The 135,731-nt window shown below is 52.1% G+C and overlaps 7 protein-coding genes and 2 non-coding genes across 20 annotated transcripts in view; 4 read left to right on the forward strand and 5 right to left on the reverse strand.

The window, feature by feature from the left end:
• Positions 1 to 9,311: 9,311 nt before the first annotated feature.
• Positions 9,312 to 15,488, reverse strand: MRPL4 (mitochondrial ribosomal protein L4). The gene is made up of 9 exons (XM_044254238.1): positions 15,344 to 15,488; positions 15,194 to 15,260; positions 14,957 to 15,107; positions 13,273 to 13,324; positions 12,259 to 12,376; positions 11,236 to 11,342; positions 11,004 to 11,113; positions 10,848 to 10,924; positions 9,312 to 9,774 (listed from the first exon to the last, which is right to left on the reverse strand). The coding sequence occupies exons 1-9, from the start codon at positions 15,398 to 15,400 to the stop codon at positions 9,629 to 9,631; spliced, it is 885 nt and encodes a 294-aa protein (XP_044110173.1). The 5' UTR covers positions 15,401 to 15,488; the 3' UTR covers positions 9,312 to 9,628.
• Positions 15,489 to 21,796: 6,308 nt separating this feature from the next.
• Positions 21,797 to 35,977, forward strand: S1PR2 (sphingosine-1-phosphate receptor 2). 4 transcript variants are annotated; one of them, XM_044254241.1, is made up of 2 exons: positions 21,797 to 21,818; positions 33,457 to 35,977. In XM_044254241.1, the coding sequence occupies exon 2, from the start codon at positions 33,499 to 33,501 to the stop codon at positions 34,555 to 34,557; it is 1,059 nt and encodes a 352-aa protein (XP_044110176.1). In that variant the 5' UTR covers positions 21,797 to 21,818; positions 33,457 to 33,498; the 3' UTR covers positions 34,558 to 35,977. The 4 variants fall into 4 exon arrangements, with proteins under 4 accessions (XP_044110176.1, XP_044110174.1, XP_044110175.1 ...); XM_044254239.1 differs by lacking the exon at positions 21,797 to 21,818 and adding an exon at positions 28,330 to 28,461; XM_044254240.1 differs by lacking the exon at positions 21,797 to 21,818 and adding an exon at positions 29,818 to 30,706.
• A 17,896-nt stretch (positions 35,978 to 53,873) lies between these two features.
• Positions 53,874 to 99,590, forward strand: DNMT1 (DNA methyltransferase 1). 3 transcript variants are annotated; one of them, XM_044254245.1, is made up of 40 exons: positions 53,874 to 54,009; positions 62,862 to 62,898; positions 63,816 to 63,923; positions 64,116 to 64,335; positions 64,948 to 65,026; positions 66,777 to 66,852; positions 69,532 to 69,566; positions 69,943 to 70,027; positions 72,321 to 72,355; positions 73,383 to 73,467; positions 75,175 to 75,209; positions 75,918 to 75,999; positions 78,994 to 79,028; positions 79,350 to 79,395; positions 79,490 to 79,570; positions 79,640 to 79,749; positions 82,820 to 82,938; positions 83,197 to 83,289; positions 84,063 to 84,214; positions 84,370 to 84,557; positions 84,662 to 84,845; positions 86,438 to 86,535; positions 86,745 to 86,892; positions 88,188 to 88,303; positions 88,483 to 88,687; positions 88,766 to 88,899; positions 89,837 to 90,010; positions 91,705 to 91,926; positions 92,769 to 92,961; positions 93,684 to 93,768; positions 93,915 to 94,043; positions 94,191 to 94,473; positions 94,687 to 94,828; positions 95,679 to 95,845; positions 96,239 to 96,416; positions 97,043 to 97,238; positions 97,523 to 97,689; positions 97,898 to 98,014; positions 98,861 to 98,951; positions 99,238 to 99,590. In XM_044254245.1, exons 1-40 carry the CDS (start codon positions 53,930 to 53,932, stop codon positions 99,270 to 99,272), a joined length of 4,845 nt encoding a protein of 1,614 aa, XP_044110180.1. In that variant the 5' UTR covers positions 53,874 to 53,929; the 3' UTR covers positions 99,273 to 99,590. The 3 variants fall into 3 exon arrangements, with proteins under 3 accessions (XP_044110180.1, XP_044110181.1, XP_044110179.1); XM_044254246.1 differs by lacking the exon at positions 53,874 to 54,009 and adding an exon at positions 54,249 to 54,597; XM_044254244.1 differs by lacking the exon at positions 53,874 to 54,009 and adding an exon at positions 60,222 to 60,268.
• Positions 99,591 to 113,778: 14,188 nt separating this feature from the next.
• Positions 113,779 to 117,991, forward strand: EIF3G (eukaryotic translation initiation factor 3 subunit G). The gene is made up of 11 exons (XM_044254253.1): positions 113,779 to 113,860; positions 113,999 to 114,045; positions 114,546 to 114,629; positions 114,728 to 114,816; positions 114,954 to 115,013; positions 115,871 to 115,975; positions 116,068 to 116,257; positions 117,059 to 117,166; positions 117,261 to 117,397; positions 117,482 to 117,588; positions 117,864 to 117,991. The coding sequence occupies exons 1-11, from the start codon at positions 113,841 to 113,843 to the stop codon at positions 117,877 to 117,879; spliced, it is 963 nt and encodes a 320-aa protein (XP_044110188.1). The 5' UTR covers positions 113,779 to 113,840; the 3' UTR covers positions 117,880 to 117,991.
• Positions 117,992 to 118,044: 53 nt separating this feature from the next.
• LOC122909747 (suppressor of SWI4 1 homolog) lies at positions 118,045 to 125,225 on the reverse strand. 5 transcript variants are annotated; one of them, XM_044254251.1, is made up of 14 exons: positions 125,172 to 125,225; positions 124,913 to 125,083; positions 124,337 to 124,438; positions 124,095 to 124,145; positions 123,817 to 123,987; positions 122,597 to 122,673; positions 122,308 to 122,415; positions 122,096 to 122,219; positions 121,919 to 121,997; positions 121,679 to 121,808; positions 121,436 to 121,602; positions 121,277 to 121,352; positions 120,331 to 120,343; positions 119,050 to 119,422 (listed from the first exon to the last, which is right to left on the reverse strand). In XM_044254251.1, exons 1-14 carry the CDS (start codon positions 125,187 to 125,189, stop codon positions 119,132 to 119,134), a joined length of 1,578 nt encoding a protein of 525 aa, XP_044110186.1. In that variant the 5' UTR covers positions 125,190 to 125,225; the 3' UTR covers positions 119,050 to 119,131. The 5 variants fall into 5 exon arrangements, with proteins under 5 accessions (XP_044110185.1, XP_044110182.1, XP_044110184.1 ...); XM_044254250.1 differs by lacking the exon at positions 120,331 to 120,343 and having other exon boundaries at positions 118,045 to 119,353; positions 121,272 to 121,352; XM_044254247.1 differs by lacking the exons at positions 120,331 to 120,343; positions 121,277 to 121,352; positions 121,436 to 121,602; ... (8 more) ...; positions 124,913 to 125,083; positions 125,172 to 125,225 and adding an exon at positions 120,842 to 121,132 and having other exon boundaries at positions 118,045 to 119,353.
• Positions 122,489 to 122,568, reverse strand: LOC122911076. The gene has a single exon (XR_006385401.1). It is a non-coding gene; the product is annotated as a small nucleolar RNA U105B (small nucleolar RNA).
• Positions 124,205 to 124,290, reverse strand: LOC122911074. The gene has a single exon (XR_006385399.1). It is a non-coding gene; the product is annotated as a small nucleolar RNA SNORD105 (small nucleolar RNA).
• A 5,148-nt stretch (positions 125,226 to 130,373) lies between the features above and the next one.
• ANGPTL6 (angiopoietin like 6) lies at positions 130,374 to 134,091 on the forward strand. Its single transcript, XM_044254254.1, has 5 exons — positions 130,374 to 130,949; positions 131,637 to 131,814; positions 132,365 to 132,552; positions 132,634 to 132,904; positions 133,646 to 134,091. The coding sequence occupies exons 1-5, from the start codon at positions 130,374 to 130,376 to the stop codon at positions 133,834 to 133,836; spliced, it is 1,404 nt and encodes a 467-aa protein (XP_044110189.1). The 3' UTR covers positions 133,837 to 134,091.
• Positions 134,045 to 135,731, reverse strand: part of SHFL (shiftless antiviral inhibitor of ribosomal frameshifting) — a 4,318-nt gene continuing 2,631 nt past the window's right edge. For 2 of the 3 annotated variants that reach the window (XM_044254256.1, XM_044254255.1), the window contains exons 5-8: positions 135,716 to 135,731; positions 135,194 to 135,297; positions 134,914 to 135,068; positions 134,045 to 134,355 (exon numbers count right to left, since the gene is read on the reverse strand). The exon at positions 135,716 to 135,731 is cut by the window's right edge and continues 134 nt beyond it. In XM_044254256.1, coding sequence (XP_044110191.1) covers positions 134,123 to 134,355; positions 134,914 to 135,068; positions 135,194 to 135,297; positions 135,716 to 135,731 — 508 coding nt within the window. In that variant the 3' untranslated portion in view covers positions 134,045 to 134,122. The remainder of the gene's footprint in view (positions 134,356 to 134,913; positions 135,069 to 135,193; positions 135,298 to 135,715) is intronic. The other variant, XM_044254257.1, reaches the window with a different exon arrangement.

Below are 135,731 nucleotides of genomic sequence, written 5' to 3' on the forward strand. Positions count from 1 at the left end.
CCGAGTGGAGGGTCCCTCGCTTGGACGGGGGCTCAGGGATCCATTCGGGGCGTCCTCTATCAAGGGCGCCCCGTCCCCAAGGAGCATGGCCCTGCCCAGCCGACAGATTTCCCTAGAAGCGTTAGGAGCAGGCCCGGGCACATTCTGGCGTCCGCGAAAGCTGGGGGAGAGGACCGGCGGCGTCATCACGTCCGGGGCCCTGCATCCCCCCCCTCCGATGGGCGCTTCCACCCCCGCGGCCTCGCTTCCCCTTTCGGCCTCCGCAGCGGGGACATCTTCACAGCTTCCAGAAAAGGGAAGGAAGCCGCGTGGTCCTGACGGGCCGAGTCCCCCGCTGCCGTTCCCAGGAGAAACTGAGGCAGCAAAGCTGGAAGGGAGGGGGGAGCTCGGACCCTTCCGTTCAGCGGGGAAACAGCTCCCTAAGTGGGGCGGGGAGAGGAGGCCGTCAAATTCCAAGGCTCCCTGGAATTTGCGCGCGGCTCCTGCAACTTGAGCGCTGGGCGCGCGCGCTGAGTACGTGCAGATGTTTGCACCCGCTGATTCCATTAGGGCGGGGCGGGGGGGGCGTTGTCTCTGGGCCGCCTGCACGCCCCCCACGCCAGGGCCTCGGCCTGCAAGTGTGACCCCAAGACTTGGCGTCTACCACGACGACGGTGGGGACCCTGGAGTCTCCCAGCGCCAGCCCGCGCCGCCCGAGGCTTCCTGTTGTGGGGCGCGCGCCACGTCGCCATGGAGAACTCCGAGGGGCCAGGGAGGTCGCGTAGCAGAAGGGGAAGGGAGGGGGGCCCCGGGGACGTTCGGGCCCTTCCTCCGGAGGATGGGCCTGCGAGTCACTCATCAGCTAGAAACGCGTCCCTTCCCCCGCCCCGATCCTTCCCAAGGAATTTCCACGGGGATCTTTCGACGCGGGGTGTGGTGGGTGCTGAATTCCCGGCCAGAACTGCCTAGTAAAGGTGCAGAGTGGGAACGGGGACTCACTGCCTCTCGAAGGGCCTGGGAAAATCCCGTACGGGATGGGGTCGGGGAGGGGGTTAGTATTTTCCGGCGGATTTTCCTTCTTTTCTAAAGATTTTGTTTGTTTATTTGAGAGCAATAAAGATTACATTTATTTCTTTGAGAGCGAGAGCACAGCAAGGGGAAGGAAAGGGAGAAAGCAGACTTCCCGCCGAGCGGGGAGCCCGAGGAGGGTCTCGATTGCACGACGCTGAGATCAACGACCCAAGCGGAAGCCAGACGCTGTACCCACTGAGCCACCCAGGTGCCCCGGGCGGATTTTTCTCGGGCTCTTCTTGGGTCCCTTGACCTTAGTCCAAAGTGTGCAGGCCGCGAGCTCCCCCGCGCGGCCAAAATCTTCCTTGCAGCCATAAAAGCGCCAATCTTTTTCCCATCTCCTGACCTGCTGTGCCCTATTTATTGAGCGCTTGTTGTATACCAAAAATCCTTCCAAGGGGGTGCTAACGACAGAGCAGTGATCAGAAAAGACAAAAGTTTCGTCATTGTGCAGAGGTGGTTTTAGTGGGGGGAGCAGACAAACAAAAATAAAATACATAGGCTGTTACTTGTGATTAGTGCTGAGAAGTAAAACGGGAGAGAATAGGCAATGTGGGATTTGATGAGCTTTTTAATAGAGTATTCTGAGACAGACCGAGAAGATGACATTTGAGCAAAGACCACGGGAGGTGAGGAGGGAGGTGACAATATCAGGGAGGGAGTGTACCAGGCAGAGTACTGAACGTGCAAAGGCCCTGTGGTAGGGACAGCCAGGAGGCCATGATGGCTGGAGTGCAGTAAGGAAGGGAGGAGGAAAGGAGGGCAGGGAGGAGATGGTGCAGACCATGCTTGTTGGCCTGCAGGGGACTTCGGCTTTCCTCCCAGTGAAGTGGGAGCCATGGAAGATTCTGAGTAGAGGCGGGACGGCCCTGACTCAGGTGTTTACAGGCACCCTCCTGAGACCGCAGGAGCTATGCTCTAGGGGCAGGGAGGACAGTCTGGAAGCCAGAAAGCCAGAGGAGGTGACTCCTCTAGTCCAGGTGAGTAATGATGGGGCCTGCACTGGCCGGTGGCATTTGGAAACGTGGTCAGATTTGGCCTCCGTTTCGGTGGCAGGGTCAACTGCACTTGCTGGGTCTTGAGGACAAAACGGAGTCAGGGAGGGCTTGTTGGTCCTGACCTGAGCCCCTGGGAGGATGGAGAGCTATTTTCTGCGATGGAGATGGGGCGGTAACGGGGCACAGGTTGGCCAGAGGAGCCTCCGCTCTAGGTCTTCCACTCCCTTTATGTTTCCTTGAGGAAAAGGAAAACAGAGGCTCCCCAGCCCTCCACCGAAGCTTCCAGGAAGGGCAGGGTTTCCTTCAGGATGCCAGGCAGTCTCAGGCAGACCAACAAATGTCCCCACTGCAGACCAGAGGCTGTGGACACAGGGCAAAGTGGCCACAAGCCGCTTTGTGGTTTCGTGCCTGCTTCTCCCTTCAGTCCAAGCTCTCGCATGGCTCCCCGGCCTTTCCTGGCAGCTTCCGCGAGCTGCTCTTGTCCTTGAGCATTCAAACAGTGCTGTTCCTCTAGCCCAGATTTCCCTTCCACCATTTCTACAAAAGGTTCTCAGAGCATCGCATCCCCAAGGTTGTAACAGGAGGAGGAGGAGCTGGGGGGTTTGAATCCAGGCTCCCATACCTACCAGCTATTTGAGCGTAAGCTCTCCCCAAAAGTGAACCTTGAAGCAAAACTTGGTGTCCAGGCAGTTTGTCTGGGAGGTGATGGAGTCCGGGAAGGCTTGGGGTGGGGGAGTCCGGGAAGGCAGGCAGTAAAGGTGTGCGTTAGCGGAGTTAGCCATTGGGGTCACTGAGGTTCAGTCTTATGGAGGAACTCTTGGAGGTGGGAAGACTCTATGCCAGTCCTGTGCCTCACTGGGTGGAAGCCGTTCTGGAACTGTCAGCTCCCCAACACTTGACTACTAGATATATATTTTAATATAAAAATTGTAATAGGTTGGGGCGCCTGGGTGGCTCAGTGGGTTAAGCCGCTGCCTTCGGCTCAGGTCATGATCTCAGGGTCCTGGGATCGAGTCCCGTATCGGGCTCTCTGCTCAGCAGGGAGCCTGCTTCCCTCTCTCTCTCTCTGCCTGCCTCTCCGTCTACTTGTGATTTCTCTCTGTCAAATAAATAAATAAAATCTTTTAAAAAATTTTTTAAATAAATAAAAATTAAAAATTGTAATAGGTTTTATTTATTTATTTGACAGAGAATACAAAAAGGCAGAGCAGCAGAGGGAGAGGGAGAAGCAGGCTCCCCATGGAGCAGGGATCCCGATGTGGGACTTGATCCCAGGACCATGGGATCGCGACCTGAGCTGAAGACAGACGCTTAACCGACTGAGCCATACAGTCACCCCTTTAAAATTTTTTAGTCACCAGGCTGTCCATTACATCCCCAGAACCTATTTATCGTATAACTGCAAGTTTGCACCTTTGACCCCTTTTACCCATTTCCCCACCCCCTGCCTCTAGCAAGCACCAGTCTGTTCTCTGTAACTACAAATTCAGGTGTTGTTTTTTTAAGATTCCACATGTGAGTGAGATCACACAGTATTTGTCGTTGTCTGTCTGATTTACTTCACTTAGCATAATGACCTCAAGGGCCACCTACGTTGTAGCAAATGGCAAAATGTCCTTTTTTTTTTAGAGTAGGCTCCACGCCTACAACATGGGGCTGAGATTAAGAGTTGGATGCCTTGGGTGCCTGGGTGGCTCAGTGGGTTAAGCCGCTGCCTTCGGCTCAGGTCATGATCTCAGGGTCCTGGGATCGAGTCCTGGAATGGAGTCCCGCATGGGGCTCTCTGCTCAGCGGGGAGCCTGCTTCCTCCTCTCTCTCTGCCTGCCTCTCTGCCTACTTGTGATCTCTCTTTGTCAAATAAATAAATAAAATCTTAAAAAAAAAAAAGTTGCATGCCTAACCGACTGAGCCACGCCGGGGCCCCACGCTTTCCTTCTTCTTCTTCTTCTTCTTTTTTTTTTTTTTTTATGGCCAAATAGCATTCCACTGTGAGTATGTATATGTCCATTCATCCACCAATGGACGGTTAGGCTTTTTCCCTGTCTTGAGTATTGTAAACAATGCTGCAGTAGCAATGGGGGTGTAGAGGCCTTTTCAAGATAGTGACTCTGATCCCCTCCAACTGATGCAGAAGCAAAATTGCTAGGCCATATGGTAGTAACTGATTTTAATTTGGGGGGGGGAGCCACAATCCTGGTTTTCAAAGTGACTATGCCAGTTTACATTCACATATATGTGTCTAACTGAGACAAGTTCACATAATATAAAGTTTACATTTTTAAAACATTTTATGTATTTATTTGTCAGAGAGAGAGAGCACAAGCAGGGGCAGCAGGCAGAGAGCGAGGGGGAAGCAGGCTTCCCGCTGAGCAGAGAGCCCAACACCGGGCTCAATCCCAGGACCCTGAGATCATGACCTGAACCGAAGGCAGACACTTAACCCACTGAGTCACCCAGATGCCCCTATAAAGCTTACATTTTTGCCCTTTAACAACTTTCTAGAATATTCACAATCTTGTACCACCATCACCACGATTCGATTCCGGACTATTTCCTCACCCTCCCCCCAAAATCTGGCGCCTCCCGATTCCCTCTTCCCTCAGCCCCTGGAAACCCCTACTCCACTGTCTGTCTGTGTGGGTCTGGCTATTCTGGACATTTCCCGAAAACGGAATCACACACTCTGTGGCGTTTTGTGTCCGGCTTCTTTCCCTCTGCATCACGTTCAGGATGTCTTGCGTAAAGGTTCATCCCTGTTGTAGCATCCCGCGGCCCTTTTTCCTCTCTCTGGCCAAACAGTGGTCCACGGCAACGATATATCACATTTCGTTCACCCACTCATCAACAGGTGGGTCATGCGAGTCGTTTCCACCGTTGGCTGTTGTGAATCAGGCCACCACGAACCGCTGGCGTACAAGTGTGCTTGTTTTCAGTTCTGGGCGTACCTCATTTCTTGTTATAGCTGGAGAATATTGCCTTGTATGCATACATGACACTTTGTTGATCCGCCCATCAATCGACGGACATCTAGGTTGTTTCTCCCTTTTGGCCCTGGGGAACCACGCTGCTTTGTACAATCACATGCAGGCATCGGTATGAACATTTTTTCAATTCCTTTGGGAATATGGTTAGAATTGCTGGTCATATGGTAATTCCAAGTGGAGTTTTGGAGAAACTGCTAGACTGTTTCCTTTTCCTTTTCTTTTCTTTTTAAGATTTTATTTATTTATTTGACAGAGAGAGAGAGAGAGAGCACTCAAACAGGGGGAGCAGCAGGTAGAGGGAGAGGGAGAAGAAGGCTCTCCACCAAGCAAGGAGCCCAATGCGGAACTCGATCCCAGGACCCTGGGATCATGACCTGAGCCGAAGGCAGACGCTTAACCGACTTAGCCACCCAGGCGCCCTGAGACTGTTTTCCACAGCAGCTGTGCCATTAACATTCCCACCAGCAACATACAAGGATGCAAGACTTCCAATTTCTCCACATCCTCTTCAATACCAATTTTCTGTTTGATGATTACTACCATAATTGCCATCCTAGCGGGTGGTATGTTGTCCTAGTCCCCCTCCTCCCCCAGCTCCCATCCCACTGTCCTTCTGACCTGCCCAGCAGACAAGCCCAGCAGAGGGCTGGGGAGTGGGGGGAGGCCTGCATGCTGGACAGCAGGTGTCAAGGATGCTGAGAACCTCTGCTGTGAACTGTGACCTTGAGCAAACCACTTCCCCCCACTGCGAGGGGTATCTTGCTGGCCTCAGCTGAAGAATGAGATGGTAACACAGACCTTGAAGGCTGATGTGAGGTGTCACTAACCTAGTTTGGATGCGATGATTGGCCAGCAAAGAGCAAGGGCAGTTAGCGGTCGTCACAATTTGTCTGTTTCACGAGGAACCAGTGAGGAGAAACTCCCCCTAAAACTTCCTCGGTGGAAACACAGGCTTCCTCTGTGTTCCCACAGATCTGGTTCATGCCGGTATCACAGTTCATCCTAGCCACCCTAGGGCGTAATGCAGAAGTTCACGTTGTTTACGAGTCAGTCAAAACAGAACTTTGCTTCTGCCTGCACCCCTTGACTCTGTGCTGGAGTCTCGCCCCACTCCTGGCTGGGAAGTCTGCCCAAGACTCAGGCCCAACTCAGTATCATATATTCAAGTCTCTGAACTTGACTTGATGTTGGAGGGGAGCCCCGGGTCAGGCCTCGCTAGGCTGGAGGCCTCAGTGAGGAAGAAGGGCCTGGTTTCCCTACTGGTGACCTTCTTTCTGTCTGCCTCACCCCCTCTCACTAGCCTTAGGGAGGGCCTCCTTGCCCAGGTGCAGCAAGGAGGAGACAGGGGCCAGGGCAGTTCCTCCTGGGCTGAGAGCTCTGGTCGGCCCAGCAGCACATAAATGTGGCACCCTTGGGGGATTTGGTGGGTATGTGTATTGAGGGGCTCTGAGGCTTTCTTTTCTAGACATCCCTTGGTTAGGGTGGGAGCATCTTTGGTTTGGGTAAATAAGCAGTAAGCAGACCCCTGGCCCCACCTTCAGAGCTGCCTGCCTCTCGCCCTTCGCCCTCTGAGTGGGATCCCAGCTCTAGCTTCTGCTTTCACTTTCTTAAGCCAGATTCAGCCGGAGTCCTGGGTGTCCTGTCTTGGAATGGGTAACTGCACAGTGCCCTCCCTCTCTGGGCTCTGTCGGGTCAGTCCATGTCCCCAGAGAGTGGGAGGACTTAAGGGTAGCAACAGCTCCCCCGACGAAATGTCTTCACTCATTTCTTCTTAAAAAGGCTCATTATAGAGAATTTCCAACACAGACAACAGCAGAGGATACGCGGTGAAGCCGCGCGCGCCAGTTTCCATGGTCTTCACAGCTGATCTGGTTCCATTTCTCCCCTTACACCCCTTCATGGGATCAATTCTACCCCCCCAACACCCCTACCCTACCCTGCAAGAAAAAAATAAAAGTGCTAACCCCCAGAACCTGCAAATGAGTAAGATGAGGTTGGTTATTGAGGCTGGGTGGCGGCAGGGGAAGCGGGGCACTAACCCAACATGACCGGGGTCCTTATAAAAAGGGGGAATCTGGGGCGCCTGGGTGGCTCAGTGGGTTAAGCCGCTGCCTTCGGCTCAGGTCATGATCTCAGAGTCCCGCATCGGGCTCTCTGCTCAGCAGGGAGCCTGCTTCCTCCTCTCTCTCTGCCTGCCTCTCTGCCTACTTGTGATCTCTCTCTGTCAAATAAATAAATAAAATCTTTAAAAAAAAAGGGGGGGGGAATCTGGACACAGGCACATCCACAGGGACATTGCCATTCAAAGACGAGGACAGACCTTGGGGTGACCATGAGACCAGAAACAGCGAGGATCGCCAGCAAACCACCAGAAGCCAGGGATGAGGGATGGGACAGAGAGTCTGACTCGCAGCTTCAGAAGGAACCCCCTGGCTGACAGCGTGATCTTCGATTTCCAGCTTCTTGGACCACGAAACAGTATGTTTCTGTTACTTCAGCCCCCCAGGCTGTGGTACTTGGTTCAGGCAAGTCCTAGGAGATCAACACACAAGCTGCCTCCCAATTATTTGAAAACACATTCTAGTATCAGATCATCTTTTTTTTTTCTTTTTTTTTTAAGTTTATTTGCCAGAGAGAAACACAGCGAGAGGGAACACAAGCAGGGAGAGGGAGAGGGAGAAGGAGAAGCAGGCTTCCCACAGAACAGGGAGCCTGTTGGGAGGCTCCATCCTAGGACCCTGGGATCATGACCTGAGCCAAAGGCAGACGCCAACAATTGGCGTCCCAGGCATCAGCTCCCGCCCACCAAGTCCAATTTATTTGAGAGAGAGAGAGAGAGAGAGAAAGCCCACACATGCTCCGGAGTGGGAGGGAGGGACAGAGAATTTCCCACTCCCCGCGCGGAGCTGACATAGGACTCAATCCCATGGCTCTGAGATCCGCCCTGAGCCAACACCAAGAGTCGGATGCTTAACCGACTGAGCCACCCAGGCGCCACTCAGATCATTTTTCTCTAATGCCTTTTTTCATCCTTGGTCTGGCTGCAGGTTTCCGGTATGGTTGAACGGGTTCCAACACATCTCTGGAAAGTCCGTGGCGCGAGGCGGGGTAGGGGGGTGAGTTGGCCTTGCTGTTTCCTGACCGCTGTGTGGTGGACAACGAAGCAGCCTTCTCGCTACGCTGATCTAGACTCGGCTGGGCGCTGTCAGCACAGCGGGGTCTTACTCCAAGCCTCACGTCCCCACGTGGCCGGTGAGAGGCACAGGGAGAGGTCGGGAACAGTTTGGTTTCAGCCCAAGGGACATTTCCCACCCGCCCTCTGCACGCATTCTTACACAGGCTCCAAATGGCTTTTTTACTTTGTCAAGTCTGGTGCTTTAAGGATCAAAGTTTTTATCCATGAGGATTTTCAAAGAATGTGCTTCAAGCTCTGAAGGCACTCCCCAGAGACGCATTCCAGAGGTTTTTTTGGCAAGAGGCTGTCTAGCCCATGGGTGGTCACCGCCCCCCTCCTTGGCTAGACCGACACACGCAGATGTCCATTCTGTCTGTCTTTAAGGAAACTGACCACATGGTAGTCTCTGTTAGGACTATTACAAGAAAATTAGCTTGGGGAGCAGATATCAGCAAACTTCACAATTAGAATGCCAGTTCAGTGTTTAAAAAGTGTGTTTATTTCCTCATTTACTGAGCACAGGGATTCAGACTCTGCTTGCGGGAAATCATTATGATAAAAGCTTCAGGTTTACGCTTCCTTTTTGTAGAATCAACCCCCCTGCTTGGCCTGCAGGACCATGACGAAAGGCAGCACGAGCCCCATCGGGGATGTGAATTCTCGGGGGCAGCCCTGGGCCGCGGGGAGGCAGCGGGAGCGGGTTCCCAGGGACAGCGGTGCCACCAATCCCCTGCACGCTCCTGGAGGCTGATTCATCCTGGGGAAGCGGACTGTGGGTCACCACTAGAAACAGCCCTGAGGTTGCCCCTTGAAGAGAGGTACCTAGCAGCACCTAGCACTGAGGAAAGAGCCAGACTTGCCAACTGGAAGTATTTACAAAATGGCAATCAGCTGTTCTGTTCCTGATTAAAAAACAAAAACAAGGGGCGCCTGGGTGGCTCAGTGGATTAAGCCGCTGCCTTCGGCTCGGGTCATGATCCCAGAGTCCTGGGATCAAGCCCCGCATCGGGCTCTCTGCTCTGTGGGAAGCCTGCTTCCTCCTCTCTCTCTGCCTGCCTCTCGCCAACTTCTGATCTCTGTCTGTCAAGTAAATAAAATAAATCTTTAAAAACAAAACAAAACAGAACAAAAATAAAAACCAAAACCAGACTCAATGTTAAAAATGAAAGAGAGAATTGGGGCCAGAGGCCAGTGGGGCTCACGTGCCGAGCAGCCCCTCTCTGGTGGAGGCGCCCGCTCGGCCTCTCTGCGATCGGCTGCACGGGGACGAGGGGCTTCGGGCGGCGCGGCCCTGCTCTCACAGGGTGGGCACGAGGCTCCCAGGCCTGCTGGGGGTTCGGCCTGGCTCAGGGCAAACACCCGGCACGGAGGGGTCCAGGAAGAGGGCAGCTGAGGGGCCCCCGAGGGCAGCGGGCCGGGGCTCAGGGGAAGTCACGGTAGGGCAGGCGGAAGGGGTAGAGCGGCGCGTAGCGTGAGTCGTGCCAGAGCAGCTTCTTCTCCAGGAAGGCGACGGTCTGCAGGGTCAGGACCAGGGTCTGGTGCTTGAGCATGCTGTACACGTTCAGGCCTGGGGGTGGGGGGCGGAGATGCGGTCCAGGCTGGGCTGCCTACCACCTCTGGCACCTCTGGGCGCCCATGTCCTCCTCGAGGAAGCAAGCCCTCCCAGTACTGCCCCTTGTGGTCTGACACAGGCTCACAGATCTTGCAGATCTGTGATCTCACAGATCTAGGCTCGGGCCCTGGCTCAGCTGCTCACTGATGGCAAGACCCTGGGCAAGAGACGGTCCTGAGCTCAGCTTCTGATCGAGAGCCTCCTGCATGCCTGGCTCTGCTCTGCGCTGGGGCTGTGAACCTTGCCACCCTCTCCAGCGGGAGCAGAGGCATGAATGTACGGCGGGAGGCCTGTGGCTGCAGTGAGCGAGAGAGCGGGACAAGTAGGGGAGGCGAGGAGCGCAGGGAGAGGATGGGGCAGGCTGTGGAGGATCCTGTGGGCCTCGACCCAGAAGGCAGTGGGGGACAGCAGAGGGCCGTGGGCAGAGGAGGGAGGGGCGGGGCCCGGGTGCTCACGGGCGCCCTCTGGTGGCTGTGGTGGGGAGACCAGGCTGCGGAGGAGAGCAGGAGCCAGGGCCAGGAGGGAGATGGGGGTACTGCGGGGTAAGAAGTGGAATGCCCATAGTGTTTAAAGTCAGACCCGACAAAGTGAGCTAAAAGATGAGTGGAGGGTGAGACCATGGTCTGGGGTCTGAGCCACAGGAAGCAAGGCGTTCAAGGAGCCAAGGTGAGACCCCCAGGGGCAATTGTCCGCGAAGAAGTCAGTCATGCAATCAGGCGACGGAGAAAGAGCTCTAGGAACTAGTCAGTGTGGTGATGGGTGTGACATGCCCAAGCCAGACTGGATCCCATCTCCCAGGCTCTTGGAGGGAGGAGCCAGATGAGGGCAGCCAGCGGCCGGTCCACGCACTCCACGCCCAGCACTATGACCCGAGCCTGGGCAGAGCCTTTTTCAAGGATGGCATTTTCCCGATGCTCTGTCTGGGGAAGGTAAGGGCTGGGCTGAGGAGGTGGCAGGTACAGAATCTGAAACTGGCCCATGCACTGCTGGGGAACTGGAGGCGGGGAGAATGGGGGCCCTCTGCTCACCGACAGCTGGGATCAGGTTGAAGGTCTTGAGGCTGGAGGTGGCTGCCACGACATTCTGGGGCATGTCCTCATAGGCTCTGAAACAGAGGTCAGGAGGTGAACCCCGCAGAGGATGGCACCCAGCGCTCCCACCCCTGCCCTGCCCCGCGCCCTCACAAGTCCACAAGAAGCACGGAGTCCCCCCAGCGACGGTATCGGGCCAGCTCGGTCAGGTACTGGGGGTCGGAGGTCGGCAGCTCCAAGGAGTCTACGACGTGCAGGTCATCCTAGTAGGAAGAATGGATGGGCTGAGCCCCCGACAGCCCCCCAGAAGCTGCCTGAGCTCTCCAGCCCCCCCAGCCTCCCCCCACCACCAGGCCAGCAGCTCCTGGTGGGATCAGGCCCGTACCTGGGCCAGCTTGACGGTGAGCGCCACCTTGAGGCCCTGCACCCGCACCTTCATGGGCAGCATGTAGTAGTAGCTCGTGGGGCCCCGGGGGCCGTGGGCAATGCCTCCTGCAGGACAGAGGTGTGTAGACTGGTGAGGACCCCAGCTGGGTGTAGAGTACAGAAATTTCTCACAGTGGCTGGTGTAGGGAGGCTGCCAGAAGGCAAACTGAATCAGCAAAGGGGACAGGGCCTCGGGGAGGGACGGAGAGGCGACACTGGATCCAGTGTTGCCTGGGACAGGTGACTTTATCACACTGGGCCTCGATTTCCTCAGTGTCAAACCTTAAGTGAGGCCCATCTACCTGTGCATCCTCCCTCTGCTGGGCCCTTGGGGTTGGGGGGTGGTGTGCATCAGGGAAGAAGATGGGCAGGATCCCTGGCCTCATGTCATTCTCCTTCAGACAGAGGTTCAACTATAGAGGAAATCAGGGCTCTTTTTGGGTGGCACCAGGAGTTGCTGGGGACCCAAAGGAAGTCAGGAAGAGCTTTCTGGAAGAGGCACAGCCCAAACACATGAGAAGAGTAGGCCAGGCAAACGGGAGATGACACTGACATCAACTGTCTGGCCAGGGGGGATGTGGAGGAACAAGGGTGGTGGGCGGTGGGGGGTGGGGGTGGTCTGCAGGCACCACTGCCTGGAATGCCAAGGAAGGGAGCTCAGACTTACCAAAAAGGCTGCAAGAGCCACCGGGAGGCTTAGGAAAAGTACTCTGGGTGTTGTGTGAAGGGTGGCCCAGGAGAGGTAAGACAGTAGTCAGGGCCAAAGGGGGGGTGACCATAGTGTGGTGAGAGAGGCTAAGGCCAGAGCTGGTGGGGGCTGGGAAAGTGGACGACTCTGATCTCTGACCCGCACACGGGCAGTGAGGTCTGAGGGCCAGAGTACTACTGCCCCTGCCTAGATGAAAGGAATGGGACCGACAAGCTACCACACCAGACGGGTGTGAAGACACCCCCAGGGTCCCTCCCTCCCTGCCCCGCTCACCTCCTCGCCAGATCGGGGAGCGGATGCTGCCTTGCCTAGAACGCCCGCTGCCTTTCTGCGGCCAAGGCTTCCGGCCTCCGCCCCGCACCTCGGCCCTAGTCTTGGTCTTGGCATAGCTCTGTGGGTGCAAAGGGAGGAGGTAGACGGTCAGATTCCCGGGGCAGACACTGTCACGGCTGAAAGGGCCCAGGCCTGGGAAGACAGCAGTGAGCTGGGCAGTGGGGGCTTGCCACTGGGGAGCCCCACAACAGGAGGGACAGAGATTAGGGCTCCATCAGGACAAGCACACAGCACTTGGGGAGAGAGACGATACAGAAATCGATAGTTCTCTCATCCGCTCCAGAATGTCAGCCTCAGAAAGGCAGGGGCTCTGGAGAAAAATCAGGGAGAGGTATGGGGTGGGGAGATGATGAGAGACTTCCATGCTAAGCTAAAGACTTCATTCCTAGGACTATGGGGAGCCAGGGAGGGTGTGAGTAGGAAGAGGACTCACTGGACTTCTAAGATAAGCAAATAGAAAGCAGAGACCCTGATTGATAATGGCTTCTTCAATGTACTTGGCAAAAAAAAAACTAATCCAAACTACTCACCACTGCTCCTGCTGACCTCTGTGGCCACACCAGGCTCCCTGTTGTCTCTGCCGCAGGACCTTTGCACATACTGTTCCCACTACCTTTACCCTAGCGCCACTGCCCATTTTACCTAGTTAGCACCTGCTACACACCTGAGGTTAAATGTCTCCTTTTCCCCGGGATAACCTCCCTTGTCATATATTTACAAGCTTGCCTACTTGATTCACGTTCACCTCTCTGACAAGAGTATGAGCTTCATCAGGGCAGGGATCTTGTCTGTCTTGTCTGCTAGCACAATGCCTAATGCACGGTGGGTGTTCAGAAAACACCTGGCAAGTCACCTATCAGTGAATGGTTCAGAAGAGCCTAGCAGTCCAGAGAAGACAAACCGAGGCGCTTCCTCTGCCTCCTTCTGCCAACCTCACCCCACTCGGCCACTCACAATTCTCTTAAAGTTCCTCTGCCAGATGGCAACCTGGTGCAAGATATCCAACCTACGGAGAAAGAAGAGCCCATGAAAGGCCCACCTCCAGTTAAAGCCCCCCCACCTCTCCAGACAAAAACAGGGGCTCCTACCATCCAACTCCGGGGCCCTGTGCAATCTGGCCCCGCCCCTCTCTGCCCCATCTCACACCAGCTCCAGGCCCACTCATTTTCCACGCTGTGAAATGCGGTGCAGCCTCCATGCCTTTGTGCTCACTGCTCCCTCTGCCTGAAAACATTCTTCCTCTGGCTTGTTCCTCCTTAGCCAGTAAGTCTCAGCCCAGACATCTCCAAGAGAAGCCTCCTTGCTAAGAAGTGACCCACCTCTTCCTCCTTCTCACAGTACCTTACTCTTTTCCTATTGTTACAATTTACTCCTTGCGACCTTCTTTAGGGACTGATTTGCCTCTCTAGCCCTGCACACTGGCCACCGTGGCTACCGACCCCCTGAAATATGGCCAGGGCCTCATGCTGAAATACACTGTTTTAGATATACCAGGTTAAATTAAATGGATTGTTTCTTCTTTTTTTTTTTTAATGTGGCTATGAGCAAAATGTGAATTACACACATGACTCATATTATGGGGCTACATTGGACATGACCGCTGGGGAAGCTTGCCAGGGGTTGGCAAGCTACTATGGCTAGTAGGCCAAATCTGGCCTGCTGCCTGTTTCTGTAAATATGTGCTTTTGCTTACAAGCTGCCTATTGCCACTTTGTACTACATCAGCAGAGAGGAGTCGTTGTCATGGCAACAGGAGAGCCTGCAAAGCCTAAAATGTTTACTGTCTGGCCCTTTTGAAAAGAGCTTCACGGAAACCCGTTCTGCACTGCAAGCGGCATCAGCAACCTTGGTGCTCACTCCCTGAATTCCCAACACCCAGAAGGGAAAGTGGCACATCGCAGATGCTTTGTAAGTGTTTACAGAATACACGAAACGTGTTGTTTTTAATTTCTTTTGTCACTCTCTACTAGATTGGGACTCTAAAAGCAAGGGGCAAACCATGCCAATATCAGTAACAGTAATAAACTAACAGCACTTACTATGTGCCCAATACGAAGCAACTGAGGGGCAACATACACCTTGGCAAGTGATAAACCAGGCCAAGGAGTTGGCCCACATAAGGCTGAGATCCCAGTTCTAAAGCTTCCAAGCTGTGTGAGCTTGGGCAAATTTCTTACCCTGTCTGTGCGCTGTTTCTCTGTCCACAAAGCAATAGTAACCGAACCCTATCCTAGGGTTGCTCTAAGTACCTACTTAACCAAAATGCAAAGAGGCTATGCCAGGGCATAACCATTGTTAGTGCTTATTTTTGCAAAATTCAGTAACAGCGACCATAGTCAACACATCTACAGGACTTATCAGGTGCCAGAATTAACTCATTTCATCATCACAGAAACCTCTTGAGGTCTGACAGAATGGGGACACTGAAACACCAGAGGGAAGGCAGGATTCGAACTCAGTCACTCAGGCTCCCGAATTCTGCGACCTTAACTTCCAGGACGTTAACTCTTAGACCTCAACCTCACATAACTCTTTGACAGGGAAAACCATCGTCCCCTTTTGGCACGTGAAGACGCTGAGGCTCAAGCCCCGCTCCTCCTCCCTCTGGAACTCAGTTCACCATTTCACTCCCACCCACCTGGGCGCTGTGGAGAAAACTTCGGGGTGCAGCTCGGCCAGACCCACGCGCTCCTGCTCGTAGCCCCGCAGGGACTCCACCCAGGCCTGCACCGGACGCCGGGACGCGGGTCCCGGGAGCTCGCACCTGCGCAGCACGGGCGCCTGGGGACCTGAAGCGACGGAGAGGTCACGGGTCAGGGCTGAGCGTCGGGACTCCCAGTTGCCGCCCCTCCTAGAGCGACCCTGGCAACCTCACCCGCGCCAGCCACCGACTCTGGCTTCGCCGCCTGGGGTGCTGCCTCTTCCGCCAGCGCGTTCAAACCCTGTAAAAGGGGGACGAGGTGAGAAACGACCCCCAGAACCTCCAACCTTTGTCCTCCGGCCCGTCTCCAGTCCCCTGCCTCACCCGGCAGCCCGCGGGCCGAGCCCAGGCGCGCGCCCCAGCCCGTAGTAGCTGCAGCATTGTCGCGCAGCCCCCAACGCGAGGTCAAGGCTCCTTCTGGCTGCGCGCGGCGCCTAGCGATGACATCACGCCTGCGACACCGCGCGCCCGGCTCGGATCGGCGCTGGAAAGCTGAGTATGCAAGAGTGTCGTCGGCGGAGCCTGGCCCAGCGTGCCTCCATCTTCACCCCAAAACTAACCCCCAGGCTCCAATTTTCACGCCTGGCCTAAAGGACCCCCCCTGCAACACCTGGAAACACGTGACCTTACATCGAGAAGCCGCGCGCCTTCCGTAGGCCCTACGATTTTTTTTTTCCCCCCTGGGTCCCGCCCCCAAAGGGCCTGTGCAAGAATCCAGCCAATGCTGGAAAAGGTTCGCTCCTCGTTTAGCCAATGAGCGTTAAGTCTGGAAACGTGGCCCGCCTATGGCTGGGCGGTCCTGGGGCGGGCACTAAGAGAATATGACCAATACCTGTTACGCTTTTAGTGTCGGTCAAGCCCTCCACGCCCCGCTCCGGCTCCTTCTAGCTTTCCGGACCCTTCCCGGTGGTTTTTCGGTTTTCGATAAAGTGGTTTTGTGTGTTTGTTTACGTGTAGGACCTCGTCTGTCGCTGAAAACCCTAAGTACTGAGGCTGTGGGACCGTGCCTCTCAGATCCCCCAAGGTAGAGGAGTATCTTTATCCTCAAAACACAGATTAGGTCTGTGTCTTCACCTCCTAGACAGGGTCCTGTCCGCTCTCAGACCTCTCTCGGCAAAGAGAGCAAGGTGGGGAGCCCGCAGACCCTGGATGGCCTCCCTAGTTGCGCACCCTTTAAACCGAAATTGAAATACTCATTTTTAGGTTCTTTGCCACGTTCCCCGGGAGGCCTCCAGGGGGCGTCATGAACCCATAGCAGCCTTAGCTGCCTCGCGGAGCCTGGTCACCCGGCTGGCCGGGACCAGGAGCTCAGTGACCTAGAACGAGGTCTGGGAGCCCTCAGTTTCCTCATGTGGAAAATGGAGAGGTCGTGAGACTTCATTCAATAAAGTCATGCCTACCACAAGAGAACACTTAATGGTATTACTACTACTATTACTACTACTACTACTACTGAAGGTGAATTTTGCCATCCAAACAAGTCAAGAGCCAAGGCAGGGATGGGGTGGACCTAGCAGACTCGAATACCTACTAAAGACGTGGGTGGGTGTTTTGTTTTGTTTGCGTCTGATATATAACATGGATATTTTTGTGTAGTATTAATAAAAATTTACAATGTATTTCATTGTGTGTTCTATTCCTGCTAGAACAATTATGAATGCATATTTAAAACTCCGCCCACTCCGCAATTTAGAAAGCTCTTTCAATCCTTTATGTTGTAGAATTTTATTTATTCATTTTATGTTTGTGTAGGTAATTCACACACCGGATAAAGACAATTTCAACAACTACAGGAGTATAAACTAGAGTGAAGTGTCTCCTGCCATCTATGATCCTGCCCCTCCCTGTTCCCCTCCCAAAAGCCACCATCACAACCAGCTGTGTGTCTCCTCCCAGAACCAGTTTAGGATTTTATAAGCAGATTTACTAGTCTGTCCTGTGGGAGGAAGTTTGGATACTATGTAGCAAATGATGGAACATCACTTGCTTAATGATTTATTAGGCACCTACTGGTACTGCCTAGGTAAATCCAGCAGACAACATTGAGATACTTACAGCACAGTGAAGAAGGTTGAAAAATCAGAATAGGGGAAAGGGGATGCCTGGGTAGCTCATTCTTAAGCATCTGCCTTTCCAGTGCCCTGGGATGGAGTCCCATTTTGGACTATTTGCTCAGCTGGGAGACTGCTTCTCTCTCTACCTGCTGGTTCCCAGTTTCTCCCTCTGCCTGCTGCTCCCCCTGCTTGTGCTTGCTAGCATGCACTCTCTCTCTGACAAATAGATAAATAAAATCTTGGGGGGGGAAAAAAAGAATGGGAAAGGGAAGCCTATAGTGTATGCAGAAGCCCTAGGGAATAACTTAAACCCTGAGGGCAGGGGTCTTAGAGGTGACTTCTCTGAAGCTGTAACTTGAGAGCTAAGGTTTGAGTGTCCATCAGGAGTTTGTCCAGAGGAGAAAACGTGTTTTGAAAGAACAAAGTTGGGCGCCTGGGTGGCTCAGTGGGTTAAAGCCTCTGCCTTCGGCTCAGGTCATGATCTCAGGGTCCTGGGATCGAGGCCCGTGTCGGGCTCTCTGCTCAGCCGGGAAGCCTGCTTCCTCCTCTCTCTCTCTGCCTGCCCCTCTGCCTACTTGTGATCTATATCTGTCAAATAAATAAATTAAAAAAAAAAAAAGAAAGAACAAAGTTGCAAAGACCAGAGGTGGGGAGAGAGCGGCAGGAGTCAGGGGTGATTGGACCTTCCTGATGGCAACTCAATCATTTAAGTTGAATCCACCGCGGGGCCTTTGCACTGGTGTTTCTTTTGCCTGGAACATACTTCTCCCAGAGTTCCACATGGCTTTATCTCTCACCTCCTTCAATTATTTGCTCAAATGTCACCTCCTCCAAGAAGCCTGTCCTGACCACCCCATTCAAAATTGAAATCCCCACTCTTGGTCCCTCAGACCCCCTTATCCTGTCTCCCCCCCCCCCATCAGTATTTCTCTCTTTTTATTTTTTTTAAGATTTTTTAAAAATTTATTTGACAGATAGAGATCACAAGTAGGCAGAGAGGCAGGCAGAGAGAGAGGAGGAAGCAGACTCCCTGCTGAGCAGGTCTTGATCCCAGAACCCTGGGATCATGACCTGAGCCGAAGGCAGAGGCTTTAACCCACTGAGCCACCCAGGTACCCTCAGTATTTCTCTTTTAACATCCTATTTAATTTCCTGATTTTTTTTTAAGATTTCATTTATTTATTTGACAGAGCGAGATCACAAGCAGGCAGAGAGGCAGGCAGAGAGAGAGGAGGAAGCAGGCTCCCTGCTGAGCAGAGAGCCCGATGCGGGCCTCGATCCCAGGACCCTGAGATCATGACCTGAGCCGAAGGCAGCGGCTCAACCCACTGAGCCACCCAGGCGCCCTAATTTCATGATTTTTGACGCTTTTTGTCTGTCTCCCGCATTAGAACGTAAACTCCTCCAGGACAGAAGTTTTGCTCCTTCCCTGCTGTAGCTCCAACACCCAGGATAGTAGCTATAATGCAGTAGGGGCTCAATACATGTTTCTTGAGTGAATTCCTTTGCTCAAAATCCTGTTGCAGGGGTATTACCAGAAACAGAGAAAGTCCTCCCTTTGTCTCCTGGGTCTCAAGATCTCTACCGCCCCACTTGCTCCCGATGTCACAGGAACATAAGATACAAAAAAAAAAAAAAAAAGAAAGAAAGAAAGAAAAAGAAAATAAAGATTATTTACCCAATGACGCTGTAGTCACAGAGACACACGTTCACATCTAGAGGGTGCCACTAAGTGGCTGAGTACCCCTAGACAACTTGTTAGCTCTTTCGAAGTCTGGCCTGCTTAGCCGTGTAAGTGGGACTCACGCAAACCCTCCTCTCCTGAGCTGAATGAATGATCAGAATTCTCTTTTCCTTCCACGTCTACTCCCCACAGTGTTTTTCCCTCCTCAGGAGACTGTAAACACGAGTTAGATCACATCCCTCTCTGCTCAGAACCCTCGTGCCTCTCGTTTTACTCTGAGCAAAAGCCAAAGTCCTCGTTGCAGCCCACAAGGCCTCGCAGGACCTGTCCTCATCTCCTCCCACCTTCCCCCTTTATTACTCTGTGGTTTAGACCACACTGGTCTTCTCACCAGAACTGGTCAATCCCATGTCAGCCTCAGGGCCTTTGCACTGGTGCTTCTCTCTGCCTGAACCTCTCATTCTTAAATATCTGCATGACTCACTCCCTCACCTCCTTCAGGTCTTTACTCAAATAATTACCTCAGGTGACACTGGGTCTAAAGTCACTGTTCCCTTCCTACCCCACATTCTTCATACATCAGTACACTTACTCCATTCTAACAGATGATGTCATTCTTGTTTATCTTGATTCTTGACTGCCTCTTCCACAAGAACACCAGCTCCTGGAGGACGAGGTCTTTGTTTCTTGCTGGGTCTCCTTGCTAAGAAAAGTGCCAGGCGTCCAGTAGGTTCTCAGTACCTAGTAACTGAACAATGGGATGTAGAGAAAGAAGTTTGCATAGGACTCCTGTACCAGCATATTGATTGTGAGTGAGCCTTAATGAAAGGGAGATAATGTCCTTGAGACCTGCATACTGAAAAGCTCAAAGTTTGGCTATTTTGGCCCAAGCCAGGATGGAGGTCAAAGGTTGACCTGTCTGGCCCTCTCCTGTGGATCAAAGGCTCAATTGCAGGTGACCTCTGTCCCCAGTGGTGTGTGGCCAATGTCAGCCTTGTCCCTCAGAGAAGATCCCTGCTGACCGTGGGCATGATAGCAATATAGAGAGCAGACATTGGAAGCTAGAGGACCCCCCAACATCTGGTCTTTTCTAGTCCCCCATCATGGTGCAATGGTTTTCACAAAGGCCAGAAGTCAAGGATAGAGTATGGGGGGCAGCCCTTGGAGAGGAGGTATGGGGCGTGGGTGCAGGCTTGACCAGGGACCTTGACCTACTGGGGAGAGCTGCTCCCTCAACACTGACAAAACATCTGTGTGTTCGTTTGCGGCTCTGTTTGTGGGTGACCGCCAAGCATGAAGACCAGGAGTATCCCATTGCAGCAGCCCCCAGAGGCCCCGGGGGTGGGCCTGATTTGCATAGACGTTTCCATTCCCTTTAGTTCCCTTTAGTTCATGCCAGATGGGAAATAGTACAGAAAAAAAGGCCTTGAACCTCTTGGGGCAGGATACGTGGGCTCCCCAGGCCTCAGTTTCCTCCTCTGTAAAATGGGAGTATAATTATCCCACCCTCGAATGTTTTGTGTTCGCCTAGGGCCTAGGTACCTTCAGCCCATTCATTCTCTGCTCCGCCCTGCCCCATGGCGAGGGGCTGACCCTGGCATAGGCCATCCCTTTGCCCATGGGCTCCTGCCCACGTTTAGCCAATGGCAGATCCTGGAGGACGACTGGAGGGCAGAAGACTACAGAGAGTCAGGATATTTCTCTCTACCTGCACTGGCAGTGGCTCCCACTGGGCACAGCCTCCCTATTTGCTTATTTCTAAATAGTCTACGCAACCCCTTCCCCAACTTGGGTTTCCTATCTATATAACCAACCCCTGCGCTAAATCCCCTCTGTCCATCAAGGTCCCTGTATAGACCTTGACTGATGTAAGGCATCTGGGAGGCATTTGTGTTTTGTTTGTTTTCAGATACAGTTTTGTTTTTTTTTAAAGATACCATTGAAGTAACATAAAGTCTTCCCTTTTTAGGGTACAGTTCTGCAAGCTCTCACAAAGACATAGAGTCACGTAACCACGACCACAAGCAAGAGAGGGAATTATTTCATCACTGAAAATCTACTCCCCACTGAGCCCTTCCTAGGAAGTTCCTCCCACTGTCCTCAGCTCCCTGCAAACCACTGGTCTGTTGCCCATCCCTCCAGTTTGGCCTTTTCTAGAATGTCATAGAAATGGAATCATCCAGTACATAGCCTTTTGTGTCTGGCTACCTTTCCTCCTTAGAACGCATTGGAGGGAGTGCCTGGGTGGCTTGGTCATTAAGTGTCTGCCTTCAGCTCAGGTCATGATCCTGCGGTGCTGGGATCGAGCCCCGCCTCCGGCTCCCTGCTTAGTGGGGAGTCTGCTTCTCCCTCTCCCACACCCATTGCTTGTGTTCCCTCTATGGCTGTCTCTCTCTGTCAAATAAATAAATAAAGTCCTTAAAAAAAAAAAAAGAATGCTCTGGAGAGTCACCCATTTTGTTCTATGTCACTAGCTCCTTACTTTTGGAACTCGAAGTCACCGATACTCCGTCCTTGAGTGGTCTTCTATGTAAGGTGCCCTGCGGTTTGTCTAGCCATTCTCTAGTTGAGGGAGCCGCTGCGAGCTATTGACAGGAACCGGCACATTATATATAAGTGCTGGGGTAGGGGGACTTGCTGCAAAGTTGGCCTCTGACGTGCCCAGCTCCCCTAACCGCTGCCTCCCTCATCCAGAGAAAGCTCTAGAAGGCCCAAGACTGTATCTGCTGCAGATGTGCAGGGACTGGCCTCCACCGGCAGGCTTCCTGCCCCATCCCCGAAGCGGAGAGTGGGCCCTGAGCCCGAGGAGGAGGCCAGGCGGCCGCAGCCTCACCGCCTGCCAAAATCAGCATCTGGAAAGCTTCTCTACAGTTGGGGCTCCTTCCCCCAGTGCTGCGATGATGACGAGAAACTTGGGACCTGTCTCTGACACTTCATGCAGTTCCTCCTGCCAAAAACCAAGAGCTGGGGGCTGGGGAGGAGAGGGGAGGCCCAGGGAGGACGGAAGGATTAAGGAGAAGAATGTTCCCCATCTTACCAGCGATGGACGCGGTCCTGACTGGTAAGCACCGCCCTTCTGTTCTGACCCACTGGGACAGGGATCGGGGGCTGGGTCACCCCCCTTGGGCCTAGGACAGGGGCTCGGGATGGGCAGCAGAGCAGAGAGTTCTAGTTCTGTTGGGTTCCCCCAATAATGGGTCCGTGATTAAAGGAGCGAGACTGATACAAAGCGAAGGTCAAGCAAAGCTTTATTTCGCGCCGAGCATCAAGAATCAAACCAAACGTTTGGGGCCGCGCCTCTTATAGAGAGGGTGACCCTGCTCTCCTTTACAGACTAGCTTTTAAGGGCAAAGACCATGTGGTTGGGCCTGGCCATGCACAGGTGGCCAATGAAGCTGTAACACACAGAGAAAGCTGCACAGTCATGCTAGGTGACCAACTGAATCACAATTTACCCTAGTAGACATTTGCGCCCAAAAGTTGCCCAAAGGGCGAGGCCCATACTCCTTGGTAACTAGGGAGACAGTATGTGCCCCCACTGATTGAATACCTCCACCTGGCCTGACCCACCCTTGTACCTGGTCTTTGTTACCTGGGACTGGTTTCCCGGATTTATTTTTAAGTAAGTTCCCCTGGGGCGGGGGGTGGCAGAGTCCATTTAAGTTTTACAACCAAATGGCCGTTCAGCCGGGGTGGGGCCGCTCTGGCTGAAGAGGCCCTTCTAGTTCAAGTCTCACCACTGCTGTGTGCTTTGGTTTCCTCATCTTTAAAATGGGGTGATGAAGAAAAAGCAAAACTTTGGAGACAGTAAAAAGATGAGTGGTGCCAGGGGCTGGGGCGGGGGGCGGGGCGGGGCGGGAGGGATGACCCGGTGGAGCACAGGCAGGGAAACTACTCAGTGTGCAGCGATAATGGTGGTCATTGGCCATACAGTCATCCAGACCCATAGAACGTGTGCCAGGAGTGAACTCCGACGCAAACTACGGGCTCTGGGAGCTTCCACATTTAAGCACTGTAACAAATGCAGCCCCCCCGGGTGGAAATTTGGTAGTGGGAGGCAGTGCCTGTGTAGGAGCAGAAGGTATATGGGGAATCTCTGTACTTTCTGCTCCGTTTTGCTGTGAACCTTAAACTGTTCTAAACACTGAGGTCTATTAAAAATAATGGGATGATGACAATAATAATGCCCCCCCCCCAGCTGTGAGGACTTGTAGAGCCGCGCCCAGCCCCGTCTGTCTGCCTTGTGGGAGCGTTAGCCATTATTGTCGGCGGCCCTGTAATTAATGGAGGCTGTTCCAAGCCTCTTCCTTCTCTTCTTTTCCCCTGCCTGGGAGCTCCCCAAGAAAAGGGCCTCGTTTCCTTCCTCTTCCACTGTTCTCTGATTCAAGTCCCCCCCTCCTTCAGGGCTCAGCTTTCCCCTTGACCTCCCAGACCCTCAGGAAGTCTAGGATTGCAGTGTTTTCCAGTTCTTTTTCTAGCCCATTCCCTCAGCTGACCGCCAAGACCTGGGATTGACCCAGAAGTAGGAGGTGGAGGAGTGGGGGGAGGCGGAAGTCGTCTGTTGGTGTATCTGTGTGTCTCTGGGGACATCACCTTTGTCTAGTAGCCATAGTCCCCTGACAGACGGGCCCGGATATGTCTGTGGCCTTGATATCACCCCACCCCCAGGTCCCTTGGGGGGGGTGGCAAACTGCTGAGCCAGCCCGGCCTGAGTGAGGGGGGGCACTTCCTCCCCAGCCTTTGGGTCCCCACAGAGAGCTGAGATTTCCGCTCCGATAGCTCCCTGGTGAGGGGAGGACCCAGTTTGCTTTGTGCTTTGTACCCCGTGGGCTGAACACCTGGTTTCTAGAGGTTGTCCAGGCAACACACTCACTTGGCAGAGGTTTCAGTGAGTTTTTGCTGAGGTCTGATCGGACCCCAAGATCTGGCCTGGAACTGAGTGGAAATCTGGCTCAGGAAAAGGAACAAAGTCATTGTCTGACTTTTCTTTACCTCCCCATCAAGGTCCTACTACCTGTGTTAGAACGATCTCGTTTCTTCTCTGTCTCCTCCATCGGACTGTCAATTTTGGATGGCAGAAACCAGTGAGGCATAACCAGAGGTAGCATCAAGTACTATATGAATATATAGGCTGTGTATATACATGTGGCATTAATATTTTCTTTCTTTCTTCCTTCCTTTCTTTCTTTCCTTTTTAGATAAACTCTGTGCCCCAGTGCCCAACGTGGGTCTTGAACTCATGACCCTGAGATCAAGAACTGTATGCTCTTACCCACTGAGCCAGCCAAGTCTGCCAATATATTGATTCTCTTCCTTCCTTCCTTCCTTTCTTTCTCTCCCTTTTTTTCTTTTTTAAATTTTATTTATTTATTTGACACAGAGAGAGTACAAGCAGGGGGAGCAGCAGGCAGAGGGAGAGGGAGAAGCAGGCTCCCCCTGAGCAGGGAGCTTGATGCGGGGCTCAGACCCCAGAATCCTGGGATCATGACCCGAGCCGAAGGCAGATGCTTAATCCACGGAGTCGCCCAGACACTCCTTGTTTCTTTTTATTCTTTTTTGTTTAAATATTTATTCTTTTGGGGCGCCTGGGTGGTTCTGTTGGTTAAGCAGCTGCCTTCGGCTCAGGCCGAGATCCTGGGGTCCTGGGATTGAGCCCTGCATCAGGCTCTCTGCTCGGTGGAGATCCTGCTTCTCGCTCTCCCTCTGCCTGCCGCTCTGCCTACTTGTGCTCTCTCTATCTCTCTGTCAAATAAATAAATGAAATCTTTTTAAAAAGTTTATTCTTTTTTTAAGAGTGTGTTTATTATTAATATAAATTTATTCTTTTTAGACATGTTTCTTCTTTTTAAATATCATTCTTCTTTTTAAAAATATGTTAATTATTAATATAAATTTATTTAATAGCAATATGTTACATACTATCATCAGTATGTTTATTAGGCATGTTATTGTTTATGTTATTGATAATAGTCATTATTTTTGTGATAGGAACGATTTTATGACTAGAAGTCTGGTGATTTGTGACCTATTATTTGATTTTTCATGTCTTTGTTAATTTTTAAAATTGATAATGTGAGCTGAAAATTTCCAACAGTTCCCCCAGGGTACACCATAAAGGTCTGGCCTCCTCTCACCTGTTCCCCTGCCCCTAGTTCCTCTGCCAGAGGGTAACCACCGTGACTGGTGTCTTGTGCCTTCTCCCAGAGGTGGCCGGTGAGCAGACAGGCAAATGTGTGTGTATTTATACAACTCTTATAAATACACCCAGAAACGCGGGCAAGCAATGCAAACCAATGTACACTGTGCTTATTTTCAATTTAACACGTTGAAGAGAGTTTCACGCCAAGATGCATCCATTTTCACTTTTTAATAGGCCTCAATGGATCAATTTTAATTTCTTTTTGTATCCTTTAGCTTTTCAACACTCTTTTTTTTTAAGGTCTTATTTATTTGACAGAGAAAGACACAGCAAGAGAGGGAACACAAGCAGGGGGAGTGGGAGAGGGAGAAGCAGGCTTCCCGCTGAGCAGGCAGCCCGATGAGGGGCTTGATCCGAGGACCCTGGGATCATAACCTGAGCCGAAGGCAGACGAGTGACGACTGAGCCACCCAGGCGCCCTGCTTTTCAACACTCTTTATGAAGTATATACATACAGAAGACTGCACCCAACCTCTCTTTCTACTGGTTGCATTGTCTAGGTATCAAGCCAGCTTAATTTTTTTTAAATTTCAGCTCTCTTGAGGCATCGTCGACATATGAAACTGTGATATATTTAAAGTGTACATCATGTTGATTTGATACACGTAGATGCTGTGGAAGAGTACAGCTAGTTGGTGAACACATTTGTTATCTCCCATATTTATGTTGTGTGTGTATCAGACCATGTAAGTCCCACTCTCTTGGCAAATTTCAATTATACAATATGATGTCAGCTAGGACAGCCACCCCATTTTACGTTAGAGCCTCAGACATTATTCATCTCACAGCCGCAAGTTTGTACCCTTTTACCCAGCTCTCCCTTTGCCCTCCTCACTGCAGCAGCTGGCAATCACCACTTTCTTCCTCTCTGTTTCTCTGAGTTTGACCTTGTTTTGTCTTGTTTAGATTCCACATATAAGTGATAACCAAACAGTATTTGTCTTTCCCTGCTTGGCTTATTTCACTTTGTATAATCTCTCCAGGTTCATCCATGCTGTTGAAAATGGCAGGATTTTCTTCCTTCTCATGGCAGAATAATATTCCATCGTGTGTGCACATCGTATTATATTTTTTAATAATTTTTAAAAGAGGGGCACCTGGGTGGCTCAGTGGGTTAAAGCCTCTGCCTTTGACTCAGGTCGTGATCCCAGGGTCCTGGGATGGAGCCTCGCATCAGGCTCTCTGCTCAGCAGGGAGCCTGCTTCCTCCTTTCTCTCTGCCTGCCTCTCTGCCTACTTGTGATCTGTGTCTGTCAAACAAATAAATAAAAATCTTTTAAAAAATAATGATTTTTTAAAGATTTTATTTATTCATTTGAGAGAGATAGAGAGAGAGAGCACAAGCTGGGCGGGGGGAGGAGGGAAGGAAGATGTAGACTGCCCTCGGAGCAGGGAGTCCATCCCGGGACTCGATCCCAAGAGCCTGGGATCGTGACTTGAGCCAAAGGCAGATGCTTAACTGACTAAGCCACCCAGGTGCCCCTATACCACATTTTCTTTATCCATTCCTTCACTGACGAATACTGAGGTTATTTACATATCTTGGCTATTGTGTGTAATGCTGCGATGAACATGGGAGTGCAGATAACCCTTTCATCCTTGTATATTTCAACGTTCTTGACTGAAGTATGATACACCTACAGAAAAGTGCACCAAAACTCTCCTTGTCATTGCACCATCTAGGTCTCTAGTGGTCCACTTTTAATTTAACTTATCACTGGCATAGGATCACGTGCACATGTTACAAAAATCAAGAGTTAGGAGAGCGTTCATAGAATGAAAGCAGCCTCCCTTCCATGCCCTGTCCCTATCTTCCCCTTCCACTCCCAAGGAATTCACTGCTTTCTTCTTTCTCCAATATTCTGCATATTCTGAGGACATGTGGTGGAACATCAGCTCCATAGGGACCCAGAGTTTTGTCTGATTTGATCTTGATGTATCTCGAGCCTTTTAGGATACTATCTGGTACACAGCGGGTGCTTAATGTATCTGGTAAATAGCGTATATGAAGGTTATGTATGCATTTTCACAATAGTGTCCTCCTAAAAGGCTCTTTTAAAAAGAAAAAAAGATTTTATTTATTTATTTGAGAGAGTGAGTGAGAGTGAGAGCATGAAAGGGGAGAAGGTCAGAGGCAGAAGGAGACTCCCCGTGGAGCTGGGATCCTGATGCGGGGCTCGATTTTAGGACTCCAGGATCATGACCTGAGCCGAAGGCAGTCACTTAACCAACTGAGCCACCCAGGCACCCCTAAAAGGCTGTCTCTTGTACCTGAACATAAGCTCCAAAAGGGTGAGGCCCTTTTTTCTGGTTTTGTTCACTGTTGTTGTCCAGGAGGTATACCAAAAATGTTTGTTGGAGGAACCAAGGGGCTCTCCTATTATGCTGATCTCTCACACACATGTGTGTGTGCATGAATGTGAGTGAGGGTGTCCTTCCCTCTCAGCAGCTAGGCACACAGAATCACCCGGGAAAAGCTGAATGAGGAAAAGAGAGGGAAACCAAAGAACCCTATGGAAGATTAGGCCCCAAGCTGGAAGATGGGCTGAGCCTGGGCCTTCTTGTTTGGTTGACTCCAGCAAGGGCAGCTCGGGGGATCATCAGCAGAGGCAAGGGAGACTGTTGGGTGCTCCCACTTTTCTAGGGGCCTTGTCTGAATTTTGAGGTGTTTTTTTTTTTTAAAGATTTTATTTATTTATTTGACATAGAGAGACAGTGAGAGAGAGCATGAGTGAGGAGAAGGTCAGAGGGAGAAGCAGACTCCCCGTGGAGCTGGGAGCCTGATGCGGGACTCGATTCCAGGACTCCAGGATCATGACCTGAGCCGAAGACAGTCGTCCAACCAACTGAGCCACCCAGGCGTCCCTGAATTTTGAGGTCTTATCAAGGCAAGAGCTACTCCTGTCTTTGGGCCAAGGCGTGGCACATAGTGGGGACTTGATTTGCTGGAGGAACTTGGAGCAGGCGCTTCGTCCCATTTTGCTGCGTTGACACACGGGGGCTTTGGTGTCTCCTTGTTGAGTATAGAAGTGGGATCCCAGGCTCTCCAACTCCGGAGTCCCAGGGATGACCCAAGAGTACATCTTCGATTGAAGAAAGTTGTTTCAGGGTGAAGACAGTGGTTTCACGGAGCCGCGTGACGTCACGCTCCCGCAGGTTCTCACGACTGGATCCTGGGAGGGGCAGGGCGGGGGGGGAGTGGGGGGGAGATGCGGACAAAGGGACCCCGCGCGCCTCCCCCGCCGTCCCCAGCGCGCGCGGCCGGGCCGACCCGCCACATCTGGAATTCATTGCCGCCGCCGCCGGAAAGGGGAGGGGAGGAGGGCGGGGCGAGTGGGGGGGGCTAGGCGGTGTCTCTCCCCGCCCCCCTCTGTCCCCGGTCGGGAGCCCCGGGACGCAGTCCCAGTACGGCGGGCAGCCCCAGCCCCTGCCGATGCCGTCCCGGGGACGCAGACGCCAGAGCGAGCCCCTCCGGCCAGGGCAGGGACCCGGGCCGGCCCAGCCAGGTGAGTGTGCGGGACGAGTGGGAGGCAGAAAGGACGGGCCCAGGATCCCTAAGTCGCAGGATCGGAGCTGAGTAGCCAGGCCAGGGGTCGGGGGCGCACCGGGGCGCGCACGCGCCGCCCGTGCTTCTGCTGCACGGAGGGAGTGGTCACTGTGCGCCCTCTCCACGACTCCGGGCGGCCCCTACAGCCTCGGCTGCGAACCCCCAGACTGAGCTCCCCGCCTTCCCCGGCGGCAGGAAGTTGGCGCCGAAGAGAAGGCGGATCCGAGCTCTTTCGGCCAGAGACTGGGAGGCAGAGCGGAGTGGTCCGGGACCGGAGGGTTTGGGGAGTGTGTGTGTGAAGGGGAGGGGCCCTCCCGCAGGCCGACTCCGGCTGGGCCAGAGCGAAAGGTGCAGCGAGCCGCGGAGCTTCTAAGTCAAGGGGCGGGGTCCCCGGGGAGGGCCGTCTGCTCCACCGCCTGCAGGTCTGCCTCTGTGCCTCAGTTTCCCCGAGTAGTTCGTCTTCTTCAGTCACCCCCTCGGGGGTGTGGCTTTGTTCTGGAAGGAAAGGGAACGTGAGTGCGTGACTCCCGCGCCTCTCCTTTCACCTGGGGCCCAGGGACGGGGCGGGGGTGCAGTCATCCGTGGCGCGGACCTCGTGTGTTCGGGGACCCAGTTGAGCGTCGGAACCTCGCCCCCTCCTCCGGCACGAGTTGACTCACCCGGGGATTTCCATGCCCTCCCCCGACTCTGCGCCAGTCAGATGCTCCGGGAGCCACGCGCTGAGCCCACGGACCCCCGCGTGGCGCGATGGTGGTTTGGTATTTACCAAGAGGCTGCGACTGGGATCACAACCCCACCCCCAACTCCCGCCTCTAAGCCCTCCGGGAATATTGGGGCGAAGCTCCTGGCAGGACGCAGTGGGTTCCCCCCCCCAGCCACCGGAGATGTAGGGGTTCCTCGCGTGTGGCTGTCGCGAGAGAGGCCCCAGCGGGAACCAGTGTGGATACCGCGCATTCCACCGCCAGATAAGGAGGCCTAGACTGCAGCCGGAGGGCGGGGGCGGGTCCTGCCGCTGTCTCCACGGAGACGCGCTGGGCTTCGCTCGGTCAGGGGGCTGCCGGCGACCGGAGGCGACTCCAGCCTCTGCCGTGGTTTGGGGGCTAGGCTGAATTGAGTTGCCTCTACCTCGGGGACCCTCGGGGTTTTGTTCACTCTTCCGTCCGTCCATCCATCCATCCATCCATCCATCATACGTTTTCAGCCTCTGCCGTGGTTTGGGGGCTAGGCTGAATTGAGTTGCCTCTACCTCGGGGACCCTCGGGGTTTTGTTCACTCTTCTGTCCGTCCATCCATCCATCCATCCATCCATCACACGTTTTCAGAGCGCCTTCTGTGTGCCAGGCATCACGCCAAAGGGGCTGAAAACAGACTTGGTCGCTGGCCTCCAACACTCATATTCTACCACGGAAGCCAGACAGAACACAATAAAATACAATAATGATCTCTGAGGATGGCAAGTTGTGTGAAGATAATGAAGTAAGATGCTGTCATAGAGATGCCCCCCGGGAAGGTGGCTAAGGCAGACCAACGATCAGAGGAGACCCCTCTGAGCCGGTGACCTTAAAACCGAAACCAGAAGGAGGGGAAGACAGTCATTCCAGAATTTGAGGGAAGGGCATGCCAGGTGGAGGGAGAGCCAAGTCTCTGAGGTAGGGATGGGGGTGGCACCCAGGAGGCCAGCGTGGTTGAAGTGGAGAGGCCCTGGGGGAGCGTGGGAGGAGGCTAGATTGGCAAGGGCCAGGCCATTTTGGGCAGTGGGGAGCCATGGAAGAATTAGGAGGTGAGGGAGTGACACAGTGTATTGGCTTTGTGAATTAAACAGCTCCCCCTGGTAGCTACACGGAGAACCGCAGTGTAGGGCGCTCCTGACGGCTTAAGGAAAACCAAAAGTAGGGGTGGGGGCACTACCCTAGGGCCAATGGCAGGGATCAGTGAGTGACAGTGGGACTGTTATGTTAGCACAGGGCCTGCCTCAGTGGAACTTGGAGGAGGGGCTCCTGGAAGCCGCTGAGGCTTTCCCTGTCCTTCCTCTCTTCTAATCTCCCACGAAACAGTCTTGGTCTATCTTCCCTTCCCTCCAAACCCTGTCACTTGTCCCTCTCATTGCATTTCAGGCCTGGCCATTCCCTGGCTGTGACCAGGGAATGGTAACCAGTGACCTCTTACTGAGCCTCTGGGAAGAAGTTAGGACGGCCTTGGTGAAGGTGAGCGGGGACAAGCCCTGCGTTTAGCCAGGTCTGGGAGCCTGACACAGGGAGGGGAGCAGCCAAGGCCTCTATCTGCCTGGTTTGGGTGGGGGTGCCTCTTCTGCCAGCCCCAATCTCCAGGCCCCGCTTCCTCTTTCTGGGAAGCATGAGCCTGCCTTAAGCTCTGTCTTCAGCAGAGTCCTAGTGGGGAAGATGAGAAGAGGGAAGCAGTGTGGGCCTCGGTTTCCCCTTCTCTAACTAGGCGAGCCACCCCTCCTTCTGAGGAAGCCTTGACAGCCTCCAAGGGCTGCAGAAAGTGAGTGTGCAGCTCCCGGTCCCCCCCCTCCCCCCGCCCCCGGGAAGAAGACAGACTTTCGGTGGGCCTCTGGGGTGTGAGGACTGAACCCAATTCTCCAGGAAGCCTCCATAAATCTTCCTCTTGGCTGCCAGACCAGAAGGTTGGTGGCCCCGTGTGAGGGAGGGGGGAAGGGGGTGACCTAGGCTTTTCGCCCACCAGCACGGGTGCTTCCCAGGCCTGCAACGGGCCCTTGATTCTCAGTCATGAACCCCAGGAGGGGCCCAGAAGGGCAGGGCAGCCTGGGGGGCGTCTGGTCGGCGTGACCTGGCGGTCAGGCTGCGGTTCACACTGTCCCCAGGGACATCCACACAGCCCTAACTCTGTTCTCTGAAAGATGTGGTCGGCCTGTAAAGGACCCATCACGAGCGCCTTCCTTAGAGAGCCCCCCGACTGGGCCAATCAAATGCCGAGGACGGAAAGCTCAGGCCAATGGGCGAATCGCTCAAGGCCCTGGGATTGAAAATCAGCTAATCAGGGCGCGGGCTGTTTCTGCCCCGAAGGCCGGTCTAGTGGGGCGGAGGCCAGGGCCAGGCTAGCTCCCGGCCGGCTGCAGCCTGCAACGGCCAGAGGGCATCAGGGCGCCCAGGGCCCGATCCGGCAGCGGAACAAGGGGCCTCTGTTTGGCGATCTGGGCGGGGCGGCAGTCTCCGGGGATGCGCACAAGGCCTTTCTCTGTTTCCAAACTAGGACGGATGCCCCTTCACCCAGGGGGAGCAGCTGCCTCTCTCAGGCCCCCGGCCAGGGCCTCCTCTGAGGGGGCGTCCAGGGACTGACATGGCTTGGGTAACCCCGGAAGCCCCCCATAATTCTCAGGCTCACTAGGAACCAGCCTAACCAGCCTTTCCTGGAAGCGTACTCCAGGAGCACACGTGTTCCTTGCCAGGCCTGTTTCCAGGCACCTAGGGAGGGCTCTTCCCGCTCCCTCCCCCACTAGCTAAAGGCTGGAGCTTCCTCCTGGCTCCCCTCCGCCAAAGGCAGACCCTGCACCAGCCCCTCTGAGACTACCCTCCGCCGCCACCACCAGCCACCACCAAGCTGGGAGGAGGCCGTGATCTTGGCCTCTCAGCCTCTCTGCCCACGCTTCTTCCCGCCCCCTCCCCCCACAGCTCAGTTTTCCTTGAGGGGGGGTGACTCAGGCTTTCATGGAAACAAATGCCCGTCCCCCCTCTCCTCTCAACCCCCTCTCAGGGTGCCTCTCGCCCCCTCTTCGGCTCACATGACTTCAGCTTCAGCGCTGCAGCAGCTGCCCCAACCTCCCAGCCAGGACCTCCCAGACTGGTCTCCTGTGGCTCCCCCATCCCCTCACCCCCTCCCAGCCTTTCCCACACCGGATGTGACTGGAAAGTGAGGACTCCACCCTGCTTCTTCCTGGGGCCTCACATCTGGATTTCATCCTGGCTGGGGAGGGGGGTGCCAGCGCCCTGCCCACCCCTCTGGGACCCTCTGTCCCAGGGCAGGGCTAGATGGTGCTGATGAGAACAGGATGTTGGGAATCTTGCCTGGCTAACTCAGTCTACATTCCCTCCCCAAAGACTGGCTGGAGGGCACCTAGTCCCCAGCTGTGTGTGTGGCAGGAAGAGAGGGGCTAGTATATCGGCTAGTATTTGTTGAGTGCTTGCTATGTGTTAAGGGTGCCTCTTGTGCCATTCAAGAGAATTTTCCCATTTCCCCTATAAGGCGGGTTTTCTTCTCCGCATTGCACAGATGAGGACATAGCAGTGAGAGGCCAAGTGTTGAGTGACTTGCCCAAGGTCTCACAGCATGTCAGGTGGAGCGGAGTTGAACCCGGGAGTGCCTCCAAGGTCTTCGTCCTTGAAGATGCCATGACCTCTTAGATGCTTAAACCTCAGGGCCGCCCTGGTGTCTCCCCAAGACCTTATCTCGGGAGCACCCATGGCCGCAAGGCTTAGACCCAGCCTGAAATCCAGGGCAGTGGGTGGTAATGAGCAGGGGATGGTGCTATCAGCAGCCAGCATCTTGCTGACCCAGGTTGGCAGGCGGCATGAGGCCCCGGGCTCCAGTGTAATCCAAAAGAGAGATGAGCCCTCCAGGCTCTGCCCAAGGCTCGCTGTCTGGGGAGGTGAGCAAGAGTTCTGGAAGTTTATTTTGTGTCCCTCATGCTCTTTGGGGGAGCTTCTGTTCTTCTGAGACCTCACAACCTTGAGGTTATAGAGGCTTTGGGGAGGTTTTCTGACTCTACCACTTACCGGCTTTGAGACTTAGAGCAGTGAGTTAACCTCTCTGGGTTTCCGGTTGGTAAAGCAGGGAAGATGATGCTTCTGACTTTGTGTGGCCACTCAGTGAGAAGGGAGGGAGCTGGGACTCAAACCACAGCCACCCAAAGTCAGAACCCAGGAAGCAGCCATGGCACTGACCCATCTGTCTGTCTGTCTGTCTTTTCTCTCTGCAGCTCTGACAGCCCCATGGCCCTGGCGGGCCACTGAGCCCCACCATGGGCAGCCTGTATTCAGAGTACCTAAGCCCCAGCAAGGTGCGGGAACACTACAATTACACCAAGGAGACTCTGGACACTCAGGAGACGCCCTCCCGCCAGGTGGCCTTGGCCATCATCATCATCCTCTGCTTCGCCATCGTGGTGGAGAACCTGCTGGTGCTCATCGCGGTCGCTCGCAACAGCAAGTTCCACTCAGCCATGTACCTGTTCCTGGGCAACCTGGCCGCCTCGGACCTGCTGGCTGGAGTGGCCTTCGTCGCCAATACCTTGCTGTCGGGTCCGGTCACACTGGGGCTGACCCCGGTGCAGTGGTTTGCCCGAGAGGGCTCCGCCTTCATCACACTCTCCGCTTCTGTCTTCAGCCTCCTGGCCATCGCCATTGAGCGGCATGTGGCCATTGCCAAGGTCAAGCTCTACGGCAGCGACAAGAGCTGCCGTATGCTGCTGCTGATCGCGGCCTCGTGGCTCATCTCACTGGCTCTCGGCGGCCTGCCCATCCTTGGGTGGAACTGCCTGGGCCATCTCGAGGCCTGCTCCACTGTTCTGCCGCTCTACACCAAGCACTACGTGCTCTGTGTGGTCACCATCTTCTCCGTCATCTTACTGGCCATCGTCGCTCTGTATGTCCGCATCTACTGCGTGGTCCGCTCCAGCCACGCCGATGTGGCGGGCCCCCAGACGCTGGCCCTGCTCAAGACGGTCACCATCGTGCTGGGTGTCTTCATTGTCTGCTGGCTGCCGGCCTTTAGCATCCTGCTCCTGGACTATGCCTGCCCCGTCCGGTCCTGCCCTGTCCTCTACAAGGCCCACTACTTCTTTGCCTTTGCCACTCTGAACTCGCTGCTCAACCCCGTCATCTACACGTGGCGCAGCCGGGACCTGCGGCGGGAGGTGCTGCGGCCTCTGCGGTGCTGCAGGCGGGCGGCGGGGGTTCAAGGACGGCGGGGTGGGACCCCGGGCCATCGGCTCCTGCCTCTCCGCAGCTCCAGCTCTCTGGAGAGGGGCACGCACATGCCTACGTCGCCCACGTTTCTGGAGGGCAACACGGTGGTCTGAGGGGCAAATAGGCCCCCAGGCCATAGCACAGGGCTCTGTGAGCTGTCTCCCTGGACAGAGAGGGGGCTGCGAAGCCAGATGCCCGTACACCACAGACCTGGGTGACATTGAAACTATTTCACCCTGCGCTCGGCCCACTGAGACCCCCACCCGGCAGATGGCAGAGCTCCAGTGGGGTCAGAGGCTAGTGCAGTAACTAATGTGACCGCTTTAAGAACCAGATCAAGGGGAGGCCCCAGGGGACCTGGAAGGGGCCTAGGGTGACACAGCAGGCAAGCACTCAGGTGACACGGCAGGTGGCACTCCAGGGCAGGGGAGCTCAGGGCAGGAACAATTCACAACCCGATACAAGGGATTTCAACATTTCACGACTCTCTGACCCTCTGCCCTGCATGGAACTTCCCTCTCTGAATCCAGCCCCGCTGTCACCTTTTCCTGACAACCTTAAGCCACTTCCCCACAACCACTGTTCCCAAAGGGCTGGAGGCCTCCTCCCTGACTGTCCTGGGCGGCCCCAGCTGACAGTTGCAAGGCCCCAGTCCACAGCTTCCCCAAATTTCACCAGCTGCCCACTTTGGCGGCTTCTTCCCTTTCCTCTGTCTCTCCACGCGATGCTGGCAAACCACAGGGTTGGGGGTAGATGCTGGATGCTATTCTCAGACCTCATTGGCCAATTGCACTATTTGGGGCACAAAGGAGTCACCAAGGGCTGGAAAAACTGGTCTGGGGGGCTGAGGAGGGCTCTGGGCCTCCTGGTGGGAAAGGGTGGAACTTGAGAAGGTTCTAGGGGAGCTGTTGGCAGAGGACCCCCATTCCTAAAAACCACCACCCTGCCCAAGGTACTCCCACCTCCAGCGCAGCCAGGGTAACCAGATCTCCTGAGGCAGGGCAGCCTTGAGCCCGCTGTGCCTCCTTTCAAGTTGCATTGTATGGAGAAACATGGGGGCCAAGGACGATGATTGTGGGGTGCTCCCTTCTCGCCTGCCCCAGAAGGACTTCGCTAAATTCCATGGATAAATGGAAGGGATGTTGCGGTACAAATATATATTTATGTGTGTCTGTGTGTGTGTGTGTGTGTGTGTGTGTGTGTGATGCGTGTGACCTCCTCTCCCCACTGTGCTCCCCCAGAATGGATGCTGTTGTTGTCTCACGTCTGTGTTGAAGCTGCCAAAGAGGGGTCGGCCCCCGCACAGACCCCTTTGTAATTGCTGGCTCATCTCCCCACTTGAGAGCTGGGGTACAGCTCGCCTCGGGGAAGGAAACCTCATGCCTCAAAGCAATTTCTTGTGAATGCAAAGGCTGGGGAAGAGGGTGTTGGGGGGCAAGGAGCCAGTCGGGGGCCTGGCTCCCCCCATACAGCTCCCCAGATGCCCCTCGTGCCTGAGACCCGGACCCAGGCCAATAAACGGTTCAATTCCTCGTTTGGGTGGTTGTCTTTTGAGACTTAAGGTGGCCATTGCCCTAACTAGCACCCGGTGGCCGGAGGGTGCATGGCATAGGGAGGGTGGGCGGGATGGGGAGGGGAGCTGCTGCCCAGGCCGCTCAGACTTTGTCATCCTTCCTATTCTGTGCCTCAACCCCGAGCCTCACCCAAGCCAGGATTACAGTGACTTCTGAGAAAACAGGGTGAATACTGACCTTTCCCTTAGGGCATGTGTCTGGCCCTTCCCAGTGATTAATTAGACTCCCGACCTCCCTGTTTCCCTTCGGCGATAACCTGGCAGGTGTGGGAGGGTCCCCTACTTCCCCTCATCTTACCTACCTGTTCCTAGGAGATGGTCTTAGGAGACATGGGCCCTGATGACCCTCCAGGGCTCAGTCTTCCCCAAAGGAATGGGTAACTTTGCGTCAAGCACTTCCCATGACGTGAATCCCCAGAAGGTGGGAGTTACTATGAACTATCGTGGAGATGAGGGTTCAGAGAAGGTAAGTGAGCCGCTCGGGGTCACACAGCTAGCTGGGGCATGGGCCTGTCTGGATATGAACTCAGGCGGGAACAATTTGCATCCCGGTACAAGGGATTTCAACATTTCCCTGGGCTGACTCTGGATCCCACCAGCCCCACCACCAGGCCAGAGAAAGTATCCTCCACCCACTCTTTGCAGTGGAAGGAGTAAGGGGGGGTTTGAGCTGCCAGACCCCACCCAGAACCGGGAGAAACCCAGATGGGACACAGCTGGGGGATGGGTTCCTAGCTCAGCTCCAGGCTGACACTCCCTTCTGCGCAGAGGCACAGGGCCCAGCAGCTCCTTTGAAGATAGATTTGGAGCTTTGATGGGGAACACAGTCCCCTAAGCTAGAGCCCCACCCAGCACGCCAACGCAAACACTAGAGTGGCCAATGAGAGAAGGAGTGGGGCAGACAGCCACCACGCGCTGCAAGGTCTGCATTCCCCATCGAATCCCCTCCTTTAGCGGTTCACAGACAACCTCTGCTTGGAAACCCGAGCCCGGGCTGAGAGGAGGAACAGAAGAGATACGGGCCAGGCCAGAGTCAATAGATTTTCTCCAGATACACACCTGCTTTCTCTTCTGCCTCCTTCCCGGCCTCTGCTCAAACACCATCTCCTCAGAGAGGCCTGCCCTATCTTCTACTCTACCGAATCCCTTTCCTGCTTATCACGTGGGAGGTTGTCATAGATCACTTTATCCATCTCCTCTCCATTAAAATGTGAGCATCTTGAAGAAAGGATGGCAAGTGTCTTATCACTGTCTGTAGCATCTTGAATGGTACTTGCTATGTTCCTACCGCAGAACCTTTGCACCTGCTGTTCCTTCTGCCTTGGAATGATCTTCCCCCCCACATGCCTGTGCTGCCTCTCTGGTCCTTCTGGCCTACAATAAAATATCCTCCTGGGTGAGGCCTCTGGCCATGCTTACATTTCCGGTCCTAGCTACTTACCTTGTTACTCTCTTATATGCAACACATTTTTCCTTTTCATCCTGATTATTTATTTTTTAAGATTTTATTTATTTATTTGACAGAGAGAGATCACAAGTAGGCAGAGAGACAGATGGCAGGGGGAGAAGCAGAGAGCCGGATGCAGGACTCCATCCCAGGACCCTGGGATCACGACCCGAGCCAAAGGCAGAGGCCCAACTCACTGAGCCACCCAGGCGCCTCATCCTGATCATTTTCTTCCTCCCCCTTTGGAATGCCACTTCTGTGACAGCGGGGTTTGTGTCCGTCCTGCTCACTGCTTGGCCGTGGTGCTCAGAACAGTGGTGAGGACACAGTAGGTGCTCAATAAATGTTTGTCAAATGAATTAAAACAAAAGCACACACTGGTCTTTTCAGTGAGATGATTATTTCCTATGAAGAAAATAAAATAGAGAAAGCAATGGTTTGGGGTGCTCTGTAGACTCTGTTATTGGCACTCTGACTGGTTAAAACAAACAAACAAACAAACAAATGGAAGCACCAGAGAGGTCAAGGAATCTGACCAAAGTCATGCACATGAGCAGAGGGGCAGGGATTTGAACCCTGGCAGTCCTTGGCTGAAAACTGCAGTCACATCTGATCCTTCTCGGTATTCTGGCCTGAAGATCTAATTTGCTGACATCTCTCAAATCTTGGAGCCTAGAACAGAGCAGACCAACCCACAGGGATGCAAGATGATTTTCCCTATGGAGGCTGTTGGCCGTTAGGGAGCATCAGAATCATCTACAATAACCTGGTAAAATGCTGATCCTTAAGGGTCTAGCATGTGAAATGTAGCTAGTGCGATGCAGGAGCTGAATTTTAATCTTAGTTAATTTAAAAGTGAAGAGCCACAAGTGGCCATTGGCTAGAGTACTAACAGCAAAATTCTAAATTGCAGATCTGGCTTCCACAGCCTTTGAGCAGCCGAACCCTCTCGGCATTATGCCATCATTAAAAAAAAATTCATAAGTCTTACCACCTTTATTATTATTTTGAATGACATTGTAGCTTCCACTTATTATTGTTTTTTAAAGATTCTATTTATTGGGGTGTCTGGGTGGCTCAGTGGGTTAAAGCCTCTGCCTTCAGCTCAAGTCATGATCCCAGGGTCCTGGGATCAAGCCCCATGTCGGGCTCTCTGCTCAGCGGGGAGCCTGCTTTCCCCCTCTCTCTCTGCTTGCCTCTCTGCCTACTTGTGATTTCTCTGTCAAATAAATAAATAAAATTTAAAAAAAAAAGTAAAATCTTTAAAAAAAAGAGAGACAGACAGAAATTGATTTCTCTCATATAAAAGGGTTTTGGGGGGCGCCTGGGTGGCTCAGAGGGTTGAGGCCTCTCCCTTTGGCTCGGGTGGTGCTCCCAGGGTCCTGAGATCTGGCCCTGCGTGGGGCTCACTGCTCGGCGGGGAGCCTGCCCCCCCCCAGCCTGCCTCTCTGCCTACTTGAGATCTCTGTCTGTCAAATAAATAAATAAAATCTTTAAAAAAAAAAAAAGGGTTTTGGAGGAAATTGGTCCTGGGTAAGGACAGATGCCTGGTTGCCAGCGGTCCAGGCTTCTATCTTCTTCCTTTCTCTTCCCTCCCTCTCTTCCCCCCTCCTTTCCTCTCCTCCTCACACCCCTCCCTCTCTCTCCATCCCCCTCTCTATCCACCCATACATCCATCCACCATCCATCTACCTACCTAAATACTTCACTGTGTTTCCTAAGAACAAGACACTCTCTTATATAATATAACCTTAGTAAAATGATCAAAATCAGGAATCTATAAATTTTCATCAGATTTCACCAATTGTCCTAGCACTGACCTTTAGAGCAGAAGAAAATCCCAGATCACTCGTGGCAGGCAGTTGTCCTTTTAGTTTCCTTCAATCGGAATAGTTTCTGACCCTTTCTTTGTCTTTTGTGACCTTGACATTTTTGAAAAATATAGGTCAGTAATTTGGCAGAATGTCCTTCACGTTGGGTTTGTCTCATGTTTCCTCATGATTAGATTCAGGTTATGCATTTTTGGCAGAAATACCACAGATGTAAGGTGTTTTTCTCAGTTAGTCCCATCACCGGCAATGTTAACTTTGATCACTTAATTGCGTTTGCCAAATTTCCCCACTTGAAACTTACCATTTCCTCCTTCGTAATTATTAAGTATCTTGTGGGGAGGTACTCTGAGACTCTGTAAATATCCTGTTACTTGCCAAATTTTCAGTCATTTAGTATCTATTCTTGTCTGAACCAATTATTACTCACCGACTTTTTTGTTTTAAGAAAATCAGAGGCTATCACATCATTTTCTTCCACTTTTTATTTTTAGAAGAAAGTGACACTTTTTTTAAACGTAACCACAATACCATGATCAGGCTTATCAAAAGTATCAATCAGTGTTAAAAATTTCCCCATCTGTCTCTGTTTTCTTTCTTAACATTTGACTTTTGATCAACATTTGACTTGTTTGATCCAGAATTCAAACAAGGCCCTCTTGTGGCATCTAGTTAATGAATCTCTGAGGTATTTAAATTTTTGTTTTATTAAAGAGTTTATTTATGAGGCACCTGGGCGATTCAGTCGGTTAAGCACCTGCCTTCTGCTCCAGTTGTGATCCTAGGGTCCTGGGATCGAGTCCCACGTGGGGCTCCTTGCTCAATGGGGAGCCTGCTTCTCCCTCTGCCTCTGCCTCTCTCTTTCTCTGTCTCACATGAATAAATAAATAGATATTATATAAACATATATAAACAATATAATACATATAATTTATTTATTTACTTGAGAGAGAGAAAGAAAGCATGAGAGGAGGTAGGGGGAAGGACCTTCCCTTTCTTCCTTCCTTCCTTTCTCCATCCCTTCCTTCTGTCCTAACTCATCTGTTGAAGTAACCAGGTTGTTTGTCCTGGAGAGTTTCCCATAGTTTGGTATTAGTCGACAGCAGCCCCGGGCCATTTAACAGGTCTCCTGTCAGATTCAAGATTGGTATTTTTGGCTTCAATTCTTGATAGGTAATGCTGGAAACTTGCATCAGAAGGACATGAAGTCTGGCTGTCTCTCTCTCTCGCTGGTAACTAAGACTGATCAGGACGTTCAGATGCCGTCAGCCTGATCTCACCTTTATAAATTTTCCCATCCAACTACTCCTAATGGCTTGGTCATCCAGGGACAACCGTTGACTGGATCCATTGTTTACAGAGGATTTCTGGTCTACCTTCCGATCTCTACCTCCTGGCTCTTTTTTCTCATTTGTCTACAAGACAAGTGTATTCTCCCAAAATTCAGACATCTGATGTTCATCATCTTTCCCTGAATGTCTTTTCTGGAAAAGTTAAATCATTAAAAAAAAAAAAAAAGGGAAATGAAGTTGAGAGTGAATGATTCGTTTTTAGTGATGACTGTGGTGTAGGTGTTAAAGGTACAAATTAGAGGGTGCCTGGGTGGCTCAGTGGGTTAAAGCCTCTGCCTTTGGCTCAGGTCATGATCCCAGGGTCCTGGGATCAAGCCCCACATCGGGCTCTCTGCTCAGCAGGGAACCTGCTTCCACCTCTCTCTCTCTCTCTGCCTACCTCTCTGCCTACTTGTGATGTCTGCCTGTCAAATAAAGAATAATTAAAATCTTTAAAATAAAATAAAAGTGAAAAAAAGTGTGAGAGCGATGCTCACATACATAATCACAGTGGAATATTATTCAGCCATAAAGAAGGGAATCCTGCCATTTGCTGCACTGTGAATGAACCTGGAGGACATAATACTAGGTGAAATAAACCAGACACAGACAAATGGCGAACAATTTTGCTTATACATGGAATCTAGGAATACGGAACGCACAGAAGGAGAGAGTGGAATGGTGGTTGCCAGGGGCTGGGAAGAGGGGGGAATGGGGAGATGTTGGTCAACGGGTACATAACTTCCAGTTATAAGATCAGTGAGTTCTGGGGTGCCTGGGTAGTGCAGTTTGTTAAGCGTCCGACTCTTGGTTTCAGCTTAGGTCATGATCTCAGGATCTCGAGATGAAGCCCCATGTTGGGCTCCATACAAAGCTCAGAACCTGCTTCAGATTTTCTATCTCCCTCTTCCCCTCCCCACGACTTGCTCTCTCTCTCTCTCTCTCTCAAGTGAATAAATAGATAAATCTTTTAAAAAGTAAGATGAATAAGTTCTGAGATCTAACGTACAGAATGGCGATTGTGGTTAATACTGTATTGTACAGTTGCAATATTCTAAGATAGTAGTGTTCTTACTATACACAAAAAATGATAACTAAGTGAGGTGCTAGGAGTATTAATTAGCCGGATGGTGGTAATCATTTCACAATGTATACGTATATCAAAGCCTCATGTTGTACACTTCAAATACATGCAGGTTTTAATTGGTGATTATACCTCAATAAAGCTGGGGAAAATGCTTCTGAAACTTTCACAGGCGAGGAGCTTGTAAAAAATACAGCTTCCTGGGTGCTACTAGGGCTGGTAGGATCTGATGCCGGGGCCCAGGACTCTGCATTTTCACTCTGCTCTGCTCCTGATGCGACCTATCCATGACTTACAATTTTCAGAATGCTGGTGCGAGGCTAATTTTAGTCTGTAAGGTATTGCCCAGAGGAAATATGGCTTGGACAAGGCTGTTGTTTTATCATTTCCATGTGGAAATCATTCTCACCTTGGGTGATCCACACCCTCAGGGGATGTTTGGCCAAGTCTGGAGACATTTTTGGTTGCCCCACCGGAGGATGGAAGTGGGATGTCGCTGATCATTCTGCAGGCAGAGGACAGTCTTCCATGACAAAAGATTATTTGGCCCCAACTATCAGCAGTGCCCAGGTTGGGACACAACATGTGTCCTTCTGGCTCTTTCCACCTGGTTCGTTGGTTCAGGACTCCAAGGCCACAGTTGGGAGTGTGAGGAAACTTCTAGAAGCATCCCCAATGCCCCCATTGGAGACTGTCAGTTCATGTCTCTTTCCCAGGTAGTTTTAATCACTTAGTGATTGCCTTTGGAGAGGCACTTGTGGTTAATTAGTGGCCATTTCCGGAAAGGAGAGGCTTCATGTGAAGTCCCTCTGATTTAATGGTCCAGGGCAAGCCCACTTCTCATTCCTGCTCAGTGCGTGAGGAAGATTTTCTTTGCAGTTCCCGAGCGGTTGCTGTGTGTTTTCCCTTCAAGCGCCAGGAGGTGGGTGATTCCTCACAATCTGTCCACTGTTTTCCTTAGGGCCTGGTGGCTACAATGGGTGGTGGCCACAGGACTCAGGCAGGCCGAAGAAGCCTGGGGTGGGCTGAGGGAGGAAAGGCAGGGCTTAAGTGTCTTAAAAGGAAGGAAGGAAGGAGGCCCAAGCTTGAAGTGGGTCAGAGAAGTGGGGAGACGCACTCTGGTGATTTACATAAGCGGAATCATGTGGTTGGTCCTCCTCTAGGCATGGACTCTTTCACTTGGTATAATGTTTTTGAGATTTGTCTGTGATTTTGCATGGAGTTATAGAGTGCTTTTTTTTTTTTAAATTTAAATTCAATGAGCCAACATAGAGTGCTTGTTCTTAATACTGAATATCAGGGTTCTGTAAAGTATAGTTTGCAGGCTAAATTCACCTGACAGCCTGCTTTTGTAGGAACTATAAGCTACGAAGTGTTTTCATAATTCTTTTTTTTTATTTTATTTATTTCTCTCACAGAGAGAGACATAGCGAAGGGGGGGACCACCAGCAGGGGAAGTGAGAGAGGGAGAACCAGGCTTCCCGCTGAGGGGGGAGTCAGATATGGGGCTCAATCCTAGGACCTTGAGATCATGACCTGAGCCAAAGGCAGATGCTTAATGACTGAGCTACCCAGGCGCCCCGGGTTTTACTATTATTAATTTTGGTGGTGGGGGAAGCACAACATTTTGGGACCTGTGAAAATAGTGTGAGATGATTCCAATTTCAGTGTCCACTAATAAAGTTTTATTAGAACATAGCTGTGCCCGCACAGTTACATAATCATCTATGGCTCTTCTCACCCCATAGCTGCTCAGTAGAATTGTTGTGACAGAGAATATGGCCCACATGTCCTGAGATATTTATTATCTGACCCTTCCCAGAAAAAGGTTGTGACCTCTAGGTTTAGTATTCCATTGTTTGAATACATAATTGTTAGTTTTATTTTATTTTTTTTAAAGATTTTATTTATTTATTTGACAGAGTAAGATCACAAGTAGGCAGAGAGGCAGGCAGAGAGAAAGAGAGAGAGAGAGGGAAGCAGGTTCCCCGCTGAGCAGAGAGCCCGATGCGGGACTTGATCCCAGGACCCTGAGATCATGACCTGAGCTGAAGGCAGCGGCTTAACCCACTGAGCCACCCAGGTGCCCCATAATTGTTAGTTTTATTGTTAGATGTTGTGTGGTCTTCAGTTTTTGGTTATCGTGAGCAAAGCTGCTATGAATATTTTTGTACACATCCTTCGGTGTAGAGGCACTCATTCCAGGAGTAGAATTACTGGGTCATAGGGCAGAGGTACATTTAACGTTAGCAGACATCGTCAAATCATTTTCCAAAGTGGCCGTACCATTTTGGACTTCACTAGGAGCGTTCTGGTCTTGCTAACACTTGCAAAAAAAATTTTTTTTTCATTTTTGCCATCCGTGAGTGTGTGTGTGTGTAAGCTGATATTGCACTGTGGTTTCATTTTGCATTTCCCTGATGACTAATGTTGAGCAGCTTTTCGTATGAGTCTTGGCCATTTTTATATCCTCTTTTGTGAAGTAACTGTTCAACTCTAGTCCACTTAAAGAGACAGATAATTCTCTATTAATTCAAAGGCATTCAGTGTGTATTGTAGATATGAGTCCTTGGTCAGTGGACATACATCTGTGTCTTGTCTTTAGTGGTATATTTTTTAAAAAATATTTTATTTATTTATTTGACAGACAGAGATCACAAGTAGGCAGAGAGGCAGGCAGAGAGAGGCGGAGAAGCAGGCTCCCTGCTGAGCAGAGAGCTCCATGCGGGGCTTGATCCCAGGATCCTGGAATCATGACCTGAGCCGAAGGCAGAGGCTTAACTCACTGAGCCACCCAGCACCCCTAGTGGCATCTTTTGGTGAACAAAAAAAATCCTCTTAATACAGCCTGATATTTTCCTTTATGATTAATGTGCTTTAGGTCCTGTTAAAGAAACAGTTGCTTATCCTAAAGTCACAAAGATGTTGCATATTTTATTTTAAAAGCTTCCTTGAATTTGCCTTCACATTTAAATGTGGAAAACACCCAGAATTCAGTTTTGTGTATGGTGTGAGGTAGGGATCAAGGTTTACCTTCTTCCATATAGCCAGCCATATAATGAACCCAGCATCATTTATTGAAAAGACAGGCTTTCCTTGCTGCTCTGCCAGTTGTTTTTGTTTGACATAAATAACAACATGTTCCAGCATTCCAAAAAGGCAAACAAAAAAAAAATCTTCAGAAAAACTCCTTCCTGCCCAAAGCTTCTACCCTGCTAGTTAACATTCCTTATCTCCAGGAAGTTAACCATTTGTTTCTTTCCCAAGGCTTTATGTATAAACAAGTAAATACCCAGAATTCTCCCTTTTTTTCCCCCAGATAATCTGTATCATACTCTGCATTCTGTTCTACATCTTGCTTTGTTTTGTATTAGCAATTAAAAATAAACCTCTAAGGTACTATATGGAAAAATGTCTTTTTGTTTTTTGTTACCGTGGGATCTGTCACTGTGTGAATGGAATACACTTATTTTAACTAAATCTCACTGAAGCAGAACTAGGTTATTTCCAGTCTTTTGCTACAGACAAAGTTAGTCAATAGCTGTGTCCTCTTCTCCTTTTGCACATATGTATGACCAAGTCTTATGAGAAATTTCTGGAAGTAGAATAGCTGAATAAGAGCATGTGCAGGGATACCTGGGGGACTCAGTTGTTAAGCCTCTGCCTTCAGCTCAGGTCATGATCCCAGAGTCCTGGAATTGAGCCCTGCTTCTCCCTCTCTCTTTGCTCCTGCTTGTGTTCCCTCTCTCGCTGTGTCTCTCTCTCAATCTGTCAAATAAATAAATAAATAACATCTTTTATTTTTAAAAAGTGTGTGGATTTGTTATTTTGATGAATGTTTGTAGACTGAACATTTAATGTTGGGAGCGGGGAGGAACAAGCATCACACCCTCATCTATGCAAGGTTCCATGAGGTGGTGGTCGTCATCATCATCATCATCATCTCCTTTTTTAAGATTTTATTTTCTTTTTCTTTTTTTTAAAGATTTTATTTTATTTATTTGACAGACAGAAATCACAAGCAGGCAGAGCAGCAAGCAGAGAGAGAGAGAGGGGGAAGCAGGCTCCCCGCTGAGCAGAGAGCCCGATGTGGGGCTCCATCCCAGGACCCTAATGATCATGACCCAAGCTGAAGGCAGAGGCTTAACCCACTGAGCCACACAGCTGCCCCTTATTTTTCTTTTTTTAAAGATTTTATTTATTTAACAAAGAGAGAGATCACAAATAGGCAGAGAGTCAGGCAGAGTGGCAGGCAGAGCGAGAGGGGGGAAACAGGCTCCCCTCTGAGCAGAGAGCCTGATGTGGGGCTTGATCCCAGGACCCTGAGCTCATGATCTGAACTGAAGGCAGAGAGAGGCTTAACCCACTGAGCCACCCAGATGCCCCAAGATTTTATTTTATTATTTGAGAACGATCATGAATGGGGATAGTGGGAGGGGAAAGTGGAGAGGGACAAGCAGACTCCCTGCTGAGTGGGTTCCAGACACAGGACTCAATCCCAGGACCCCGAGACCATGACCTGAGCTGAAGTTAGATACTCAACTGACTGAGCCACCCAGGCACGCCCCCATAAAAGTAATCATTATGCTCAACATGGGGCTTGAAATTACCCCAAGATCAAGTCGCCTGCTCTACTGATTGAGTCAGCCAGGTGTCCCTCCATGAGTCTTTATTGTGTATCAACTATATCCTGGGCACTTTGCTAGGTGTTGGGCATAGGGAGGTATGACTGACCTAAACTGTCACCGCACACTATGTGATCACCACCTGAAGTAAGGACTCTGAAAGAGGTACACCTGGGTGGCTCAGTGGGTTAAAGCTTCTGCCTTCGGCTCAGATCATGATCCCATGGTCTTGGGATCGAGCCCCGCATCGGGCTCTCTGCTCAGCAGGGACTCTTCTTCCTTCTCTCTCTCTGTCTGCCACTTTGTCTACTTGTGAGCTCTATCTGTCAAATGAATAAATAAAGTCTTTTTAAAAAAGGGGCTCTAGAAGAAAGAGCTATGGTTTTACGAGCCTACTAGACACCTTTTGAGCTGGAGAGATCAGGAAAGTCTCCTTGAAGGAGGTGATGGTTGAGTCAAAGTAGAAAGAATGAATTAAAGATTTTCTAAGCAGGAGAAATGGTGTGTGAAAGAGCAGGGCTTCCCAGACTAAGGCAACAGCAAATGCAGAAAACTATGGTTATATAACAAAAAGCCCCAAAGTCTGGTGGCTTAGAACAGCTCACTTGTATTATCCCTCATGGTTGCTGTGAGTTGGGGATTGAGCAGCAAAGCGAGCCTGGGAGCAATTCCAGCTTGAGGATCTCTCATACCTTTCAGCTGGGTATTGGCAAGGGCTACAGTGGTCAGAAAGCTTGGCTGGGGCTGGAGGGGCCATTTCCAAAGTGTCTCACGCCCATGGCCGGCAGCTTAGTGCCTCTTGCCCTGGCTCACCACAGGGCTGCTTGAGCATCCTCACAATATGGCAACTGATTTCTGCCACCAAAACAAGGTGGTACTGCGATGTCTTTTATGACCTAGCTTCAGAAGTCCCGCACTTTCACTTCTACCATCTTCCTTTAGCCCTGGTTCCAAGAGGACCCCACAAGGGGATGAATACCAAAAGGCAAAGAATGTTGGGGACCCTCTTGGAGGCTGGCTACCACAGGCCTTACGCAGGAAGGGGCCTGGAGTGACCAGGGTGTGGCTCAACTGGGGGGAGCAAAGGAGTGATGGCAAAGGCTGATGTGGGTGGGGCTAAATGCATAAGGGATGGGTTTACTCTAAGAACCTTGAGAAAGCCTTCTCGCCCATTCAATGGGTTAGGGAGGAGGGGACCTGATCAGATGGATTCTGAGAAGATTCCCTCCCACTGGCAGGGGATTCAATAGCTGAATATGTGGTGAGAGGCCTGAATGGCAGCCCAGGGATGACGTGGGGCAAGTCATCTGGGAGAGCGCTGAGGATGATCTAGGTTGGGGTGTCCTTGGAGGGTCATATCAGTACACTGATTTGAAGGCTGCTAGGCTTGGTAACAAGCCTCCTGTGATCCCAAACAGTAAGCCATCTGCCTGTTCAAGGGCCCTGCAAAAAGCAAGTGGGTCCGCCCAGCACACTCCAGAGTTGTTTTTCCCAGATCTGATTCCTGGCCATGTGAGCCGAGAGAGAGAGAGAGAGAGAGAGAGAGAGAGAGAGGAGTGTGTGTGTGTGTGTGTGTGAGCGTGTGCATGCTTGAGAGGCCCACCCTGCTGGTCTTCCTGCCTGGCCCCTGTCTGGGGTGAGTGGGAAAGTGTCCCTTTTGAAGCCTGGAGTGTTGCTGCCACTGCCTAAAGCTTTTGCTGGGCCTGGCACCAAGAGAAAGCTCAGTGGCCATGACTAATTCCCCAGCTGGTGGGGTGACTCAGCTCTGGCCTTCCGACTGAGTGGCTCAAGGCATGTGGCTATCTCCCCACCGGCCCTGGCGCTTTGGGCTGCCCTGACCTTGGCTGGGCTGATACGTAGCCTCTCCTGGCTTCTGGAGGGTGGCCCTTCAGCTGAAGGCTGGAATGTGGCCTCCAAAGTGAGGAGCTCAGGCCTGATAAGTCTTTCTCTTGAGGTGTTTATGAGCACTACTTCAGAGACTGAGAGGTGGAGACGGGGTTAATGCCAGCAAGAGCTGAACCCGGTTTCTTCTGGAAGTTCCATTCATTCCCAAGGGCTGAGCCCATTTTTAGGTGGGGGATGTGTCTCCAGTGGTCTAACCCGTCACTCTGGAGGTGCTCAGGAGTCACCTGTATTCCTGGGGCCAGTCTTTATGTCTCTGAGGCCTTGCCCCATGCGTAAAACCATTTGAATCCTCCCTCAGTAAAGGGATCACCTGAGAGGGAGCCTCGACTAAATGCGGTTGCTCCCCTGTGAGCAGAGTCCCCTGACAAAGAATTATAGTCTGTCGCTCCTCTCTCCCCTGTCCCATGAGCACCCTGTGCCTTAAGGTGTGTTCGGGGCCCCGAATACTGGCTTCTGGCTGGTCTACAGGGGCCTGAGCCTCCCTTTGGTGACACATTCTTCTATCTACCACCCCCTTTCTGCTCTTACTTTTTAATCTACTTCCCCCCAGCCCTGCCTCTGGTCCTCCAGGGGGCCTGACAACTAACCAGCAGCCAGCTGGGTATCACTGTTTTGCATTCGGGCTCGGTAGCTAAGGACCCCTGGATTCATGGCCCCTGCTGCTTCCTTAGTTCATGATCTTGGGTAAGCAGCCTCTGAGCCAGACTCCTTTGTGACAAATATTCCAGGATTAAACGAATTCCTCTAAAGAGAATAGTGTAGTATGTAAGTGCTGCTAAAAATACTACTAGCTATTAATTTTAGTCTTATTAATATTTCAGTCTTCCTGGATCCTGCCATGTATGGGTAATCCATTGCAAACAGTCTGAGACCCACTTCTGGCCAGGCTGACCTCCCCCCACCAGCTGCTGGGGAAACCTAGTATACATGTGTGTTTATAAACCAAGTGACTTATAAAATCTATAATACGAAAATGTAAAAATGTACCATAATTTGTAACTTGGTTCTTTTTTTTTTATATAGAAGATTTTTTTTTAAGATTTTATTTATTTATTCGACAGAGAGAGATCACAAGTAGGCAGAGAGGCAGGCAGAGAGAGAGAGAGGAGGAAGCAGGCTCCCCGCCGAGCAGAGAGCCCGATGTGGGACTCTATCCCAGGACCCTGAGATCATGACCTGAGCCGAAGGCAGCAGCTTAACCCACTGAGCCACCCAGGCGCCCCTGGTTCTTTTTTTTTTTTTTTTAAGATTTTATTTATTTATTTGACAGACAGAGATCACAAGTAGGCAGAGAGGCAGGCAGAGAGGCAGGCAGAGAGAGGGGAGGAAGCAGGCTCCCCGCTGAGCAGAGAGCCCGATGTGGGGCTCAATCCCAGGACTCTGAGATCATGACCTGAGCCGAAGGCAGCGGCTTAACCCACTGAGCCACCCAGGCGCCCCGTAACTTGGTTCTGATGTGTTTTGTGTGTGTGTGTGTGTGTGTGTGTGTGTTTTAAGATTTTATTTATTTATTTGACAGATAGAGGTCACAAGTAGGCAGAGAGGCAGGCAGAGAGAGAGAGGAGGAAGCAGGCTCCCTGCCGAGCAGAGAGCCCGATGCGGGGCTTGATCCCAGGATCCTGGGATCATGACCTGAGCCGAAGGCAGTGGCTTAACCCACTGAGCCACCCAGGCGCCCCGTAACTTGCTTCTGATGTGTTTTGTGTGTGTGTGTGTTTAAGATTTTATTTATTTATTTGACAGATAGAGGTCACAAGTAGACAGAGAGGCAGGCAGAGAGAGGGGAGGAAGCAGGCTCCCCGATGAGCAGAGAGCCCGATGCGGGGCTTGATCCCAGGACCCTGGGATCATGACCTGAGCTGAAGGCAGTGGCTTAACCCACTGAGCCACCCAGACACCCCTGATGCTTTTTTTCTTTTCTTTTCTTTTTTTTTTTTTTTATTGTTGCTTCAGCAGGTACTTTTTTTTTTTAACTCCTCCCTCTATGAATGGTTTATTTTTTATTGTGGTAAAAGACATAACTCTTACCATTTTAACTATTTTCTAGTAAACAGTAGTGTTAACTGCATGCCTGCGGTTGTGCAGCAGATCTCTGAAACTTTTTCATCTTGTAAAACTGAGTTTGTTTGCACTGAACTACTTTCCTTCTCCCTCCTCTCACCAGCCCCTGGTCCCCACCATGGTTCTTCTTTTCTACAGTTGTAAAGTTTATTTTTATTTATTTTTTTTTTTAAGTAATCTCTACATCCAATGGGGGGCTTGAACTCACCCAAGATCAAGGGCCATCTGTTCTGCTGACTAAGCCAGCTAGGCCTGGCTTGCTCTTTTTCTTTGAGACTTTGACTACTTTAGATACTGAATAAGTGGAATTATGCAGTGTTTGTTTTTTGTTTTGTTTTTTTTAGATTTTATTTTATTTTATTTTTTTGTTTGACAGAGAGAGACAGCGAGAGCAGGAACATAAGCAGGGGGAGTGGGAGAAGGAGAAGCAGGCTTCCTGCTGAGCAGGGAGCCCGATGTGGGGCTCGATCCCAAGACCTTGAGATCATGACCTGAACTGAAGGCAGATGCTTAACAACTGAGCCACCCAGGGGCCCCAGTATTTGTCTTTTTGTGACTGGCTTACTTTATTTACCACAATGACCTCAAGATTCTTGCAGGTTGCCACAAAGGGCAGGATTTCCCTTTTTAAGGCTGAATAACCCATTGTATATACCACATTTTCTGGAAACCCTTCATCTTTCCAAGGACATTTGGGTTATTTCCATCTCTCTCTCTTTTTTAAGATTTTTATTTATTTATTTGACAGAGAGAGATCACAAGTAGGCAGAGAGGCAGACGGAGGGCGTGGGAAGCAGGCTCCCAGCTGAGCAGAGAGCTCTATGTGGGGCTTGATCCCAGGACCCTGAGATCATGACCTGAGATGAAGGCAGAGGCTTTAACCCACTGAGCCACCCAGGCGCCCCTGTTTCCATCTCTTGACCACTCTGAATAATGCTGCGACGAAGAAGGGTGTGCAAATATCGTTTTGAGATCCTTCTTTTTTTTTTTTTTAAGATTTTATTTATTTATTTGACAGAGACACAGTGAGAGAGGTAACACAAGCAGGGGCAGTGGGAGAGGGAGAAGCAGGCTTCCTGCCGAACAGGGAGCCTGATGCGGGGGCTCGATCCCAAGACCCTGAGATCAGGACATGAGCCGAAGGCAGACGCTTAACAACTGAGCCATGGAGGCATTCCAGAGATCCTTCTTTTAATTCTTTTGAATATATAACAAGTAGGATTGCTGGATCATATGGTTATCCCATATTTATTTATTTATAAATATTTTATCTGGGAGAGAGAGAAAGAGAGCAGAGCAGGAGCCGGGGGAGAGGGAAAAGGAGACTCCTTGCTGAGCAGGGAGCCCAATGCAGGACTCCATCCCAGGACCCTGGGATCTTGACCTATGCCAAAGGCAGCTGCTTAACCACTGAGCCAGGCAGACGTCCCTCTGTTTTTAAATCTCTTGTGGAACCTCCAATCTTTTCTGTGCTGGCTGCACTATTTTACATCCCCCCTGATAGTACACATGGATCCTAATTTCCACATTTCTGCCAGCACCTGTGTTTGATTATTTTGTGTGCGTGTGTATATACTGCATATATACACACATATATATAATAATTTTTTTATTTTTTTTATTTTTTTAAAGATTTTATTTATTTATTTGACAGAGATCACAAGTAGGCAGAGAGGCAGGCAGAGAGAGAGAGGAGGAAGCAGGCTCCCCGCTGAGCAGAGAGCCCGACGCGGGACTCGATCCCAGGACCCTGAGATCATGACCTGAGCCGAAGGCAGCGGCTTAACCCACTGAGCCACCCAGGCGCCCCCTATAATAATTTTTTAAAAAGATTTTATTTATTTATTTGACAGACAGAGATCACAAGTAGGCAGAGAGGCCTACTGAAGAGAGAAAGAGGGAAGCAGGCTCCCTGCCGAGCAGAGAGCCCTATGCGAGGCTTGATCCCAGGACCCTGGGATCATGACCTGAGCCCAAGGCAGAGGCTTTAACCCACTGAGTCACCCAGGCGGCCCATATAATATATATATATATATATATATATTTTTTTTTTAATGTGTTGCTGGTTTGTTTTTTTTTTTAAGATTTTTATTTATTTATTTATTTGATAGACAGAGAGAGATCATAAGTAGGCAGAGAGGCAGGCAGAGAGAGAGAGGAGGAAGCAGGCTCCCTGCTGAGCAGAGAGCCCGATGTGGGGCTCGATCCCAGGACCCTGAGATCATGACCCGAGCTGAAGGCAGAGGCTTAAACAACTGAGCCACCCAGGCGCCCCCCATATAATATTTTTTTGATAGTTCACCGCACGCCCATTAGAGTGGCCACAATCATGTGGTTTTGATTTGCATTTCCCTGATTAGTGATGTTGGGTGTCTTTTCATATGCCTATTGGCCATTTGTGTATTTTTAGGGAATGGTTTATTCAAATCTTTTGCCCATCTTTTTTTTTTTTAAGATTTTATTTATTTATTTGACATAGATCACAAGTAGGCAGAGTGTTAGGCAGAGAGAGAAGGGGAAGCAGGCTCCCCACTGAGCAGAGAGTCTGATGCGGGGCTCGATCCCAGGACACTTAGATCATGACCTGAGCGAAAGGCAGCGGCCCAGTCCACTGAGCCACCCAGGCGCCACTCTTTTGCCCATCTTTAAAATCAGGTTGTCATCTTTGTTGAGTTGTAGCTCTTTATTCTGGATATTAACATTTTATCAGATATATGGTCTGCAATCTTTTTTCCCATTCTATATGTTGCCTTTTCACTTTGTTGACTCCTTTGCTGTGCGTAAATTGTTTGCTGTAGTCCCATCTGTCTTTTTGCTTCTGTTGCCTGTGCTTTCATGTCCTAGTCAGTAAATCAGTGCCAAATTCAATGTTGTGAACCCCCCTTTTTTTCTTCAAAGTATTGCATAGTTTCAAGTCTACATTTATGTCTTTAATCCATTTTGAGTTAATTTTTATATGCCGTAGGTAAGGATCCAACTTTACTTGTTGGCATGTAAACATTTCCCCAATTTTCCCAACGCCATTTGAAGAGACTATCCTTTCCCCAAGTTCTGGTGCTTTTTTAAATCACACAGGCTGTGGAAGTGGCTGGGCCTCACCACACTGGGAGATCTGTGATGCTAGCTGCATAGTTTGTACGTCCTCAAGATTATCCGCGATTAGCACCTTTTTAAAGATGAAACGGGGCCTGGGTCCAAATGACCCATCCAAGGTCATTATAATGAGCATATAGATGGAGTGGAGTTCAAGTCCTCAGTTACAATCCCAAGAGCCCACATGCTGGAGCCCTATAGGAATGCTCCCTGTTTTATCCCCAGCATGCTAGGAAGAATGAATGAATGAACCTCTCAGGCGAGGCTCCCAGCAAACAGGGAGCTTGGACGAGCCCACAGCTCCACGCGGGGGTGTGCTCCCTTCTCGCGCCTGCGCGGCCCCTGTGCACGACCTGCTCCACTCTATCTGCCCGCACATGGTATGGCCTCTCTCCCTATGGTACGTCCCGTCTTCCCCCACGTCGGGGCCGAGATGGTACATGCCGCCTTAGCTCACCGCCCCTCCCCATCGGTTTCCGCGCGAAAAGCCAGGGCTGCCTTGCCGCCGGCGCCGCTGTCTCTGCTGCAGTTTCCAAGATGCCTGCCCGCACCGCCCCGGCCCGGGTGCCCACGCTGGCCTCCCGAGCCATCTCCCTGCCCGATGATGTCCGTAGGCGGTAGGTGCCGCAGGGGGGGTCTGTGAACTCGGGCTGGGGGCGATGAGGTGGGGTTGGGGGGGGTTGGGAAGTGGCTCGGCGTTGGGGGTGGGGGGGTTGCTTCCCCTCTTGGTAGCCCGTGGCTGCTGCTGACAGACGGGCGCGCATGCGCGGGACGGCGCGGCGGCGGTTGGCGCGGGCAGGGTGGCACTTCCGGTCGCGCGCACCCCTGGCCGTTTGGCGCCAAAATGGGCCGAGGCCCCTCACAGTTTTCTGGTGACTAGAAACTTGGGGTCACTTCCGATCTCAAAGTAGAGTGAGGTTTGGGTTCTCCTCGGGGATCCCCTTCCTGGAGGAGCCACGGGCTTGGGTCCTGCCGCCAGTTTGGTCGCGCAGGAAGTGGGCAGCCAGCGGCCTCAGGACACCCCTCGGCCCAGGCACTTCGGCCTCTACTTCCGGTGCCCGGCCCGCTTGGAGGGGGGGTCGAGCTGGTCCGGTCCCTGGGGGCATTTTTGGGACCCCCCCCCCTTGGCACCCCGCGCAGCGCATCCCGATGGCGGCCTCCAGAGACAGACGTCGCCGCTCGGGCCCCGGGCGCGGCCGGCTCAGGTTTGCGACCCCCGTCTTCCTTGGGGGGCTTCCTTCATCTAGGACTGCTGCGGGGAAGTCGCATCTGGAAGGAGCTCGTACCGTGCAGCGCAGGACCAGGGGCTCGGGCAGCATGAAGGCTGGATGGTCTTTCCCAGTAAATCTGTGCCTGTGAGCCATGGGCGTCAAGGAAGCCCCGCTAGGGAGAACTGGCTCCAGTTTCGTTGTGTGCGCGTATGCACGCGTGACACAGTGGCCATGGGTGTGTGTGTGTGTGTGTGCGCGCGCGCTTCACACAAGTGGCCGCAGTTTCGTGTGTGTACACGTGTGTTGCACAGCAGTTAGTGTCCGGACTGGCTGTAGCAGTTCTGTGCAGGTGGGTCGCGGGCAAGAATACTGGGCTCCTGTTTGTGACGGGCACCACTTTCACTCCTGAAAATCGGCACTCCTTGGAACACTAGTCATTGGAACCTTGACCCGGCAGGAACGCCCCCCCTGGATTTGTGAGCTGGTTTTGCCATTTCCCTGTTTCCCTGTGCTTTTCCTATGGTTGTGCCAGGCCAATCTTTTGGGCTTTTGGAGTTGGGGTGTGTGTGTGTGTGTGTGTGTGTGTGTGTGTATGGGAGGGGCTGTATTTGGGGGGTACCTACCACTGGTTTTAAAGTTCAGTCTGCTTCTTAATCACAGAGGAGGTGTGTCTTGCTGAAGAATCCCTATCTTTATCCTCCCAAGATAAAACTTGAAATTGAATTATGGAAGTCCCAGGTTTGGTGATGACAGACCCAACAGATGTTTGGGCCCAGTCTTCTTTACTCTGATGGTGAGAACTCTCATCTCCTCTGGCTTGTTTGACCTTGGGCAAGTGTCATAAACAGGCTGTGGCCATGGACTCCTTAACATGGGCTTTAAACTGACACTGGATGACAGGAGACTATGCCCAGCACATAAAGCCCCACATGTTAGCATTCTTACTGGCTAATCTAGCTTTTTGTCAGTTCTGCCAGTCAGTCCCTAATCATAGAAAGCACTTGACAGTTCCTCATTTAATCCTCAAAAGTTCTTAAGAGTGGATGCTGTCGGAGTTTGCTGTGAGAAAGCAAGGATTCCTGCTGATGCCTGCTTCTTACCAAAACGTTTCCTTTCTTCTAGGGTTTTGAATAGGCCACTGGCTTAGCTTAGGGGTTTTCTTGGGCCAGTGTAAGTCTTTGGCTGAATTTGAATGCTCTTAAGTAAGTTTTACCATCCTCCATTACCTTAGGTTTCATATTACTTTGAACCAGAATTGCCTACTGTAGGTGCAGAATTTTGGGATTCTGCTTTAGGCCACGGGATGGACATTGAAATTGTCTGCTTATGGGACGTTCAACAACGTCTTGGCTTACATTTTGAATTTCATTGTACAAAATACATAAACATGGTATTCAACACTCCCTTAGATTTGTAAATGGAGGTATAACTTCTTGATCTACGAAAATTAAAGGGGTATGACTTATAATACAAGAGGTACTTAAGTCCAGTAGAACAGTCTAGGAATAAAACTAGGCCAGGTCCTCATGCGTTCCTGTCACTTTTGCTAGCTTACCTATATATGTCAGCTTCTTTTTTTTAAACGCGTAGTTCCATTAGATAATGTAGTAATACCAGAAAGTATTTTCCATGTTTGGGTTTTTAAGTCTTTAACTTCATTTTTAAAGTGTAGCATCCAAATTGAAAAACTGTATAAAGTAAAGCACCCAAAATCTAAAAATTATGCCTTTCGGGACAAGCTATATTTTTACTTATATTTCTTATTTTGTCCAAGCCGCCATTTGTACAAAGCGATGTCTCTCGCTGGTCTTCCTGTTGCTACTCAGGTCTTTTCTCCAAGTGCAAACTGTGAATCCTCTTAAAAAGTTGGATCTGATGGTTTCCTTGCCCCCCCCACACTGCCGGGTGCACTGGTCCTGAAGTCCAGAATCCCTGTCTACTTGTCTGATTCATCGTGTGTTCTTTTTTTTTTTTTTTTTTTTAAGATTTTATTTATTTATCAGAGAGAGGGGGAGAGAGCGAGCACAGGCAGACAGAATGGCAGGCAGAGGCAGAGGGAGAAGCAGGCTCCCTGCTGGGCAAGGAGCCGGATGTGGGACTCGATCCCAGGACGCTGGGATCATGACCTGAGCCGAAGGCAGCTGCTTAACCAACTGAGCCACCCAGGCGTCCCTCATCGTGTGTTCTTTTCACAAGCCATACAGACCTCAGGTTCTCAGGGCCTGAAACCATGCAGAGCGTCCAGTGGGATGCTGAGCTGCTCCCTATCTACCCCTTCCCTAAGTTGGCTACTGTCCATTTATCCTTCAGACTGTGCTCAGAAAGACCATTCCTCTTCCCCATGACAGAAAGGGTGTTGAATTCTGCCCAAGCACCCTGCATGTTGCCTTTGCAACCCTGGCGTGGATGATTTTATTCTGTCTGTAGCTTGGTGTAGAGGAGACTGAAAGGCGTGCATGCAAGACTTTCCCCTCTAAGAAAGCCTGGAGTCAAGCACAGATTGTAGCAAACCTCCTTTGTACCACTCCGATTAGCCTAAGTAATTGTGCCGGCTTTTTAAACTGCTAGTCCTTCTGTGATTAGATTAAGTCGGGTTTCAAGTTCTTAGCTCTACTTCCATGACTCCAACTGATTGGGTATTGAAGAGGGCAAAACTGACTCTCCTATTTCCCCCCCGCCCCGGCAGGAATATTCTAGAGGTACAGACCACCGGGGTTCAGATTCCTTCCTACCATAGCTATAAGGCTAAGTTTTTTTTTTTAAGATTTTATTTGACAGACAGATCACAAGTAGGCAGAGAGTCAGGCAGAGAGAGAGGAGGAAGCAGGCTGCCTGCTGAGCAGAGAGCCCAATGTGGGTCTTGATCCCAGGACCCTGAAATCATGACCTGAGCCGAAGGCAGAGGCTTAACCCACTGAGCCACCCAGGCGTCCCAGGGCTAAGTTTTTTAACCTCTTGGTGGTCATCTGTCTGTCTGTCTTTTTTCTTTTTTTTGTTTTTGTTTTTGTTTTTTGTTTTTGAGAGAGAGAGAGCCCGCACAAGAAGGGGGAGGGGCAGAGGGAAAAGCAGAGTCCCTTCTGAACAGGGTCGATCCCAGGACCTTGGGATCATGTCCTGACCAGAAGGCAGACGCTTAACTGATTGAGTCACCCAGGCACCCCACCTCTTAGTGTTTTATCTGTAAAATGGAACGGTGTTGCCCCTGCTACCTGGGCGTTAGGAAGATCACCTAAGCCGATAGGTATAAATGTGTGGTAAAGCAGCCCCTGCCAGAAAACTTTCTGTGCTACTTACCACACGATCCCCTGTGTATTTCACTTCCATTAGAGGAGCATGATTTAGAGTAGCAACATGCAGATCTGCTACCGAGGCAGATGTCAGTATTTCAGTGTAGGCCATGTACAGATGATGTATATTCCTGCTTATCATTCCAGCCTTCACGTTTGGCTTCTTGTAGAACGGTCTGGGCTGTTCCTTCCACTGCCGCCTTTGCTTTTGTGCCAGGTCTCCAGTCCTATTCTTGCTCAGGCTTTCTTCTCAAGGATCGAGGTGGTGTTCTGTCCTCTTTCATCTCTCAGTATCTCTTGCTTTTTAATCCTTTCTATCCTTGGCTTTTGTGGTGCGGTTTACCACAGGGAGCCTCTCTCTCCCCTGATATTCTGTCCCCCCCCCCCCAATCATTTTCTTTCGTTCCTGGGCCCTTAACTCTTACCTCTTCCAGTCCTAGGACTTGCAGCAGTTGGGCCTGTCAGCTGGACAGGACTAACTCCAGTTTTGAGGTCTCTCAGGAAAGCCAGTTTTAATTTCTAGCTGCCGGGTAGCCAGCCAGTGGCTGCTGAGCCACTGTTCCCTGAAATGTCACTCTTCACACTCATGGCCTGTTTACTTTTTCTCTACCAAAATTTTCTGAATTTATTTATTTGAGAGAGGGAGGGAGAGCATGAGAAGGGAGAAGCAGACTCCCCAAGGAGCTGGGAGCCTGATGTGGACTCGATCCTGGAACTCCAGGATCATGACCTGAGCCAAAGGCAGTGGCTTAACCAACTGAGCCACCCAGGCGTCCCATGCATTAGTTTTTAATTGGATCCATAACAAATTATCTTAGTGGTTTAAATAGAACCTAAATTTGTTCTAACAATACTGTAGGTCAGAAATCTGGTATGAAATCTGGATGAAACAGTGTTAGCAGGCTACATTCCTTCCTGGAGGCTCTTGGGGAGAATGTTTCTTCACTCTTTCAAATTGTTGGCAGAATTCAGTTCCTTGTGGTTGTAAGATTGAGGTCCCTCTCCTCTTTTTTTTTTTTTTTTTTAAAGATTTATTTATTTATTTATTTGACAGACAGAGATCACAAGTAGGCAGAAAGGCAGGCAGAGAGAGAGGGAAGCAGGCTCCCTGCTGAGCAGAGAGCCCCATGCGGGGCTCGATCCCAGGACCCTGGGATCATGACCTGAGCTGAAGGCAGTGGCTTAACCCACTGAGCCACCCAGGTGCCCCTAGGTCCCTCTCCTCTTGCTGGCTCTAACCATGCCCAGCTTCTGGAGGTGATGTACCCTTTGGCTCCTGGCCCACTGCCTCCATGTTTCAAGTCAGTAAAGCCAGTCCTCCCGCCACATCTCTCTCTCCCCCTTCTTGAGTCACATCTCTTGAAATGCAGCTGGGAGGTTTTTCTGCTTTTAAGGATTTAGGTGATTAGATTGGGCCCACCTGGCTAATCCAGGATAATCTGCCCATCTCAAGGGCTATAACCTTAATCACATCTGCAGAGTCCCTTTTACCAGTGAGACAAGGTACTCCCAGGTTCTGGGGGATTAGGGCATGGACATCTCTTTTTGGGAAGGGCTCATTATCCTGCCTTCCGCAGGCAGGATATCGTCTCAGGCCATCTGAGATACCATCTCAGACAGCCCTGTCCCGTCTGCCACGCGGCCAGTTCCAAGAGGCAGAGTTCATGAAGTTTTGTAACTTCTCCAGCAGTGGTCTCCATTCCTGGTAAATCACATTACAGACCAGCATTTCTAGCGTGTTAAAGAGTGATTTAGCATTTGGTAATCTCTTCCTGCCTTATCTACATTATGTAATTCTGCCAGATTAATTTTCCTAAAACACAGCTCTGGTGTCTTGGTTTCTTCCTCCCTGCCCTCCCCTCCTCCCCACGATTCCTTCAGTGGTTTAACTGTGGAACGAAATCAATTTTTTAGCCTGATGTTATTGACCTCCCTCAGACTGGCACCCAGCCTGCCTTGTGTGGGTTTCTTGGGTGTCCTGAGCCAGCTCCTCCACTGTACGGCTCCTGTTTGGGCAGCTCCCCTGCTCTGTTCCCGCTGAGCTGTTCCCCCGGGCTAGTCCTTCCTGATGCTTTCTGTACCTTTGCTCTTCAGAAGCCCTCAGGTTTGAACGATATTTGCTTGATTCCTTCAGATACAGTTTATTTCCCTTGTAGGACTGTGTGAGGGAAGCACCGAGGAATGAATCATGGGATCTTGGGCTGCAAGGGAGCCGAGGTGTTCCCTCCTAACATGGCTGCCGTCTCCGTATCCTGCCTGGTCCTCCACGTCTGTTCTAATCCTCCCCGCTCGGAATGCGAAGCAGATGTGAGATGGTGTCGCCCTCCCTTTTCCCGGGAAAGGGAAGGACTCTTCCGTGGAAGCCTGGGTGTCGGCAGGTGCACTGCCCAGCCTCGTCCCTGTCACACTTCTGGCTCCCCGGGGCCTGTCCTGGGCTCCGCCTTTCCTCTCTGAGGCCAGGCAGGGGACAGTCCGTCTTCACAGGACAAGGCATTTGAGGTCCCCTGAAGAGTTTATTTGGCTCCTCTCCGCCAGGCTAAACAATCCCAGGTCGTGGGAGAGGTCGGCAGAATTTGTGCCCCGAGGTAGTCGTCGGTGTTGTGGAAAGGGTGCTCAGGGGGGCTTCACCGCCAGCTGAGCATCGTCCTTAACGCCTGAGGTGGCCTCAGGGTCAGGGGGCCGTGTTGTCGCCAGGGTTCTGTGAGTAGAAGGACGGAGAAGCCCGGCGTGAGGCTCCTGCAGGCTCGTGTGTGCCTCTGGCTGTGCGAACCGAGTTCTGCAGCTCTCCTGGACCTGAGTTACGTCGAGGGTGGAAGGACTTTGAAGGGGTTACATGTACTCTGTGTGTGTGTGTGTGTGTGTGTGAGATACAGTATATGCTACCACTGTGTCTGCAGTCAGATTTTTTTTTTTTAAGATTTTATTTATGTGGGGACGCCTGGGTGGCTCAGTTGGTTAGGCAGCTGCCTTCGGCTCAGGTCATGATCCCGGCGTCCTGGGTTGAGTCCCTCATCGGGCTCCTTGCTTGCCGGGGAGCCTGCTTCTCCCTCTGCCTCTGCCTGCCCCTCTGTCTGCCTGTGCTCGCTCGTTCTCCCTCTCTCTCTCTCTGACAAATAAATGAATAAAATCTTTAAAAAAAAAAAAAAAAAGATTTTATTTATGTGACAGAGAGCCGCAGTGAGAGAGGGAACACAAGTGGGGGGTAGTGGCTGAGGGAGAAGCAGGCTCTCTGTGCAGCAGGGAGCCCGATGCGGGGCTCGATCCCAGGAGCCTGGGATTATGACCTGAGCAGAAGGCTGGCGCTTAACGACTGGGCCACCCAGGCGCCCCCAGTCAGAGGCTTCTACAGAAAGACCTTTCCTGACCGACCACCCAGGTGTGAAGGCCCCTTCCCGGCAGTCCCGGCATCCCATTACCCAGCTCGTTGCCTGGAACAGGGCCTGGCATGCAGTAGGTGCCTGCAGATGTGGTGGGGGTCAAAGCTGGGGGGGGCACACGCACTCAGAGCAGCATCCGTGTGCCCGGAGTCCCGCAAAGCCTGTTGCTTGCATTCCCGGTGTTGCGCTCACACGTGGCTCTTTGGAAAAACCAGGCTGGGCAAGCTCTGTTCTTGCCCTTTGGGCTAATGATAAGAGAACGTTGTCTGTATGGGTGCTGGGTAGGAGGGTCCAGAGATGGTAGAGGCCTGGTCCCTGCCCAGGGCACTTCTCCAGTGACCGATGCCAACCCAGCTGGTTAGACCTGTTCTTCCCGCACTGTCCACAGGTGGCACCCAGCCTAGGAACTTGTCCACTCACCTCCCTTTCCTCAGTGTCTTCTGCCCCCTTCCACTCCCCCAGAAAAAGGGGCAAGACGCTAATCATCAGTGATCAGATCAGGCTCTGCTTTTCTCGCCAAACTCATGACCGATGTGCGCTCCTGAGGGAGTAGGTATACACATTCCAAAGGGGGAGCTCTCTGGTGAGGCGCCAGCCAGCAGTTTTTCTCACTTCGTCTGTCACCCCTGCGTGTGGGTACCCACTGCTGCACCAGATGCCTTTACTTCCTTTTTGTTGTTGTATCTGGTTTTTGTTGTTTTTTTGTTTTTTGCTTTTTTAAAGTAGGCTCCACGCCCAGTGCTGGACTTGAACACACGACCCTGAGATCAGGATCCGAGCTGAGATTGAGAGTAGCGTGCTTAACCGGCTGAGCCACTCTGGTGCCCCTACTTCCCTCTCTTACGTTCCTCATTTGAATGCTGCCACCCCCACTCTGGCCTTTGGGAATGTTAGCTGGCTGTTCCCTCACAGCACCTTAGGACCCTGGCCCGTTCCTTCTAACACTGGCCACCCTGTGCTATGCCCTTTCATGGGGTCTTGCCAGACCAACTGGAGGAAGACCTCCTGTAGGTCATTGGGCAGGTGCACCCCAACTATATGGCCTGCCTCTATTTCCCTAGTTCCTTCGGAAATAACACCGTTATGGAGCTCCTCTATCCTCTCACTACCAGAAAACTGCACCCTAAAGGGGGCTGGGGGCGGGAGGGGAGACCTCATTCAGATCACAAGTGACTTCTTAAAGACGACTACAGGCATTGTCGTAGGATTTCTAGCTTGGGCGGGCGAAAACCACTGTGGTCTTTTGTTTGTTTGTTTTTTCTAACACTGCTACATGTCAAATTTATTTCCAAAGTTCTTCAAATTTGGATTTAGGGATACCTGGGTGGCTCAGTCAGTTAAGTGGCTGCCTCTGGCTTGGGTATTGATCCCAGGATTCCGTTACCGAGTTCTGCATCAGGCTCCTTGCTTGGTGAGGAGCCTCCTTCTCCCCCTGCCTGCTGCTCCCCCTGCTTGTGCGCTCGCTGGCTCGCTCGCTCTCTCTGACAAATAAAATCTTAAAAAAAAAACCCACACACACACACAACTGTGGTTTTAGTCTTAAGAGTAAACAGAGTTGCATAATTGCCTTTCTTTCTCCATTTTCTTCCCACAGGCTCAAAGATTTGGAAAGAGATAGCCTAACAGAAAAGGTAACCTCCACCTTAAATTTTATTACCAGACGTTACTGTTTTACAGATAGTTTGTGACTCATAAAAAGTTTAAGTGAAGTCAGCTTTTTTTCATAGTATTTTTGAAAAATATTTTAGAGTGTGTGCATGTGTGCTCGTGGTGGGGGGAGAGGCAGAGGAAAAGAATCTTCAAGCAGATGCCCTGACCTGGGGCTTGATTCCCACGACCCATGAGATCGTGACTGGTGCTGAAACCAAGGGTCAGATGTTCAACCGACTGCGCCATTCAGGCTCCCGGGCCTTTTTCCATAGTGTTGAGGATAGCTTAGATATTATTCTTAATGTTCTGTGTTAACATGCTGCTGATCTCTCGGTAACTCACTGATAAGTCTCCCAATCTGGGTTCACACCATCGCTTCTGAATTATAACTTGTCCTGGTCACAGTTCTCAAAAGCACAGTTTTTTTCTAATACACTGTTAGATGTCTGTATCCCACCTCCTAATGTTCCCATTTTTCACCGCTCTGGAGATGGTATGATGTGATCTTAAGGGAAACGTCATAAATGTGTCTCGCGAATATGCAGGTTTTTTTTTTTTTTTTTAAGATTTTATTTTATTTATTTGAGAGAGAGAGAGAGACAGTGAGAGAGAGAATGAGCGAGGAGAAGGTCAGAGAGAGCGAAGCAGACTCCCCATGGAGCTGGGAGCCTGATGTGGGACTCGATCCCGGGACTCCAGGATCACGCCCTGAGCCGGAGGCAGTCGTTTAACCAACTGCGCCACCCAGGCGTCCCTGCAAATATGCAGTTTTGCAGGCTGAGTCAATATTGCCTGCCATTCAGTTGGTATTTCATGACCAGGCACCCTAATTATCTGTGTAGTAGCCCATTAGTGACTTGGGAGTCTGGGGACATCTAAACCTATATCCTTCCCTTAGGAATGTGTGAAGGAGAAACTGAATCTCTTGCATGAATTTCTGCAAACAGAAATAAAAAATCAGTTATGTGACTTGGAAACCAAATTACATAAAGAAGAATTGTCAGAGGTAAGTCAGTTCTCAGCATCCTGGTGTCTAGAAAGTGTCTCTTCCCCTATAACTCCCGTGTGCCCAGGAAGGCAGAATCGTCCCCAGCTCTCCTTGTTACCCAGTAGTTATAAAGGAAATGCGTGTTTCCTTATTCTCTTGTTGCCACTTGTTTACATTCACTGCTACTTAAATTATCCTTTCCTGCTGTAGGAGGGCTACCTGGCTAAAGTCAAATCCCTTTTAAATAAAGATTTATCCTTGGAGAATGGAGCTCATGCTTTCAGCCGGGAAGTGAACGGACGTCTAGAAAACGGGAGCCAGACAAGCGGCGAGGACCGCAGAGTGGGAATGGCAGAGGAAAAGAAATCTCCCAAACCCGTTTCCAAACTTCCCACACCCAGACGAAGCAAGGCCGATGGAGAGACCAAGTGTAAGACCACTTATTTAATCTTGGTGGAGATTAGCTGTCCCCTTACATGGTACCAGCCTTGGAGCCGTCGATCCCCCCAGGACAGTACCTCCTGGTTTGTTTCTTGCGCATACTTCCTAACTGGCTTGGATGTACGATTTGTTCTTGGACCAAATACGGAGCAGGAGGTCCCAAAATGTAGCTTAAGTTGGTGATGTATAAGGTAGCAGGAAGTAGTAATACTATTTCTAAGTTAAACGCCTATTTAAGCTCAATGTATAGTCTCCTTTGTAGTTGAAGTAACTCTTCTGGAATTTGTGAAAACACACGAGAGTGTGGGAGCTGAGCGCAGGTCAGGTTCTTGGCCACTTCGTCTTTTGACGACATAGAGGAGGTTGTCTCCTTCTCTGGTTCAGGCTATGGCCCCTCAATTAAGAGCTCCAGTACCATGGCTCAGCAGATTGGCAGGTGCTAATTGCTACCTTTTATCGAGATTATTGGTTGGAGAAAAAAAAGAAGGGTACTTAATCTTCAGAACCTGATTCTCCGCACTAGCTTGCTAATGCTTAAGAACTACACTTTGTGAACTTTTTTATTCATAGTGGCTTTTTTTTTTCTTTTTTCTTTAAACAGCTGAAGCTGCTTCTTCTAGCCCCAGGATTACAAGGCAAACTACCAGGCAGACCACCATCCTATCTCATTTCTCAAGGGGGTCAGTATATAATGAATTGATAGCCATCTTTTCTCAGGGCAAACCGTTCTTGGTAAACAGGAATGGAATTAGTAGGGTATAATTTAGCAGTTTTGAGTTCCACATTGCATAGGTTTTTGTCTTACAGTTTTCTTTGTTAAACACTGATGAAAAGCGTTTCTCAACACCTGTGTTCTTACTCTTCTGGGAACATTCAAATATATACAAAACTAGCCATGGTAGTAAAATGAACCACACACACCCCCACCCCCGGCTGCCCGGCTCCAGATACCTGTCACCCAGTGTCAACAGTTACCAGCTGGCCATCTTTTCATCTGTAACCCCATAAATTCTCTCCCAACTGGATTATTTTGAAACCCTCCTAGACATGTCATTTCAATATATTTCTATCTTTTTTTAAGGTTTCCCCCGCTCCCCAAGATTTTATTTATTCATTTGACAGAGAGAGAGTACAAGCAGGGGGAGCGGCAGGGAGAAGGAAAAGCAGACTCTTGCTGAACAGAGAGCCCAACGTGGGGCTCTATCCCAGGACCCTGGGATCATGAAGGCAGACGCTTAACTGAGTTACCCAGGCACCCCTTCAGTATATTTCTAGATAATAAAATTGGTCTCTCTCTCTCTCTCTCTTTTTTTTTTTTTGTTTAGCCATCCAGCAAAATGTGAATAAAAATGTTAACATTTAGCAGTCTCTTTTTTTTTTAATTTGACACAGAGAGAGAGATCACAAGTAGGCAGAGAGGCAGGCAGAGGGAGAAAGGGAAGCAGGCTCCTTCTGAGCAGAGAGCCTGATGCGGGGCTCGATCCCAGGATCCTGAGATCATGACCCAAGCCGAAGGCAGAGACTTAATCCACTGAGCCACCCAGGCGACCCTAGCGGTCTCTTTAAAAAGACAAAATATAAGTCTAATATTTTTGTACTTTATAAAGCATAATAATTCCTTACTATGAAACACATAGCCAGTGTCTGTGTTTCCTCGTGTGTGGTAAATTTTGTTAGCTTGATTTGTTTTAAGTCTTTCTAATTAGATTCCTTTCTTCTCTTGCCATTTATTTGAAGAAATTAGTTTATTTGTCCAGTAGAGTTTCTAGGTCCAGCTGACTGCATCCTCGTTAATTAATTAATTAATTAATTAATGTCTTCCTTGTTTTGTGTTTCTTATAACCTGGTTAGTTAGCTCTAGAAGCTTGATCAGCTTCCAGCTCTATTATTATTATTTTTTTAAAGATTTTATTTATTTCACAGACAGAAATCACAAGTAGGCAGAGAGGCAGACAGAGAGAGAGGAGGAAGCAGGATCCCTGCTGAGCAGAGAGCCTGATGTGGGGCTGGATCCCAGGACCCTGGGATCATGACCTGAGCCGAAGGCAGAGGCTTTAACCCACTGAGCCACCCAGGCGCTCCCCCCCCCAGCTCTATTATTTCTTGAGATCCTTCCGTAGATGGTGCTGTGTGTTCTTAGAGGCATGTGAGTTCTCTTCTGTGATGCCAGCAGCTGTTGATCGACATCAAGATCCATAATTTCTTAGGTTGGCAAAATGGCAACATTGTAACCTGTCACTCAGACATTAAACTTGAAGCCTCTTTTAATATCCCAGCAGTGAGGGCATTTCCTTGGAGGGAATAAGACACCCATGACCTGAATGTGTCCTAAAGAGGCTGCCTTTGGTGGGGAGGGCTACAAGTCCTTTCGGGCTTGTTGGAGCGCTGGCGTTCGGCCGAGCTAACAGTTGGCTTTCCCGTTGCTGACAGCCCTGCCAAACGGAAGCCTGAGGAAGAGCAGGAAAAAGCGAAATCGGATGAGTCTCCTGAGGAAGAAAAAGACCAGGTAGGGCTGGCATTTTCTTCTCTCGCCTTCTCTTGGTACATTTGCTGATAGGCCACGTGTAAAGTCAGGACTACCTAAATGCACTTGAAGCGACCAAGATGGTATTAGAACATGACACTGCACCCGGGCAGTATGAAGTATGTCATCGTCAGGCCTGGAGGCTCCATGGACCCCTGTTACTCACAAGGCAGCCTTGTACCTTCAGAGTCTGTTCCCTCTACCTTCCTACTTCTCTAGCGGGCAAGACTGGCAATCAAATGTGACAGGTTTACAGCCTTCACTGCTGCTCTCCTAAGTCTCCTTTCCACATCTAGCTTGTCTACAGCAGAGCGTTAGACAGCTTCTGTGTGTAGTAGACCAGTGCTGCTTGGACCTCTTAGGTTAGAAAGCCTGTGGCTTACTGAGGGTCTTTGATACAGAAAATGTTAATCTCTGATGGTACTTTTCCCTTGTGACTTGAGGGCCATACCTAGATAAAACCAGGTGGTCACACATTCAATTTGATTTTGATTTTGATTTGGGATTAGCTTAAGTTGAGGGGAAGTCTATAGGTTTGGGTGCAGGTAATAAATGCCTTATTGCTACTGAGCAAACTACAGACACTCCTCTTTAAGCCCGGGTTTCCCAGCTTGCCATTGATTTTCCGGGCCAGTTGCTCCTTTGCTGGGGGCTGGGGTGGGGAAGGCGTCCCTGTGGATTGTGGAATACAGCAGTATCCTGACCTCTACTCACTAGATGCCAATAGTAATCCCCTTCTCCCCTCTCAGTTGTGACCACCCCAAGCATCATCAGTTATTTCCAGTTTGGGGTGAGGGATAAAGTTGCTCTGGGTGAGAAGCACCGGACTGAGGGATCATTCAGGTGTCACTGGGCTATCCCTAGCATTGAGGTAGGTTTGACATCCTGTTGTGAGACACAGTGATTCTGGTTTTAGGAACTTGATGTTAATCTTCATAACCTTTATTCAGATAGTAACAGTTTACTCGGGTTACCCACTCTCAAGGGGAAACTGAGGCACAGAGAGAACCACTAGTCAGTGGACAAGCCTCTTGTCTCCTAGGAAAAAGCAGTATAGGCAGAAGCAGGCTAGCTCTTGTCATATATCAATAGCTCGCTCCCACATGCCTCCATTTAGAGTGGTTTTTCACACCCTAATTTTTTGGAAGGCTTACATAGCCTTCTCATCTGGCCTCTTAAATGGGGATTTCTTTTTTTTCTTTTTTTAAGATTTTATTTATTTATTTGGCAGACAGAGATCACAAGTAGGCAGAGGCAGGCAGATAGAGAGAGGAGGAAGCAGGTTCCCCACTGAGCAGAGAGCCCGATGCGGGCTTGATCCCAGGACTCTGGGATCATGACCCGAGTTGAAGGCAGAGGCTTTAACCCACTGAGCCACCCAGGCGCCCCTTAAATGGGTATTTCAGTTTCTGAGTTTGTGTAAGGTCTGGAGGCCCTGTGGGTGAGACACTTGTAAAAGTACCATCTGTTCCACTAATCTAGAGGAAGGCTTCATGTACCAAACAGTGGTATCAGATGGCATTGGTCACGTAAGTCATCATACAGAGATAATCTTACTTTAGTCAGTTTAAAGTTTTGAAAATTTACTGTGTTTTAAAACCAATGCATTACATGCATTTAGTAAAACTAAGTAGTACAAAAGGATGTTTTGGTGCATAGATCTCCCTTCTCCCTAAACTTTGGGGGCTGGGGGGTAGGATTTATCGATTTCTTCTATGTTGATCGAGAGAAAGAATGTATTAGTATACCAGTGTACCGTCTGTGTCAGGGTTTGCTGGAGAAACAACCAACAGACTGTGTATATGTAGAAGATGAATCTTAAGAAATTGGCTCATGGGTTTAAGGCTGGCAATTGTGAAACACGAAGGACAGGCCAGCAGAGGCCAACAGGCTGGAGACTCTGGGAGGAGCAGATGTAGCTCAAGTCTGCAGGTAGCCTGGAGGCAGGATTTTCCATAGATACAGATAGATTTCTTTCATATGTATCTATTTCAAATAATGGATTACAGTGAGGTTCTGGGTAACTTACCCAACTTTCTCCGATGGGAACCTGTCCTATAACTAACACAGCAGCAAAACCAGGAACTGACATTGGTGCAATTAGACTTTACCAGTTCTCGCTTATGTGTATATACTCACATGTGTCGGTTATTGTTGTAACCGCCACCTCAAACAAGGTACAATCTGTTTTACTACAATAATTTCATCCCTTTTAGATACATATAGATATCCTGGAGATGGCAAATAGTGTGAACTTAGGGAAATGGGGCACTGGGGTATTATCCAAGAAGAGCTGGTATCTGGTTGAGGTTGTTAATGTGAATCTCAGATTACTATATATATATATATATATATTTTTTTTTTTTTTCCTAATGCTAAAGGATTCCTGACGGGAGGTGAAGGATCTTTGATTCTTTTACATACCCTCACTAGACCAGCTGGTACACAGACATGTGTTGGGCCAACTCCTGGCCCTCTTCTTTGCTTTGAGGGAGTGGGGACATCACTACCAGACCGATGGTTGCCCAGATCTTTCCCCCAACCCAGATCCTCTGCCCTGTTTAACTGTATCAAATGTATCGAACACTTTCTCACCCATGCTTTTCATTTTGATCTTCTTTGAAATGAATATTCGTGTCCTCTTCCCTTCTCTCCACACAGGAGGAAAAGAGACGGAGAGTTACATCCAGAGAACAGTAAGAATAATTAATACCTCTTTTCTGTACAATGTGCAATCTTCATTACTGAAATGACTTTTCTGAAGCGTTTTAAGGAGCTTTATTGTGAGTTGCCATGGCGACTATAGATGGCTTAAGAATGCTGAATTTGGGGTCAGATTATTAACCTTCAATTCATGTAGAATTCTCATTGCAAAGAATGAATTGAGGGCAACTGGCCGTTGTCAGAGCCAGATTTAAAGGTCCTATTAAATATTAAAGTAGTATGTGCCTTTTGAGATTCTGGGATGAAGATTGCTTCCTTGGGTAGGAAGAGAAGGACCGGATGACAACTGCTTGCAGGGGAGGAGTTTGGGAGAGTCACCCTCGGGGTGTGTGCTACTTTGCTTGACAGAGTTGCTAGACCGCTCCCTGCAGAAGAACCGGAAAGAGTAAAACCTGGAACACACATGGAAGAAGAGGAAGAAAGAAATGAAAAAGTAAAGCCTGGTCCCATCAAGTTTGTCGATCGTACTTTTTAATATTTGAGTCCCCATTTGGTTTTAGGAAAGGGGTCGGGGGAGTGGGGAACAAAATGACTTTCTCTAGTCAAATGACCTTGACTTTAGCCAAAATGTGTTTCAAACTCCCTTTTTCTGTTGTTCTCTACCTGGACAGGGGGTTATGTGGCTGTGGGGATAAGCACACCAGTGTTAGGCTTGGGGCTCAGCTAGACCTTGTGCTCACGCCTCAGTTGCAGAACTTTGGTCCCTGCCCTTGTCCATCTGCCTCCCTCACTCACCAAGTCTTTGCAGAAATCTCATTCTCAAACACCTCTGGTGCTAGAATTCTGTGGCAGCATCCAGATATAAAGTTGTGCGCCCCCCTCCCCAAGATTTTACTTATTTTAGAGAGGTGAGTTGGGGGAAGGGCAGAAGGAAAGGGAGGGAGAGAATCTCTCAGGCAGATTCTGCGCTGAGCATGGAGCCTGATGTGGGGCTTGAACACCCAGGACCCTGAGCTCATGACCTGAACCCAGACTGAGTTGGACGTTCAACTGACTGGGCCCCCCTTTAAGCTGTATACTTATTTTTTTAACTATTAGAGAGAGAGAAGGTGCGAGAGAACATAAGCAGGGGGAGTGACAGAAGGAGAGGGAGAAGCAGGCTCCCGGCTGAGCCGAGTAGGCAGTCTAATGCGGGGCTCGATCCCAGGACCCCAGGATCATGACCTGAGCTGAAGGCAGACACTGAAACAACTGAGCTACCAGGTACCCCTAAGTTGTATTTTTAACTGAGATAAGACCAGATCCCCCCCAGGTCTTCCTCAGACCTCCCGTTTCTTTGTAAACTCAGATCTTAAGGTTCTGTGAAATAGAGATGTGCCATCTGAACCCCCTCGGGGAGGGGATAGGACAGGGACTAGGGGTTTGATACCAGAAGCCTTACCATTGGACAGTACTCCTTGTGTGACATACTGCTAACACTGAGTGGTCACAGGTGGTGGAGTGACTTCAGGTCCTGATTTGTGTCCTGTGACGATATCGGCTAGAAGTTCCTTACAAGGGGCGCCTGGGTGGCTCAGTGGGTTAAGCCTCTGCCTTCAGCTCAGGTCATCATCTCAGGGTCCTGGGATCGAGCCCCACATCGGGGGCGGGGGGGGGTCTCTGCTCAGCAGGGAGCCTGCTTCCGTACTCCTGCCTGCCTCTGTCTCCTGTGATCTCTTTCTCTCTCTGTCAAATAAAATTTTTTAAAAAGTTTCTCACAAACTGGAAGGGTTACTGGTGTGACTGGGAATCTCTTATTAAAGGATGGGCGTGTTTTATTGCTCTAGTGGGGGAGCAGCTGAGATGTATGGTAATACTTGAGCCACTTGGTCCTTAATGCTCGCCTTTAATTGATCCCCTTTCCTATCTTGATACTGGTGAAAACTAGACAGCAGTTATGGTTAGAGCCCTCCCAGCTCATCTGAGCACAGGCCGTTCCAGGGGGCTTTCTTGACCACCCTCCGAAGGAGCTTTGGGCAGGATTGAGGTTCCTTAGCTGTGGTCGGGCTCCCAGGATGTCTTCTTGAGGGAGAGCGTCTGCGATATGTTTGTTCTCGACATCACCAGCCCTTGTGGTCTCTTCACAAAATGTGGAGTTTGAGGCCGAGCACACCTCGATGTTTTCCAGAGAGATGTGTTGAGCTCTTTAAAGTCAGGTGCAAACCAACGTGCTGTCATGGGTTTGAGGTGGAACACTTGCCGAGTAGGCCATCCTGCTTCCTGCCGCTATTATGGTTCCTGTTCTGATAGCTAGCTGTCTGTGAGGTTGTCCACTTCCAAATGATGGGTGGTAGAGGAGTTTGGGGGTAAAATACTTGGATTATAGATCTCTTAGTTCCTGCCACTTCTGTCCGCTTACCACACCAGAATTAAACATGCTGGCTTGAAGACCATCTTCCTCCCCCCAGCTGGACTATAGGATCGGTTTAGGTTTATTTCCACAGAACACGTACAGAAAGATCAGGGTGGGACACCTGGGTGGCTCAGTCAGTTAAGTATCCGACTCTTGGACTGAGCTCAGGTCGTGATCTTAGGGTCCTGGGATCGAGGCACCCCCCCCCCCACCGTTGGGCTCTGCGCTCAGCCCAGGGTCTGCTGGAGACTATCTCCATTTCCCTCTGCTCCTCCTCTGCTTGCTTGCTTCTGCACGTGCGCTCCCAAATAAAATCTTGAAAAAGATCAGGTCTAAGTGAAGGAAAATCAACTAGTTTTTTCCTCTCCCCTCTTCCTCCCCTCTCCTCCTCCAGGAAGAAAAGAGGCTCAGAAGTCAAGCCAAAGAACCGTAAGTATGCCTAACATGTCTTTGCACTTTCTACTGCGAACTTAGTTGCTGAAATAAGCACTCTGGTAGAGAGCTGGCCAGACAGGGCATTAGGTGTGTAAGTTATACATGTGTGTGGCCGGTTGTGCTTGTGGGAGGTCCAACCACCATCGTGAACGCAGGGCTCAGTCGCTATCAGCTGATCGTGATCCCAGCCCCTTCCTCCTGGCGGTCCTGCAGCAAGCAACTTGTCAGGGGGCAGTAAAGGGCACTGGACGAGCAGCTGTGTTCCTCAGGGCAGCTGTTGAAGATGCTGTAGCAGACTCTTGCTAAAGCCCAGTGGCTTCACACAGCGTTATTTAGCTTAGGAGTCTGCATCTTGGTGACTGTCAGCTGCTCTTGGCCAGAGGTGGTGGGGCTGATGGGGATGATCTGCCTCTGCTCCAGGACGTGGCCAGCCAGGGTGTGCTTTCGTGGCGGTGCCAGAGCGTGAGGGCAGAGGTGAAAAGCACCTCAAGCCTCTGTTGACGTCGAGTTGGCTGAAGTAAACGTTGCAGCTAGGCCTTTTTCTCGGGGTGGGCGGAACAGCCAAGCGGGGCAGCAGGGCCCTGCAGCCAAGGTACTATGCGGAGATGGTGTCTCGTGGTTGCGGGGCGGGCTGCACACCAGACGGGCCCTTGTGAACCCCTCCGGGGTGACCTCAGGCCCAGACGCTTGCCTTCTTCCACTGCAGGCAGAGTTCCCATCAGGTTGCAGGAAATCACTGGAGTCCTATTGGGGTGGGGTGGGGGGTTTGTTTTTGTCTCCAGCTACTGCTCTATGTCAGCAACATCTGTATGAAATGCTGATGGGATTTCTAAAGATCCCAAGGTCTGAAGTAATAAATGCCTTCGGGTTTCCTGCAGAGAAGGCTTGCCCTTCAGCAGGGAAGGGCAACCCATGCTCTAAGTCGTCAGGGGAGACTGTGTCTAGTCATCGCGGGGGCTGCTTGCAATGGCATCAGGCTCCCTGAGCTGACCGGTGTGTGTATATTCCGTTTGTGTGACAGAACACCTAAACCGAAGCCTAAGGAGGAGCCAGACAGAGAAGGGAGAGCGGGGGCGCAGGCTGAAATGAATGAAGGAGACGAGAAGGTAAAGACTGAATCTTGGTTTCTTAAATGTCGCTTTTTATCTCTTCCCATGTGGTTGGGACACAGGGGTGGTGGGACAGGGCTCTGGGTTCAACTCCTGCCCTACCTACCCATGGGGCGACTCTGGGAAGGTTACCTTATCCCCCTGGTGGGGATTGATGGTTATCACTGCATGTCAGTGAACGTGCAGTTGTCTGTTTACCTGTCACAGCCGGAGGGGCCTGTGTGCACCTCGACAAAGGGGTGTGCGTCGGCTTCTCCAGCTTCTCCATTAGAAGGCTTGACCTGTGTCCCCTCAGACACATCGGCCACAGCTGTGCTGCTTTACTGGCCTCCTGAATTCTCAGTCGAGGTCTCCCCATCTTGCCAGCCCCCCCATTTCAGCTAAGTAAACACATTTAAACTCTAAAACATGATGTGTGGAACAGGGCTGGGCCTTCATGAAAATACAGGCTGGCGAGGTAAGCTGCAGGGCGGTCCTGCTACCCGAGCTCCAGGGGAGCGGTACCGCTGCCCCGGGAGCTGCAGCACCGGGCTCTCCAGCCCTTCAGGCAGTGTGCTCGCTTCTAAGAGAAGCTGAACTAGGACAAACCCAGGATCGTCTCTGTCATGGTTTTTTGTTAGTTCGTTTGTCTGTTGAGATCTAAACAGTGGAGACAGATCACAGACTTGCTGGGTCATGAACTTCCTTCCGACCTGGCTGGCACTAGGCATCCATTCTCATTCTTTGGCCTTTGACCCTTTTGGTGCCACCTCCAGCTTGCTCTACCATCTTCTCGTCTGTCACCTTTTCTGCCCAGATACCGGCTATCTTACTAACGGTGCTTGCCCCAAATCCCTTTCCAGGCCCTCTGGAGAGACCTTTGGGATGGTGTTGGAACACCCAGTCCCTGCGGACAGAAACTGACAGGAGCTTTTGCCTCATGGTAGAAGGGGATGGAGAGAACACACATGTGACTCTTTCTAATATTGTTAGCTTTTCTGTTTTAATAAATCCACTAATAGAGTTGTTACTCTATGAAAATGAGCTCAATAAATTTATCAGAGGTATTTTTTGTACCTAAGATCAGAAGGTGCTGGATTGTATATAACAAGGAGTTAGTGACTGCTGGGAATTCTTTTATTGATTTTCCATACTGGGTCGCTAAGTTTTGTCCTGGTTTTTTTCCTGCTGTTCCTCTGCTGTCCGTATGACCTCTTTACTTCTGACCACATGAGAGATCGAACTACAGGCATTTTTTACAACATATTCTAAATGGCTATAATATTCCCTTTTACAGTGAGCTTTCCTGGGACTGGATTGGCTAATGATGGCCCAGATCTGGCCTATGTTCCTTTTTATAAAGTTCTGCTGGAACAGAGTCATGCCTTTTCACTTCTGTATTGTCTCTCGTTGCTTTTATGCTGTGATGACGGGGCTGAGTAGTTGCAACACAGACCGTGTGGCTTACAAAATCTGAAAATGTTTTTTTTCTGGCTCTTGATAGAAACCATTTGCCAACTCCTGGTCCACTCTTGTTTGGAGGGGGTAGGGAATGGAGTTAAAAATTGGAAGTTTCGACTCTACCCTGTAGATCCTTCTAGACTTTCCTGTTCTCCAGTTCCACAGTGCTGCAGTCGTTAACTGATACTTTCAGTTTGGTCTTGCTCTTTTCTCAGAAACTAACTTTTCCCCTCTTTCTCTCTCCTCCCTGCTTCACCCTCTTAGGATGAAAAGAGACCCAGAAGTCAACCCAAAGATCTGTAAGTGGTTGAAGTGCTTGTGCCTTTGTGCTGTGCTTTGTGAAATTTTCCTTACTGAAAATATCGTTCTAGAGATCTGTGACGATGTAGCGGTTTACAGGAAGCTGATGATACTCTTGTAATATTGGATCCTTTCAGGCAGGGTTGGATAAGAAATTACACTGGGCCTCTTCCTTACCCCTTACCCTCTGCCACTTGGGTAGCCATCCCAGCCCTGCACAATCTCATGTGTCTCTTAGCTCCCAGCACTTCTCATGTGGCCCAAATTGGGGTCACGGGATTTCTGGGGGCCTTCTCTTAGGGTTACTACAACTTATCAATGCTCCTTTTAAAGCCACCATCAACCATCACAAGGGGCTTTCTTCATTGGATGGGAAGAAAGAATCTGTTGCCCAGATATATTCTAAATATTTTGCTTCTCAATAGGGAGGCATTAATTTTTATTTTTATTTTTTTTAAGATTTTATTTGAGAGTGAGAAAGAGAGAACACAAGTCGGGGGGAGGGCAGAGGGAGAAGCAGGCTCCCCGCTGAGCAGAGAGCCCGGTGCAGAGCTGGATCCCAAGACCCTGGGATCATGACCTGAGCCGAAGGCAGACACTTAACTAAGACTGAACCACCCAGGAGCCCCAAATTTGTTACTTTCTATGTGAGTTGGCAGTTCGGTTATTCTGAGCAAATATTTGGCATATATTTCTTTACCTAATAGAGCTGCCAAACGGAGACCTGAAGAGAAAGAACCTGAAAGAGTAAAACCACAAGTTTCTGAGGAAAAAGATGAGGATGAAAAGGTAAGCTCTTGTTTTTCAGTCCTGCTGTGTTTCCTACATCCCAAAGTGATTTTTTTTTTTTAAAGATTTTATTTATTTATTTGGCAGACAGAGATCACAAGTAGGCAGAGAGGCAGAGAGAGAAGAGGAAGCAGGCTCCCCGCTGAGCAGAGAGCCCGATGCGGGATGATCCTGGGATCATCCCAAGACCCTGGGATCATGACCTGAGCCGAAGGCAGAGGCTTTAACCCACTGAGCCACCCAGGTGCCCCAGATTTTTTTTTTTTTTTTAAATAACTTTTTATTATGAAGGCATTCGTGCATACCCCCAAAGCAGGCAGAATAGGGTAGCGACCCCTTGCCTTTTCATCCACCTGCAACAGCTCTCAGCTCGGGTCTGTGTCTGGTGTATCTGTCCATCCCTCCCCATTCTCCCAGCCTCCCTCGCCCCAGAGTGATGCTGAACAAATCCCAGATGTGTTACTAAAATACTTACAGAAGAACTACCTATAAGAGGAAAGGACTCTTCTTAAATATCCCCACAAGACCACCATTAGCACAATGTCCAGGTCTAGTCTGTTCAAATTTCCCTGCCTATAAAAACAGTGGAGTCTGGGGTGCCTGGGTGGCTCAGTTGGTTAGAGCCTCTGCCTTGGGCTCGGGTCATAATTCCAGGGTCCTGGGATTGAGGCCCACATTGGGCTCTCTGCTCAGCAGGGAGCCTGCTTCCTCCTCTCTCTCTGCCTGCCTCTCTGCCTACTTCTGATCTCTCTCTCTCTGTCAAATAAATAAATAAAATCTTTAAAAACAAAGAAACAAACACTGGAGACTGAATCAGGACCCAAACAAGGTCTGGCCGGTGAACTTGGTTGACATTTGTCCTGTCTCCTCCAGAGTTGTGCCCCTTCCTCTTGTTTATGGAGGGAACTGGCTTGCCTGTAGGGTTTCTCGGTTTGGGTTTTTGTCAACTTTGCACCCCCCACGTGTGTTTAGTATCTCTCTCCAGCCCTGTCTCCTACAGGCTGAGGGGTAGGTCTGGGGACTTACCCAGAAGCGGGTCTTTTGTTTCCAGTGGACAGCCGAGGTGGTGCCAGGCGCTTCCTGTTGCGTCACCCCAGAAGGCACAGTTGTCTGTTTATGGTTTTAAGAGTGATCCCTGGGCTGAAGGGTTGTCGCCCGATCCATCCTTCATAACGTCCCTCTCAGCTTTTCACAGAGGTTTTTAGCAGTTACTGCGTAAGTCTGTTTTATCACTGGGAGTTGCAGAGTGGTGACAGTCCAGTTTTCTCATTCCTTCATTTACCCCAAATAATTCTAGAATTAGGTTTTCCCTTTCTCTATGGCAGCCCAAGCAGACTCCTATAATATCATAGTCTGGGTGGTTTAAACAATAGATGTTTATTTTCAAAGTTCTGGAGACTCAGAGTCCAAGATCAAATGCCAATGGAGTTAGTTTCTGGTGAGGCCTTTCTTCCTGGCTTGCCAACGGCTGCCTTCTCTTTGTGCCCTCACAGGCTCTTCCCTGTGCAAACGTGGAGGGAGAGTGGGAGCCTGCTGTCTCCTACAAGGACACAGTCCTGTTGGATTAGGACCCACCCTTTTGACCATCCTTACAACCTCGGTCACCTCCCACCTCCTTAAAAGCCTCCTCCAAATACGGCCACGTTCTGAGTTAGGGCTTCAACGTGAAATTTGAGGGGGACTTAATTCATTCCATAGCACCCCTATCAGTTGTTGGCTTATGAGGTACTGCTTGTACAAGAAAGCTAAACATTTTTTAAAATTTTAAAATTTTTATTTTTATTTTTTTAAAGATTTTATTTATTTATTTGACAGAGAGAAACCACAAGTAGTCGGAGAGGCAGGCAGAGAGAGAGAGAGGGAAGCAGGCTCCCCGCTGAGCAGAGAGCCCGATGCGGGACTCGATCCCAGGACCCCGAGACCATGACCCGAGCCGAAGGCAGCGGCCCAACCCACCGAGCCACCCAGGCGCCCCTAAATTTTTATTTTTTAAAGATTTTGGGAAAGCCAGCACAAGGTGGGGAGCCAGGAGGTGGGGGAAGGGGCAGGGCTCAATCCCAGGACCTGAGATTACAGCCCAAGCCAAAGGCAGACACTTAACTAACTGAACCACCCAGGCGCCCCTAAACTTTCTTTCTTTTTTTTTTTTTTAAGTGGTCTCTGTTGGGCGCCTGGGTCGCTCAGTTGGTTAAGCATCTGCCTTTGGCTCGGGTCATGATCTCAGGGTCCTGGGATCAAGCCCCACATCGGGCTTCCTGTTCGGTGGGGAGCCTGCTTCCCCCCACTCCTGCTCCCTGTGCTAGTGTGCACTTGCTTGCACATGTGCACACTCTTTCTGTGTCAAATAATTTTTTTTTTTTTTTTTTTAAGATTTGACAGAGAGAGACAAAGCAAAAGAGGACACACAAGCAGGGGAAGTGGGAGAGGAAGGAGGAGGGAGCGCAATGTGGGGCTCAATCCGAGTACCCCGGGATCTTGGAGCCCCGAGTACCAACTGAACTGAAGGCAGACGCTCAACGAATGAGCCACTCAGGCGCCCCTCAAATAAAATCTTTTAAAAGGGGGGGGTTAAAAAAAAGTGGGGGGGCGCCTTTTTTTTTGGCGCCACTGGGTGGCTCAGTGGGTTAAGCCGCTGCCTTCGGCTCAGGTCATGATCTCGGGGTCCTGGGATCGAGTCCCGCATCCGGCTCTCTGCTCAGCGGGGAGCCTGCTTCCCTCTCTCTCTCTCTGCCTGCCTCTCAGTCTACTTGTGATTTCTCTCTGTCAAATAAATAAATAAAATCTTTTAAAAAAAAAAAAAAGGCTTTCATTATGGGGATTTTGAATGTAAGACTTGACACACGGCAGATGGCTGGGGCTTCGCTGGTCCTTTGACTGCTTTCCTCTCTGCCTCTGACCAGGTTTTGTGATAAACATATGTAAAACTCTGACGCATTTTTCAGATGGAAAATACTTTGTTGTATCCTTCACTCCTCTTTTGTTCTCTCTGTTTAGGAAGAGAAGAGACGCAAAACTACATCCAAAGAACCGTAAGAACTTGTTTTTGTCTTGGTTAAAGCAGGTCGTATTAAAATTCTTCTAGAAGGAAAGATAAAGAGGCTTTTAGTGAATTGCGAGAGCAGCCTTAGCTTAGCTTTGTGTCTGATTGGCTCTGTGAGCTCTGGACCCGAGCCCTGCCAGTCTGCCGAGGCAGCTGCCTTCTGGGTGGGAAGGGTAGGGAGGGGACCCAGCACCTTGCCCCAAGGCAGCAGCGATGCTGATGGTGTTGGTAGATAAGATGTAGCTTGGGTAGATTCTCACATGTTCTGGAAGGATTTAAAAAACCAAACCCTCTTGTGCTTTATTCTCAGAATGGAGAAGAAAATGGCCAGAGCCAAAACAGTAGTGTCCTCCAAGGTAAACCTGCAGCCGGGGGTAACACCGGTGCTCCAGCGGCGGCGGGGTTGCCCAGCGCCTGCCCTCTGAGCTCTGTTTGTGTCCCTGCCCCCAGACCAACCCTCTGCGCTGCGTGCAGTGTGGCCAGTACCTGGACGACGCCGATCTGAAGTACGAGCAGCACCCTCCCGACGCGGTAAGTTCCGGCTCCGCCCCGCGGTCCGGGCTGGCCTCCGCCGCTGCCTGATGGCGGGCTGTCTCGCAGGTGGACGAGCCACAGCTGCTGACCAGCGAGAAGCTCTCCATCTTCGATGCCAACGAGTCTGGCTTTGAGAGCTACGAGGCTCTTCCCCAGCACAAACTGACCTGCTTCAGGTAACTGACGCGCTTCCGCTCCATAGCAAAACGGCGCTTCCCTGACGATGCCGAACTTCTTTTTTTTTTTAAAGATTTTATTTATTTATTTGACGGAGAGAGATCACAAGTAGGCAGAGAGGCAGGCAGAGAGAGAGAGGAGGAAGCAGGCTCCCTGCCAAGCAGAGAGCCCGATGTGGGACTTGATCCCAGGACCCTGAGATCATGACCCGAGCCGAAGGCAGCGGCTTAACCCACTGAGCCACCCAGGCGCCCCCGATGCCGAACTTCTTAAGGTCCCCGTGAAGTTGTCTGTTTTTGTGTTTTTCCCCCCTTCCCCCATCCTAGTGAAGTTCTTCAACACTTAACCTGTAACATTTCCTAAGTTGCTAACACTTCATGGGTAAGAGCCGCAAAGACGGCAGGAGTGTGGCAGGGCTGCCGTGTGGCTGGTTAAGACTATATATGTTCAATCCTCGGTCTGTACCTGTCCTGAAGCGCGTTCAGATGCAGGCCAGCCATGTGCCGGGTACTGATCTCGGTGTTTGGGATGGAGCTGTGCAGGTCCCTGCTTTCATGGGGGCAGAAACAACGTCCTCCCTGTCAGGTAGTGACAGCTACGGCAGATGGGAAAGGCGCGGCGAGCAGAGGGGGCGTGGGAGAAAGGAACGTGTCTGGTTCGGCGGGTACGTGACTTGAGCAGAGCCCTTAGGGAGCTGGAAACCGAGCCGGGGGGATGGCTGGGAAGGCCACCCCCACCTGCGCACGTGGACGGCACAGCGCTTGCGACTCCGAGGTGGACTCCTATTAGCTGTGGACGACACCGTCCTGAGGCTGCTGTGGTGGGAATTGAGGGAGCCGGGGGTCAGGGAGGGCGCTAGATCCTGCAGTGCTTTGCAGGCTGTGGCAGTGACCCCCGAGTTTTCTGCGTGAGGGTGTTGGCATCCGGACTGCACCTTTGGCAAGGTTCAGACAAACCTTTGAGGACGCGGAGTCTCCGTGTTCAGCGCCCTGTGTTCCATTCGGCCCCTTCTTGCTGCAGCTACTCTGAGGCTGTGCTTTGTTTGTGGGAAATGGCTTGATTCCAGGACTAGCCCAGGATTTCTTTCCGGCCGTGGCAGGTGCTTTTTCCCTTCCTGTGGGGTGCGGGGGGTGGGGGGTGACCTCTGTCACACCTGTTGCGAGCCTCAGGTGGGCATCATTTCCATGACGCCTGTGAGCCCGAGCCGGTTAGGGGTTCTCCTGCTCTCGGACAGGATCCCCAGTATGTTTCTTCTGCAGCACATTCCTTGCTTCCTGTGGTCGGTGGTTGGCTGTATCTTCCTCTCCAACACGATCAGGATCCTGATCTGTGTCAGGATGCTGTCCGTCTACCTGTGATCTCTAGGCCTGGCCCTCGCCTCGGCCACTGAAGCGTGCTGTGTTGATACCGCCGACGTTCGTGCCCTCGTGTGTCTCCGCAGACCAGGGCTCGGGGAGCCTGCGCTGCTGTAGTCAGGAGTGTCAGAGCTTGGCGGCTTGTGGCTGCCCCCTGGAGAGGGGTCTGCTGCAGCCTCCTTCCTGCACGGCGGGGAGGTGGCACTAAAGACACACTTCTCAGGGATAATGTGCTCTTTAGCCTCGGGCCATTAGAGCCAGACTGCCTGGGGTATTGAGGGACTCTGGTGACCTCTGGTACTTGGGCTGAAAGTGGCAAATGGACACAAGTCCGGGGCAGGGGCCGCACTATGAACTAGTGGGTCCTGCCCCTGCCTGGAACTTAGAGGGGACATCAGGGAGAAGTTCTATCAGGAGAACCCCTTGAGTGGCTCAATCGGTTAAGCGGTTGCCTTCAGTTCAGGTTATGATCCCAGAGTCCTGGGATTGAGCCCCACATTGGGCTCCTGATTTGATGGAGAGCCTGCTTCTCTGCCTGCTGCTCCTCCTGCTTGTGCTGTCTCTCACTCTCTCACTCTGTCTCAAATAAAATTTTTAATTAAAAAAAAAAAAAAGAGGACCCATGGAAAGCTTGTCTGGCTGGGTACTATTTCCTCCTCTTCTGTAAGTCTGCGGTGTCCTGCTCTCCCTTGATATGTGTCCACGCATCCCACCGGGCTGTAAGTCCGGAGAGCAGAGCTATGGCTCCTTTCTGTCTGTCATGCCTGCCGTGTAGTAGTGGAGTTCAGCTCAAGGTGTTCATGTTTTCACTTCTTAAGTTCTGTGAGATTTCACGATGAGGGTTTCTGGCCTCCAAGGGCCTTCGCTCCGGGATCGCGGTGGAAGGTGGTTCTCTCCAGAGCTGCAGATGGCGTGTGGCCTGCCTGGGCCTTTGAGGAACAAGATGGTACCTCTGGGGCCAGAAAGTAGTCGCTGAGGCCGGCATGAGCAGAAAGACCTACACACACACACACACACACCGCCACACACACATACACCCTGATTCTTCTGCAGTTTGACATTTGGGTGACAGGACTTTGGATGCTTTCAAGCTCGAGATTTAACCATCTGAGTGAGCTGACATCTGTCCTTCCCATTGTTTGTACTACTTTTATGCTGTTAATGTAGTATGCTGTATTACACTTTTTTTGGAGGTGAAACTCCTGTAGCACCGACCGTGTGTAAATATTGTGAATAGGTAAATGCAGACAAACAGAGTGGGGAGTTACCAGGGCAGGGAGGGAATAGGAAGTAGTGTCTGCTTACCGGAGATGAGCTTCTCTCTGGGGCAGTGAAGAACATTTTGGAGCTAATGGAAGCAAGTGTTGCACGACCTTGAGTGGAACAGGCCCTAGACGTTAGCAATATGCCGAGGGAAGGCGGAGTTACTCCTCCCCTATGAGGTTTCCTGTCCTCCCGCTGTAAGACTCCCTGATCCGGTGTCCCCCCTGTAGACACCTAGGCCTGCAGGCATCAAGGTCCTCTTGATGCACAGGTGGGAGAGTCCGGTAGAACAGTTGGGGTGAGGACACTGTGGCGATCTAGTGTTCTGGCAACCAGAAGGGTAGGAGCCTAGGACTCGTGCCTGGTCCCGACACCTCGGGTCTGCACGGAACTCTGTACGGCCACCTGCCTTCTCCGGCGGGCTGGTAACGGCTCTCTGTTGCCTGTCTAGCGTGTACTGCAAGCGCGGTCACCTGTGCCCTATCGACACTGGCCTCATCGAGAAGAACGTTGAACTCTTCTTCTCCGGTTACGCGAAGCCAATATATGATGATGACCCATCTCTCGAAGGTGAGTGGAACGCTCCGGGTTCTGTGTGGGACTGAGATCTGAAAAATGAGTGCTCGGCTGGCGCTCTGCCCTCTTCCACTGGGGACCGGGGACCGTGCTGCGGGCCACTGCCAGCACAGCCTGCGGGCCCTGCGGGCTCCCCGCTTCGTCTGTCAAGAACAGTCAGCTCGGGGGCGCTCGGTGCCACTGGCCTTTCCGGGGTTTGGTGGGAGTCCTGGCTCTTGGTTCATTTTCAGTAAACTTTCTTTTTTTTCTTAGGTGGTGTTAATGGCAAAAATCTTGGCCCCATAAACGAATGGTGGATCACTGGCTTTGACGGGGGTGAAAAGGCACTCATTGGCTTCAGCACTTGTAAGTATGTGGCTGCTTGGGGACTGTAACGGGATCCGAAGGGGCCTTGGTTCCTGCCCTCCCTGGGGCTCTCCTGGGCTCTGGTGGGATGCGTCAGGCTCACGGGAACAGCAGCTGACTAACTTGTGACTGTGTGGGAACAAGGTCGGGTTCCAACAGAATGACTTTTCCAGCTGGCTCTGGAACTGAGCCTCCAGTTAGCTGAAAGAACAGGTCCTATCCCTTTAGCTCAAACCCAAACTGAATTCCAAAATCAAAGATGAGCCGAAATAAGGCCACTTGGCCAGTCTCCTATTCTCTAGATGTCTTTAAGATTTTATTTAAGGAATCATTTGAATTCATAACCTTGAGGTGGAGTTGTGTGCTCTCCCGAGGGAGCCGGCTGGGTGCCCCCATTCCCTGGCTGTCTCAGACCCACTTCTGAACGAGTTGACTCTGAATGTACTTTGCATTTTGGTGACTTCTGCATAGGGAACGACTTAGACTGTTCCAGTCTTCACAGACTCATCCCTGCTCTTTGGCTGTCATTGCCATTAGTTTCAAACCACTTTTTTTTTAAGATTTTATTTATTTGTTTGACAGAAAGAGATTACAAGTAGGCAGGAGAGAGGAAGGGAAGCAGGCTCCCTGCTGAGCAGAGCCCCCCCCCCCCACCATGTGGGGCTCGATCCCCAGACCCTGGGATCATGACCTGAGCCGAAGGCAGAGGCTTTAACCCACTGAGCCACCCAGGCGCCCCTCAAACCACTTTTTAAAATTTCCGCTTACTGCAGCTTTTGCCGAGTACATTCTGATGGACCCCAACCCCGAGTACGCGCCGCTGTTCAGTGTGATGCAGGAGAAGATCTACATAAGTAAGATTGTGGTCGAGTTCCTGCAGGGCAACCCAGACTCCACCTATGAAGACTTGATCAACAAGATTGAGGTGAGAGGCGCAGGGTCTTCGTGACCTGGGCCGCGCGCCTGTTTACAGGCTGTGTGGCGTTTGCTCGAAAACTCACATCTAAGATGAGAAACTTTCGGTTTCATTAGAACAGTTTTGCTTAAGCCTAAGAGAAACTTCTGATGTTTTTCTTAAAGACCACTGTTCCTCCTTCTGTGCTCAACCTGAATCGATTCACAGAGGACTCTCTCCTTCGACACGCCCAGTTTGTGGTAGAACAAGTAGAGAGTTACGATGAGGCCGGGGACAGTGATGAGCAGCCCATCTTTCTGACCCCTTGCATGAGAGACCTGATCAAGTTGGCTGGGGTCACCCTTGGGAAAAGGTAAGGCTGCGGCAGGAATAAAACTGAAGACACAAGACCAGCGAAGGTACAGTGTCCTGAGCACTTCTCCCCAGCCCCTAACACGATGGAAACCTCTGTCCCAGGAGAGCTGAAAGACGTCGGACCATTGGGCATTCTGCCAAAGAGAAGGACAAAGGTCCCACTAAAGCCACCACGACCAAGCTGGTCTACCAGATCTTCGACACTTTCTTCGCAGAGCAGATCGAAAAGGATGACAAAGAGGACAAGGAGAATGCCTTCAAACGCCGGCGGTGTGGTGTCTGTGAGGTAATCTCATGTGGGCCGGGCTGCCTGAGTAATCGGGAGCTTGAGACTCCCTGCTCGGACGTCACCCCTAAAGCAGAGTCAGTTATCTGGGGGGGATTGCATGCCCCACGGGACACACACATTGACCAGACCCTGTGGAAAGATGGGTGCTTGGGCACTTTGCTGCTAACGCCACGGTCACCGAAGAGTCTGGCCTCCGGTGGCATTGTTCCGTCTGGGTCACACTGGGTGCAGAGGAAGGGATTACCCCACACGGAGGCGCTGCCGCTTCTGCGGGGAGGACACCCCGCCCACCCCCCGCCGGGAGCCTTCCTTGTCTCCCAGTGTCACTTTCCCAGGGAAGTGGAGATTTGAGGTCTTTTAAGAGCCCTCTCTTCTGCGAATTCTTCCATCTGCCTCACTCAGGAGCTGGGGGTGAATCTCTCAGGTCATGTGGAGAGGCAGTGTTTTGGTGTCCACTGTGGGTATCCCTTGTCTTCCTGTCCTCCGCAGACACTATATTTGGGGGCCGGGTTGAGTGTGTTTTTGATTTGAGGGGTTTGTTTTCTTTCTTACCAATCAAAGTTCTGTGACAACCCTGCATTGAGCAGTCTGTTGGTGCCATTTTCCCGATGGCATTTGCTCCCTGAGTTTGTCACAGTTTGGTAATTCCCACAGTGTTTCACACTTACTCGTCATATGTGTGGTGACCTGTGGCCAGTGATTATCATTTGCTGAAAGCTCAGATGATAGTTAACATATATTTAGCAGTAAAGTACTTTTTAAAAATATACTTTCTTTTTATCTTTTTTTTTTTTTTTAAGACCTAAAGCTAGTTAATAACACATTTAAAAGACTACACTATAGTGTAAACATAACTTCCGTTTGCATTGGGAAACCAGAAACTTCATTCGGCTCATGTTACTGTGGTGGCCTGGAATTGAGGTCCGCCTGTATTTGACTTATTTTGGACAAAAACTCAAATGTGAAATGCTACAGCTGCCTTTAGAACCTCTGTTCATGCTGTCTGCTGGACTGTGCTTTTTTTTTTTTTTTTTTGGTTTCACAGGAATTCACACGTTCTTACCATTCTTTCGGTTTTACATTTTCATCTAACACATGTATGTGCAATGTTCAAAGCGTCTTAAATACACACAGCTGGTGTTTGCACCTGTTCCGTGCTGATGTGGTTCTGTCTAGTTGACTCACTTGGATTATTAAATGGTATTTCGTTATATGAATATCCTAGCATTATCCCTTTTATAACGCTTTGGCGGTGTCCTTGAGTGAGGTTTCTTGTGACTGTCTCTATGTAGAAGCAGAATTGCTGGGGTGTGGGTTATGTTTCACTTTGGTCTAGAAAACTCCAGAGTGGTGGTGCTGGCTTACCCTTTGAGCATTGCTTTCTCTGCACTTGTCCCAACACATGTCCTGCTTTTTAAATTTGCTCACCTGGAGGGTATGAATGGGATCTTGCTCTGGACTTCCTTCTCATACTTAACCTAAGGAGGCTAAATACAATTTCTTAAAATTGTAATTCACCCAAAAAAAAAAAAAAAAAGATTGCTGATAGTTACTAATGGCCATTTCACTCACTTCTTAAAACTTTTTAGGTTTGTCAGCAGCCCGAATGTGGACAGTGCAAAGCCTGTAAAGATATGGTTAAGTTTGGTGGTAGCGGACGGAGCAAACAGGCTTGCCAAGAGAGGAGGTAGGTTTGGCTGACGCTGCTCTTGTGGCAGAGGAAAATGCCAGTCGATGGCAAGTGAGCTTGGCCCAGAACAGGTGGGCCAGGGTGTCCGGAGCAGGCAGCTTTCCCTTATCTAGCGTTGTCATCAGGCCTGTCCCATTTATCTGACTACAAAAGCCCCATAGGTTTCACTTATGAAGGAGATGAGCTTATAATGAGTGACTTTACAGGTGCCCCAACATGGCCATGAAGGAGGCAGATGACGACGAAGAGGTCGATGACAATATTCCAGAGATGCCATCACCCAAAAAAATGCATCAGGGGAAGAAAAAGAAACAAAACAAGAACCGGATCTCTTGGGTTGGAGACGCTGTCAAGGTAATGCTGGAGACGATGGTCTTATTGTCACAGCTCTGAGAAAGTTGTCACCCTGTGTGTCACTGCCACACCCCTTCAGCAGCCTGAGTCCTGGAGGAGAGAAACCTGCTCATTTGCCCCCGAGAGGAGCAGGGCCAGTAGGAGAGGCCAGGGCACTTGGCCATGCACCAGAAATGGTCTTTTGGGTTTTTTTTTGTTTTTGTTTGCTTGTGTGCCCCAAACTCTGTTTTCCTAACATTTCAAAGTGGGCATTTGACACTGTCCTGGAGTATCAGGCTGGTTCTCCATCAAAGCTTGTTTCAAAGAGAGCCACCGCTGCCCGCTCTGGCCTGGGTGTGGGTGTTTGGTGACACTAGCAGATTGCCTCCCTGTCGTTCTGTGATTGTCTAAGGCACAGCCTTTTTTTTTTTTTTTTTTAAGATTTTATTTATTTATTAGACAAAGATCACAAGTAGGCAGAGAGGCAGGCGGTGAGGGGGCAGGAGCGGGGAAGCAGGCTTGCCGCTGAGCAGAGAGCCTGATGCAGGGCTCGATCCCAGGACCCTGAGATCATGACCTGAGCTGAAGGCAGAGGCTTAACCCACTGAGCCACCCAGGTTCCCCTAAGGCACAACTTTTACCAAAGCTGGTAAAGGTTCCCTTTCCTTTAGCATTGCTGCTTTGATGTCTGTAAGCCAAAGATCTGGTATGTGGCATGGGGCCTTCCCCTGCCAGACGCTGCTGTAAGCCTGGGTGCGGCTAAGCCTCTGTCCTGTGTGCTGATCCTCCTTCCAGGATAGGAAAGGGGCACGTACTGTCCAGTGGGCGGAGAGTTGGAGGGAGGTTGGGGCCTTGGAGGCGTCCTGAGGAGGCAGCATCTGAGCGGAGACCCTGAAGGTTGGCAAGGAGCCAGTCTCACAAAGATGTGGGGCAGAGGCAGGGCGGGGGCCCTGAGTTGGAAACTAGCTTTCCTGGTGGGAGAAGTAGGTCCTCGTGGCTGGCAGGAGTTGGGGGCAGGGTGTGGCCTTAGGACCTTGGCACGAGGAGCTGGGACCGGTGCCGTTTAAAGTCAGATGCTGGTATCTGCTCTGCTGCCGGCACCAAGGGGCAGGGCTGATGAGGGAACGAGTGCTCTTTGTGCAGACTTCCAGCTAAGGGAGGCAGATGTTTTCTGTAGTAACCGGGTCGGTAGAGCCTCGTGACTTAACAAAATTATTAGGAATTAGGGTTTTATGCAAAGTAATAGGAACAGGTAGGTCAAGCCGAGACTGGACCTTCAGACCCATCCTCACCTGAAATGAAGCTCTCGTTTTCAGACTGATGGGAAGAAGAGTTACTTTAAGAAGGTGTGCATCGACTCAGAAACCCTGGAAGTGGGGGACTGTGTCTCTGTTATTCCAGATGACTCCTCAAAACCGCTGTATTTGGCAAGGTTTGTGTCTTTTCCTTTGCTTGACTTCAGCACACGTTCTTAGACCACTAGCAGATGCTCGTGTTCGGAGAGCAGCTGCGGCTCTTTGCTAGGCTAATTGCAAAAAGAAAACACAAGTTACCCTGAGTGGATTCAGTCCGGATTTGCCGGTCAAGTGCGTGCCTTTCTTCGGGCTCCAGGGTCACTGCGCTGTGGGAGGACAGCAGCAACGGGCAGATGTTCCATGCCCACTGGTTCTGCGCCGGGACAGACACGGTCCTCGGAGCCACGTCGGACCCCTTGGAGCTGTTCCTGGTGGACGAATGTGAGGACATGCAGCTTTCGTATATCCACAGCAAGGTGAAGGTCGTCTATAAAGCTCCGTCGGAGAACTGGGCCTTGGAGGTGAGTGCCCAGCGCCCCTCGCGTGCCCTTCTCTCTCTGTGTGGGGTCGTGGCTGACACCACGTCCTTGTGCTCAAAGGGAGGCATGGATCCCGAGGCTATGATAGCAGAGGATGACGGAAAGACCTACTTCTACCAGCTGTGGTATGATCAGGACTACGCCAGATTTGAGTCCCCTCCGAAAACCCAGCCGACAGAGGAGAACAAGTACAAGTGAGTGCCGGCCCGGCCGGCGGGGCTCCAGGGCCTGCGCGGCTCTACGCGACCCTCCGACTCTCGCATGCTGCTGTCTGCCGGGCTTCCTTTTCCCCACCAACCGAAGACGGCCTGACTTGGTCACAGTTGCTCTAAGTGTGTGGACAGCCTGGGTGCGGAGTTCCCTTCATGAGAGGCTCTCCCGTCCAGGAGCAGAATGTGTGCTGCTGTGCACTTCTCGGCGTCTGTGCTACAGACCTTGCACGTTTTCTCGTGTTTCTTAGAGGTTTTCTTCCGTGAGTGCTCCCTTTGATGCTGCTTTATTCTACCTGGTGACTGACTGCTCTTAGGGAGGCTTGCTTTTTAAGATTTTCTCATCTCAGTGCCCCACACCTTCCTTTGTGGCCTCCGTGCCTCGCTTGCTGGGACGCAGCATGGCTCCGGTGCCTCTCAGAGGCTGGGAGGGCCGCCTTGCATGCTTCTGGTGTTTGTCCCGTCAGCCTGCTGCTCCCCTGTGACTTGATCTCCAATGAGGGCCATTTCTAGCTCTCCTTTATGGGTTTATGGATGAGAAATAATGTTGAATTTTACCAGCTAGCTTTTCAGCCGATAGAGAATGGTCTGAGACTCCTTTGGCTTGAGCTCTGACTGAACCACTCTGTGTTCTTGCTTGTGGTGTACTCTCCTTTCTGTTTGTCTTAGGGGTTTGGTTTGGTTTGGTTTTGCCTTTTTTATATCAACTACTCAAAAGTGGAATTGACTTGTCACTTTCTTGTGTTATATCTTGGGTCTCAAGGAAGTGTTTTCAGAGCGTGAACATAAACTACAGGAAAGCTATTTCCTGCAAATATTTGCAATATTTTCTGTTGGTCTTCAGAGTCTCTGGGCCTCTGGCTGCTCGTGCAGCTGCTGCCGAGCGGCTCAGGGCCTTTGTTTCTGTACTTTGCTGCTTCAGGTTCTGTGTAAGCTGTGCCCGTCTGGCTGAAATGAGGCAGAAAGAAATTCCCAGGGTCCTGGAACAGCTTGAGGACTTGGACACCCGGGTTCTCTACAGCTCGGCCACCAAGAACGGCATCCAGTATCGAGTGGGTGATGGCGTGTACCTCCTCCCCGAGGCCTTCACGTTCAAGTGAGTGCCCGCTTTGCCCAGGGCAGGGCCGTGAGCTCTGGACCAGTATAGGGTTCGCTTCGCGATGTCCCCCAGCCTGGACCCCGAGGACTAGCTGCTGCCTAAACTGTCACTGTAGTATCTGTGGTGACCAGCTGCGGCGAGCCCTCCGGGCAGAGTGAAGCTGTAAGCCTGATGGAAGCCCGAGGATGCACCGGCTAAGGGGTCGCTGGTGCGCGCGTTGGGGCCCTGCCCGGGAGATGAGACCGTCTCCTCTTGGGCCCTGTCGGTCCCATGGGAGGATGGTCTCGCCCACCGAGCTCTTAGGATGAAGTGAGTTGAAGGGAAAGTACTTAGCCCAGTGCCTGGCCTAGAGTAAGACTGAACAAACGGGAGTTGCAAGCCCATTGACCAGGAAGGAGCAAGAACTCTTTCTGGGTCGGGGGTCGGGGCTCTTTGGGGACATTTCCACACTTGATCCAGTCTTTGTTCTAAGAATTAGCACATGGTTGCCTTGACAACCAGCACTTCCCAAGCTTCTCTGTTTCCCGACTTGCGGTGGCATTTCCCTAAAGTCCCAGTTGAAACCCAGTCTTCACCCCTCCATTCAGTTACTCTGAATTACGGAGCACAGGGCAGGGGCCTTCCAGCCTTGTGCAATTGGCGCCTGGAGCCCCCTTCAGCCCTGCTGTCCATGGTGCGGAGGGGAGGGTACCTGAGGTGCTGTGTGTCCCGGTGCCCGCTGCACAGCACAGGTGTCCCCACAGGTGCTGGGGGTTGCCCCTGGAGCCTGTCCAACTAAGGGGGCCTGGTGGGAAAGCATGGCAGCTGACTTCCTGAATGGCAGCCTTCACAGCATGCAGCCAGATCAGATGGCCAGTAGGCTGCATCCGGCTTGCCCAGACTGCGAGTCTCCGCCCTGTGCCTTTCGCAGCCTCGCTGCTCGGTCAGAACCTCAGTCGGCAGAGCACAGGTTATGCCTTGGGAACAAGCCCATAGACGGGAGGTTTCCTTCTTGCCCACACTGTGTCCATCATAGTTCAGCAGGGCACTTGGCCAGTTGGGTCACTTGGAGCTGAGCTGGTGGAACCATTACCTTCTCAGAGTTGCCGGTTTGAGTTTGAGTTGCCTTCTCAGAGTTTGAGCCAAGGGAAAGCACCCCAGAGGCTCTCCTGGCAATTAAATGTTCCCGCCCGGAAGTACCTATATGTCCGTTCTCACACTTGTTGAGCAGGATGAGTCACATGCCAGGAAGTGCAGTCCTGCAGCGTGGCCGGGAGCTGGGCAGACTGCGACAGTGTCAGTAGCTATTGTAGCAAGTAGTGCACGGATGGAGAAGACTCCGTTTATTTTATTTTTTAAAGATTTCATTTATTTGAGAGCCACACGAGCAGGTGAGGTGGGGCGGGTGTCAGGGAGAAGTAGGTTCCCCACTGAGCAAGGAGCCTGATGTGGGGCTCAATCCCAGGACCCTGGGATCATGACCTGAGCTGAAGGCTGAGGCTTTAACCCACTGAGCCACCCAGGCGCCCCGAGGATGCTCATTTTAAACTATATGGGTGAGATTTAATTGTTCTCTAAGTCTCAGGGCACCTAGCTGCATTAGTTTATAAGGTGTTTGAGCTAAGTAGTAGTTACTGGCTGTTGAGGAAGGCCGAGGTCATTGCTTTTTGTGGTCTCACGTTCAGTTACACGTAATCCTTGCTTCTCTGCAGCATCAAGCTGTCCAGTCCCGTAAAACGCCCGCGGAAGGAGCCTGTGGACGAAGATCTGTATCCAGAACACTACCGGAAGTACTCGGATTACATCAAAGGCAGTAACCTGGATGCTCCTGAGCCATATCGAATTGGCCGAATAAAAGAAATCTTCTGTATCAAGAAGAGCAATGGCAGGCCCAACGAGACTGATATCAAGATCAGAATCAACAAATTTTATAGGTCGGTGAAGGCCTCTGCTCTTCCGGGAGGCAGCAGTCTTTCTGGAAGTCTGAAATGGGGTCATAACAGTGGTATTTTAAGACCTTGGTAAAGGTAGCTGTTTCTCTAAGTGTTTCTGATTATTTATCTGGTGGGTGATGACAGTGACTTAATTCTATTTCATAGCCTTGCTTTAGACCTTTGTTTTACAGTGACCAAAGTTCTCTGCCCCAAATCCTTACGCAGAAGTCAAGTGTATGACAAAGTCAGGGATGGAATGTCCTGGACTCTGCCATCTATTTAGGATTGTCTGAATTCTGCCCCCTCCCATCTCCCCTCCCCATTCTGTCCTCCTGTTCTTCCCAGGTGCCCCTTCCTGTTTCTAGGGTTCCCGCTGTCCATTCTTTTCCCAAGTTCTTGGCTTCACTTAGTCTGCTTCTGGGATCCTAGTAACTTGTAGTGGTTAAGAGCTAACCTGAAAATAATCAGAGATGGGTATAAGGTTGTTTCACTTAACTAATGTATATCAAAGACTTTTTAAAGTCTTTGTAATAATCATTTGTATTAGCAGAAAAGAAACGAGAAGTCTGGCTAGGATAAGAGAAGAAAGCTCTAGATGCTTAATGGGCAGCGGGCAGCTATTGTTCATGGTAAAGGAGCCAGCACATCATTCCCTGAGGTCATGGCAAGGAATCACACTCAGTTGGTCGTGCTGATGAAGGGGGATAGAACTCAAGCTGAACTAACGGGGTTGTGATCTTTACCTGTTGGTTTTCTGAGCACCCCCAGAAATGTGGTGCCATTTAATTCTTTGTTAGTTAACAGCAAGAGAGAATTGCTAACCAAGACGCTTCCATTTTCAGGCCAGAGAACACCCACAAGTCTACCCCAGCAAGCTACCATGCAGACATCAACCTGCTTTACTGGAGCGATGAGGAGGTGGTCGTGGACTTCAAAGCCGTGCAGGGCCGCTGTACTGTGGAGTACGGGGAGGACCTGCCTGGGGGCCTCCAGGACTTCTCCGCAGGGGGGCCGGACCGCTTCTACTTCCTTGAGGTGGTACCTTGCACTGGCTGGAGGGAAGGGCTTCAGGTCAAAGTCCCAGTCCCCAAGAAAGTCGTGGAATTACTCAGAGTATGAATCTGCGGTATTCGAGTTCTTCTGGAACTTATACTTCTTTCAGCCAGAAGTAACTTATGCAGAAGATCCTTATGCATCTACAGTGCATTTGGAGACTAGTAGGTGGCCTGTGCTAGCCCTGTCAGTGCCTTAATATGAGCTAGGGAAAGGTGCCCCTTTGCCTGGTGGACTCAGTCCTGCCCCTCAGTCCCTTCATTCAGGCGTCTGTGGCTGGGTGAGGTGTGTATGGCTGAGCACTGGTGACCGAGAAGGGGTCTGGGAGTCTGTCAATGAAGCTGATCGCTTTTGAGCTGTTTGAGCCTGCCTTTTCTTGCGTTAGGTCATCTGAAGTCTTCCTCAGGTGGCCCTGTGGGTGGCCCACTTGTCACTTTGCCTATTTTTAGAGTGAGTGGGCCAGGTACTTAGAGTAGCAGGAGTTCCAGTGTTGGCCCCATAAAATGTTTGTATCGTAGAACTCCCCTCCCCCGCCCCTGCTTCCAGCATAATAAAATCGAAGTATTCTTATTAATGGCTAATTGCTTGTGGCCGTAATTAGGGAGAAATTAAGTGGATCTTTATCAGATTAACTTAAATTCCCTTCGTTAGAAAAGGGACCAGTGTATTTCTCTGCCAGACTGTTGTGGTTTTTTCCTTCTTAGGCCTATAATGCGAAGAACAAAAGCTTTGAAGATCCTCCAAACCATGCCCGCAGCCCTGGAAATAAAGGGAAAGGGAAGGGTAAAGGTATGTCATTATTCCACATGGATCTTATGTAATTCGGGAACTCATGAGTCCTTTGGTATGAAAACAGCTTCTGCTATGAATTCAAAATGAGGGTTTAAGGAGAGCAGGTAGGGGCTCTGACTTAACTTGTGGCCTGTCTCTTCCAGGGAAGGGCAGGGCAAAGTCTCAGACATGTGAGCCGAGCGAGCCAGAGACCGAAATTAAACTGCCTAAGCTTCGGACCTTGGATGTGTTTTCCGGCTGTGGGGGCTTGTCAGAAGGCTTCCACCAAGCAGGTACGCACCGGGACAGTCTGTTTGCGCAACTAGTCAAACTGGATGAGGCAGGTTCTACCGGGAAGACGTTTCTGGCTCCGGTCACAGTTCTGCCTCCAGTGTGATTCGAGGGGATGCTTCGCACACATTTGTCCTTGTATGTCCCAGGCATCTCGGAAACACTGTGGGCCATCGAGATGTGGGATCCTGCGGCCCAGGCATTTCGGCTCAACAATCCCGGGTCCACGGTGTTCACGGAGGACTGCAATGTACTGCTGAAGCTGGTCATGGCCGGGGAGGCGACCAACTCCCGGGGTCAGAAGCTGCCTCAGAAGGGCGACGTGGAGATGCTGTGCGGTGGGCCGCCTTGCCAAGGGTTTAGTGGCATGAACCGCTTCAACTCTCGGACCTACTCCAAGTTCAAGAACTCCCTGGTGGTTTCCTTCCTCAGGTAAACAGAGTAGAAGCCCCTGTGGTCGGCGCTGCCTGAGGGTGGCTGGTGTGCCCGCTGCAGGCCGCGCAGGCGAGGGCCCAGCCTCTGCCTCCAGGGAGCTGGTGGCTGGCCTCTCGGCAGAGAGACTTGAGAGACGGCGGGTATAGCTTCCGGTCGAGGGGGTCTTCGGTGCGTGCGGATGACCCCCGTGGTCTCTGCCACCTCCCACAGCTACTGTGACTACTACCGGCCCCGCTACTTCCTGCTGGAGAATGTGCGGAACTTCGTCTCCTTCAAGCGCTCCATGGTCCTGAAGCTCACTCTCCGCTGCCTGGTCCGCATGGGCTACCAGTGCACCTTCGGCGTGCTGCAGGTGGGCGGCCGGGGCGGGCGGCGCGGGGGTCCCCGGCGGCAGCGGCAGCGGCAGATGGTTTCTAATGAAAGCAGAGTTGAACGGGACAGGCCTGTAACACGGTGACCCGTGCCACTGAGCGCGGGCGAGGTGGCGGTTGGGACACAGATCCGGCACGCCAGGAAGTCCACTTCCTTCTTACGGCCTTGAGAGTCACGTCCTCTGGTGCCCGTGGCGGGGGGCGAGTGTCTCCAGCCCCTTTCCCTTGAGAGGGAAGGGTGGTGGCCAGCCCGGAGCTCTGGGGAGCAGTTAGATCCCCGTAGGGGGCGGGGAAGCTGGAAGTGCAGAGCTAAACTGCCAGCGCTCGCAGTGGGGTCTCGCGGACAAACCGCGGGGTGGGGGGGTCGTACTCCAGGGAGCGACAGGCAGCTTTGTCTGCGCCGACAGAAGCTGTGGGTGGTCAGAGGGAACTACGCTTGATCTGAGAGTCTGTGTGTACCTGTTCGGTACTGACGGCATAATGACAGCCGAAGCAATGCTCAAAAATGGGGAGAAAGTCTGGCTGGGAGGCAGTGAGGTAGCCTGCGTGAGCGCGGCGCTGGGCTGCCCCCGGCCCCCACCGCCCGTGTCCAGCGTCCGTGGGTCCTGGGCTCCCCCACCAAACCGAGAGCGCGAAGATCACGGGACCCTGCGTAGAGCTCTCGAAAAAGCTGGCTGTAGTTGCCGGCACGCTTTCCTCCCGTCTTCAGGGACTAGTGGCCTTGGCGTGGTCTCTCCTGTCTTTCGTCTGGCCCCACTTACTCTTGTTGGGAGCAAACCTGCTGAGTTAAGTAGGGCCCGCCTGAGTGCGCGTGTCTCGCGTGCTCCGCAGGCTGGTCAGTACGGTGTGGCCCAGACGCGGAGGCGGGCCATCATCCTGGCTGCGGCCCCCGGAGAGCAGCTTCCCCTGTTCCCAGAGCCGCTGCACGTGTTCGCGCCGCGGGCCTGCCAGCTGAGCGTCGTGGTGGACGACAAGAAGTTCGTCAGCAACATCACCAGGTGGGAGCCCGCGTGCCCCGCCGTGTCGCGGTGCTTGTTCCCTGGCAGGTGGGGTGTTGGCGGGTCTTTGGGGAGGCCTGAGCTGAGAACGTGTTAGCGCAGGCAGCGAGGTGCCGGCCTCCCGCACAAGCGCTTCATCTCCTCTGGTCTTGCTCTGACCTCAGGATGAGGGCTGCGCGCAGGGCAGCCGCCGGACCTGGCCGTCATCGGGAGCAGAACTCGTAGTACGGCTTGTCCTCGTCGTATGCTCGTGGCCTTGGGCAGCTGACTTCTGAGCTAGGTTGTCCTCCCTGGAGGGGGCAGTGCCAGCCCCCAAGGAAATGGCACCTGTAACATGAGAGACAGTCGTGACCTGGGTTCCCAGGTTATCAGTGGTCTGCTGTGCTGTTACAGGTTAAGCTCGGGCCCGTTCCGGACCATCACCGTGCGGGACACCATGTCTGACCTCCCTGAGGTCCGGAACGGAGCTTCGTCCCTTGAGATCTTGTACAACGGGGAGCCTCAGTCCTGGTTCCAGAGGCAGCTCAGGGGCGCACAGTACCAGCCCATCCTCAGGGACCACATCTGTAAGGTAACGGCGCCCTGCCAGAGCAGGGCCAGCCTGGTCGGACCAGTGGCCTCAGGAGAGTGGAACGTGTGGTTGGAGCCCAGCCAGGGCTTGGGGTGGGAGGCAGGATCTGAGCCTGACCCGACCCCTTCCAGTTCAGCCCAGATCAGCGTCCTCTCAGCTGGTTCCCAGCCTCCTCTCCTGCCTCCTGCTTTTCTTCCTGCCCCTGCCGTCCATGCGCCCTGCAGCAGGATTTGACCACTGCCCCCTCGGACTGACCTCGTCTCTTGTGCCCATGTTCTGTGTGTTCTCCCAGATACCCCAGCTCTTCCTCTGGGTGGTTCTCTGATCATGCGGGGGCCTGCTCACCTGTCACCACCTCAGAGAAGCCCTCTCAGCTTGCCCTAAGCTGTCCCTCACCTGTTCTCCCCCATGCTGCTCCACGTCCCTGCTTTGCTACCTCCATGGCACGTGCAGTCCCCAGGCTGTTGATCTGGGCTACCGTTTTTCTCCCACGAAGGGATACAGACCCCTCGGGGGTTCCCAGGCACTGTGGTGTTTCCAGCGCCGAGAATGGTGGCATCCAGCCTCCCACGGTGCTTCATGCTCCCTGACTGAAGTGACAGCTGGGCCCTGCTGCGCTTTTTCAGGACATGAGTGCATTGGTGGCGGCCCGCATGCGGCACATCCCTCTGGCGCCGGGCTCCGACTGGCGCGACCTGCCAAATATCGAGGTGCGGCTCTCCGACGGCACCATGGCCAGGAAGCTGCGCTACACGTACCACGACAAGAAGAACGGCTGCAGCAGCACCGGGGCCCTCCGCGGGGTCTGCTCCTGCGTGGAAGGTGGGGACCCTGCCGGTGCCCGGGGTGGGACTTCCCTTGGGTTTACCTTGAACCGCAACCCCTCAGCCCCCTTAGCTTCTGATGGCCTGCAGCAGTCCGGGGGCTCCCGGCCGGAGATGCCAGGGACTGCCGCCCACGGACCTGGGCAAGGCACAGACAGCCCAGCCCTGGACGTCCCTGCTGTAAATAGGTGCTGAGTGCACGCTGTGTGTGTGGCTGGGGACTGTCGCTGCCCTGTCCCTCCCGTTCCATAACCGCAGTCTCATCGCAGCCCTCTCTTCCAGCGGGCAAAGCCTGTGACTCTGCAGCTAGACAGTTCAACACCCTCATCCCCTGGTGCTTGCCCCACACCGGGAACAGGCACAACCACTGGGCCGGCCTCTACGGACGGCTGGAGTGGGACGGCTTCTTCAGCACGACTGTCACCAACCCTGAGCCCATGGGCAAGCAGGTAGGGCTGGGTGCTGGGGTCATGCTGGGAGGGGACAGAGGCATGGGCTCGCAGGCGGGGCCGGCCCGTGAGAGGCTGGCGCTCCTCTCCACCTCCTGCCTCTGTGCTGATGGAGACCGGCTCGGCCATCAAGCCTAAGGCTGGAGTTTCGGATGGGGTGGGTGGGCCCAGGCTTGTTCCCCTTCCCCACCTCACCTCTCGCCCCCAGGGCCGCGTTCTCCACCCCGAGCAGCACCGCGTGGTGAGTGTGCGGGAGTGTGCCCGCTCCCAGGGCTTCCCGGACACCTACCGGCTGTTCGGCAACATCCTCGATAAGCACCGGCAGGTCAGTGGGGAGTGGGACCGGACCTGCTTTTCCTCTGGCCTTGAGCAGGGACCGAATGACACCAAGTGGCCCTGACGGCATAGGCCCATCAGTCTGACTGGGGGCAGGGTATGTGAGTGGAGAGCAGGACGCACATGGTCCCTCGGAGGGGACACCGAGGAGCCAGACTTCTCTGGCCAACTGGCCTCAGTATTCCCAGGCAGGGGATGCCAGGACGGAGGGACCCCGGCCCTAGGGCCCAGGGTGCTCGCAGGCCAGGCTGTCGTTCGTTGAACACATTGGTTGCTGTTTACAGCTCTGAGGCAGGTTTAGCCCAAAGGAAAGTTCCGGGGCACGGAAATTCAGTGAGGGAGAGGGAGGAAACGTGCAGTGGTGGAAATTCACACTTGCTAAGGGTGGGAAGGAACCCGCCGTCCCTCGCTGATGCTCAGAGTGTTGAGCTAGCTGTTTCTTAAATGGATTTTCGTCTGAGAAACGCCTGCGCATTGCTCACAAAGCCAACAGCGCCTGCGCTTCTAGCAGAAACCTCCTGCCTCCCCCCACCCCCCAAGTCCTGCTGTCTAGAAACAACCCCTCTTGGCCGGAAGTGGAGCACGGTGCATCCGCATCTGGCTGAGTTTTTGTGAAGCCATTTAAAGGCCCCTTTTCTGTGAGTGGGTCTTGACACCGGGTTTCAGGTGTGAAGATGGGCTGGTTGGAGGGTCCCAGAGCCATCATGGTAGAAGGGCTTCGGAAGCCCATGTGAACAGGAGACCTGGGCTTTCGTGCCCTCCTCACTGTTCTCACAAGAGGCGGGTGCTGACCCCGTCGTGCCAAGCCAGGCATCTCCCTCCTTCCCTCCTGCAGGTGGGTAACGCTGTGCCGCCGCCTCTGGCCAAAGCCATTGGCTTGGAGATCAAGCGCTGTATGTTGGCCAAAGCTCGAGAGAGTGCCTCAGGTACGGAGCGGGGCCGTGTGATTGGCTCTGGGCCCTTTCCTCGGGCCTCCCCGTGGCCTGGCTCAGACGCTGGCCAGGGCGGCCTGGGAATCCCTGGGAGCCCCCGGGAGCAGTCTCACTGAATGTCCCTTCTGAGCTGCTGCCGCTGCCTGTGTGATGCACCATCAGCAGGGACACCTGGCTGCTGTCATCACCCTTGGTTTCGGCCTGTTTGCTGTGCTTGCGTGTTGCTTAGCATCCGTCGCACGTGTGCTCTGCAGTGACTTCCCTTTTTATGTCCCTTCAGTTAAAACCAAGGAAGAGGAGTCTGCTAAGGACTAGTCTTGCCCTCCTGTCGCCCTCGTTTCTGGCACCAGGGATCCCCAACATGCACTGATGTATTTTTAACATGTCAATCTGTCGGTTCAAATGTGTCGTTCACGGTGTTTGTGGCCTTGGCTGACATGAAGCTGTTCTGTGAGGTTTGCTTATCAACTAATGACTTAGTGATCAAACTGTGCCGTACTTTGTGCATTCTGGATTTTAAAAGTTTTTTATTCTGCGTTGTATCAAATCTACCACTGTATGAGTGGAAATTAAGACTTTATGTAGTTTTTATATGTTGTAATATTTCTTCAAATAAATCTCTCCTATAAACCACCCTGGCTGGTGACTTGTGATTTCCGAGGGGATTCCGGCGGACTCGCAGCTGCATCTGGGTGCGCATGGGCTCCTCAGGGCTGAAGGGGACTCCACAGAGTGGTCAGGCGGAAGTTAGATCACTCCCGGGGTGCAGTGTCCATGCTTGGGGTGGGGGTCAACTTGCGACAAGTCTGGCCAAGGAGACGCAAATGGAATTTGTTAGTGTGGCTTCCAGGAAAGCCTTTTAAGGGAGCAGTCTTCATTGGCCTTCCCAAGCATAGCCTTTCTTTGCTCTGGAATGGAAGGGGATGCCTGGTGGCACAGCAGCCATCTTGTGACTATGAGGTTAGAAGCCCTGTGTAGTGGATGGTGGAGAAAGGAGAAGAGTGGCTTGGAGCCCTGGCCTGGTGCCCACAGACAAACTGAATTTTTAAGGTAGGCTTCCTGGGCGTTCAGCCTAATTCAGTCCTACCGAATTCTAAGACAGACCTTTCCTTTGGTTTGTCTTTGGGAAAGGACTTGCTATAAAACGCCAACAAAGCAGAAGGGGACAAATAAGTGTTAGCGGCACTCACAACACGGAACCACTGCTAGGATAAGGAACGCCCCTCCTACCACCACTACCGGTAAATGGCGCCCCTGGTGGCCCTTTAGCTGTCACTTTCCCCTCAGTGAGTGACAGTCTCTGCTCATAAGAGTGAAGGACCAAACCTAGTTCAACTGTAAAACTTAAAACTACCTTCCTGCTCAGGGCCTAGATGCTTCCTTCCTGTTGTAAACATCGCGGCGCTGAACATCCCTGTGCGCGCTTTTCCGTCTCCTCCAGGGAAACACCTGGGGGCGCCTGATCATTGAGTGTGAGTGTTTCCTGTTTCTACTTCAGAACATGGGACCAACCTACCCGTCTAGAGGTTTTAACGTGCAAACATTGCGAACAGTGCGAACTTCCCTTTAGCCTACCCTGGCTTTTGCTTCTTTAGTCCTCGTCAGTGACCTAGAGAGAGCCTTGTTAGCATTTTAAAGAGCAATTGAACATTTTCAGGTGTCCGGTGGCCACTGGAAGGTGTTCCCTGTCCCTGATGCCTCGTGAGTTGGTCTTTGCTGATTGCCTTTTGGGCATTCGATTTTCCCCCTTGCTTCTTACTTGGATCGGGTCGTCCTATCTTTGCCATATAGGAATCTTATTATTAGGGATTAGATTTACATGTGTCTGCTTTTCTGTTATTCAGAGGCAAAGTGTAAAGGTCCTCCCTACCCCCAGATCAGAAACTAGTGCTTTCTTCCCTATTTCTATGGCCCCCTCGTTATTTGTTTTATTTTGTTTTGTTTGGCCCCTCGGTTGTTTTGTTTTGTTTTGTTTAAAGATTGTACTTATTTATTTGACAAAGATCACAAGTAGGCAGAGAGGCAGGCAGGGGTGGGGGGCAAAGCAGGCTCCCTGCTGAGTAGAGAGCCTGATGTGGGGCTCGATCCCAGGACCCTGAGATCATGACCTGAGCTGAAGGCAGAGGCTTAACCCACTGAGCCACCCTGGCGCCCCAGGCCCCTCGTTTTTAACGTTGCTTCTGTAAGGATGAAAATAAACACCTCAGCTTATTTACTGACCAGGTAACAGATGCACACGGTGAATACAATAGCTTGGTAAAGTTCCCCCATCAGATTTTATTTCCTGTTAGACCTTCAGTTTGCCCACCTAATTTTCTTTTTTTTTTTTTACACTAAAAATTCATTTAGAAAGTATATTGTGAGGGGCACCTGGGTGGTTCAGTTGGTTAAGCATCTGCCTCTTGATCTTGGATGAGCTCCTGACCTCAGGGTCCTGGGATTGAGCCCCGTGTCAGGACACACTGAGCGGGGAGTCTGCTTCAGGATTCTCTTTCTCCCTCTGTCCCCCTCTTTAAAAAGGGGGGGGAAAAAGTATATTGTGAGTAGAGTGAGGTATGTTAAACCTTTTCCCCATTCCTAAACCCCTTGATCAAGACAATGGAATCCTTACCTCCCGAAGTCCTCCCCTGCCCAAGTACGGCGTGTGTATTTTATTTTTTCCTGCTACGAACAGTAGCGTTGACTTCAAAGGCTATTCTACCTGTGAATGTCTTGCTGGGCCCCTGGTCTGGTTCTGTCTTGTTTCTGTCGAGGTCTAATAGGAAACCAGTCCTGAACATACAGCTTGTATTTTGATAAATGAGCCCACATCCCTTTTACTACTATTTTTGCCTTTTTTTTTTTTTCAAGATTTTATTTGGAGCGCCTGGGAGGCTCATCCAGTTGAGCATATGTCTTTGGCTCAGGTCATGATCCCAGGGTCCCGGGATTGAACCCCGCTTCGGGCTCCGTGCTCACCAGGGAGTCTGCTTCTCCCTCTCCCACTCCCCCTGCTTGTGTTCCCTCTCTCGCCAAGGTTCTTTCTGTCAAATAAGTAAATAAAAGCTTAAAAAAAAACAAAAACAAAAAACAATGGGGCGCCTGGGTGGCTCAGTGGGTTAAAGCCTCTGCCTTTGGCTCAGGTCATGATCCCAGGGTCCTGGGATCCAGCCCCACATCGGGCTCTCTGCTCTGTGGAGAGCCTGCTTTCTTCTCTCTCTCTGCCTGCCTCTCTGCCTACTTGTTATCTCTCTCTGTCAAATAAATAAATAAAATGTTAAAAAAAAAAAAAAACACCTTTAGATTTGGCATATCTTCGAAAAACCTTTGGGTATTTTTATAGTGATCCCATTAAATGTACAGACTTCTGGGGGAGACTGAGCTAATGACAACCCTCCTTTCTAAGAATAGGGTCTGCCCTGGTTACAGATATTTTTGTCCCTCAACATTTCAGTCTTAATATAGATACTGCAGATCCTTTTTTAAGGTTGGTTTTTTTTTTTTAAGATTTTATTTATTTGAGAGAGAGAGTGTGTTGTGGGAGGGGCGGGGGGAGGAAAGAGGGAAAGAATCCCAAGCCACCTCTGCGCTAAGTGCAGAGCCTGAGGTGGGGTTGGAACTCAGGATCCCAGATCATGACCTGAACTGAAATCAAGCCCCCTGGCACTTACCCAACCGAGCTATCCAGGCGCCCTGATACTGCAGATTTCTTAACTTGATTCCTAGGTATTTAATCCTTCCATCATCAACATAAACGGGATTTCTTTTGGGGTTTTTTGTGGGTTTTTTTGAGGGGTGGGGAGGGGAAGGATGTTATTTTCTAAGTAGTAGTCCTTTGCCTCTATAGAAAGATTGACTTGTATTGATTTTTTTTTAAATTTATTTATTTGACAGAGAGATACAGCAAGAGGGGGAACACAAGCAGGGGAAGCGGGAGAGGGAGAAGCAGGCTTCCTGCAGAGCATGGAGCCTGATGCGGGGCTCTATCCTAGGACCCTGGGATCATGACCCTAGCAGAAGGTAGACGGTTAACGAATGAGCCACCTGGGCACCCTTTGTATTGATTATTATTTTTTATTTATTCACAGACAGAGATCACAAGTAGACTGGTAGCCACAGGGGGAGGGGGAGGCAGGCTCCCCGCTGTGCAGAGAGCCCAACATGGGGCTCAATCCCAGGACCCTGAGATCATGACCTGAGCCGAAGGCAGAGGGTTAACCCACTGAGCCACCCAGGCACCCCTTGTATTGATTATTGACTTTGTATACTGTGTGGGGTTTTTTTGTTGTTACTTTTTTTTAATCTAGCCAACCTGTTGAATTCCCTTATTATCATACTTTTCCAGCTGAAGTCTTTGCTTCAGGTATACAACTCAATACCAAGAACAATGTGAAGATTCACTTTTTTTTTTTTTTTTTAAGATTTTATTGATTTATTTGACAGACAGAAATCACAAGTAGGCAGAGAGGCAGGCGGGGGTGGGGTGGGGAAGCAGGCTCCCCGCTGACCAGAGAGCCCGATTCGGGGCTTGATCCCAGGACCCTGGGATCATGACCTGAGCCGAAGGCAGAGGCTTTAAAGCCACTGAGCCACCCAGGCGCCCCTGAAGATTCACTTTAGCGTGAGGCATAGAAACTGTTTGGCGCTCTGGCTTGGCGATGGGGTCTGAGCTGGGCAGTGGCCTGTCCCTCCGGGGTGGCCTAAGGGTGTGGTTGCCTGTCAGGTACATCTGCCTTCGTGTACCCCAAGAGCACCGGTCTGAGCCAGGCTGTGGACCACACTCCTGTGGCACTCCTGGGGCTGAGGGAGGGGACATGGCTTCCAGCAACTTCTACCTCTCAGACTGCCTGGCAGGGAATCTTCCATCAGAGTTCAACTCAGCCTTTTCCCAGGAAGAAAAACCTCGTGGACTCGGAGAATTGACAAGAACACGGGTTGTAGTAGATTTTAATGTGCCTCTAATCAATGAAATCCACGGGTGGCTCAGAGTCTCGTTACCATTTGAGGTGACTGTTAAACACGATCATGTACTTCGAAATCATTAAAAGGGGGGAAATCAGGCCTTTCTGGCAAGAACTATATTTAATGAGAAGCTGGTGGTGCCCGCTGGTGAGAAAGCTCCTGTCTCCAACAGAATGGCCATTAGTAAATCAGCTGAAAGAATAGATTTAGATGCTCATTTTTGTAACCCCTAATCTAATTTATTCAATCAAGAATCATGGCTGGGTTTGGGTTTTTTTTTTTTTTAACGTGGTTTTTGTTTGCTTGTTTTTTATAAAGCATTTAAAGTGTATTATTCAGTTCCCATTCAACTGCATTCACATTGTTGCACAATCCTCACTGCACTTTCCAGCACATTTTTATCCCAAACAGAGTCATTAAACACTAACTCCTTATCCTCCCTCCCGCCAACCCCCTCTGCTCTCCTTTCTGTCCGAGCTTGTGCTCTCCGGGCACCTCCCATTGGAATCCTGTATTCGTCCTTTTGTATCTGGTTTCTTTCACTGAGCATGGTTTTTGCTTTTTTTATGGCTTTATTGATTAAATCTTACATTTAATGAAGTCTTAAATTTATTAGAGCAGGGGAAGGGACAGAGGGAGGGGGGAGAGAGATTCTCAAGCAGACGCCCCCGCTGAGCACGGAGCCAAATGCGGGGATCAATCCCAGGACCCCGAGATCATGACCTGAGCCAAAATCAAGAGTTGGACACTTAACCGACTGAGTGACCCAGGCACCCCTCACTTAGCATGTTTTCGACGTTCATCCATGTTGCGGCAAGTGCCAGACCTTCATTTTCTTTTAGGCTGAATAACACCTCATTGTCCAACACACCACACGTTCCTGTGTCCATCAGGGAACTCTTGGTGATTTCCATGGGCTATTGTGGGCAATGGCCCCGTGAGCACTGGTGTAGGGGGACCTGAGTCCCTTCTCTCAATTTTTTTTTAAAGATTTTATTTATTGATTTGACAGAGAGAGAGAAATCACAAGTAGGCAGAGAAGCAGTCAGAGGGGGTGGGAGAAGCAGGCCCCCCACCGAGCAAAGAGCCCAATGCAGGGCTCGATCCCAGGACCCCAGGATCATGACCTGAGCCAAAGGCAGAGGCTTAACCCACTGAGCCACCCAGGCACCCCGCTTCTCTCAATTATTTTGAGTACATACCTAGGAGTGGAATTGCTGCACCAGAAGACAATTCCCATGTTTCACTGTCTGAAAAAGTCTCAAACTCTTTTCCACAGTGGCCGCACCCGTTTCTGTTCCCATCAGCAATGCACAGGGTTCCATTTGCTCCCCTTCCTTTCCGACGCTTAGTTTTCTGTTTATTAAACATCCGTCCTAATGGACATGAAGTGGTAGCTCATTGTGTTCAGTGTGGGTATGTCCCTGTGTTTTTAATTTCTTAATCACGCTAAAATACATAGAAATTACCATTTTAACCATTTTTCAGTGTCCAGTTCCGTAGCATTAAACACATTCCCAGGGGCGCCTGGGTGGCTCCGTGGGTTAAAGCCTCTGCCTTCGGCTCGGGTCATGATCCCGGTGTCCTGGGATTGAGCCCCGCATCAGGCTCTCCGCTCGGCGGGGACCCTGCTTCCTCCTCTCTCTCTGCCTGCCTCTCTGCCTACTTGTGATCTGACTGTCAAATAAATAAATAAAATCTAAAAAAGCAAAACAAAACACATTTCCACAGTTGTGCAGCCATCCCCACCATCCGTCTCCAGAACTTTCTCATCTTCCCAAACAGAACTTCTGCCGCATGAAACACCCGACTGCCCAATCCCTCCCCCAACCCTGGCTCCCACCATCTGCTTCCTGTCTCGGTGAACTTGACTCTAGAGAGCCCCTATAAGTGGAATCCTGCAGTTTTTGTCCTTTTGTGACTGGCTTGGTTCACTGAGCACAGTGGCCTTAAGGTTCTTCTGGGTCTTAGCAGGTGTCTGAAAGTCCTTCCTTTTTAAGACTGAATAACGGTCCATTGGCTGCATGGACCACGTTTTGTGTGCCCACTCATCTGTCAACAGACACTGGGGCTGCTTCTGCTTTTTGCCAAAGTGATCCCTGCTACTTTGGGCGCGGGTACAAATATCCGTGTGTCCCTGCTTTCAATTCCTTTGAGGGTGTACCCAGAAGTGGGATCGCTGGATCACGTGCTGATTCTGTGTGGAGTTTTTTTGTAGCAACTTCCCTGCTGTTTCCCACAGCATGACATAATGACAAATGACATAATGACAAACATGCAAGGCACCGCCGCTATATAACCCTTTTGTGTGCCTCCCAGATCCCCCTCTGCTACTTCCCCAGACATAACCACTAGGAGAGCGTTGCTTGCCGTGTCTTCTTCCTGTCCAAGTTTTTCCACCGCTCCCGCCTTTGTGAGTCCATAAACCTCATGTGCTCTAGGTCTTTAAAAATATTCGGTTAGTGCTATCTTACTGCACATAGCTATCTGCAACCTGCTTTTCTCTCTCAAGCATGTTTATAGGGTTTTTTTAATTGGTTTTTTTTTTAATTTTAAAGATTATTTATTTATTTATTTGACAGAGAGAGATCACAGGTAGGCAGAGAGGCAGGCAGAGAGAAAGAAGGAGGAAGCAGGTTCCCTGCTGAGCAGAGAGCCCGATGCCGGGCTCGATCCCAGAACCCTGGGTTCATGACCTGAGCCAACATCAGAGGCTTTAACCCACTGAGCCACCCAGGTGCCCCTTATTGTATTATTTTAAAAGATATTTCTTTATTTAACAGAGAGCTAGAGAGCACGAGTAGGCAGAGGGAGAAGCAGGCTCTCCACCAAGCAGGGAGCCCCACGTGGGGCTCGATCCCAGGACCCAAACTGAAGGCAGCCGCCCAACCCACTGAGCCTCCCAGGCGCCCCATGTTTGGAGTTTTTGAAGAAAGGCAAGCTATAGAAAAAATGCAGTGCATCCCAGAATCACCAAAATGGATGGTCAGCATCTGCTTCCCTTTTTAAGTCATGACGATGCCCCACCCCCTGCCGTCATCTGTCAGCTTTGTCCACATTCTCATGTGGTCATCTGTGACTAGAAAACTTAGGTAGATAGTGCCCTACAAGCACTGACTCTATTCCAGACCCGGTGCCTAGTCTGGGCACACGGCGGGATGATAAACCAACAGTGTCCCTTCCTGCCCTGAGACCAAACCAGGCAGAAAAAATCCACAACGAACAAGGTGATTTTTTTTTTAAGATTTTATTTATTTATTTGACAGACAGAGATCACAAGTAGGCAGAGAAGCAGGCGGTGGGGAGAGGGGGGAAGCAGGCTCCCGGCCGAGCAGAGAGCCTGATGCGGGGCTCCATACCAGGACCCTGAGATCATGACCTGAGCCAAAGGCAGAGGCTTTAACCCACTGAGCCACCCAGGCGCCCCAACAAGGTGATTTTTAAAGAGAGAAAAGTGCTTTGGATTGAACTGAGATGGAGTGAACAAACCTTGCTTTGTTCCTCTCCAGATTTCATTAAAGGGTACAGATCTTATAGGTGTACAGTTGGATTACCTTTTACACCTGCTGGTGTCCTCCACGGCTCAGATGGACTTGTAGGAGATTCCCATCACCCTGGAAGGTGCTGGCACCCCTCCACCCTCAGAGATCATCTCAGTTCTGATTTCATTATCGGTTGGTCTTGCCTGTTTGAGAATTTCCCCGCAAATTGTACCCTATGGAATTATTTCTTTTGTGTCTGGGATATGCACCCCTGTCATTGTGGGTGTTAATTTGCTCCTTTTTTGCTATATTATACCTCACTGGAGAGATGGACCACAGCTTCTCTTTGATGATCCATTCATATGTGGGTAGACTTCTAAGTTGTGCCATGGGCTGAATTGTGTGGCCCTGAATTCATGGTTAAGCCTGAACCCAAGGACTTCAGAATGTGAGTGTATTTGGAGATCGGACCTTTACAGAAATAACTGGGTTAGAGTAAGGTCATGCTGGGGTGCCTGGGTGGCTCAGTGGGTTAAAGCCTCTGCCTTCAGCTCAGGTCATGATCCCAGGGTCCTGGGATCGAGCCCCGCATCAGACTCTGCTCATCGGGGAGCCTGCTTCCTCCTCTCTCTGCCTGTCCCTCTGCCTACTTGTGATCTCTGTCTGTCAAATAAATAAATAAATAAAATCTTTTTTAAAAAATAAGGTCATGCAGGGAGACCCTAATCCCATATGACTGGATGACTGGTTCCTTCTGTAGGGACCATGTGAAAACAGAGGGCCAAGATGGCTGCCTACAAAACCAAGGAGAAAGGCCTCAGCAGGGCTCTGTCTGCTCAGCACCTTGATCTCAGACTTCTAGCCTGTGGGCCTGTGAGAGAACACATTCCTGTGGTTTGAACCCCCTTCTCCCCACCCCACCCCCCGCCACCCATCTGTGTCCATATTCTAACACGTGGGTTTTTGTAGACAGGAAAATTCGTTTCTTCCGGAAAATACCAGGAAGTAGAATTCTACACTGTGAGATCTGGCGAACGGCCCTAGAGCTGCCAGGGTTTCTGGGGGGACGGCCTACTGGCCTACTGTACATGTCCCTGCGGCCCTCCTCGGGTGCTGGGTGCAGCTGGTTGGGCTCTTGTCCTGGCGGCTGTCCGGTAGAGATTCGGATGTGGGAAGGATGTTTGTGCTACAAAGAAGAGCTGGAGGACAGGGACTCGCGGGCTTTTTTTTTTTTTCCCATCCACCCTTGGACTCCAGCTTCTCCCCACATCCTGTGCTCCCTTGGAACCTCTTCGTTTTCCCTGGGAAATACCTGACTTTTTGTAAAAGTGATATGTGCCTGATGTTTATTTTTTTTTAAGATTTTATTTATTTATTTGACAGACACAAATAAAAGAGATCACAAGTAGGCAGAGGGGCAGGCAGAGAGAGAGAAGAGGAAGTGCTGAGCAGAGAGCCCCATGTGGGGCTCGATTCCAGGACCCTGGGATCATGACCTGGGCTGAAGGCAGAGGCTTTACCCCACTGAGCCATCCAGGCACCCCGTGCCTGATGTTTAAAGACAAAAAAGTATTCTATAGAGAAAAATGCCAGAAAGGAAGTAAAGATGAAGCCAGATGGAAATGCCCAGAAGCGTCCGTCTTTAGTGGTTAACGTCCTGTGGGCACCCACAGAAGTGAGGTTTCTCTCCAGGGATTGTGCTTGCACAGATGGGGCGACAGGTAGCTAATCCGTTGTTCAGGATGCTTGAGCTGTTTTCAGCTTTCCAATCCCTTAAGCCACACTGTGCTGGACCCTTTTTACAGACAGTTTAATACACTTGGACATGATCTTCCTTAGGCCAATCCTAGAAGAGGGAATGCAGGGTAGTGGGTGTGCAAAACACACTAAAATACATTCATATGTTGCATCTCACGTATATTACACATTGTCGATTTATATATAATGTGCATAATTGGAATGCCTGGGTGGCTCCCTCGTTAAGTGTCTGCCTTCGGCTCGGGTCATGATCCCAGCGTCGTGGGATCGAGCCCCGAATCAGCTCCGTGCTCAGCAGGAAGCCTGCTTCTCCTTCTGCCTGCTGCTCCCCCTGCTTGTGGTGTCTCTCTCTCTCTGACAAGTAAATAAAATCTTTAAAAAAATTAAGTGCATAATGTTATATGTATATGTATACTTATATTTAAACTAAAATAATGTATACACATAGTAAAAAATTTTTAAATATAGCAGAAAACTCCAAAATCAAGCTTTCCTCTCCTGATGTCTTCCTCTTGAAACATCCTTCAGAAAGTTTGATATAGGGGTGCCTGGGTGGCTCAGTTGGTTAAAGCCTCTGCCTTTGGCTCAGGTCATGATCTCGGGGTCCTGGGATTGAGCCCTGCATTGGGCTCTCTGCTCGGCAGGGAGCCTGCTTCCCCCTCTCTCTCTGCCTGCCTTTCTGCCTACTTGTGATCTCTGTCTGTCAAATAAATAAAATAAAAATCTTTAAAAAAAAAAAGAAAAAAAGAAAGTTTGATTTTTTTTTGAAAGTTTGATTTTTTAAAAAGTTTTTATTTATTTGAGAGAGAGCATGAGCAGGGGGGAGGGGCAGAGGGAGAAGCAGACTCCTCACTGAGCAGGGAGCCTGATGTGGGGCTCAATCCCAGAATCCCAGGATCACGACAAGAGCTGAAGGCAGACACTCAACAGACTGAGCCACCTATGTGCCCCCAGTTTGATATTTCATTTCAGATAATAGTTTGCATATATGTACATATATGTGCGCTTTTAAAAAAAAGATTTTATTTATTTATTTGACAGAAAGAGATGACAAGTGGGCAGAGAGTCAGGCAGAGAGAGAGAGAGGAGGAAGCACGCTACCCGCCAAGCAGGGAGCCCAATGTAGGGCTCAATCCCAGGACCCTGAGGTCATGACCTGAGCCGAAGGCAGAGGCTTTAACCCACTGAGCCACCCAGGCACCCCTACATATATGTGCTTTTTTTTTTTTTTAAGATTTTTATTTATCCACTTGACAGAGAGAAATCACAAGTAGATGGAGAGGCAGGCAGAGAGAGAGAGAGAGAGGGAAGCAGGCTCCCTGCTGAGCAGAGAGCCCAACACGGGACTCGATCCCAGGACCCTGAGATCATGACCTGAGCTGAAGGCAGCGGCTCAAACCACTGAGCCACCCAGGCGCCCCTATATGTGCTTTTTAAAAAAAAGGTTTTATTCATTTATTTGAAAGAGAGCGTGAACTAGGGAGCACAAACAGGGGAAGCAGCAAAGGCAGAGGGAGAAGCAGGCTCCCCACTGAGCAGGGACCCCGACCATGGGGCTCGATCCCAGGACCCTGAGATCATGACCTGAGCCAAAAACAGCCGTTTAATCAACTGAACCACCCAGGCGCCCCCATATGTGTGCTATTAAATATTTCCACGGATCGGTCCCTATAATCTATGCCATTTTTACATCTTGCTTCCTCCTAGTATTTTGGGAGATTTTTTTTAACATAACCACAAATGGAGATCTATCTATTTCCTTAATCACATAGATTGTGGCATAGCATACCGTAATCTATTTAACCTGTAACGGACAGCTAGGCCTGTCCAGTTTTTGCTCTCATGAACAGTACTGCACAATGATTCTTTTTTTTTTTAAGATTTTATTTATTTATTTGACAGACAGAGATCGCTAGCAGGCAGAGAGACAGGCAGAGAGAGAGGGGAAAGCAGGCTCCCCGCCGAGCAGAGAGCCCGATGCGGGGCTCGATTCCAGGACTCTGGGATCACGACCCAAGCTGAAAGCAGAGGTTTCAACCCATTGAGCCACCCAGGCGCCCCCTGCACAATGATTCTTACATCGTTCACATACATGTTTACATTTTCTCACAGGTGGAACTACTGGCTTGCTCAAAGGAAAACAGATACGGGTGAATCAGATGAAGGGGATTAAGAGGTACAAACTCCCAGTTATTTAAAAAAAAAAAAACAACAAGTAATGGTGGGGAAGAGTACCACATAGGGATTCTAGTCAATAATATTGTGGGGGGCGCCTTGATGGCTCATTCGGTTAAGCGTCTACCTTCGGCTCAGGTCATGATCCCAGGTCCTAGGATCGAGCCCTGCATTGGCTCCCTGCTCAGTGGGGAGCCTGCTTCTCCCTCTCCCACTCCCCCTGTTTGTGCTCACTCTCAAATAAATAAAATCTTTAAAATATTGTAATAACTTTATATGGTGACTGGTGGTGACGACATTGAATGCCACACAATGTACAGAAGCGTCAAATCACTGTGTTGTGCACTGGAAACTGATCTATCATAAGCCTGTGCCACCATAAAACAAAATACATATGTTCATTTTAAGTTTTACGAATGTCAAATTTCCATCCAAAGTGTCTGTGTAATCTCATGCATTAATGCGTGTATGAGAGCCTCTTTTTCTACATCTTTGCTACCGTTGGGTAATATCAAATTTTTAAAGTTTTGCCCATCTGCTATGTTGCTAAGATTTTGCATTTCTTGGAGTAAATTTGAGTAAGTTTGCCCAAATGTTTATTGGCCCTTTGTACAAACTTTGTATTTTCGTTCTTACTGCCAAAACACCCTTCTTTGCTCATTTTCCCAGGCTCCTTTCTCATCTGCTAATTCATTTCTTACCATTCTACCCTCTACAGGCTTCTAGAACAATCTTTCTCGCAAGAAAATGTGGTCGCAATGGGTCACCATTCAAAAGATGTCCGTGACCTCAGCCATACAGCCTACAGGATAAAGAGCTACACTCCTTAGCTTGGTTTAAAAAGCCCTTTATGGGGGCCCCTGGGTGGCTCAGTGGGTTAAAGCCTCTGCCTTTGGCTCAGGTCATTGTCCCAGGGTCCTGGGGTCCTGGGATCGAGCCCCGCATCGGGCACTCTGCTCTGCAGGGAGCCTGCTTTCTCCTCTCTCTCTGCCTGCCTCTCAGCCTACTTGTGGTCTCTGCCTGTCAAATAAATAAATAAAATATTAAAAAAAAGGAAGGTCAACTCAAGAACAAACTTTATATAAAAAAAAAAAAAGCCCTTTATGATTCAGTTCCCACCTTGCCCCAAATGCCCATTAATGGAGCACTTAGTATGGGCAGACCACCCCCTGCCCACAGATGCTGGGCACCCAAGAGGCAAACAAAGCAGGGAAATGTCTGCTTTCTGCAGATGACCTCCTACACAGGGTTTCTCAACCTTTTTACCTTATCGCCCCTCTAAAGAAAAAAAGTGTGATTATCTTTCAATGTAATTAATTTCTTTCTTTTTTAAAAATATTTTTATTTATTTATTTGACAGAGTGAGAGAGTGGAGAAGTAGGCAGAGCAGCAGGTAGAGGGAGAGGGAGAATCAGGCTCCCCGCCGAGGAGGGAGCCCGATGTGGGGCTCGATCCCAGGACCCTGAGATCATGACCTGAGCTGAAGGCAGAGGCTTTAACCCACTGAGCTACCCAGGCACCCCTGTAATTTAATTTCAACCTAATTAATTCAAATTTCTCCCTGACGATATAAATTAAATATGTAGGAGTAAGATTTTGGAGGGTCACAAGCCATGGTAATATCCAAGGTGTTTTGCTACCCAAGAATTCATTCTGGCCTCCTTGGGAGCTAAGTGTGTTCCTCTGAGAATAATACTCTTTTTTTTTTTTTTTTTTAAAGATTTTATTTATTTATTTGACAGGATGAGAGAGATCACAAGTAGGCAGAGAGGCAGGCAGAGAGAGAGGGGGAAGCAGGCTCCCTGCTGAGTAGAGAACCCAACATAGGGCTCAATCCCAGGGTCCTGAGATCATGACCTGAGCCCAAGGCAGAGACTTAACCCACTGAGCCACCCAGGCGCCCCGAGATTAATACTCTTAAGGGAGAGCTGGACAATAAAGAAATAAGTGGAAAAGATTCTATCAGAGAGGGGTGCCTGGGTGGCTCAGTCAGTTAATTGCAGTTGGCTGGGATTGAGTCCCATGCGGGGCTCCCTGCTAAGGGGGGAGCCGGCTCCACTCTCGTCTTCTGCCTGCTCCTCCTTTTCCCTCTGCCTGCCTCTCCCCCTGCTTGGGCTCTCTCCCTCTCTTTGTCTGTCAAATAAATAAATAAAACCTTAAAAAAAAAAAAAAAAAAAAAAAGGAAAACTCTTCCCAGACTAGGAAGACCAGCCTTGATTTCTTCAGCTGCAAAACGAAAATGATAATATCCTCCTCGCAGCGCCTGGCATACAGCAAACTCTCAATAAGTGAGCTTTATTGCTACTAGTACATTTTAAATTTTTCTAAAAGGTAAATGGAATTGAGGCTCTGTTCAGCCTGAGCGCCGGCGCCCAGCCGCCCCCCCCAGCCGCACCTCCACCTCCGTCCGCAGGGGGCGCTGTGGGCGCTGGTGACGGGCTGCTCTAGGCGGCGGCACAGGAAGTCTCATCCTCCCCTCACTTCCGCTCTCTGGCCCGGGCTTGTGCTGCGTGGGAAAGGTTTGGAAATGCCGACTGGAGATTTTGAGTGAGTCGGGGGTCGCGGGGCGGGCCCTGGGGGGTGGTTTGGGGGTCCTGGGGGAGTATCGTGGGGCCTGGTGCGTCGGGCCGGCGGGGGCCTGGCCTCGCTGACTCAGCCTTCTCCTCCGCAAACTTGTCTTTGCAGTTCGAAGCCCAGCTGGGCCGACCAGGTGGAGGAGGAGGGCGAGGACGGTGAGTATGCCGGGTCGTCCCAGGTCACCGCAGCCAGTTCCCCAGGCCGGTCACTGCCGCCTGCTCCAACCCTGGCACCCCCGTCCGATCCCACATCCCTCTTCACGGCCACCCTCTGCCGCGCGCTATCCTCCCTCCGGGCCCGCCTGTCGCCGATTCCAGATAGTCTCTGGCCAGTCCCTCCTCCTCGCATGCCACTGCCCAGTGCTCAGACCTGCTCCGGGGAGGAAGTTGTAACAGCCTGCCTCCTGCCTTTATACTGGCGCCGGGTATCTTTATGGGCTCCCCCTCCAGTGGCTTTCATCCTTGCCACTGCTCGAGGTTACCACGGTTCCGCGTCCTGGCACGGCTATCCCAGGGCACTTCTTTGCCAGTCCTCAGCCCTTGGTCCCGCCCTCCTCGGCCCCTGATGTGGGTATCATCCCAAAGGTCCCTTCATTTTTAGCTTGGGAGCTCCCACTCCTCCAGCTCAGCCCTCCGCCCCACACTCCCTTTCCTAGACAAATGTGTCACCAGCGAGCTCCTCAAGGGGATCCCTCTGGCCACTGGCGACACCAGCCCAGAACCTGAGTTACTGCCGGGAGGTGAGTGATGACATCTGCTCTGTTGGGGGCTGCCTCTTCTTAGCGGCACTCCCTCCTGGTCCCCAGCGCTCAGTTCCCTCACCTCTTCTCTCTCCCAGCTCCACTGCCGCCTCCCAAGGAGGTCATCAATGGAAACATCAAGACAGTGACAGAATACAAGATAGATGAGGATGGCAAGAAGTTCAAGGTGAGGCTGGGGGAAGAGGTGGGTGCCCCTGGGCTTGGGGGCATTTGGGCCAGGAGGGGATGGCATGCGGGTTCGGTTGGTTGGCCCCAGGACCCCTGAGACAGAGAAAGTCCCAAGCTCTCCCCTCCCATCCACAGATTGTCCGCACATTCAGAATTGAGACACGGAAGGCCTCAAAGGCTGTCGCAAGGAGAAAGGTGAGACCCTTCTCCCCTTGTCTTGGGGGCTGTCCCAGAGCTGACTCAGAGGAATTAGGAATCCTTTTTTCTGATACCTTTATTTTTAGACGTGGGGTTTAGCTCTTTGCCTCTATGATGTTGGAGCAGAACTGAGGTCGAGGGGTGTTTGTACTCTGTTGGGGGTACTGAGAAGTCCAGGGTGCAGAAGGTGGGTGGGCTTAGATTCTTAACTCCTTTCGGCCCGTTTACGAAGAGGAACAGAGGCAAGCCCTCCTCATGTGGTCATAGCAGTTCCCATTTAACTGGGTTTTGTGCTTAGGAAGAAATGATAGTCATACATTTTCTGTTCACTTCTTCTGTGCCAGACTGCGGTGCCAAGCGCTTTGCAGGAAGTGTTCTCTCTTCCATCCCCCTCGCTGTCCTGGGAGGTGGGGAGCATTTGTGGTCCTCACTTTATAGAGGAGGAAGCTGAGGCTTAGTTTGTTTAGCTGATGGCCCTCACAGTCTGGGTGACCTCTGTGCACCCCTGGACATGACTTCCTTGTGGGAGCTGGCCCACCTACTGTCACGGGTCCCCCAGGAATGATGAACTGTGGGGCTGTTTCCCCCTAGGCCTTCGTTCTCTCTTCTGGAACTTGGGGGCAAAAGCTGTCCCTGCCTCCTGAGCTGGTATGAAGCTAGGAGCTGGCATATGCTAGGAGTGGGACCCACTAGGAAACAGGAACTGTCATTGTCACACAATGGGGGGCTTTTCAGGAGGGTGAAGAATGTGGTTCAAGGGCCAGGTACCCTGAAGGAGGCTACTGTAGGTCTGGGGTGCCTGTGGAGGGGGTCCCACTTGCCCTTACCTGTCCCCCATCCTGCCCTGAGCCTAGAACTGGAAGAAGTTTGGGAACTCAGAGTTTGACCCACCAGGGCCCAATGTGGCCACCACTACGGTCAGCGACGATGTATCCATGACGTTCATCACGAGCAAAGAGGTGAGTGGAGCAACAGGGCAGGCCTGGTGGCCATGATGGTGGTGGCCGGGGTGTGGCAGCCTCGCTCTGACCCCCGTTGACTGCTCGGCCAGGATCTGAACTGCCAGGAAGAGGAGGACCCGATGAACAAGCTCAAGGGCCAGAAGATCGTGTCTTGCCGCATCTGCAAGGGCGACCACTGGACGACCCGCTGCCCCTACAAGGACACGCTGGGGCCCATGCAGAAGGAGTTGGCTGAGCAGCTGGGCCTGTCCACCGGGGAGAAGGAGAAGCTGCCTGGAGGTGCCCGGGCCTGGGATGCGGCTTGGCAGGCCGTGGGGTGGGGAGATTCATGTGCACTTCTGGGAGAGACCTTGGTCTTGTGCTGTGACTGGGGCTGTCCCCGTTGGGAAGTTGTCATCTCTCACTTCAGCACCAGCACTGTAGGTCTGTGGCTGTGACCTGTGTTTGTGTGAGGGAGGCCGGCCGGGCTGGCGCTGTGACGGCTGTAGTGTCCCCCGTCGTTCCCTGTTGGGGTCTGGTGGACCATTCCTTTGCATGCCCGTGTGTCTACACCGCGTGCACTTGAGACTTGCCAGGTGTGATTGTGCTGCAGGCTGTGACCAGACTGGAGCGCGCTGTGTCCATCTGCCCCGGATGTGCCCACACATCCGTCCACACGGATGTGTGTGTGCGGGGGGGGGGGGGGGCGGCGGGTATGTGTGTGCACCTGTGCCGACTGACGCGTGACTGGGGTCCAAGTCTTTTGGTGTGGTTTGCTGATAGTCGGTTGAGTCTGGACTGTTCTACGCTGTGACTAGGTGTGCAGCGCGCCTGTCGTCTGTCCCTGCGGTGTTCTTGTGTGTCGTGAAGCTGAGCAGACCGCAGTCCTGTGTTGCCTTGGATGGCATCAACTCCTGTGGGTTCTTGCTCTGACTTTCTGGATGTGATCTTCATGTCACTGCCGCCAGCGGGCCTGGGAACCACCCGGTGTCGGTGGCTGGATAGATGGTGCCGGGGCTGGCCCAGGGTCAGAGCATCCCGGGGGGACGTGTGCCTCCTCTGTGCCAGGTGAGGCTTGACCCGGCTGCTTTTGGTCTCCAGAGCTGGAGCCCGTGCAGGCTGCGCAGAACAAGACCGGGAAGTACGTGCCGCCGAGCCTGCGGGATGGGGCCAGCCGCCGCGGGGAGTCCATGCAGCCCAACCGCAGAGGTGAGTGGCACGTGGCCCCTAGTCTCCGGATTCTCCTTCGTTCGGGGCCTGGTTAGGGCTGTCCTCTACAAGTTGTTGTCCCTTGCCTATCTAGCCGACGACAATGCCACCATCCGTGTCACCAACCTGTCAGAGGACACTCGTGAGACTGACCTCCAGGAGCTCTTCCGGCCCTTTGGCTCCATCTCTCGCATCTACTTGGCAAAGGACAAGACCACTGGCCAGTCCAAGGTGGGCTGGTGGCCATGGGGGTTGTGGAAGGGGTCACCTGTCCTGGTTGTTCCTGAGCGCCCCTGACTCCATACCGCTCCCCAGGGCTTTGCCTTCATCAGCTTCCACCGCCGTGAGGATGCTGCACGAGCCATTGCTGGGGTGTCCGGCTTTGGATACGACCACCTCATCCTCAACGTTGAGTGGGCCAAGTAAGACTGCTGCCACACCCCCGCCTCCCCCTACCTTTCCCAGCCAATACTTGGGTTGACTGTGGGTCCCACATAGTGCCTAGGCCGATTCTGAGCTACGGGTTTACTGTCTTTTCCTTCTCGAGGGGCCCACTGCTCATCTGACTGTGTCGTACCCCCCCACCCCCGCCCCACTGTCACAGATGCCCCACGTGTGTGTGGCAAGGGGTCTTGGAATTCCCTTCAGGGCCTGGCGCCCTCCCACTCGCTGTCCTCACCTCCGTCTCTCTCTCTAGGCCATCAACCAACTAACCAGTTGCCACCTTTGCTGCTGCTTCTCGGCCCTGGCCCCAGGACCTCATGGCCCTAGAAGGTAGCCCCCGAGAGCCCGGGGCTCCCGGCAATAAAAAGGCTCCAGTTGTGATATTCTGTCTCGTTTATTCACAGCTGTCACCTGCTCTGTGGCTAGCAGGGCCAACCCTCCCTAAGATCAGTGCTGTAGGCAGAAATCTCCCACTCTGGCTTGAGCACTTGCTGGTCCCCCCCAGCAGGTCTTTCTGTAGGGGAGGAAGCGGTGGTTTGGGGTGGCTCGGGGCTGGGGGCCTCCCAGGCTCTCGGCTCCCATTCTGCTGCTAGTCTCAGTGCCTTGTGGTGAGAAGGTGGCAGCTCAAACTAGGTCATGGGCCAAGCTCAGAGGGTTAGGGCCCCAAGGTGTGGGGAGTGGCTGTGGTCTTGAGGGGTAGGACTTGGCCAGAGCTCCCAGCATCCTCCTCCGGGGTTCGGCTCCCCGTGCAGCCGAGGCAGCTCTGGGGGCAGCAGCCCAGGCTGGGTGCCACGGCCATGTAGAGCAGTGGGTGGAGGCAGATGGCCAAGGGCATGAGGCCCCGCGTGACCTGGTGGCTCACGTAGGTCCTCCAGTCCAGTGCTGCCCGGGCCTCAGCCTTGTTGGCGAAGGTCGGGCAGCGGGCCCTCCAGCGCTGCCGCGCGTGCACGTTGAGCACCTGTGTGATGTAGTAGGGCACATAGGAGCTGGCGTAGAGGGCCAGGCCGCTGGCCACCAGCACCACCACGCGCAGCTTCTCGGCCGTTGTCATGCCGTGGCTGCGCAGCACTGCCCGCCCGAGGGCTCCGTAGGCTGCCAGAGTGAGCAGCAGGGGCAGGCCACAGCCCAGCACCGCCAGCGCCATGCTGTAGGCTGCGTAGGCCTCCAGGTGGAGGTCCCCTGCCGTCCCCATGCACCTGGTGCAGGCCACGGGCTGGGCCGCTGTACAGCTGCCTGCCTCCAGCGGCCGCTTCAGGTGGGAGAAGCCGAGCGTCGGCGCAGCCAGCAGGGCTGCCAGGGCCCAGCCTGCGGCACTGACCGCCCAGGCGTGCTTGGGCCGCAAGCTGCTGCGGACGAAGAAGGGGTGGACGATGCCCAGGTAGCGGTTCAGGCTGATGCAGGTGAGGAAGAGGACACTGCCCAGCAGGTTGCAGGTGAAGAGGAAGCGCTCTAGGCGGCAGGCCAGCTCCCCGTATTGCCAGTTTTTGGGCGGGTAGAAGTAAGCGGCCAGCGGGAGCAGCGTCAGGGCATAGAGCAAGTCGCTGATGGCCAGCTGGGCTGAAAAGACCACGGCGGGGTGCCACGGGCGCTGCTCCCGTGTGCTGAAGCGGTAGAGGGCCAGGCCGTTGCTGGCCACGGCCACCAGGAACTCACCCACCAGCAGGGGCCACAGAAAGTTTTCCTGGAAGCCGCTGAGAACAAGATCAATGGCAGCTGAGAAGTTGGCTGGGCAGGGCCGCGCACCTGTGGGCAGATGGGGTCCCCCTGTGAGCACTGTCCCTCCTGGTGTGGCTCTCGCTGCCTCCAGAGCCTCTGCCCTGTGCCTGGTCATGTAAGCCCCCTAGGGACATGCTTTCTCCGTCCTTTCCCTGCCCAGGAGCCACCTGCCAGTTTACAGAGGAAACGCGCCCAGGAAGTTCAGAAGCCTAAGTCCTCTCCTTTGATAGTGACTAAACTTGCTCTGGGTCCTAAACCCTCAAGAAGGGGCGTGGTCACTGCCTTTGCAGGATGCCTGTAAGCCAGGAGTGATAACTCAGAACCAGTAGGCTGGGGGGGCGCCCCAGTGCCTCCTCTAAGACTTGGTGCATCAGCAGGTCTCACTGCCGCCATTTTCAGAATGTGGCTCGGCCTCCCAGCTCCTGACCTCATCCTGACCCATTCTCCCCACAGCCTCCCGAGGGTGCCTGTGGACACCCGGGGCAGGTCACATTCCTCTGCTCAGCGCCCTCTCAGCTTCCTCCTCACTGGCAGGAAAACGCAGCGCTCGCTTCTTCCACTGAAGGGCCCCAGGAGCAAAGGCTCCCTCTGTCCAGCTTGCTCTCCTCTCAGGCTCTTGGGGACTCACTCCTGACAGTCCTTCCCACACCGCCTTTCAGGCTCTTCTGTAAGGCACATTCCACCTCAGGGCCTTTGCATGGAGTCTCTTTGCCTGCCTCACCAGCCCCCACTTATCTCCAGGTCTCTAACCCCGAGAGGCCCCTTTTGACTCTCACATTGTGAAGGCATCGTGTCCCCTGGATTTCTGTAAAGCCCGTATGTCCACCTGACCACTGTTAAGAAAGCCCCAGAACATCTCCTGAGGCCAGGGAGAACCCTGCCCCTGGCTTCCCAGTGCCCAGAACAAGGCCTGGGACTCAGCCGTGCAGGGAAGGATTCTCTTCCACATACCAGCTCTGCATCAGGGTTGGACAAACAGCCTGTTCCTGGTCTCTCCAGCCGACTCCGTGCCCCCGGCTCCTTGCTCAATGCATGCACCCCTCCCTTGCCCGACTGCTGGCCCAGCCACATTTCTGCCTCCCGGTCCAATCTCTGCTCTGGGAGGAAGTCCCTGTCCAGACGTGATTGACTCAGCTCCCTCCACCTCCTAGGAGCCAGCCGCCCCCACCCTCCATCCTGGGCTGAGGCGCCAGCGGGCAGGACCCAGGACCTCCGCTGGGCTCAACCAACCCAGCAGTGTCTGCTCCTCACCTGAGGTGGTGGCAGCCATGGCCTGCGTGCCGGCTGCCCTCGCTGTGCTAGTCCCCAGTCCCTGAGTTAGCAGCGCTGCGGCCGGCCCCTCCCTTCCCTGCAGCTCCACCCACGGCCAGTTCCAGTCCTTCCACCGCCCCCTGGTTTCCTTCCTCTTCACACTCTGCCCTCCAGAGCGGGGCCCCTTAACAAGCTTGCAAGTAATCCTGGGGGTGCTGGGGGGAGTGGGGCGGGGGGAAGCGGCGAGAGGCCCATCAGCTTCACCTGTGCAAGCAGCCCCGCACTCCCGCTGCTCAGCATGGGGGAGAAGAACGCAGGGTTGGGGCAGAATCCCATTCAATTCCCAGACTCTTGGCTGTGAGCCCCTTGGTTTTATACACAGAACTCCAAGTTTCTCCATTGCAAATGCAGACTCAGACTTATGGGAAATCAGTCATTTACCACAGTGGGAGGTTGGGGAAATGGCTCCTTTATGAAAGGAAACCCAAGGCTACACCAGCCCAAGGCAGAGTCTTGTGGGCCCCAATTTGGGGCATTCTGTCTGGCGCTCCAGTTTGGCCTCAGACCGCTTTCTTAGGTGGCCGTGCTTGGCCTCGCCTGTGGTCCCAGGCAGCTCCTCTGCGTCCCAGCTTGGTCTGGCCCCGCTGGGGCCTGCTGCCCTTGGCCTTTGGAGGCCCAGAGTCAGTGCCTTGACCAGGCCTCCGCTCCTTTCCTTGCTGCTTCTTGCCTGGGGGCCCAGCAGGCCGTCTTCGTTTGGCTGCCTTTGGGAACATGTCTGTGGGAAGAAAACGGCGTCAAGGCCACCACAGCACAGGGACAAGCCCAAGGTGCCCAGCTGTGGCGACCCCAGCCACATACCCTCATCGGGCTCCTCTCCCACTGCCTGGCGGAAATACTCGGCTTCGTCCTCCTCTTCCTCTGGCTGGCCGGCCCCCTCTGACTCGGGGGGGACACCGGGGTCCTCAGCATCACTATCCCCATCGACCCCTGCTCGTGCCCGCTTCATGCCCGCCAGGCTCTTCTTCCTGCAAAGGGGTGGCACTGAGGGGGGCAGCCTGCACCTGGGACCCTGCCTCCCCAGCACAGCCCACTGCCACGCACCTGTGTGCCTCCCGCTGCTCCCGCTTGCGCTGGACGTTCCGGGCCTGCTGGTCCTGCCTCTGGGCCTTGAGCCGCAACTTCTCTTCCTTGGCAGCCAGAATGGCCTGTAGCTCCTCCTCGGTCTTGTGCACTGGGCAGGAAGAGACAGGTCACCATGATCCAAGTGTGTCCGGTGCACCCTGTGACCCACCTTGGAGGGCCTCAGACTCCCAGCCCCATGGTCGCCAGCCCCGTTCTCACCGAAACTGTGGAACAGCACGTTCCCCTCCCCCACACCCTCCTGGATTTTGATGAGCTGCAGCGTCATCCGAGGCCCGATCTGGAGAGACAAGGGGGAAGAGTCAGTTCTCCCTCAGGGCTAGGGGCCGCCAGTGAAGTTACCTCGGCCGCTAGGCCTGCCCTGGGGCCGGGCCTCACCTCAGTGAGCCTCACAGCGCTCTGCTGGGCCCGCATGTTGCCGCGGCCCGCCACTGCCTGGGGCAGCTCTGTAATGTTGTGCTCGCCATCCGGCTCTGCCTCGCTCTCCGACAGCCCCGCGCCCCTGTGCAAAGGACACGCCAAGGTCAGCAGGCCCCCGGGACAGCAGGTACCCAGGACTGAACTGATCTCCCACCCAGCACCCTCCTCACGTGGCCAACAGCTCGCTGATGTCCTGCAGACGACTCATGTTAGGGAACTTCTCCTGTAGAAGCTTCTTCATCCCACGACTTGCGCCCACAGGAACGACTTTGATGCTACTGCAGGAGCCAGGGTGTGAGAACGGGGGAGTCAAGAGACTGACTGGAGATCAGCTCCACCCGCCTACCCTTTCCACAGTGCGTCAGAGCGTTTACTTTGGGACTGAGCAATCACAGCGCCTCAGCCGCAGCGTGGTCATCAGCCGCACGGGAGGCCCCGCCCACCCCTCGCAGTACTCACTAATGCCGGAAATCCAGCTCCTGGGAGTCGGGATTGTAATTGATGAGAAGGCAGCGCTTGATGGTGTTTAGGTTCACCTGGTGGGGGGGAGGGCACATGGAACCACGTGAACCACCCACAGGTTTCCCTGTATGGTACATCAAGCCCAGGCCATGGCCACTCCAGATCCCCAGCAAGGGTGCATGGGGTGCTGCTAGCGCTGGGGGCCCTAACAGACTGCTCGCTTTAAATCCTGGTTCTGAGGCCCACTTAAGCTGTGCACACCAGACTCCCTGATGATCAGCATCTAACAGCCCAGTCTGAAACCTGCTGGTACCAGACATTAGGAGCTGGGGCCCCGGAACCAAATAAGTTAAAAAATCCAGTCCTGGGGTGCCTGGGTGTCCAAACGTCTGCCTCTGGCTCAGGGCATGATCCCAGGCTCCCTGTTCAGTGGGGAGCCTGCTTCTCCCTCTCCCTTTGCCCCTCCCCCAACTCCTACTCTCTCTGTTAAATAAATTTTAAAAATCTTATTTAAGGGGAGCCTGGGTGGCTCAGGGGGTTAACCTTCTGTCTTCGGCTCAGGTCATGATCTCAGGGTCCTGGGTTCGAGTCCCGCATCAAGCTCTCTGCTCAGCAGGAAGCCTGCTTCCTCCTCTCTCTCTGCCTGCCTCTCTATTTGGAATCGCTGTCAAATAAATAAATACTTTAAAAAAAATTCGTATTTAAAAAAGAAGGCATTCACTTTTTTTTTTTTTTTTTAAAGATTTTATTTATTTATTTGACAAGGAGAAACATCACAAGTAGCAGAGAAAGGGGAAAGCAGGCTCCCTGCCAAACAGAGAGCCAGATGCAGGGCTCGATCCCAGGACCCTGGGATTATGACCTGAGCCAAAGGCAGAGGCTTAACCCACTGAGCCACCCAGGCGCCCCTCAAACTATTTTTCTATCTTAAGATGGAGTCACAACACCTACCACACTGCTCAGCCCAACACTCAATACACATCCGAGAAATAAAGGATGGTCAGCATCATTTTCCATCTTCCGGACAGTAAGGCAGCTCATGAGGGAGCCTCTTACCCCAGTGTCACAAAACACAAGGGTGAGACTGGACCTCAGGACCTGGATCTCTCAGCCTCAATGCTGGGAGGTGAAGACTGAGCGAAAACCCCAGGGCCTATGTGTGGTACCTACTGTCTGCCCATCCACTCTTACCTGCCACCACACCAGGATCTGCTCACCTTGTGCACATTGATGGAGGGGAACAGGTTCTGGAACATGGTGGCCATGAGCTTCACGTGCATGCCATGGGGACCGAAACTGTTGAGGACCAGGAGGGGCGGGTGGGCAAACTGTTGCTCGTGCATGCGGTGCCGGCGCAAGGAGGAGACGACGTCTCGCACTAACGTGTACTGCAGGACAGGGCGAGGAGGTGGGTGCCTGCCGACCACATGTGGCTGGCACCACCCCAAACCCATCCTCTACCCAACATGGCCCCTCTACCACCTCCAAACCTTACCTTGTTGATCCGGAAGGTCAAGGTGGGGCCTCCCGGGAGCCGCATCAGCTTCTACAGAAAAAACATTTGGTGAGAGTCCAGGCGTTCAGCTAGGGAGCAGGGAATGGGAACCTCTGCTTAACTCTTCAGAGCGTTTACTTTGAAGCCAGAATCATGGCAACTCAGAGGCGTATGGGTTCATCATGAGAGTTGGGGGGAGGCACAGGGCAGGGAGAAGATGAGGGCTGTGGGTATTAACTCACAAAGTAGATGTTGGTCTCCGTTTTACTCAAGATCAGGAAGTGTGTGACCCCAAGGGGCCCAGCCACTGCCACACAATCCTTCAGAGTGTTTTTCTTTCGTATCTGAGAATTGCAAAAACAAAATGGAAGCATCATAAATCTCTCTTCTGGAGCAAAGACTGTAAGCTGAAGCGGTTATGCCCTTCCTTGCATTTAATTTTTCCGAAAAAGAGAAGAAAGGAGTGGAATGCGCTCGACCTCTAGAACTAATCAGACTTGAATTCGTCCCTTGTATACCGCCCAGTCCGCAGATGATCCAACTGGGCCGTGCGACGTTAACTTCCCCAGACCTTTTAAGAGAGGCCGTTTCCATCCGAGTCCCTAAACCACCAGCCTTAGGCATTCAGCCAAGCCCCAGCTGAGCGCGTTCATCCGCTGCCCCACACATCCCTGAGTGGCTGAGACGATGCTCCCTCCCCACAGAGCTCCCTTTCTCCACCCGAGACTGAGGCCACGCGGGGTTCCGCGGTTGAAGCCACCTCCGCAGCCGCGCAGACCGGGCCCGCGGCTGATGTAGGCGGAGTGGGTGGTGCAGACCTGCAGGCGGGTGGCGGTCAGGGGCTCCATGACCCTACGCAGATCCAGGCTGAGCTGCCGGACGCCGCGGCCTGCGCGACCCCGCGCGAACACGAACGAGTGTGGCTGCGCAGCGTAGGCCTCGAGGTTGCGGAGCTGCGCCTGGGCGCGCGCACGCTTCTGGTGCCGGGACTGCGGGGGCGAAAGGCGAGCGGTCAATGCCACGGCCGCCGTGGGGACCCCGCCAGCCCCACCCGCTCCCCCGGCCGCAGCGTCTCACCCGCCCCGACTGCCCCATGCCGCCAAGTCCTCCAGCAGGATCCTTCTGCCTTGCGCTTCCGGCGCTGCGCCGCTTACTTCCGCCGCCGGCGTGGTGATCACGTGGGGGCGGCACGCGCGGTGCAGGCGGGCATGCGCACCAGGTAGCAGCAGGCAGGAATCCGCGGAGGGGTTGCTATGGAGACACCCGGTGCTTGTTTCTACGGAAACCGGGCGGGGCTAGTGTCTCGGGGAAGCAGCTTGGGCTGCGGAGAATTGAACCCTGGGTTCGAATCCTTCCTCGGCCCATTTACACCAGCTGGGTGAATTTGAGAGCCAGTTTATCCACTCCAAGGCTCCCTCAAGTGTCCTAAAGTGAGGATGGTGATCACTTCTCCTCTGACCCATTTAAAAAGATGATGTATGCACAATGCTTGGCCCGCCAGCACCAGGCCCTTGGGGAACAACCAGAGAAATGGGTAGAGCGTGACAGTTAGACATGTGGGCCTCAGCTCCTGAGGGCCAGCTGTCTTCCCCGGAGGCCCTGTCTGTGGCTAAGAGATGGAAACTCCACATCACCTTCTGGAAACTTAGGGCAAGGCGGGAGCTTTGTGAATAACTCACCTCCTCCTGGTTTCCGCTCAAAGCCCCAGTGTTGGCCTCAGGCTTCTGGCTTCTACCCCAGAACCTTGGGGTGGGGGAAAGGGACGCTCCCAACCTCTCTTTCCCTGCCCCATTGGTTTCCTTCCCCCATAAGCTTCCCCTCCCTCAGCTGTCTCCCCTCCCCCATTTGCTTCCCCTATCCTGGTTCTCCTCCCCAATTCTTTCCCTTCTTCTCTTCTGTCTTTCCCTTCCCACCCCTGCCTTCTTCCTAACTCTGTCTGCCTCTGCCCCAGCTTTGTCTCTGCCATCAGTTGTCTCTCATTGCCTTCAAGTTTTGATCTCTCCTGTCTCTGTCTCTATTCCCTTTTCTCTCTTCACACCCCTCTTCCTGACTCCCCCAGTCTCTGTCCATCCCCCCCATGACTCTCTCCTCCTCTGTCTCTTGGACTCTCTCTCCCTTCTGTCAGTCCCTCTCTATGACTTATGAGGTTTCTTCTCTGCCGCCAATGGAGGAAGCTGGAGGGGACTGCGGGTGGGGGGCCATGGGGCCCAGCGTGGGGGGGCCCCAGCCCAGGCCTGGAGCCCAGCCTGGCAGCCTCTCTCAGATCTGGGACGACCATTTCCTCTTTCAGCCCGGGAGTCCACTCGGGTTACGAGTTCGGGACGGTAGGAACTGGGCAAAGAGGACTGCTCCCTGAGACTGTGTCTGCAGGTCGGTGAGGCCTTTGTGCAGGCTCTGGGGGGCTAGACGTGAGTCTCTTTGTACCTCTGAGAAATGACTGCATGCTTACTTTTGCCTGTTTTGTCCCTGCATGATTTGGCCTGAGGAAGTGACGCTGTATGTGGGAGACAAATGGGAACATGTTCACTGTGGCGGGCAGGTGGGCGGGTGCCAGGGGTTCACTGTACACCTAGTTAGCACCTCTGTGCTTGCCAGCGTGAGACCCTGTGTGCCTGGGTGTGTATGTGTTTGACACAGAACAGATGTACTCCACCCACAGGGGATTTTCCTTTAAGTCGTGGTGTGTGTGTGTGTTTGTGACTACATTTTGGACACACAGTTGCTGCTGGAATCTGTGCTGTGTTTCCAGGTGTGTCTTGGTATGTGCCCATGCCAGGCAAATCCGCACACACACACACACACACAGATTCCTTTGTGGCTCTGTGCAGGGGTCCCCATGTCTCGTTGGATATCCGTGTGTCTTTGTGCCTGCACTGTTACAGGCGCCTGGGTGTGTGTGAGGGTTGTGGTTATTCGTGTGTGAATGCTGGAGCCAAGTTGCTGAGTCCCATCATCCTCCAGCTGTGTGGCTGCAGACAAGTCACTCACCCTCTTGCACACTCAGTTTTCCCTGTTGTAAAATGCGCCTGCCTACAGAAGAGACCGGCGCTGGTTTTGGAAGACTGAGATTAAAGGTGTGGAGTCGAGAGTCGTGTCTGATGCAGCAGGTGCTGCTGATCTGACGTCTGCTGTCGTCGTCTTTCTCTGTGGTGTGTGCGTGTCGGAGGTTGGAATCCCGCTAGCCTCCCGGGGCCTGCAGCCTCCCACGCTCTGTGCTCTGCTGTGGGGGAACGTCCGGAACGCTGACCTGTGTTATCAGGCTCTGGTGGCCTGGGCAGGGGGATCTGGCAGTTCTGCCTCGGTTCTCACGAGGGAAATGCTAAATATTTACAGTTGGAATCCCGGGCTCAGCACCACAGCTCTCACCCCAGGCTCTGGGGCGACCAGCCTCCTCTGTCCTGCTCTCCCACCAGCCTCACCCCTTCCTCACTTAGGCATTCCTGCTGCACCCTCAGCTGCTCCTGCGTCTCCTTGTGCCTACTTCGAGCCTTGCCAGACGCAGGGTCTTGGTCCTGAGAGGTGAGAGGTGAGAGGTGAGAGGGCGGGAGGGCAGGAGGGCAGGTGGAGGCTGATTTTGTCTGTTGGGAGACCTGGGCTTCCCTAGGTCTCCCGCTTACCCCGGGGTTGAGATCCTGGAAGGCGGGATCTGCAATCTGGCTCCAAGGGGGGGTGGTCCATCCCTGTTGTGGGGGGCCTGGTGTCTTCAAGGGGGGGGGGGCAAGGAGAGCTCCTGTTTGGTGTGCGACTATGAGGGTGAGGAAGCCTTTCTCCAGCTCAAAACCCTCTGGGGTTCCCACCTCATACAGGGAAAAAGCCCAGGTCCTCGAGGCCCACAAAGCCCTGCCGATTTTGCCCCGTTCCCTCCCTGCACTCACCTCCTCCTGCTCTACCCCTTGCTTACTCTGTTCCAGTCTTACAGGCCTCCCTGGTGTTCCTTGGGCACATCAAGCAAGGTCCTAGCTCAGGGCCTTTGCACTTGCTGTCCCTCTGCCAGGAATGTTCTTACCCTTCTCTCTTTCTACAGGTCTTTCCTCAAATGGCATCTTCTTCCTTTTTTATTTTTTCCTTTTAAGATTATTTATTTATTTATTTGACAGACAGAGATCACAAGTAGGCAGAGCAGTGGGCAGAGAGAGAGGAGGAAGCAGGCTCCCTCCTAAGCAGAGAGCCTGATGCGGGGCTCGATCCCAGACTGTGGGATCATGACCTGAGCCGAAGGCAAAGGCTTTAACCCACTGAGCCACCCAGGCACCCCTCAAGTGGAATACTCTTAGTGAGTCCTGACCCCGTTTAAAATGGGCCCTCATCCGGGGACTCCCACCCCCTTCCTTGAGTGTTCTCCTAAACACTTATCATCCTCTGCCCTACCCCCCCATCTGCCTTCCCCACCGCGATGTTGGTAGGGATTTTTGTGTGTGTCTGTATTGGTCATGGCTGTGTTCCCATTGCCTGGAATAGCTCTCAGCATACAGTAGGCATTAAAGGAGTGCTTGGTCAATGTGTGAACAAGGCAATGTGTGTGACAATGAAGACCCCAGGGCACGAGCCTGTGTGACCGCCAGGATGTCTGGCTTTGGACATAGTGGGACTTGGGAAATACAGGGGTGATGTGTGGACACCTGTGACATGTTCTGAGTGTGGGCAAGTGCATGCGAGAGGCACGTATGTCCTTAGTCTGAGAGGCTGTAGGTAAGTGAATCCCAAGAATGAAGGCCACGGGGGCCAGGCTAGGAGGCCTCCGTGCATGCCCTCAAGGGAAGATAGTTACAGGAGCTCACCGATGTGAGCCAGGGAACACGTGGCAGGATGTAGCTGACCTGGGGCTTGTGGGTGCTGAGGTGTGTGTAGGTGGCACAAGGCACAGAACAAAACCCAGACACAGCCTCTGAGAGCTGATGTTTTGGTGAAGGAATTCAGATCATAAACAATGGCAAACGAATGAGGCAATTTCAGAGTAACAAATGCTGAAATGAAAAAGTTGGACTGTGACAGGGAGCGCCCAGGAGGAGCAGTGCTAAATGGGGTTGTTGGGGAGGGCTTCTGAGGAGGGGACATGTGAGCTAAGACCCAAATAAGGAAAGAGGGGGAGCCATGTGAAAATTCTAGGAAGAATGTTCTAGAGTGAGGAAATAGCAAAGGCCCTGAGGCAGGACCATCCTTGGTGTGTTTCAGAAGCAGCAAGGAGGTCAGTGTGCCTGGAACAGAGTGAGTGAGGGGTGAGTGGGAGGGAGAAAAGGGCGGGGACGGGATAGGAAGAGGGTGCAGGGCTTTGTGGGGCACAGGACTTTTGCTCTGAGTGAGCTGGGGACCACGAGGGGTTCTAGGAAAGGGAGACACATGGCCTGACTCTGGCAGCTGTGGAAGAAACAGACCAGAGGTTGATGACAGACAACTGGAGGCCTGGGGGGCCGCTGCTATAAGGGAATCCAGATGGAGTCTTGAGCTGGGCTCATGTTGGAGGGTGATGACTGTGCGGGACGTGGAGGAATTCAGGGCCTAAACAGAAGAGCTGACAGGCCTGGCTGATAGGTTGGATCTCTGTGAAGAAAGAGGAGACAGGGATGATTCTGGGGTTTTGGTCTGAGGACGTGGGAGATGGGGTGTCTGCTACTAGTCTGAGTTAGTGAGACTTAACCTCTCACCCCACCTCACCTCTTCCCACCCATTCTCGCTCTGCTTCTGCTCCAGCCTCCCAGGAACAGTCTAACCTCAGGGACTTTGCATTTGCTGTTCCCCCTGGCAGGGACGCTCTTCATCCTCAGACATCCTCATTACTTTCTCCCTCACTTCCTTCAGGTGTTTGTTCAAATGTCACCTCCTCCAGGAGGTCTTCCCTCCTTTCAAATTGCCGGGGCCAGATCCCCACATCTCTCCACTATTTACTGCTATCTTAGCACCACCTAATACACTGTATTAATTCCTATAGTTTATTGACCTTGTTTTTTGCCCAAGAGGGCAAGAATTTTTGTGTTTTGTTCCATACCGTATTCCTTAGAACAGAGGCTGGCACACAGCAAGCACTCAGTGAACGCTTGTTGAATGAACGCACGACATGCTGTCCTGCAGGGCGCCTGGAACTCAATGGAGAGCCGGGGGTGGGATCCCATTTGGGCATTTCCAGCCAGGTGGCGGGTAGGGGGCTGCGGAGGGGCTCTGCGGGGAGACGAGCCTGCGTGGACCTGGAGTAAAGCAGGTTCGGCCCAGCCGGAGAGCTGGGGGCCCAAGCTAGGCTCCGGGGGCTGCCCTCCTTCCCGTTCGTCCTCTGCCTGCAGGTCTGCCATGTCGGCGCCTCCGCTGCGCACGCTGCAGCTGCTCCTCCTGCTGGGTGCGACGTGGGCGCGGGCAGGCGCCCCGCGCTGCACCTACACCTTCGTGCTGCCTCAGCAGAAGTTCACTGGCGCCGTGTGCTGGAGCGGGCCGTCCGCTGCGCGCCCGGCCGCGGAGGCCGTGAACGCCAGCGAGGTGGCGGCGCTGCGCATGCGCGTGGGGCGCCACGAGGAACTGCTGCGCGAACTTCAGCGACTGGCCGCGGCCGACGGCGCCGTGGCGGGAGAGGTGCGCGCGCTCCGCAAAGAGAGCCGCGGCCTGAGCGCGCGCCTGGGCCAGTTGCGCGCGCAGCTGCAGCATGAGGCGGGCCCGGGGGCGGGGCCAGGCCCGGGGGCGGAGCCCGCTGCGCTGCTGGCGCTGGTTGGGGAGCGCGTGCTCAACGTGTCAGCAGAGGCGCAGCGCGCCGCCGCCCGCTTCCATCAGCTGGATGTCAAGTTCCGGGAGCTGGCGCAGCTGGTCACCCAGCAGAGTGGCCTCATCGCCCGCCTGGAGCGCCTGTGCCCGGGGGGTACGGGCGGGCAGCAGCAGGTAACCTCTAAGCTCGCCAGGAGTCGTAGCCACTTCTGTGTGCAACATTTGTTAAGACGCGGCTCCTGCGACCCCACGCGCGATCGCTGATCCGCAGTTTTGAAATCCGAAAAGCTCCCCAAATCGAATTCCGACCTCTCCTCCCACAGCTCATTTGGGTCAGAACGCGAATGTGGCCACTTAATATCATTACTTCTCCACTTACTATAAATATTCGTAGAGTCTGTAATCAAGCATATTATTATGTAAAGACTAAAGACCCATGTTATGGAGGTGTTATGCGATTAGACGTCTGTCCTATGTTACTCTTTCTAAATGCTACCATATTATCGTTAATTCTGGAACATGGCTGGTCCCAATTTTGAGTAAGATTGTTGCTCTGTGACAACCCACACCTTACAGGGCTGTTGGGAGGATTCCAAGTTAATACTCATTATTGGAGGTGCTCAACTCATTATCTCTACTTTGCAGAAAAGGAGCGTCAGAGGCACAGATCAGTTCAGCTGTGAATTTAGGTCCAGCTCTACTCTTGAAAGCTAGAGTTAGGCTTTGGGGAGTATCGGTTCTAGGGCTGGGACATGCCCCTGCCTGATCTCCCACCTATCTGGGTGTTGGGGGATTAAGGGCCCCAGTATCTTTTCAACTGAAGGCTACTGCAGTCACATCTGAGTCTCTTGGTCATCCCAGGTCCTGCCACCACCCCTGGTGCCTGTGGTTCCTGTCAGTCTGGTGGGTGGCACTAATGACACCAGCAGAAGGCTAGACCGAGCTCCAGAGCCCCAGAGAGACCAGACCCTAAGACAGCAGGGCCCCTTGGCCTCTCCCATGCCCGCAGGGCACCCTGCTGTCCCCACCAAGCCAACAGGTAAGATGAGGGCAGGGCTCTTGAGGGTGTGAGGAGCTAGGGGATTCCAGTGCAGTGGATAGAGGGAAATAGGAGCCAGAATTTTAGTGGTCGATTTCTCTCATGGTAAGGAGACCAGAGGAAACGATGCTTTTATTCTGGTGATGGAACAAGGAGCTATGACTCTCATTCTGATAAAGACCAAAATTCTTACTGTGGTATGAAAACAGGGAAGGAGGTACTCTTCCTTTGATGAGAGGACAGGGAATTTAGGACTGCCCATTGGTGAGCATTTAAGCTAGTTTCTGAGTGTCATGTTCAGGATTTCTATTCTAGTGAGACTGTAGAACCAGGATTTAAGTACCCCAGGCTCCGTATTTGCTGTAGTGAGAAAAGAATGAATTAAAGTTTTAACTCAGGTAAGGAAATGGATATTGGGGCTTTTATTGGTCAGGGAATGGGAGAGGCAGGACTGCTATTCTGGTGAGGGGATGAGGGGAGAAATCAGGACTCATCCCAATAAGGGGTTGGTTGGTCCCGGCACTGCCTTCCCCCATCTCTGTACCCACAGGTCCGTGGCAGGATTGTGCAGAGGCCCACCAGGCGGGCCACAGGCAGAGTGGCGTGTATGAGCTGCGACTGGGCCGGCATGTAGTGTCAGTGTGGTGTGAGCAACAGCTGGAGGGCGGAGGCTGGACGGTGATCCAAAGGCGGCAAGACGGCTCTGTCAATTTCTTCACCACCTGGCAGCACTACAAGGTGGGTGCAGGCAGGTAGGGGGAGGGCTGGGCAGAGGGTGGGGGACCTCTTTCTGACCTTCTGACTTCCCTGTTCTGCCAGGTGGGCTTTGGGCAGCCTGATGGGGAATACTGGCTGGGCCTGGAACCTGTGCATCAGCTGACCAGCCGTGGGGACCATGAGTTGCTGGTGCTCCTGGAGGACTGGGGAGGGCGTGGGGCACGAGCCCGTTATGATGGTTTCTCCTTGGAGCCTGAGAGTGACCACTATCGACTTCGGCTTGGCCAGTACTATGGAGATGCTGGAGACTCTCTTTCTTGGCACAATGACAAGCCTTTCAGCACCGTGGATAGGGACCGAGACTCCTATTCTGGTAAGGAGGGCTCTTATTCTGGTGGGGAGTGGGGATGGGAGGTGGGACTCCTAGGGAGGAAATGAATGAAAAGTGGGGTGAAACTTCCCTCTGAGAAGGATCAGGGTAAGCAGGAGAACAGAGAGCACTTTTATTTTGGTGAGGGGATGGAAAGCCTAGATTCCTTCTTTGATGAGGCAAATTCTTTCCAGTAAGAGTCAAGATTCCTGTTCTGGTGAAAGGAAGGGAGTGAGAGCTAGAAATCTTATTCTAGAAAGGAAGTAGTTGGATTTTTTCCCCCCCAATAAAGGTAGAGCTCCTGGTTTCCAGAAAAGGGTGGAAAAGTGTAACTTGTGCTTTGGTAGGGTGATAGGGAAGGAATTAAAGATATTACTCTAAAAAAGATAATGGGGGCACCTGGGTGGCTCAGTGGGTTAAGCCGCTGCCTTCGGCTCAGGTCATGATCTCAGGGTCCTGGGATCGAGTCCCGCATCGGGCTCTCTGCTCGGCAGGGAGCCTGCTTCTCTCTCTCTCTGCCTGCCTCTCCATCTACTTGTGATTTCTCTCTGTCAAATAAATAAAATCTTTAAAAAAGATAATGGGGGCCAGGGTTCGTACTTTGGGGAGGAGAGAGAGGACCTCAGGTTTGTATTCAGGAAGAGTGAGGAAGGCCAGGGGACACCTGACGGAAGCCTTGCACTAGTGAGGTAGTGGAAGAAGCATTTATTTTGGTGACAGGATATGCGGTTTCTCTCTTCTCAGGTAACTGTGCCCTGTACCAGCGGGGAGGCTGGTGGTACCATGCCTGTGCCCACTCGAACCTCAATGGCGTGTGGCACCGCGGTGGCCATTACCGCAGCCGCTACCAAGATGGTGTCTACTGGGCTGAGTTTCGTGGTGGGGCTTACTCTCTCAAGAAGGCCGCCATGCTGATCCGGCCCCTGAGGCTGTGACCATCAGTCCATCCATCCTCTGGGTCCCAGGGAACGTTTGTCAGCAGGAGCCCACGTTGTCCTGGCCACACTTGCTTTGTGACTTGGCGTGGGCCACATCCCATAGCCCATCCTGGTGTGGATCTGCTCCCCCGGCCCTGAAAACGGGACCCAGGAATCCCCCTGCCCATCTCTCAGACCCAAATGGCTCCCCGAGGGCGTTTAGATCTCAGTTTGAGCTCATATTTTATAACAACACAAAATCTCCACAGAGTGTGTCTGGTGTGCATCTGCCCCTTGTCTGGGGTCACTCCCTAGGCCCACCCTCCTCCCCGTCGTCGCTGCCGTCGCCTTCCTGCTCCTCCTTTAGGTCCTCCAGGATGAGGTTGTCCAGGTCTTCTATGAGGCCCCCCTGGCTCAGGCAGGTGGCCACCGTGGAACCACTGCTGATGTGGGGGTTGCTGGGGTGCAGGACTTTGGGTAGGTGGTTCTGCTTCCGGCTCTTGGGGTGCGCGCAGGACGTCCCAGGCATGTGGGGCTCTGGGGAGGGAAAGGTTCTGAGGCCATGGAGCCTGAGGCCACCCAAGAGTTTGGGGGCAAAGGGGCCATAGCCATGGGGCGCTCAGGAGGGGGAGGGGCCTGGGCCAGAGCCACAGGAAACTCAGAAATGAAAGTCACAGGTATTGAAGCCACAACAGACCCAGGGACATGGGCATTACCTGAGACTACAGGACACAAAACGGGAACCAAGAACACAGACCACAGGGGCAGAGGCTGAGTCATGAACAGGGTGAAACCACAGAGCCTCAGGGGCAAGACCACAGAATGTGGCTGATGGCTATCAGGAGGATCAGGGTCTTGGGTGGCCTGGTGTTGGGAGGCCACGGAGAAGGGGGGGTGGCCATGGAAGATGTGAAAGGAGGGGCCGATGCCATGGGATGCGCTAAGTGGCTCTGGGAACGGAGGCCTTAGGAGGCACATGGAAGAAGCAGGCAGGCACCTTGGTACTAAGGCCCCAGAGGTGGATGTCCCAGGAGTCAAGGTCAAGCAGACTGCCCTGAGTGGAGGGAGGTCATGGGGGACATGCTGGGCTCTCACCTCGCCGGTTGTAGCAATCGGCAGCCGAGCAGGAGTGGGTGTGGGTGCTGCGGCGATCCGTGTCCCGGTCCCAGCGCGGAGGGAGGATCCGTGTTGGATACACGGGGAAGCCGCACCCATAGCAGGGGGATGAGGACCCCATTTGTGCCCAGCCCCTGGGGGGGGGGGCAGGGTCATGAGGGTCCAAAGGTAAGGCCGGGGGCAGGGTGGGACCAGGGCAGGGCTGGGGGGGTGCAGGGCAGGGTGGAGGTGGGGGTTGGGTGGGGGTCAGCACCCTCACCGGAAGTTGTGCCGACACCTCGGGCAATGGAACTCAGCCACACCCCACATCTTGTCACCGGGCACCGGCTCATAGCGCTTTCGACACTTCCTGCACCGGGACACCTGTGCATGTAGAGTGGGGAGCAGGCTCCTGTCAGAGGGGCGCCCCTGGAACTTGATACTGGCCGCAGTGGGAATAGGTACCCCATGGAAACTGACAAATGCTACAAATCTGGGGTTCTCCCCCCACCTCCCTGCACTAGCTGGGCTACTAAGCATTTACCAGAAGCACACCACTGATCAGGGGTTCCAAATCCAGACCTGGGATTGTGGTTTTGGGGTCAGGTTTGATTTCGGTGGCAGCTGTCAAAACTGTGGAGCCTGAGGTCGGGCTCTGCGGTAGGGGTGGAGCTGGAGGGCCGGAGGGATGGGGTCTGAGATGGAGGCCGAGCTCCGAGATTGTGGGTGAGGGATTGGGCTCTTGGGGTTGACACTCTCAAGTCAGAAGTATGGGTACCGAGAAGGGGGATTGGGTCATCACCTCCTTCCGCTGTGGT

Source organism: Neovison vison, chromosome 6, assembly GCF_020171115.1.
Source record: "Neovison vison isolate M4711 chromosome 6, ASM_NN_V1, whole genome shotgun sequence".
NCBI classification, from domain to species: domain Eukaryota; kingdom Metazoa; phylum Chordata; class Mammalia; order Carnivora; family Mustelidae; genus Neogale; species Neogale vison.

What these genes read in the sequence shown, in the direction of transcription:
- DNMT1 (XM_044254245.1), top strand. Translation starts at nt 53,930, where the DNA reads ATGCCTGCCCGCACCGCCCCGGCCCGGGTGCCCACGCTGGCCTCCCGA. An exon ending in GGCCGATGGAGAGACCAAGT is followed by an intron (nt 64,336 to 64,947) that starts GTAAGACCACTT and finishes TTCTTTAAACAG; the next exon opens with CTGAAGCTGCTTCTTCTAGC. An exon ending in ACCGCTTCTACTTCCTTGAG is followed by an intron (nt 92,962 to 93,683) that starts GTGGTACCTTGC and finishes TTTCCTTCTTAG; the next exon opens with GCCTATAATGCGAAGAACAA.
- MRPL4 (XM_044254238.1), bottom strand. Translation starts at nt 15,400, where the DNA reads ATGCTGCAGCTACTACGGGCTGGGGCGCGCGCCTGGGCTCGGCCCGCG. An exon ending in AGAGTCGGTGGCTGGCGCGG is followed by an intron (nt 15,108 to 15,193) that starts GTGAGGTTGCCA and finishes CCGTCGCTTCAG; the next exon opens with GTCCCCAGGCGCCCGTGCTG. An exon ending in AGAGGAACTTTAAGAGAATT is followed by an intron (nt 12,377 to 13,272) that starts GTGAGTGGCCGA and finishes TTGCACCCACAG; the next exon opens with AGCTATGCCAAGACCAAGAC.
- LOC122909747 (XM_044254250.1), bottom strand. An exon ending in CGTGCTGTTCCACAGTTTCG is followed by an intron (nt 121,809 to 121,918) that starts GTGAGAACGGGG and finishes CTTCCTGCCCAG; the next exon opens with TGCACAAGACCGAGGAGGAG. An exon ending in GAGCAGCGGGAGGCACACAG is followed by an intron (nt 121,603 to 121,678) that starts GTGCGTGGCAGT and finishes ACCCCTTTGCAG; the next exon opens with GAAGAAGAGCCTGGCGGGCA.
- ANGPTL6 (XM_044254254.1), top strand. Translation starts at nt 130,374, where the DNA reads ATGTCGGCGCCTCCGCTGCGCACGCTGCAGCTGCTCCTCCTGCTGGGT. An exon ending in CCACCTGGCAGCACTACAAG is followed by an intron (nt 132,553 to 132,633) that starts GTGGGTGCAGGC and finishes CTGTTCTGCCAG; the next exon opens with GTGGGCTTTGGGCAGCCTGA. An exon ending in GGACCGAGACTCCTATTCTG is followed by an intron (nt 132,905 to 133,645) that starts GTAAGGAGGGCT and finishes CTCTCTTCTCAG; the next exon opens with GTAACTGTGCCCTGTACCAG.
- EIF3G (XM_044254253.1), top strand. Translation starts at nt 113,841, where the DNA reads ATGCCGACTGGAGATTTTGA. An exon ending in ATGCCGACTGGAGATTTTGA is followed by an intron (nt 113,861 to 113,998) that starts GTGAGTCGGGGG and finishes TTGTCTTTGCAG; the next exon opens with TTCGAAGCCCAGCTGGGCCG. An exon ending in AGGCTGTCGCAAGGAGAAAG is followed by an intron (nt 115,014 to 115,870) that starts GTGAGACCCTTC and finishes CCCTGAGCCTAG; the next exon opens with AACTGGAAGAAGTTTGGGAA.
- S1PR2 (XM_044254241.1), top strand. Translation starts at nt 33,499, where the DNA reads ATGGGCAGCCTGTATTCAGAGTACCTAAGCCCCAGCAAGGTGCGGGAA.